At 44.6% G+C, this 144,179-nt stretch overlaps 1 protein-coding gene across 3 annotated transcripts; it reads left to right on the forward strand.

The window, feature by feature from the left end:
* Positions 1-23,856: 23,856 nt before the first annotated feature.
* On the forward strand, positions 23,857-103,898 carry LOC144772078 (GPI-linked NAD(P)(+)--arginine ADP-ribosyltransferase 1-like). Of its 3 annotated transcripts, none has more exons than XM_078656262.1 (5): positions 23,857-23,939; positions 80,712-80,789; positions 84,788-85,529; positions 93,093-93,131; positions 103,765-103,898. In XM_078656262.1, exons 2-5 carry the CDS (start codon positions 80,727-80,729, stop codon positions 103,848-103,850), a joined length of 930 nt encoding a protein of 309 aa, XP_078512388.1. In that variant the 5' UTR covers positions 23,857-23,939; positions 80,712-80,726; the 3' UTR covers positions 103,851-103,898. The 3 variants fall into 3 exon arrangements, with proteins under 3 accessions (XP_078512388.1, XP_078512389.1, XP_078512387.1); XM_078656263.1 differs by having other exon boundaries at positions 23,866-23,916; XM_078656261.1 differs by having other exon boundaries at positions 23,869-23,963.
* Positions 103,899-144,179: the final 40,281 nt, after the last annotated feature.

Genomic DNA, 144,179 nt, shown 5'->3' on the forward strand with positions numbered 1-144,179 from the left:
GATTTTTAACTAACATAGAAGCAGGCTGACCTTAATTGTTTTCTAGCAACAGTCTAATAAACCCAAAACATGCCTCTACTGATTGGTAGCTTAGTCTAAAAGATTAAGATTTGAAAATTGTAAATTGTCCATTTTTACTTTGCAGTGTTGTGATGGATATAGATTTGTCCTTGTTGGCGACTAGTAGTGATGTAATAATTATGGATTTGCTAGCAGTGACATAACACATGTCTGCATTTGTCACTAGCAATGATGTAATAGATTTATAATAACTCATTTTTGTCAGTAGCATTAAACTAATTGATTGTGAAATGTCCTTGTTGATGGATAGAAGTGATCTGATAGATTTGGAATTCCTATATTGAGCACTTTTCTAATTTAGAATAGTTCCTCTTGTTATCAACTCATTAGCAGCCAACTAAGAAATGTTAAATTGACTGTGTTGGTCATCAATGATCTATTAGAATTTAGAATCTATGCTCGTCATCGGCTGTGATTTAACAGATTTAGAATTTTGAAAGCTGGTTTGGTGGTTCCTGGGAGGGATCGATTTAATTAGAATGATCTGTGCTGCTGCCACAGAAGATTTAACAGAGCTTTAATTATTGATACGGGTCACTAGCAGTACTCGAATAGATATTGGATTAGGAATGTTGACTTCAGGAAACAATGTAATGCATTTACAGTTGACACTATTAGTTTCTAGTAGTGACATCATATATCTTCAATCTGTCCATGTCAGCTGCTATTATGAGCTAATGAATTCAGAATTGAAAAGTCGACCACCAGTCGAAAATTATTATATTTATTACAGTAATATAATTTTCCCTTATGAACCATTATCTATGCTTGATGCTAGCAGTAATTTACATTGGTCAACGCTGGTCACTAGCAGTGACGTCATTCAATTATTGTTGTTGTTACTAAAATGTATTCAGTGTTTAGGGGAACCCATAGTCCTACCTCAATTTAGCTGTCTATCAGATTACGTATCCTATTCTAGCCTGTGAACTTAAAGCTATCTTATATATTATGCAGTTCACCTCGTACAACACTGATCCTTCAAATGTCACTCCATTGGCTCCCCTTGAAGTTAAGTATTTTTTTATTTTTAATGGCATGTTAAAGTACCAAAAACAAATCAATTTTAGCAACCTATGCACTAAGTTTAAAAACTTCACTTTTCACTATGATATAAGTTAACAGAAAGCAAGAAAAGTTTTACTGTGACATACCTGCGTGTTGTATTCTGATTTCATGTATATTTCTTTAAGTGGCTTGGTCATTGCCGCATGCCACTGCATGCAGCATGTTTCCTTTCAACAGTGTTCTGTATTCCACATGTTGGTGGAACTGATGTTGCTGTTGGAGAAATCAGTTGTATCGCTACTCTGTTACCTGTGGATGGATTGCCATGCTGCTAATAAACTACTTCACATCTTTAATGGATTTCCATGATTATTCAACAAAATATGGCGACGAGGGAAATCACCACTAAGCAGCATGGATCTCAGTGGTGTTGAACTCACTATTTTCATTAATTTTGCTGAAATTCTGGTATGTACTATACTAAATTTATTTTATTACATGTACATTGATTGTACCTGCGGCTGAAATTGGATATTTAAGTGCTAAGATTGCACCTGCGGCTGAATTCTACTATATTTACTCGTTTTACAAGCCTTTTATTCAACATAACTCGTTACAAACTTCAATTTAAAACTACAATTTTTCGTGTCAATTTAAATTCATCTCACAATGTTTTAGGCTTGGTCTAAGTGAAAGCGGCACTCGCTTAACATTTTCGCTTGCATTTTACCTCATTTACCTGTTTTAAGCGGAAAGTTTAAGAACAAACATCCGATGGTTGCTCGAGCGTTTTTGGATTCCTCAGCGCATGCGCGTTGAAAATTATGACGCGCGACGTCATTCACGCTCCCACAAGCGTCGTCACTGTCTCCTTGACAACGCCACCAAACCGGAATATTATTTTAATGATTTAACGCATGTACAGACTTCGTTTTTGAACGCGATTCTTCACAACGCGTCAGTGTAAGTCATTCTTACGTTATATATAATTTCTTGAGAAAGTAAAAAAAAAATATTCTAATTACCATCGTTTGAAACTGCAGCTTCATAGGAATACAGCGTGTGCCATACATTGATACTCAATATCTAATTTATATTATTAACTGGAAAATACATATTATTATGGCAATTTAAAACAAACAAAAACAATTTATATTAATTTCACAGAATTTCAGTATTCATTCATAATTTTCCATCTACAATTATTACAATTCTATGATACAAATCTCCATTTACCTACAACATGCAATTTGATCCGCCTGCTAAATTTTTACAACTAAAAGGAGATCCACCCATGCCGTGGACTAGGTGGAAAGAGGAATTCATGACATACATGAAAGCCATTGATGGGGAAAGAATGGGCGCTGAAAGAAAAAAGAGTATTCTTTTACATTGCCTTGGTTCAGAAGGACAAGTCATTTTCAGATCTTTACCACAAATTGTTTCTCAAAGTGATGGTGGTGGTGATTCAATGAATGTCTACACTGAAGCTTTAGCGAGACTTGAGAAAAGATTTAAACCCACTGTTAGCATTGCCCTAAATCGTTTTAAATTCTACACTAGGAAACAGAAAGAAGATGAAACTTTTGACGAATTTTTAACTTCTTTAAGATCGTTAAGTTTGCATTGCAATTTTGGAATGATAACAGATGAAATGATTCGAGACCAGATCATTGTACATGTGAAATGCAAAAAGATACAAGACAAACTCTGGGTTATGGGTGATCCCAATCTTACTGAAACGATCGCAATTGCTAAAGCACAAGAACAATCTGACTTATGGATGAAAACTATTAGAAATGATACAGAAAAGAAAGTACCTGAAGAAGAAGTCTGTGCTATTAAAAATAGACAAGATAACAAATTTGTCACTAGTCAACCTTCAACAAAATATGTTCCTTCCAGATCTAAAATTAATTACACACCAAAGTCTCAAGACTATAATAATATACAAGGAATGTGTTTTAGGTGTGGAAACAAATCTCATTATGCTTCTTTTCCAGGTTGTCCAGCACTAAAAAAAGAATGCAATTTTTGTAAAAGAATTGGTCATTTTGGAAACATGTGTAGAGACAGACGTTTTCAAATCCACAATAAGGGCTCTGTTTCTGCTGTAGCAGAAGCGAATGCAGATACAATTTATAATGCTGAATCACTTTCTAATGGTTTTGTAGTTTCCATCATTGATGAACAAGCTTTATTACATCTAAAAGCACCTAATTGCATTTTCAATATTTGTGGAAATGAATTATCTCTCATGGTGGATTCTGGTTCACCTTGGACTATCATCACTCAGGAATATTTTAACCAAACCCTAACTAAGTCTTTAAGGTTAAATGAAATGAGTGAATCTGATATTTCTGCAAAGAATTTTTCAGGTACAAGAATTGATATTCTTGGTTATTTTCAAGTGAATATTCAATTTAGACATAGGAAAGCTGACATAAAATTATACATTTCTCTCAAAGGTGTTAATGTTTTAGGATGGTTAGATCAGTGGAAATTAGGAATTTTGATTAATCCACGTGCTAAAGATCCTATTTCACTTTGTGATGACAGTCTTATGGGTACTGTTTCGTTTGTTGAACCTAACAATATTGTTTCTACCTATGTTGAAAAAGCTAATAATCTAGTAAAATCTTTTGGTTCAGTATTTTGTGAAAAATTAGGGAAGCTTAAGCATTTTTCACATAATATTGTTCTTAAAAGGAACCATACACCAGTTGTACAAAAACTCAGAGGTGTACCAATCAACATCAGGGAAGAACTTAAAAGTATGTTAAAGGATTTATTAGATGAGGGCATCATTGAACCAGTTGAGTCGTCTGAGTGGGTTTCGCCCATAGTTTTGGTAAGAAAACCGGATCAAAAGTTAAGACTTTGTGTAGATCTAAGAGCACTGAATGCCAATATTGTAATTGACTGTCATCCTTTACCCAATATAAATGAGTTAGTGTCAATGTTAGGAGGGGCAAAAAAAAATTCAACATTGGATTTAAGATCAGCTTATCACCAGATTCCGTTAACAGAAAATTCTAGGAAACTCACAGCATTCATAACACCTCAAGGTTTATTTCAATATATACGTATGCCGTTTGGTTTAGCATCAGCTGCGTCCGTCTTCCAAAGGACAATGTTCCATATTTTCAGAGATTTAGATGTTTTTGTGAAATGCTTTCAGGACGACATCCTAGTCTTTTCAAAAGATGTGAGTGAACATGAAACACATTTACAAGAGGTTTGCAGAAGGTTAGAGTCAAATGGGCTTACACTTAAGGCACATAAGTGTAAGTTATTTCAAGAATCTGTAGAGTATTTAGGACACACATTGTCGGGTGAAGGGGTTGTTCCTAAAAAATCAAATGTTGATGCCATTATCAAAGCCCCTGCTCCATTAAATAAGGATCAGTTGTTGTCTTTTGCTGGAATGTGCGAATATTACAGCAAGTTTGTAGTAAACTTTGCAACTAAGATGGAACCTCTGAGAAAATTATTGAGACAAGGTGAGGAGTTCAAATGGTCTACAACACAACAACAAGCTTTTGAAACAATCAAAAGTGATATTATAAGGTCACCTACTCTTAAACCATTCCGCATAAATAAAGAATGTGTAATTACAGTTGATGCGAGTTTGTATGGATTAGGCAGTGTTCTTTCACAGAAAGAGGGTGACAATGAGTGGGTTGTAGCATTTGCATCCAGAACACTCAATGAGTGTGAGAGGAAGTATGCAGTTATAGAAAGGGAACTTCTAGCTTGTGTCTGGGCGATTGAGCATTTTAGATTGTATGTTTGGGGCTCAAAATTCGTTCTTAGAACAGACCACAAACCATTAGTCAACATTTTGTCAGTCGGTGGGGGATGGAATTCAACAGCTAGAATAGCCAGACTTTCATCTAGGTTACAAGAATATAATTTTGTCACTTGTTATGTACCTGGTAAAAAGAATGTTATGGCTGACTGTTTATCGCGTTTACCATGTAAACAAGATGTAGTAAGCACTTTACATGAAGGGGATTTTGTGGTTACTGTTCAGGATATACTACAGGATTCTTTTCAAGATATTTCTGAATCGTTGTGGTTGGAGTGTGTACAGAAGGATGATAAATGGGAAGAACTTAAAGGATATATCAATGGGGGATGGCCTAGTAAAGATAAAGTTAGAGCAGAACTTCTACCTTTTTATAATGTAGAAGAAGAATTAGAGTTAGAGTCTGGTTTTATATTTAAGTCAGGCAAATGTGTTCCTCCAGAAGGAATGCAGGATGTCATACTTAAGGTGGCACACAGGACTCATCCCGGCATTTCTTCTATGAAAAGGTTAGTCAGATCACATTTTTGGTGGCCTGGGGTTGACAGATTCATTGACAGAATTGTCAGAGAATGTCAGGATTGTGCATCCAGTGACAGGATGATGAAAACCATTACTCCACCTCTCAAAGTAGTTGAGTGGCCATTGGAACCGTGGGAAAAGGTGGCATTTGATATTTCTGGTACCTTTCACATGTTGCCAGAATCTTCAAAGTATGCTTTGGTCATGATAGACTATCATTCCAAGTGGCCAGAAGTTAAGTTTGTACCCAAAGCTTCTACAGAAGCTGTGATTGGATTTTTCAAGGACATTTTTACTAGAGAAGGCTGTCCCTCGGTAATGGTATCTGATAATGGGGTGCAGTTGACTTCGGTAGAAATGTCTACATTTCTTAAAGAATGTAATATTTTTCACAGATTGACATCTTTATACGAACCACATGAGAATGGGCAAGTTGAGAGATTCAATAGGGTGTTGAAGAATTTCATTGTGGAATCTGTCAAATTTGGGAAAGATTGGGTAAGTGCTCTACGAGAAAGGTTATGGACTTATCGTATCACGCCACACTCTACTACAGAGGTGAGTCCTTTTAAACTTTTCAAAGGTCGAAATCCAGCGTCCAAAGTTCTACCTTGGTGGTTAAAAGAAAAGTATAACAAAGTTTCTTTGGATGATAAGGAAAATATTGTTGAAGTGGCTAAACGTGTAGAAAGTAAACAGTTGAAAACCAAATCATGGTATGACAAGAAATGGAAGGTCAAACGTTTAATTTTTCAAGTGGGTGAGTGGGTCAGGATTCTTAAACCTGGTCTTTTACCCAAGGGATCCAGCAAATATAGTGATCCAATTGAGATTAAAAGTGTTTACCAACAGTGTCATGACCCAAGATGGTAGGATTTGGAATATGTGTAGATTAGCTAAATGTGTTAAGCCTTATAACATTCACAACAGTTTGACTAATGAATATGTTGATGCAGACACAGAAGGTTCTATAGCTCATAGAGTCAAAGATGCAAAACGAGTTGTCAACTTACCTAAAAGATTTTCTGACTGAAGGTAATGTGTATTTTATCTTGTTATATAATATTGTACATATTTGTTTATTTCCTTTTTCTTTTTTCCTCTTTTCCTTTTTATTTTGTTTTGAAAAGGGAAGATGTTGTATTCTTATTTCATGTATATTTCTTTAAGTGGCTTGGTCATTGCCGCATGCAACTGCATGCGGCATGTTTCCTTTCAACAGTGTTCTGTATTCCACATGTTGGTGGAACTGATGTTGCTGTTGGAGAAATCAGTTGTATCTCTACTCTGTTACCTGTGGATGGATTGCCATGCTGCTAATAAACTACTTCACATCTTTAATGGATTTCCATGATTATTCAACACTGCGTTTCAGAAAACCATGGCAACTGACATCTTTGGGGGGACTTTCTGGCTGGTGACTAATAGATCATAATCTAGCAGTTTTCAAATGAGTTCTCAGTGTCAACAGAAACCTAAGCCTTCAGGATACTGTTTAAAACATGTCTTTGGTTATGAACCCATCAATTGTGAAAACGATACAGCTTGTTCATAATTCAAAGTACTGTCTCCAATGCAGGGCTATTTACGCCAGGTCCTTACCACATTATGTTGCAAAATAGGACACTGATGTATAGCAGTGACTGTAATTGAGGGCATTCACAGATTTATCAGTAAAGTTTTGTGTACATTTTCAATTTATAGAAATTTGGTCTGAATTGTTTTATCATCCAATGACACCTCCACTCTTGAAAAAAATCATCTCACTCAGCTCAGGTAAAACCAACACAACAGCGTGGTCATATAATGAAGGTACTCTTCTAGCTATGAATGATGATAAATCCCCTCCCACAAACAAGCCGAGGCTGATGGATGAAGAGTCTAGACCATGTTAGATATTTCACAAGTATGGACTTACAGGAGAAAGGAAGATACAAAAGAAATTGAAAAATAACTCAATGTTCTGCAATTGATGATTCTAATTGCCTTGCAGAAAATGCAATAGCCAATTGCCCTTACAAGTTATATATAGAAAGAAGCTAAGTTGTGGTAAATGTATTGGTTAAATTAATTTGACTAATCTTGAGGTTAGAACTAATTTTGCAAGAGGCAATGATTGCATGCTGTGATGATCTGTCAAGTGTCTTTGTTGATTGCCCAAATAAAGTGCAACTCACATGGAATGTGTTGGGTTTCTCCTTAAGATGGTCTCAGTCAGGAGGAAAAAGCAACAAAGGTCAGACAAAACCTTCTTGGTAGTCTTTTAACTCTAGATAACAGATGAAGATTAATACTGAAGTAGCACAAGCCACCAAACGTTCCCAGAACAACAGAGCAGGGAGAAGAGACAAGCAAGATCTTCCTGAAGAAATTAAGTAGCATTATGGCTGTAAATGAGCAAAACTCGCGTACAAAAATAGTAATAAGTGGGAAAGGCATGCAATGAAGAATAAGGTAATAAATGAGTTGTGATGCATCCATCACTCATCAATGCCTCAGTATCTCAGTTCAACCAATAACTGTTTTCATAGAGAAAGACTTCATTCTTGAATTGGGAACTTTAGGATGTAATCTCTGGACTGACCACCATCTTGGAAAGACCCAGTGTTCAATCTTGACAGTACCTCTTTCTTCCAACACATAGGATCAATGAGGCATCTCCCCTCCCATGCAAATCACTGCGCTCAATCATGCAATCCCCACTCCACCCTAGCCATAAAGCACCCCTCCAGGCAAATGCAACCATGGAAACACCAGTGCAGTCTAGGCAGAGAGGACGCCCAGATGAATGTTCAAAGATTTTTTTCCATAACCAACCTTTTCATGAAGTAGCTCAGATTTGCATGAACAACAAGTAGACTCAAATTCCAAAAACTCAGAAGACCTAGAGGAGTCAACCAGAAAGAGAGTGCAAAGGTGTTTGTGAGGTTGGAAGTTGATCACAGAGGCCAGCTAAAGGAATATCCTAGGTAGGAAATATAAGCCACAACAAGGGTTTTAAACGTTCCCACATAATTGGTGAGGTAGACATCAGTAGTGCAGCAGGTGTAATGGAAACAGGGAATTAGGGTCTTACAGACCCACTGTCCGCCAGCGGACCTGATGCCAATTTTCCTTGCTTCCAGCAGGACCTGTGCTACATCGCAGCACACAATTTCAAGTTTCAAGGAGGTACACAGCAGGGCCACAGTAGGAAGGGATAACTAATATATGTGAACCTTCCTAATAAAGTCAGCTGTGTAAATACCACAATAGGCAAACCAATAAGTGCTAACTGAGGGCTAGAATCTTTTTTAAAAGATCTTCTATTTGTACCTACAATAGTATACCCTCACATGGGTGCAGATGTATACATATCTGAGATTCTCAAAGTTTTCCAACAGTACTTGTGAAAAGCTATAACAGTTGCCAGTTGCCAGAAGTGCCCCTGGAACATCTTTATCACCAACTATTTCCTCATATGAAAAAGCAGTTCTACATGTGCAGTTGGACAACGTGTTCAATTACTCTTGCAAAATGTCTCATTAGAGGGAGGCTTCTACTACACCCCACTAATTCTGGGTAGTATTCCTTGCTTATTAATGCTTGGCAATGGACTTACTCCTACCTTTGGCAGGAGTAACTCTCCAACCATTTTCGGAGCAGGAATTGGCACATAAAATGGGTGTGAACACCAAGAAAAAAGTAGCTTGGTGGATGTGCACAAACTTTCAGTTCATCACATTCCAGCCCAGCTACACTTACCGTCTGATCCTTGTAGAATTACTCCCAAATAAATGTATGTGTGAGTACGATTTTTTTATTAAACCATGTTCAGTGAATGCCAAATGTGGCTTTACAGTTGTAAAGAATACTACTTAGGCATGTACGCGGAACTGACACATGTAAATAGATTTGAGAGCCACCCTGTTTAAAAGCACTGCCGGGACAATACCTGAGAAAATGCCTGAGTGAGGGAGGGCTATGCGGTTGGTTGTATGATGACAAAAACACTGTTTGCTAAATATTGTGGTAAAAATATAAACCACAAAAATATTGACTTTACAGACTTATAATGTACAGTGCTATAATATTGTGGTAAAAAAAATTGTGGCGCAAAATAATAACAGAATAATGATAAGTACATACATTTAATTGTAATTATCATCATTATAATTAAAAATGAAAAGTTTAAAAAGTTTTATTAAAATAAAATAAATATATTTAGGAATATATCCCATAAAAAATATAAATGTATTAATTGTAAAATGTTGCAAATATAAACATGTAACTTCATAAAACATTTACCTAACTCCTCAGTCATATCCAGGAATTTTTTAATATTCTGGGACACAACCCCTCTCTCTGATTCAGACCTATCAACAAATACAATCCAGGTAGTTCAACGCCAGAATCATGCCAGACTTCCTTCTGAGTGCCCAATACAGAAATATGCTACATTTCTCAAAAACCGCACACCTCTTCGGCATTGCTTTATCAATGTAAACTTGTCCATCCTGTTGAATTCCTAACAAACACAAATCAAAAAGGATGAACGACTAACAGCCTGACCCTGGACTTTGCATTGCGCTTTGTCAACTTTGCAACACCATCACACCTCTACACCAATTCAACAGCCACGTCAATAATGAGGTATGAAGCCATGCAGACCCCCTTTTTGATAATTATATTTATTGATAGCACCCCTGGTCATGATAAATTATGAATGATCCTGAATCATCGTTTTGTGTTTCTCTGCATGATATTCAATTGTGGAAAAATCAAGTTTACTATCAGCAAAGAATGCCTATGGATGCCTCTCTGTACATCCTTGAACCAAAATAGAATATGCAAAAACTCCTTGTTAGAATTTGGAGTATTAGTTGAAGGGAGTAATTAACCACCTCAAGTAATAATCAAAATGGATGTACGTCGTTACAATGCATGCTTTTACCACGCATGCCTTTACGACGCAACTTTTACAACGCAAACCATTACAACGCATAGTGCTTAGGGGTGCTGGATAGTGAATAGTTTAATTTACTATTCCAACTCCAGTCCCCGTGGACACTAGGGAAGGTGTTGGATAGTAAATTAAATCTATTCCCTATCCTAGAGCACCCCCCAGCGCAATGCGTTGTAATGGTTTTCGTTGTTATAGTTGCGTCGTAAAGGCACTGCGTTGTAAAAGTTGCGTTGTAAAGGATGTTTCCCAATCAAAATCCTTGTCAAGATGAACCGTCAAAGTCACTAAAATATTCTGAGCTCAACCCCCTGGTAGGTAGAGAGCAGACAGGCTTAATATAGGGCAACGTGTAAAGTATTGATACAGTACAAAAACAGTAATAAAGTCAAAATGCAAATCATTAAACATCCCAAACCAAATTAGAAAACTAGAGGAATATTTAACAAAGAAAATTGCAAAAATCTAATAAGAGAAAGCAGAGATATGAATTTTTTTAAATTTAAGGTAAATAGCACCAAGAAGAACAAAGCACCAATGCATAGTAAACAGTCGCGGTAGGCCGGGGCCTAGGCAGAATTTGAGGCTGACTGAGATGGAGCATGGGTCGTACACACCAGCTAAGTTTGTCCTAGTCAAAGTTTTTATCTTCTGACTTTAAGTCCCAATCCTGTGAGAAAGTGCCATCTGTCTTGCATGGTATGCCCCCACTTTTTGCTGAATTGCTGATGTACTTTGACTGAGTTGGCCCTGGGCTCCTGCCAATCAGGTACCCAGGGCCTGTGTTCCTTCCCTAAAACTACATTGAAGCCTAAACCCAATTGGCATCTCTGGCCAAATTTCAGCCCCTGGTAAATGGTACCTTAGGTACCCAGGGCCCTGTGACCAGAGAAGGCCCCTAAGGGCTGTAGCACTTATTGTGCCACGCTTAGAGACCCTGCCCCCTGACACCTTTGTAGGCTGAGTGTCTTGGTGCAGAACAAAACAGAGTCGACATGGCACACATCCCTGTGTGCCATGCCCACAACACACTACCCTGACATACCTCAGTCACCCCTCTAGCTGGGTGCCCTATGCCAGTGGTGTGGGTTCAGGTGCATGAGCCCTGTACCCCTACAGTACCCAGGCCCCTTCCTGGGCACTGTAAGTGCAGTGCTGCCATTCAGAGTATATGGTGCTGAGAGGTCGACATTTCGAACTCCACAGCACCATGATGGCTACACTGAAGACTGAGAAGTTTGGTATCAAACTTCTCAGCACATTAAATCCAAACTGATGCCAGTATGGGATTTTAATGTAAGATGCACAACAGAGGGCAACTTAGAGTTGCACCCTGAACCTAACCCACAAAATAAGTGTCCTGACTGAGAGGCTGCCTGGGCTGCTACCCAGCAGACATGTTGCAGCCCCCCTGGGTAGAGATCCATCCGCTCTCGTAGGCTTGCAACAATGCACATCCTGGGGCGAGGTGCTAGGCCTTCTCCCCCAGGATGGGCAGGGGAAGCTTCAAAGGCATGCCGCCTTTGTGAGCCTCTCCAAACCACTTGCTGTGCTCAGCAACTGGTCCCCACCGGTTCTGTTACCCACTCTGGGGGGAAGACTGGTGGGAAAACCCAAGTGAGGAAAGGGGGTGCGCCAGCCTCTGCCAACCCCACCCCTCAGGTGGGGGAGGCGAGGTGAAGCACAACTCCGGGCTCTCGCCATCTTGGAGATGGGGAGCCCTACCCAATCAGGTCTTGGCTCCTGCCCCCCTCCCACTGTAGAGTGGCAGGATAGGGGGTGTACTCACCCCAGGAAAGGGACCAATTGGTCCCTGACCTTTCCCTACCTGTAACACCCCTAAATGTAATATTTAGGGGCACCCTGAACCTTCCTTCCTCAGTTCCTGATTCCAAAACTACAAAGAAGAACAAGAAGAAAGAAGACCTGCCGTGCAGCTGCTAACAAGAGGACAACACCAACTGACTTGGCCCCAGCCCTACCAGCCTGTCGACCCTCAAACCTGCTCCTGCTAAATCCCGGCGTCTCCTGTGGTCAGCAACCTCAAACACCCCGGAGGTCCTAACTGACTTGCTCATCCAAAGACTGAGACTCCCACGAGCAGTGGTTCTACTCAAACAGCAACAACTCCTGGTGCAAGCCAGGAACCGCAAATCCAGCACACTCGTCATCCGCCGAGCTCGGCCAGTGCCTGAGTGGACAAAGACCCTGAGTACGTCCAACCGGTGACTGTGACCAAGAATCCATCTCCTGACGACGCCTGCAGCCTCACAACCAGGGACTCCTCCAACCGCAACCAGCAGAGGGCAAGATTTCCTGACACCAAAAGACACCCCTGCACCCGGCGCCACACTGCCCCATGTGCCCAACTCCTGGGTGTCTTCCTAACCTACAGCTTCCCAACTTACCTCTCGAAGTGGTGGTTAGACCTGAAGAATCTCTGTCCCGGAGCTTGCAGCCGTTGTTCGTCCTGCAGCTTTCCCATTTAAATCCATTGGGCGCCCGACAGCCTAAAAGCACCCTGCACCCAGCCGCCCGAGTGCCACTGGAAGTGCAGCAACTGTTCTATTCAAGTTCCCCACTTGCCTTGTGTAAGTGACCCGGAGCTCAGCTCCCATAGCTGCGTGGTCTGCCTGCTAACAGCCACCAACCAATGGCCCCCTACGCGCCATGGGCTAACATTGGGCCTACTCTCTCTGCACCCGGCTACCCCTGTGCCGCTGAGGGTGTACCTACCTGAACCTGGGAGACCCCTGAGTCTCCCAGAACCTTAACTCTGCCAGTCGAGTACTTATCTGAAAACCGAAAACTTACATTTTCTCCATAGGGTAACATTGACTGGTTTTCACTTGGAAATTCTTCTAAGTGTCGAGTTTTGAAATATTCACTAAAAATCATCCGATCAACGAAAACAAAATTACTCACTTGTTACCAGGAGAGAGCCCAGTGCTGGATCTTTGTGCCCAGCACTGACCGTAAAAAGTAACTACAACTGTGATTTACCGATAAACTGATTTTCCTCCAAAGGATAATATTGCCTGGTTTTTGATAGAAATTCTTCTAAGTGTCGATTTTTGAAACATACAAATATTCCTTAAAAATCGCCTGTGTAAAACGATTTCTTTCAACTGTTTACAGGAGATGCGACAGGGCTGAATCCAGGATCCAGCCCTGAGTAGGAAAAACCTATGTAAAGTAACTGATATTGAATTTTACTTAAAATCCCGAATGATCTCAATGTTATAATTGTGTTTAACTTGTGTTGCATATTGCAACAACTGTATCTATTGCATTTAAAAGTCTATTGCTATTTGAAAGTAGCACCTCATTCTGAGAAATTATTTTTATACCTACTTGTGGTTCTAAAATAAAACAACAATATATTTTTATATACAAAACAATTGGCCTAGAGTTCAGTTCTTGAGTGTGTGAGACAATTTGCTAACTGAGTGTGTACAATAAATGCTTTACACGGTCCTCTGATTACTGCCTTACTGCTCGGCCAAGCTACCACTTTAGAGAGTAAGGCTCTATCTAACTTTAACCTCTGTCAAACCTCTGGGGACTCTGGACTCTGTGCACACTGTACCTTACTTTGGTGCAGTATATACAGAGCCACTTTCTTACAAATCAACCCAGGAATACACTTCTAAAGCCTGAAGAAAGCACGTAGAGAGTCACAGGGTGTCAGACCGAGGCAGACAGCAGGGACCAGTCCAGGTCCAGTTGCAACTGGTCACCTCTGCATTTGCAGCAAGAGCCTCTGGTAACTTCTTGTATCCCCGTAGCCTGAACAAGAGGTCGGCCTTATGACCCTTGGAGTCTACTTGGAGTCTACTTCTTTGTCCTGGGGACAAGAGGCTGCAGATCCAGTGTTTCAGGGCACCTCTGGGGTGACAGATAGAAAGTCCATTGCTCTTCTGTTCTTCCTTAGGTCCAGTATTAGTTTGAGGAAGTTACTGTTATCGCCACATATTTGCCTGCCACTAGCCTGTGGCTGGGGAGACTCCTGCCCCCACCAAAATCAATTGGGTAAAAGTCCCCAGTGGTAACTCTAACCACTTTTGAAGAATTTCCTATGTGCCCTAGGGCAAGCAACCCCACAGCCCCCCTCTCTGCCTAAATTCAAGATGGTCAAACATTTCTCCCCTTTTGCTGATCCTGAGCACCCACTCCAGAGGTGTGGCCAGGGAAATGAGCAACCCCTTCTCTCTGGTGACTTCAAACCAGTTCTGGTGGCAGCTCCCTCACCACTGTGATTGGAGCCTGGCTGACTGGGGCGAACAAAGAAGGCGCCTGTGCAGCCATCAGCTGACCTCTGCTTGTTACAGGAGAGGCCCCTTTGAAGGTGATTAAGTTCCCATGCACTGTTCAAATAGTGATCCTGCCATAGAATAAGGAACACCTGCCATCTTCCTCTTGCCATATGCATCAGCACTTAGTATTCAGTCAGTGCCATTAAATGCAACCTTGGATCATTAACAAGTTCTCCATATGTCACTCTCTCATCTTCACGTTTCTTTGCTCTGTACTCCACATCATTTCTGAACCAAGCTATGCTACCAAAGCTGCTGTGTGTCGGTCTTATTACATTAATGTATTTCAGTATGACACACTGGGGCAAATTTACAAGCCCCTAGCACCACCGTAGAGTCTCTTTGTTTGATGCTTCCTGGCACTGTGTGCTGGCTCATATTTACAAGGTCATGCAAAGCCATTTTGCAGCACACATAGAAGGAGCAAAGCACCATTAATGATTGTATTGGTGCAGGAAGGTTTCTCTTCCTGCACAAACACAATCATCCCTGCAACGCAGGTACCCTTGCACAATGGTGCAAGGGTGCCTTCTTTGGCGCACGGCTGCTGTTTTAGCGCAGGGGAGAGCACAGGGATGTGCTATATTCCTGTAAATTCATCGCATCCATGCATTTTTTTAAGCGATGCAGCTCTACGCAGCAAAATTACTTGTGGCGCCGCACTGCACTATTTCATTGTAAATATGCCCCACTATGGTCTGGCTACCTCTTGCACAATACTTTGACATATATTGGAATTGCGATGATCCAGTTTTCAGTTGTGGCAGGGACTCTCGACCTCTTTTCCAGCTCAAGTCCCTCTTTTTTTTTTAACTCTCCTTGGAAAGCATTTTTCTGTGTAACAATTTGAAAATGACAAGGTACACCTTTGTCCATATCTTGTCTGTTGTAGCGGCCGCAAGATGGGACCTCAATGGTTTTGTCAAACCCTTATACACAGGTGTTGCACCTCCACATCTGAGACCTTACCCTCCTGGTCAATAACTCTGCTCTTTCAGAGGTGTCCACATCTTATGCAGAACAACTCACACTTCTCTTCTAAGGCTGTGTCTCACCCACATTTTTCCCAGATTTCTACCTTGATTGGCGACTTACCGTACACGCCTACTGACCTCATATTTATATCGGTGAGTAAATCAATGCAATGCTCTAGTGCTGCTGTAGGGACATATTTGACATAAAGCTATCTAATTTGATCCAGATTTTGACATTTTTCAATGGTGGTGTCTTAAGGTGTGTGTTTGTGAGTGAGTAGCACCTCTGGTAAATCGAACCCATTCCCACCAGGTATGGGAAGAGAGGAGGGAGGAGTCTTTCCATTCTGGGAGGATGTCTTTGAGGCCGGTTGTAACCAAAATATCCCATAGAATTTGCTCGTCTTTGTTCCACGCATCTTTTATGTCGCGGGGGGGGAGGTTACCATCCCTCCTGGGGTTTGCTTTCTCTGTATTTTCTCTGCTGTTTCTTCTTGTTTGTACAAAATCTTAATAAAAACATTCTGAAATTTAAAAAAATCAATGCAATGCTCTGTGTCGTTTTGGATAACACGCAAGACCTTGGTAAATAATCCCAAAATGTGCTGCTCATTTCTTCAGGAGCTTTGGTGCTGTCTTCCTTGCACTGATGCAATAATATTTGCACTGGTTGGCCACAGAAGCTCAATGACAAGATGCAAAAACTTCAAGGTCAGGCAGCTAGAGGATGCCTGACCCAGGCCGGTAAAGCCACCTTTGATCAAGCTTTACTGACTCCCAGTGAAGGTGAAGATTAAAGTCCTCTGCACTGTCTTGCTTTCCTTCAATAATTTGCACCACATTGTGCTCCCACCAGGATCCTGTGTTCAGCATGGACAAATGTCAATATCTAAAGAAACGTCGTCAGTCTGAAACACAGAGAAAGGTTCCTAGAGAGCCAAGCCCAGCCTGTGGAGCACAGTGAACCCCTGCACAGGCCTGAGCTATAGTACACAATTTCCAGAAAAGGCCTGAAAATTGAACTGTTGTGGGTCACCTGCTTCTGGTGTTCACATATTTGGGGGCAGTGACTGAAGATATTAGATAGATGTTCTCCTCTGTCAAGTTAAAAGCCCTCCACCACAAAAACATCCAGACTTTTTGTTCACCCACAGTTCACCAACAGCACTGTGAAGTAACCAAATGGTGACGTGTAGCCCTGTGTAAAACTGCTCAATATGTAACTATTAAACTTCAAAGCAGCCCACAGACGCAAAATTGTACATAGGAACACAGGGGTATATTATCAAGGGGGTTTATCTCTGCTTTTTTGGCGTTAAAAGCCAAGAAAGCGGAGATAAAATTATCTCCCTATTACCTAGCTGTCGCTAACACCAGTTAGCGACAGCTAGTAGGAGATAGCGACCATCTTGGGCCCCGCTTTGCATGTCAGTGATATTTATCACTAATGACATGCAAAGTGGGCGTGCCAAGATGTTAGCGACTGGAAACAGTCGCTAACATCGCTATCTCCTATTACCAACTTTTGGAGATATTCGCGCTAAGCGCGAATATCTCCAAAAGCTAACACCTGCCCCTGAGCAGGTCTTAGCCATGTTATCCAATGGTAGGTGGATAACATGGCTAAGAGCATTAGCTCGGTAATGCATGAATATCGCGGACTTTTCAGCGATATTCATGCATTTCGGCCGATTTTTATCGCTTAGGAGATATACCTTGATAATAGCAAGGTTCCTAAGCGATAAAAATCGCCGCAGCTCAGCGATAAAAATATCGCCGCTAAACCAACATAGCGATAATTATCGCTAGTTGTTGGTAATATGCCCCACAGTCCTTAATGCTTGTGTAGAACACCATGGATATTTGTAAGGCACATTCTGGGGTGTCTTGGTACTGAATATTAGATATATATTGTCATCCAACTCAAAGATACTTGAATTATCGACCTCAGAAGGAGGAAAGGCAAGGTGCACCCACTAATATTTGGAGATCAAAGACAGATGCCAGCAGGGGATGCATTAGTCCACTGAGCCAGCAGACCTGGCAAGCCTCAGTGGCAGAGTACACGGTGACATGCTCGAGGCCATCTTACATGACCACACATCCTCTGACAAGGGTCGCATCCCATCCTGGCTGGAGCCTTGTCAAACATGGGTCATGGCTAAAGCCTCTTGCTTGATCAAATATGCACAATGAACTGTCAATGTTGTTCAAAAATGACCCGGACTATTGGAGCAACGTACCTGCACCAGTTTTTAAGTATGCAGCTAGAAATTTCACAATTCCTGAGTCATGGAGAGGCTCAATCATAAGCCCAATGTATAAACAAGGTGCAAGGTCTGCGCCGAAAAACTACCGCCTGATAGCCCTGATTGACATCGAGGCAAAATATTATGCGGGGCTCATCTTAAATGATCTAGCCACTTGGGCCAATGAGAATCGTATAATCCCGCCAACGCAAACAGAGTTTCGGAAAGGGCAAGGTACAATAACCAACATAATGGCGCTGACCTTGCTCATGGACGCAGTTAAACTGCGAAAATACCCCCTTTTTCTTTGTTTCATAGACTTTGTAGCTGCGTTCGACCATGTTGACTGAACAAAACTTTGGCAAAAACTGGATGGCTGGGGGGTACCTTCCCCTCTCCTACACCAATTAAGGAACCTGCTTACTAATATGTGGGTTAGGATAAAGCTTGGCGATGGTCTACATATATCAAAAGAAATCCCTACCACTAAAGGGCTAAAACGTAGCTCCCTTGCTTTTCAATCTTTTCTTAGCGGACCTTCCAGGGGAACTGAATAGTTTCGTAGCCCACGCACCAAAACTAGGAAGCACAACTTTGTCAAACTTGCTATACCCGGACGACTTTGTTCTGATAAGTCGGACCCCAATTGGACTACAGCATCTACTGAACACAACTCATAGATTCTCACAACAAAATGCACACAAAATAAACTTCAATAAAACAAAAATGATGGCAGTTAACTATCACAAGAAAAAACATCTTAATTGGTTTCTCGACGGCCATTGTTTGGACCAAGTAGCAAGTTACAAGTATCTTGGGGTAATACTGGATCAAAATAACTAGTCGAAACCGCAAATAGAATCCTTGCGGAGAAAGGGGGTAATGACATATCTAGCCATAAAGCCACTGAAGAAGCTCTTACCAGACCTGACGCTCGACCCTTTGCTAAGGATCCTGCAAGCTAAACTTCAGCCAACAATAACTTATGGGAGCGAAACGATGAAGGGTAAAGATGCAACAATCCTTGACAACATAATATCCAACTCTTACCGAGCGATCTTTCAACTCCCCAGAAACATCTCCCCAGCCCAAATATGGTTGGAATTTGGGCTTCAAAAACAGTCATTGGAATGAAGAGGAGCATATGTGAAATGTTGGCATAAGATCAAAGGCGATGATGAAGGATCCCTGAATGACCAACTCTGGATGGTACTGTCTGGCTGAGGAAAAGCACCAGCAAGCATTACCTCCAGGAATCTATTAAACTTCAAGTTCTAACAGACTTGTGGAACACCTAGACGAATCATTTTGCTTTAAAAAAAGCTGTAACAAAGGTAACCCGCTTATTATCCGCTATAGAGGATAAAAAAACATTAGCCAAACGATCTCACGGCTGGGTGGTCCTAAATACATTCAAAGCACTTAAACCCCAACTCTACTTGAAAATTGGAATACAAATTAATATCAAGGAAAAATTCCTAAAACACTAGCTGGGGTTTGGGCCCTTTAATCAATTACTACCTCCTTGGTAGAGAAAAGGAGGAGACTAGTCTTGTTGTTTATGCGGCTGTGGTGTCGAGGATGTTATCCATGTTATATGCATCTGTAACATGCTAAACGATATAAGGATAACCTTGCTAAAGCCAGTGTTTAGACGGTATAGAGCTAGGTCTTGCAGACAAGCGGTAATGTTGTGTTTTAACCCAGTTCTGGTGCAGCTAAATTGTCGGCTAACTACATTCCTTGACATAACCGCAAAAAGATTGAAATACCGGACTGAGTTGGCCAAGGACTAATTACTACAAGAATAGACATAATTGCTACAAGAACGGACATAGTTGAAACAAAACTCATAGTCAAACATGATCAATGCACAGAAAGTTTTAATAATTTGAGCATTTCTTCCAATGACCTGAAGGACTTTATTTATTCTTATTACTTATTTTTTATAATTATTGGGAATTTTTAATAAGGTTTTTATCATAAAAGTGTAAGATATTCTATTTTAAAAGAATTAGTGTATGCAATGGTTTAATTAATCAAGCATAATAAAATAAACTTCAAACTGCAAACAATGAACTGTCTCTTTGGGTATACTGCGCACAGGGACACAGTGCATGACACGCTGGAGACCATCTCACACAACACCTGACTCCATCCAACATAGGACTCACTCCACCCAACCAGGGTCACCGTCAAGATACACATCAAAATACCAAGCTTCCAGTCCGGGGCTTTCCTGGTACAAGTCAGTCAGTCAGTCAGGCAAGCAAACTTTATTCCACGACTGTCATAAAAGCATACAGTACATATAAGTGTGTTTAAAATAATAAATATTTCTTAGAATTTGGGTAAAAATAGAACTAGTAAAAACAACATAAATACAAAAGGTACATATTGCACAAAAGATGAGTAAGGAAATTTTTGCATCCAAGATATAAAATTAATTTGTTAACAGTTTAATTCTAATGGACCATGCCCACCCCAGAAATTTTGCCGTGGCTACATACACAGTCATATTAGTGCAGGTACAAATTATTCTAAGTGCAACCAGCCCACTGTTGGTGCCCAACAACCTGCACATTGGGCGCAGCCAAAACCGGCGGGGGCCACGTATGCTGGACATTCAAACAATAGGTGTCCAATAGATTCAGAAAGCGCCGGGCAGCCTGGACAACAAGGCTTATCCCCTGAAGACCATCTGCTGGTAAAAGCCCTTACAGGCAAACTCCCAACTCTCAATTGGAAGTAAAGTTTACGGTCCATGGGGTTTCATAATGGTGTCCCAGAAAGCTTCCAAATTTGGGCCCTCTTTAATGTCCAAAAAAATACCGGTCAAGGAACAGGGATCTGTTTTCCTAAAGGGTTTGTGGGCCACAGACTTCCAATAAAGGTCCTTGAGTACCTTCTTTGGCGGAAACCTTGCGTTTGCTGGATCCTCCCACATTTCTCTTAGGCCAAGTTCACACAGAACACCCCGAATATGCACCAGCCACTTGATTTTATGGGAATTGCCACTGGTAATTATATCCAGCAATCCCCGAGTAGAGGTGGCCAGTTCTGGTGTGGTCCAGATCCGCCTCCAGTATAAAACTAGGCGTAAGGATGCAATAAGGGCTATTGGAGACAGCCCTAGGTCATAAAAAAGGGGAGTCAGAGGAGTGCTCTGTGGTAGTTTAATTACATTTCTTAAAAATGAATTTTCAGACACCGACATCCCCCTGAGATTCTCATGCCCCCACATTTCCACTCCATATAGAGCGGAACTAACCACTTTACCCTTGTAAACCGCTAGTACAGGGGCTATTGGTTTGGTAAGGGACCTCGAGAGTTCCAGACACAGGGCACCTGTGAGCTGTCAATGTTTTAAGGTAGCCAGCTCAATCTGCAGCTTCCAGCGTAAATCGTTCTGGATACACACACCTAGGTAACTGAAGGCCTGGACCCTCTCCAAGGGGCGCTCATTCATAGTGACAGTACCTCTAAAAGCTTTGGGAGCATTAAAAGTCATAAACTTAGATTTAAGTACGTTAACTTCTAGGCCCGAGTGGTGCAGAATTCGTCAAAAAGCACCAACGCCTTCTGCAACCCACTTGGGGTTTTTGCTACTATGAGACAACCGTCTGCGAACATTAAAATAGGAACTTTAGCTCCTGCAAGGATAGGGGCATCAACGTTGGAGTTAATTAATATTCTAGCCACATCGTTGATATAAAGGGAAAATAAAGTTGAAAATTGAACTGTTCTGGGTCACCTGCTTCTGGTGTTCACAAATTTGGGGGCAGTGACTGAAGATATCAGATAGATGTTCTCCTCTGTCAAGTTAAAAGCCCTCCACCACGAAAGCATCCAGCCTTTTTGTTCACCCACAGTTCACCAACAGCACTGTGAAGTAACCAAACGGTGACGTGTGGCCCTGTCTGAAACTGCTCAATGCGTAACTATTAAACTGCAAAGCAGCCCACAGACGCAAAATTGTACATAGGAACACAGTCCTTAACACTTGTCTATAACACCATGGATATTTGTAAAGCACATGCCGGGGTGTCTTGGTCCTGAATAATAGATGTAGATTGTCATCCAACTCAAAGATACTCCGATTATCGACCTCAGAAGGAGGAAAGGCAGAGTGCACCCACTAAGATTTGGAGGTCGAACACAGATTCCAGCAGGGGATGAATTAGTCCACTGAGCCAGCAGACCTGGCAAGCCACAGTGGCAGAGAACACATGAACATGCTCGAGGCCATCATACATGACCGCACATACTCTGACATGGGTCACACCCCATCCTGGTACCTTGTCAAACATGGGTCAAGTCTAGAGCCCTTGCTTGATCAAATATGCAGAATGAACTGTCTCTTTGGGTACACTGCGCACAGGGACACAGTGCATGACACACGGGAGACCATTACACACAACACCGGACTCCATCCAACATAGGACTCACCCCCCCCCCCCCCCCCCCCCCGGGTCACCGTCAAACTACACGTCATCAAAAGACCATGCTTCCAGTTCAGGGCTTTCCCTTTGCAAGTCAGTGCTTTCAGTTTGTTCAGTGGAAACAAACTATGACTACAGATCTCTGAACACATTCGGCTGCCAAAGGCTCAGGCACTGGAAGTAGGGATGCTGGGGGGTGCAGCGCCCCTAAAATATCCATGCGTAGTTCAGAAGGTGAAAGAGCAATGCAGAGGCCTTTAAAATGCGTTCTTCTAACATTTGCTGTAGCTTCAAAGACGTAGGTCAATTTGTCTTCTGAGAAATTGCTGCTTATTTGTAACATGAAGATTGGTGTTTACTTTTTCTGGCTGGACAGTGAGAGCATTTTGTGAAAGTGACCAGGGTAACAATCTGGCTGGGGTGCAGGGAGCACAACACAAGGAAAATGAAATACCTAAGGAACTACACACACATGTCAGAATATAACAGCAGTTAGGAAAGAATAAATGAAGAGCATTTTGGGGCAATTCTAAAGTGTGATGAAAACAAAGATTTTATAGCATCAAAACAAATCCACACTTTTACTTGTGATGCAGGAATGATAAATATTCACGGAAACTCGATCTCCACACGATAGTTTGTGCCCCATGTAGAATCAGTAAAACTAAACGTCTGTGTAAATGTAGGTGCCATTTAAATGGCGAACGCGCTGTGTGTAAATGACATTGCGCTACCACACCATTGTTAGTCATATATTTGCAACAGTGTACTCCAAAATGCACCACCAGCTGCACCACACACTCTCCCGCTGAATACATTTGTTACACATGTTCTTTGTGTGACGTGTGGATGTGTCCCAGTCCCTATGAGTTCAGTCATGTAACACCGATGGCTGCCCGGCCTGCCCCCCCCCCCCCCTACTCTGGAATGTGTTCCAGCATCACAAGCCAGATGAAAGCCCTCGTCTGTAAACACCTTGTCCTGACGGCAGGGACATGTGTGGCAACACCACAGCCCACACTCCGACAACCATGCGCCCATGTATGCCCCGTAGGAGGCAGTGCCTGTCCAGCAAAGCGCCACAAGGCCATACCAATAGCCTTTGTGTGCTATACAAATGCCAACACTCTAGCACAACATAAAGATAAAACGTTATCCGTGCGTCTGCAGCGCAATGGGACTCGGTGGACGGGACATGTCTGTGACACAGGGTTGTATAAATAGCCGCGGCAGACACCGGGGGGCCGGCGAGGGCTGGTGGCAGCCTGCCAGGGCTATAAAAAGCCCCCTGCTGCCTCAGCCCCCGTGCCAACATACCGCAGTGAGAGGGCAGAGCGGGCGAGAGACGCGCTCAGCGGACCCGCAGAGAAGCGCGCAGACCCCCACAGCCAACATTTCAGGTAACTTCCATGTCAGGTAGAAATGAAAGAGGGGCCTTGACCGTGCGTCTAGGGCGCGTGCTGGGTACCTGTAGCGGCGTTGGCGCGGGCCATGCATGTAACTGCGTGTGTGTGTGTGCGTGTTTCCATGGGTCCCCAGGGAGCCGCAGCTCAACAAACTTCAGCAGCAGTGTAAGCAGCTCCGTGGCACCCAGGTGCAGTGTTTTCAGTCCGGATACTTATCTTATGTATATAAATCATTGTTTTAGGTATAGTGGTCACAGAAGTAACTATAAACTACAAGTCCCAGAATGCACTGTTTCGGTAAATTACAGCGCCCGACTTGAATTTGATTTATAATTGAGTATATAAGCAAATATGGGCATATGTAAATTGAATGAACCATAACATTAAACGTATTTAAGGGTTGTGTTAAACATTTGCACAGTATGCTGTATGTGACTCATGAACTACGAATGTCTCTCATACTTAAAACCCATTCCTAGTATTATTTTACATTAATTTGAGTGGGGGTGTACAGCTCGGCTCAGTAAGGTGTCCTCAAAGCGCTGCGTGTTAAACCCCCAAAAGTTAGTTCCCAGAGTTGTAGCATTCAACAAGAGTAGATGAAGGATATTTGGGAACATGAGATGGCACGGTGTGTCCAAGACTATACACCTATACACTCATTTGTTTACATATGCTTCACAGTCGCATGTTTACCTAGTGGTTCACATTCACGTTTAAATGTCTGCCACATTTTTATACATAAGAACCAAGGAAGTCCCGTCCTCTCAGAGAAAAGCCGAACCACGTCCGTTTCAGAAAAGAAAATTCCCCTAGGTTGAAAACAAATCTTCAGGCTGGTACCACCCTGAGCTTTTAATCATTTATTTAATGAGAAGTTTTGTGAAGTGCTGTAGGTAGGGTTCCAGTTACTTCATAGCGCTAAAGCTGGATCAGACAGAAGATGCTGAGTAAGGAAGAGGCCCCATCTAATATTCTTCAGTGCACAATCATTACTAGTCTTATGGTGACAGTAATAATACACGTTTTAGAGGGCTATGCGGTTGAGCCATCCCACGGATGCAGTATAACCACATCCCTCATAGTGGCTTTTCCACACTACTTTAAACACACACAAACAGGGAAAATGTGCTGTAATTAAGTTCTTGAACAGTTTTTAGGACTGGTGTCTCAGCGCAGTCGTCTGCAAGGTAGGTTGTGTTAGACCTAGCATCCTTGGTGTAGTTTTCCCCTAACTTTTTGCCTGCATCTTCCTGTTCTATGACTTCGTTTTTGCTGACTTTAGGACTCTGCGTACTTTACCACAGATAACCAGTGCCAAAGTGCACTTACTCTCTCCTTAATACATGGTAGAATTGGCTTATACCCAATTGGCATATTTAATTTACTTGTAAGTCCCTAGTATAGTGGCACTACCTGTGCCCAGGGTCTTTAAATGAATTCTACTAGAGGGCTTGCAGCACTGATTGTGCCACCCACTTATGTAGCCCTTTCAAACATGTCTAAGGCCTGCCATTGCAGTCTGTGTGTGCAGTTTTAAACTGCCATTTCAACCTGGCAAAATAAGCCTTTTGCCAGGTCCAAATCTTCTTTTTCAATACATGTAAGTCCTCCCTGGGTGGACCCTCAACAACCCAGAAGGTAGGGTCCATTGTATTTTAAAGAAATAAATGTACTTTTAAGTTTTACATGTGCTGGTAGTGAAAAACTCTTACATTTGTTTTTTTCTACTGCTAAGTGTGCCACTCCCATAGGATGACATTGGAGTTACCTTAGTTTATTTAATAAGTGATGATTTCCAAATAGAAGCAGGTTATCAGTTCATGTTTAGTGTTTTTGGAATTGTAATAACAAATCCTCTCTCATGCTGGAGTCAGATTTTCATTACAAGTGTGAAAATACCTGCCTCTTGGTCACATGACAGGGTGAAGCTGACAGTTGGGCTTTATGTATTCCTGCTAGACAGCCGCACATAATAGAAATCTTTGGTGTGCCTGGATGGGCCATGGCTGGCACGATGGTAGGACAGAGATGGGCACAGCCCTACTTACACTTGAATGGGCTGTGTCCTGCCTCCACACTAAGGGCTGCATACCCCCTCTAGTTAGTCTGCAACCAGGGCAGGGAAGGCAGGAAATAAGGCAAGCCACTAGAAGCTTCGCCCACTTCAAAGGAGACACTTGGCATAAATATTGGACATTAGACACCAATTCTTCAATACACTTCTGGACCCGTGGAGGCTCTGCCTGGAAGTAGGACTGTTGTGCTGCTTCAATGACTGCCACTCTGCTGGACTGCTACCTTCTTGGATTGTTGTCCTGATGCTTTGCTGCCCTGTTGCCTTCCTTCCCTAGTCAGAGGTATTTGGATCTGCATCTGAACTCAGGACTTCTAGAGGGACTCGAAGGGCCAATCTCCTGGTTTCCTGTTCAGAACCACAAGAACATAACAGGCTCAGAACTCCTCAAGCAGGACCCAGCTCCTGACCCCCAAGTGGTGCCCCTCAGTTCTTGGACCCTTGATGTGGCCTCAGAGAGGTTTAATTGAAGTTTTTGGGCTCTAAGTGTTCCCGCAATGGCCTGTTGGAACTGGAAACTTGTCACTCTCACAGACCGCCAAAGTGAAGCTCCATCAACCCGACGCGCTACAGCATTGACCGCTCATCGAGAAGCTACTGCAAACATTCTGCAATGACAACAGGATCTTCACACTACAGCCACAACCTTCTGTGATGCCATGCCCGCTTTTCGCGCTACATCGACAGCCATCCATGATGCTTCTCTGCTCATTGTGGCTCTCTCCACCACAAATAGGGAATCTTTTTGCTAGACTGAGAAAGTAACTTCTCAGTGAGTCTAACTTGGTAACTGTATCCGACCTACACTCTATTGCAGTCGGCCTGAACTTTTGACTTTCTCCTGGTCTCGTATGGCCAGATACCCGCAAGCAGCGCTTTCGTCTATTTGGGGCTATTTTCACTTAAATCTTTAAAATTGCATATCCCAGGGTCAACCAATTGGATTTTTGTAGTTTTGGTCTTGATTCACTTGCTACATTTTGCCCAATTTGTCTAAATTGGTGTAGGATTTTTCTTGTGTTGTGTTGTCAGTTTCTTACTGTTTGAAGTGCTGCGGAAATACTTTACACATTGCCTCTAAGTTAAGCCTGACTGCTCAGTGCCAAGCTACCAGAGGGTTGATCACAGGTTAATATGGGGTTTACTTGTGACTCACCCTGACAAGGATTGAGAATGCTGCTTGAGTAGGGTTTAACCCCCCTCAACCAGTAACCGGAATTCCTCACATGTTGTAATCAAATCTTTAAAACATACATAGAATAGTCATTGCCTTCACCAAGAGTAGTAATGTTATTTTTTGTATCCTTCCACCTCCTACCTAGTGCTTCCTTTGTAATGCCTGAGAAAACTTTTTAAACATACTCTCTAATATCAGATTGTTAATCACAGTCAATAGTTTCTCTCCTATACTTACTCTATAAAGAAAGCAACCATTTTAGCTAGGTTTTCCCCTGCATTGGCAACGCCAAAAGGACAGGCTTTAAAGTGATAGACGGAATGTTTTCATGCAACACATGTAAACAGCATTTGTTATTGCCCGTGTTTACACCCAGTTTTTGTCCTCAGGAGGACAACAAAACACTTGCATAAAGCATTAGTCCTAAAATACCAATAAATAACAGTCTAGTTAACTTTTTCAGTACCCTAAGGCAGCAGTTTTTAAACTTTTGACTTCTGGCCATCACCAGTGAAAGACTTCTTGACACCGGGGACCCCTATCTAAGCAATGTCTATAATATGAACCTCAAAATAATACACAAAAACCACAGAAACAAGCATACATTAAACAAATATATGAATTCAGAAATATTTTGCGTGAGGAAATGGGGTGTATTATATGGTGCAGTTGTGTGACCTCGCTGTGTAAAACACTTACCAACTACTTTAGGAACAGTAGGTTTTGTTTGTTAAACCCTCTAGCTCAACCCTGGGTAGCTGGGGTTTTGAGAAGTAAGGCTTACACAAAGGAACAAGTGTGAATCATTTAAATAGCACCAAAACAATTGAAGAAGAAATAACTAAAATGCTCCAAAAATCCAGCACAATTTATAAACATTGAGCAGATTTTTATAAATTGTTGGACACCAAAATGAAATAGATCTACCGGAGAGTCCTGGTGATACAGATTTTACATGGTATAGTAAATATGCGCTTTTTAATCAACCACAAACAAGCATTGGAAAATTCAACTAATTTGCCACTTAGAACCGTTTTGAGAATCAATGTTGCCTAGTTGTATTGCGGTGGGTCATAGTCACTTTGGGCAACCACCTCCAGCAGGGTGCCAGCTCATCTTGGGGCTGAAGGATCTAAGAGGATCTTGAGATGAGCCAGAGACAAGCCTCTGGGTTGAGCTATAGGTGGCTCTCCCAACTCTAAGACTGTGCCTGGCATGCTTTGAACACATCGCCAATCACATGGCGACCCAACATACGCCCCATACCTCCTCTTGACTGGCCTCTCCCGATTTCCGGGTTTCCTTGCGTCGGGTGACCAAGCAGCTTGGATGACGCACTTCTTACACACGATCGGTGACCTTTATTTTGAGGGCCCATTCCTCTCCCTTGACAAGCTGACCACAGACCATGCTCTCCCCCAAGGCCAGTCCCTTATATACAGTTCCTTATATCCAGGCAGATCTGCAACACCTGTAGCACACTTTGGGGCCCCTTTGAATCAGAACCAACCACTCATCCCATCCTGCAGGCCATACTCACGATGGGCGTGGGCTGCCACATGATTACCGGGCTCTACAAAGCCATTCAAGACCTCTGGGCTGCACCCCTCACTGCGCTGAGAAGTAAATGGTAGGAGAATTTTGGGAGAGCCCTACAGGATAAGAAATGCGAACAGGCTCCAGAGCACACCCAGTAGGACTCATGGAACACCCGATTGAAGAACATCCAATTCTTTAAATTGCACAGAGTCTACCTCACCCCAGCCTATCTCAATCACTATTACCCTGACATACATGCTACCTGCCACCACTGTCACGTCCCGGATGCTGACCTCAAGCATATGTTATAGGCTGCAGGGCTGCTGGCATAAGGTATATACTACCCTACAAGAGGTCACAGAGCTCACAGACATTCACACGTTGGAGGCATGCGCATGGGGCATTTTCATGCGCAGTAAGAGACACATAGTGCGCAAAGTTTTGCAGCTCTAGCACTCCTCCTGGCTAAGCTCACACTTCACTGGTGTTCCCCAGCGACCCCGGCATTGGAGGCGTGCACAGAGCATTGCACAAATGGGGTACTGCTTTAAAGGAAGCCCGCCGCTAGGAGGAGGAACGCCACCTTTGCAAACATCCCATTTCTCCCCACTGGGCCACCCTCTCTTAGACTTTCAACAGAAAGTGAGCGAGCATGGATGAAATGCCCACATAATGATACTTCTGCTTACACTGTTACCCCATGAGCCCCACAGCTAGCATACCTGACAACTATCTCTCACACCCGTTTCCTCCATTCTCATCCTCCCACTCCTCTCCCACCCCACCTTCCTGCCCACACTCTAACTTACATCCTCATTGTCGACACCCTGCGGTAGGTAATGTATGTATTGCGACTTATATAGCGCACGTATCACCCGAAGGCATCAAGGCGCTTGCTTAGGGAACCCGTCCTGGTATTCCCCTGTGAGATACCCCGGCAGGGTATCCACAAGGTGAAAGCCAGGCATCCCGCCGCGAGGGGCCGTAGTGGAGATTAAGCAAGCTATTGCCCAGAGTCGCAGAGTGTGACCCCGTGAGTCGAGTAGGCACCGGAGCGAGAATTGTCGAGTCCGTGGAATTTTTGAGCCCGAGACCCGCCGAGGCGGGGAATCGAACCCTGGTCCACGGCCGATCTCAGCTTCCGGGTCTGCCGCCTCTAACCACTGTGACCCGCACTCCATCATGTCTGTTCCCTTCATTAAAGAAAAAAATACACTTTTATTGATTTTAAGCAACAAATCACATATTTGGTCACCATATATCGCAGCCTTATTACAGCAGGTATACAAATGCAGGACATGATATAGTTATTCAGTCATTTGGTTCAAGAGAATATACACTGTGTTTTGACAGTTCCATTTCCTTAGTGGGGAAGACACATAAGTCTCCCCGGTACGCATTCCATCTGTCCGCTCCATTTTTTATCCCACTTCTTGGGACACCCTCTAGATTTGAACACCTCCTTCTCTGCAATCATACACTTATCTAAGTCGCGTGACCAGGTTCCTATCAGTGGCCTCGCTGCCACTCCCCACTTCATTGCTATGCTTCACCAAGGTATACCCCAATGTGACCAGTTGCTGTTCTACTTCCGTTAGATCTGTGACCTCCCAAATGTTGATGAGCCCCAGCTGCGTTGTAAGGGTTATCTTTTTTCCTAGTGCTTCTTGCATGTGAGTGGTCGCTCGGTCCCACATTGATCTCACTAGTGGACAGTCCCATATGGTATGGTAAAAGGTTGCCTCTTGGTGACAGCTGCATAGACATAGTGTATCCTGCTTGGCACCCATCTTCGCTAGAGTCACCCCAGTAAGATATGTCCTATGCAGGATTTTTAACTGGATCAGACGGAGGCGCAGAGTGATAGCCGCCTTTTTTGTCAGTTCCCTTCATGACACAACGACCCATGCTGTATACCACATATAACTCCCAAGAAAGAGTTCCATTCAATGCCAATGCCACAGCACCACTCCTGTCACCCCTCCCGGTAATATGACCCACCCCCCCAGTTACTATTATAGAGGCAGAGCATGGACATACCTCAACCACACTCATGCCACTTTTCAGCACCACCTAACAATATTCAATGCTTCAGTTTTTCCTGGATCAATGATTTCTGCTGTGTAGTTGTGCATTTATTTGTCCTCCTACAACAATTGTGTATTTTTCAAACCCCAATAAAAAAAGACTGGGTATGGCATGGTAGAGGGACCAAAAAAATCAAAAAGGGGGAGTGAAGAGGTAGTGCTAGAAAGCACTCAGGTGGGCGCACCCTCCTCCAGTCAATGGTATAGATAAACAACAAGTTCCACCTCTCAGAGGTTTCCTGTGAGCCAAAATGTATCAGGCGTACACAGTATTTGTTAAAATACCCCTCACACACCAAAAGGGCCCTTGGTGTCATGCTTCATCATCGGAGTCTTCCCGCCTCGCTACGGGACGGGGCGTGCTACGACTAGCGACTACGCTGGAGCACTTAGATATTGTAAGTGCTATGTGAGGTGTATTGAGTGAGTGTGAGTAGGGTCAGGAGTGATATGGAAAAGTGAGATTTAAAAGAATACCTTGCCTAATGAAAGCAAAAATTATTTATTAGTCATAGGCTGGTATCGTTAAAAAATGTGTGGCGGAGATAATCTGGCTTAACAATGGGCTAGTTCTCCTGGTGATGTCAACATGTTTCGAGGCTGACTGCATCTTCATCAGAACGGGGTAAGATCCCTCAGTCACTCACTAAGGTTGACAACAATGTGTGCTATGTGTATATACAAGTGAATAGGATGTAAATTATAATGCCACTGTGCTATGGGATTCAATATTAACAGTTATAGCCCTATCAGTATTTCTGAGTCGTGGGCCTGCAAAGATAAAGAGAGAGCACCTAAGTATTTGCTGCGCGTCCCAATGCGCGTTCATATATCACCTGTAGAAGGAAAGGCAAGGTGACATATATGGTGACTTTGCGATTACCGCGAGTCCCTAAATGTAAGACGCACTTAGGTGCTGTGACCTGTTTGAAAAAGGAAAGACACTACAAGACAAAACAAACACTCAACATAAAACACACTCTCTATGTCGTGAAGTTCTGTACAAACCTGTGGTGAGCTGTAAAATCAATGCAAATGAAAACCTAAAGTCTAAATACATACTGGAGTAATTAGGAGTCAGTGACCCATGAGCCGGTCTGGAAGAGGGGTAAATGGAACTTCCATCTGTTGGTAAAGGAAAGTGGGGTATGCCATGGTTTTGATTAAATTCATAGCAGGAGTTTTTAAAGTCTAGGCATTGGACCCCCTGACCTATGCCGTACTCACTAATTCTCGAGCAGTACTCGCTTCCTCCCTCGTCCCGCGGCTACCGTTGTGTGTGAGGAAGGAGAGGAGGATGTGGTTATATACTCGGTTCAATTGGATAATTGATTGCACCTGTACCTGTAATGAGCTGCTGATGGGTCAGAATACTAGAGCGGTGCACGCTCGGGAAGATCGGCCAAAAACGGGAGCCATCTTGGACAAGTAGTAATGAATGAGGTAGGTTCTAAAATACGGGTGCCATCTTGGAGTGGTGAATCATAGCTGGTTGTAAAGTCAAGATTACAGTTGGGTGTGGTTCTGTTTGTATAGAGATGCCAGTATGCGCTACGGGTGGTACCAAGCGACTATAATCAATTACATCACGTACGCTGTGCGAATATTGTGGCATGCAGACATACACAAGTGTAACGCAGAACAGATCCTTGTGCAATTAATCATTACTCTACAGTGACATGCAGAGTGCAGACAAACCATCACTAGTGTAACTGGTTCAAGTTAGAGAGACCACTGACAGTTCTCATAGGATTACAATATCTAGATGGAGATTGCTACTGGCTCAGTTGGGCCCAGGGTATGTCGTCATTCAGCCCTGTGATGTGTGTTCCAAGATGAAACACCCACCTTTGCTCTTTCTCAAGGAGGTCTTTTTTTAATTTAATTGATTCTATCACTGTCCAGTGAATATCTTGAATACTATGCCCCATGGTTAGATAGTGGGAGGCCATCTTAGTCGTAGTTTTTTTGCAATGTATGTTGCTATGGTGTTCACCAATACGTATTTTGACTGGTCTCGAGGTCATTCCAATGTATTCTTTGGCACATGGCCAAGTGATAAGGTAGACAACATTTCTGATGTTGCAGTTCATGAACACACGTTGTTCCCATGTCGTTCCATTTGAGAACTTGATAGATTTGCTTTTACAGGTGAATTCACAAGAGGTACATGAGCCACAAGGATGGTGGCCATTTGCAGATATCAATTTAGGAGGGCCACTGTCTTTCATGGTCCTTGGTCTACTATGGACCAAGATGTCTCTCAAGTTTCACCCCCTTCTGTGGGAGAACATTGGTTTAGGGAAGTTCAAGGAGCCACATTTAAGGATTTTCCAGTGTTTGTTCACTATTTTTGTGATTTTGTTTGAGTTGGTGTTGAATGTGGTAACACATATTGGTCTAGTTTCCTGTTCCTTAGGCAACGTGAGTTCAAATAGAGCCTCTCTGTTATTGTTCCTAGCCCTTTTTAGGCCTTTCTTCACTATTTGCCTCGGATAGTTTCTGTGCAGCAGTTTCTGTTCGAGGTCTGCCGCTTGGTTTTTGAAATCAGTGATGTTGGTGCAGTTCCGTCTGAGCAAAGGTGGGTGTTTCATCTTGGAACACACATCACAGGGCTGAATGACGACATACCCTGGACCCAACTGAGCCAGTAGCAATCTCCATCTAGATATTGTAATCCTATGAGAACTGTCAGTGGTCTCTCTAACTCGAACCGGTTACACTAGTGATGGTTTGTCTGCACTCTGCCTGTCACTGTAGAGTAATGATTAATTGCACAAGGATCTGTTCTACATTACACTTGTGTATGTCTACATGCCACAATATTCACACAGCGTACGTGATGTAATTGATTATAGTCGCTTGGCACCACCCGTAGCGCATACTGGCATCTCTATACAAACAGAACCACACCCAACTGTAATCTTGACTTTACAACCAGCTATGATTCACCGCTCCAAGATGGTGCCCATATTTTAGAACCTATCTGATTCATTACTACTTTTCCAAGATGGCTCCCGTTTTTGGGCAATCTTCCCGAGCGTGCACCGCTCTAGTATTCTGACCCATCAGTAGCTCATTACAGGTACAGGTGCAATCAATTATCCAATTGAACCGAGTATATAACCACATCCTCCTCTCCTTCTTCACACACCACGGTAGCCGCGGACGAGGGAGGAAGCGAGTACTGCTCGAGAATTAGTGAGTACGGCATAGGTTAGGGAGTCCAATGCCTAGACTTTAAAAACTCCTGCTATGATCTTAATCAAAACCATTTCATACCCCACTTTCCTTTACCAACAGATGGAAGTTCCATGTACCCCTCTCCCAGACCGGCTCATGGGGCACTGACTCCTAATTACCCCAGTATGTATTTAGACTTTAGGTTTTCATTTGCATTGATTTTACAGCTCACCACAGATTTGTACAGAACTTCACGACATAGAGAGTGTGTTTTATGTTGAGTGTTTGTTTTGTCTTGTAGTGTCTTTCCTTTTTCAAACAGGTCACAGCACCTAAGTGCGTCTTACATTTAGGGACTCGCGGTAATCGCAAAGTCACCATATATGTCACCTTGCCTTTCCTTCCACAGGTGATATATGAACGCGCATTGGGACGCCCAGCAAATACTTAGGTGCTCTCTCTTTATCTTTGCAGGCCCACGACTCAGAAATATTGATAGGGCGATAACTGTTAATATTGAATCCCATAGCGCAGTGGCATTATAATTTACATCCTATTCACTTGTATATACACATAGCACACATTGTTGTCAACCTTAGTGAGTGACAGAGGGATCTGACCCCGTCCTGACGAAGAGGCAGTCAGCTTTGAAACATGTTGACATCACCAGGAGAACCAGCCCATTGTTAAGCCAGATTATCTCCGCCACACATTTTTTAACGATACCAGCCTATGACTAATAAATAATTTTTGCTTTCATAAGGCCAGGTATTCTTTTAGATCTCACTTTTCCATATCATTCCTGACCCTACTCACACTCACTCATTACACCTCACATAGCACTTACAATATCTAAGTGCTCCAGCGTAGTCGCTAGTCGTAGCACGCCCCGTCCCGTAGCGAGGCGGGAAGACTCCGATGAAGAAGCATGACACCAAGGGCCCTTTTGGTGTGTGAGGGGTATTTTAACAAATACTGTGTATGCCTGATACATTTTGGCTCACAGGAAACCTCTTAGAGGTGGACCTTGTTGTTTATCTATACCATTGACTGGAGGAGCATGCGCCCACCTGAGTGCTTTCTAGCACTACCTCTTCACTCCCCCCTTTTGATTTTTTTACTCTTTAGACAGCGTACAGCTGTGGGAGTCTAAAAAGCCGGAATTTCTGGCCAAAAGGCAGACGAATGATTCCTATTTTGTCTCCTTTCTAACCCTCACTTTTTCTCGATATTGAGAAATAAGCACGATTCACCCACAAACACTACACATAGAGACACACACATAGCACACACTCTTAGTAGAAGATGGCAGAAGCAGGAGGTCTGAGTTTCGATGATGAGGAGGTCGACAGAATCCTAGCAACCCTCAACGCCTTTGAAGGATTAAGCAACACCGACCCTAGTCAGACCGGTGGGGATTGGGATGAATTAGCAGCCCTGAGAAGGACACAAATCAAAACAGCTCTACACGGTCTTCTAATGACCGAATACCTAAAGGCAAAAGCAGCACCACCAGGCTTAATAGTCAAAATTGAACCTTTCATTTTTACCCACGACGCAACATTCAAAAAAGACTGGTCGCTGATCAGTTGGCATTGTACCAGGGACTGACTAGTCCTTATTATCAAGACAGCAACCCAACTGACTCAAGAACTCAAGCTTGACATACAAAAACTAGAGGCTTAAATCTCACTTTTGTGGTAATGTGAGCGAGCAATTTAGGCTTATCACACGATAGTGTTAAAAATATGTCGTACACACAGAGTCAATAAATGAGACACAGACTCAAGAAGAAATTCAAGACCAATTTAGAAAAATAACTATGATTTTTATTTATATTTTAACACCCAAGAACATTGTAATTGGGTAAGTACTTTTCGAGATATCTATTTTTTATGGGTAACTAAAAGTGTAGCACAAATGTGTTTTTACTCAGTATTTTTTTCCATGGAGGAAGAAACATATACTGCATACAGGTACTTGCTATCGGATTCGGGGTTCCCTTTAGGACTTAGAGTGCTAGGGGGCCAAGGTCCAAACTACCACCAATAGTTCGAGTGGACCTACCCTGGAGTATCCGGGTGCAGTGATGCGTAACAGGTTAGTAGTCTTGCGCACTACAATGCAGGCAAAGAGGGGGCCACCTAGAAACAGCCTGCAAAGGGGTACTTGGGACGAGTACAAGACCTTCCAATGGGGTCTCAGTTTGTGAGGGTCCTGGGAGCAGGGGCGTATAGTTGGTTGTCATGGACTCGGGCTGGGGAGCTCAGGTGCATAGGGTGTTTGTTAGCTGCAAGAGGTCCGGCACCCTGGGTATTGGTACAGGGTGGCTATGGTCAGTCCTTGCATCTTCACATTTGGTGGGGAACCGGATCTGACCTCCTGGAGCATGGTGACCCCCTCCTGGGAGGCTGCTGCATCGGTGGATCCAGTGGTCAGCAGAACAGCAAACCGGACATTGCTGTTCGTCCCTGCAGTTTGCAAGGAAGTGGCTCCCCAGCTTCAAGTAAGATGCTTACAGCTTGACAAAGTGCCAAAGGCCCTCTGGGACTTTTGGGGAGGTGTACAGATGCAGGACAAGTCGGGTTGGCAAGATTGTTGGGACAGGAGAAGGCAGGCAGGGTTTGGCTTCGAAGTCCACCAGCAGTCTGCACTTCCTCGGCTCTTCGCTGTCCTTCTTGTTCTTTTGTCTGGGGAATCTCAATTCCTGGTGCCAGGGGCCCACAAAAATACTGTGTTTAGGGGCAATAAGGGGAGTGAAAGGTAGTAGCCAATGGGCTACTTACCCTTGGGGTCACTATACCCCATGTATGACCATTTCTGCGGGGGTTGGGCATATCCCTTTCCCAGAGTTCCTAATTCCACAAATATGAAGATGCTGGAATCCTTCTTTCGAGGGGAACATCAAGCAGCCCACCTTAAGTGTGTGACTAGCCTAGCAGTGCACCACGCGTTCTTGAATAGCTAATTTTTGCCTGACAGCAGAACAAAGTGGCATGAAGGGGAACAGAAGTGATTGAGACACTCTGAAGGCCATCTACTCTTCAGCATACCCTAGCAAAGTTCACCAGTTGAAACATTTTCACTACGAATTATAAAAAAAAATCATTGTTTCTCATTTATTTAATACTACTAACAAGCTCTGCCAAATCAATTGCTCCTGCTAGTTTTTGGTGTATGTCTGTTGTTGTGTTATTTCTGGATTCTATCACATACAACTCATGGAGAGTAAAAAATATACTGACCAAGTGGAATGCTTGGTAAAGCACAGAATTCTAGTTGTCTTATTACAAGCCACTCCCTTAATTACATAGGCCAACCCTCTTGAAAAAAATTCCTAGTTACACTTGCCAATGCTCCTTTTAAGGACTCATTAACAACACTACTGGGTTTCGGCTCCCAACAGTAAGGCCAAGGCTTTGAACACTAAATAACAAAAAAAGTAATGCCAGTACTGCAGAAACTTTTGAAAACCTAATTCAATTTTATGCATGTTTTAAGGAATTATTCTTTTACACTTTTTACATATTTTGATAGCAAAAATAACATAATTAAAATATACACAAATACAAATCCCAAGAAACCTCATTAACATTTTACCATCCAACTTTACGCTTATGTATACTTCATTCAAACCCACTCAACACATTCATCCAACACAAAGCAGAATATATTTACACAAATTCAGATTTTTTTTATATATATATCATATATTATATATATATATATATATATATATATATATATCACATTACTGGAAAGCCATAAAGAATTTTTTTTGACTTAATTCCTAATTATTTTATCGTTAGTTCAACAACAGCTATTTACATGGCTGAAAAGAAAAAGGTCTACGCGTTTCGAACTCGAAACAGTTGTTGAGTTCCCATCAGCACCAGGGGCAAAACTATAATTCCCATGCGCCCTGCAAAATGACACAAGAAGCAAAAACGCCACAACCACTTTCGATGTAACAACCAAGGGTTTACAAACAGAAGACTTCCTCGGGCGGACGGATTTTTACTGCGGTCCCGGTCACGCTTACAGCGTGCAGAATCACGAGGGACCAGCTAAAAAGACACACGCTAAGATTAACTGGACCTTGATTAATACAGTCCTAAGAACAAGCCGCCCTTAAACCCGAACATTGAAAGACCCAGTCCTCAGAGAAAAAATTTCTTCCATGGCAGATTTATTCTGGTGTTGAACAAACCTGAATAGAGCTTTCTTTACGGTTCTGATGAGAACTCAACAACTGTTTCGAGTTCGAAACGCGTAGACCTTTTTCTTTTCAGCCATAAAAGTCTTGTAAATAGCTGTTGTTGAACTAACCATAAAATAATTAGGAATTAAGTCGAATTTTTTTCTTTATGGCTTTCGAGTAATGTGATATATATATAAAAAATCTGAATTTGTGTAAATATTTTCTGCTTTGTGTTGGATGAATGTGTTGAGTGGGTTTGAATGAAGTATACATAAGCGTAAAGTTGGATGGTAAAATGTTAATGAGGTTTCTTGGGATTTGTATTTGTGTATATTTTAATTATGTTATTTTTGCTATTAAAATATGTAAAAAGTGTAAAAGAATAATTCCTTAAAACATGCATAAAATTGAATAAATAGATATTTGATTAAATCAGACAAATAAGTAGTCTACCCCATTTTTTGTTTCATCTCAACTAGTGGTAGGTAATTAGGTTTTCAAAAGTTTCTGCAGTACTGGCATTACTTTTTTTGTTAACTTTTAAGGACTCATCACCTCTTTCATCCCAAGTATAGCACTGGCTACCAGGGATGTTGGCCACAGTGATCCAATCAAGGAGCAGTGTTGGAGCTTCACGCCCCTCAGGCCTTATGTGTGGACTCAGTGCTTCAGCAACAGAAGTCAGCTCTTAGATTACAGCAGCATTGATTTTCCTCTATATGAATCCTTCTTGTCTATGAGAAGTATCAGACATAGGATCTGCATGTCAATGATTTTATCTAGGGTCCTATCAACATCCAGCTTTGTTGACTTTCTCCAGGTTCAGGCCTTCAAAGCCCCCAGCACCACAGCACCCACTTCCCTCAGTCTCTGCCTGGACTGTCACCCATCTGTCTCTGCAGTGTGACAGTGGGTCACAGCCCAATGCCTGGGGCACTTTATTCTCTACTCCGAGAGTAGAAGTGCCAACAGGTACTTTACTGACACTTCTTAGCATCCCAATGATTAGTTCCTATAGCGCTTAATGTTGTGTCCTTCTGAAGCACTGCAAAACAAGAATATTCTGATAAAGCAGGGCTCATGGTTAACTCAATTACTGGAGTCATAGTTGCAGATGTGACCTTAGAACTGGAACAAGCATCTTAACAACATTTAATTAATACATCTGAGATGGCTCACTGCTATTCTTTCTGTTATGAGCTTCTCTTCTAGAAAACAGTGGCCTAGTGGCAGAGCCATATCAAAGATGTCTGCTTTCCCAGTATAGAATCTTCTGTTGCTGGGGTTGGACACCTAATTGCACATAAGACAACGGCCAGTCGCTGTGCAGTATCAGGATTCTTGATGAGATTCAGGAACAGTTCTTCCCCGTCCGAGAGATTTCCCATGGCTTGTTGCCCAGCAGGTAGAGGCACAAGCCCTTCAAAGTTACTAGCCACTTTTTACAACTTAGCCTATGCACAAGAGTACCAGCTCTAAATGCTGCAGCATCACGGCCCCTTGCACATATACATCCACTGGGGCAGACACATACACACAAGACACACACACACACACACACACACACACACACACACGCACACACACACACACACACACACACACACACACACACACACCACCACCACCACCACTGGCATACACATATACCACATACACAAAGTGACCTTTAATCCACTGATACACCCAGACTAACCTTCAGATACCCTTGCACAAATACCAAGCAATCCGCAGATATTTTCATTTCATATGCATTCTCCATTCATCTGCTCATCCATCTGCCCACACAAATTCAGCAGTGATCAAAACATAAATTCACAAGACTATCCAGTCTCCCACACAGCCAATTGCCCGCCAACTGACACCACCATCCACTTCCCCATCCAGTTACTCATGTCTCAATCCAGCCTTTCACCCCCTCACACACAACATATTATGATGACCTGTATAGTTGTGAGTGCACGGTCACCCCTTGTGGCATTTGGTGCTAAAATAACATGTTAATACTCAAGCAGACAAATATTTACCTGCTCCAACATCCATGCACCATTCAACACACCCACATTGTTATTGAGAGGAGACTTCACTGATGCTTCCTGAGTTCTGTGACACTAGGAAGCTTGTACTACTGCTGTAGGGTCAGTGAAGGAAGATTCACACTACAGTGGCCATGCTGCACCTGTTCAGTGAAGGAGAGACTCTTGCACTTCTGCCTCAGCTATAGCTGTTCCATGAGGAATGGAAGCCAGCACTGATGATGCTCAGATGGACCTGGTGTGTGAGGGATAATGTGGTGTACTTCTGCGAAGATGGGAAGCTTGTCAAATGATGTTCACCGTGTACCAGTTCTGTGAGAGAGGGAAACTTCCTCCACTAGTGCCTGGCTGTGCCTGTTCTGTGAGTGACGCTTGCACTACTGACTGTTGTGCTTTTTGTCTGACATAGTGTCTCACTACACCGGGCACACTTCACAGTCTGTTGAGATGGGTTATAAACGTGTTGGATGGATTAGATCATGCAGCTGTAGCACGAATGAGGCTAGAAATCAGACACTACAGGTAAAAAGCTGGTTGCAAACAACAAGGATTAAATCCACCCAGCAACTTAATGGAAAACTTCAGAATATGTCTCCGCCTGGGTAGAGCATGCCTGGGACTGTGGTGCACACACTACTGTAGTAGAAACATGCAGTCTCACAGATAGAAAGAAAAACAATGGACCTGTGGACATAGACATCATAGGGACAAGGAGAGAGGGGCCATTGTGAGAGCCAGGTGAAGAGGTGAGGGAAAGAGAAGGTGGGGTTTGAACAGACATAGATGATGGACACCAGCAGGACCACAGAGGCAGGAAGAGCAGCACACGTGCAGCCAGGAGAGAGGAGGAGCTCTAGAGAAGGGGGGCTGGCAGAGGTGGAGAGTGGGATGCTAGGGATGGCTGCAGAGAATGAGCTGTACAGGGGACAGATTCCAAAATAGAGAAAGAAACAAACAGGAGAAGCATGCAAATAGTTCACAGGTGAGAAAGGCTTGTGCCATAGGGGTGAGAAACAGACAGACAGATACGAAGGGACAGGTAGCTGTCTTCCTTACATTTTTCACATGCTTAAAAATTAATGTTGTGCTAATCTCCTAAGCATGTCCAAGAAAGTGTAAGCCACCAACAACGAAGCTGCTTATACTGGCACTGGCACTACACTCGCTAGAAAATGTATGCTATAAATAGTTTCAAATCAAAAAATCCACTTTTGCAGTTGTACACTCTACCCCTGGAGACCAGCAACCACTGCCCTGGCAACTGCTATTACCATCTGTACAGCCCAGGCTGTGCAAGTAGTCAGAACCATTTTAACGCATGGGCAAAGGTGCATTTGGCCAGGGCTCCACCTTCAAGAGAGCCCATAAAAAATGTATCATGGCAGTCAGAAGGTGCTCCCTCTCTGTTCCTGTCTATATGGCAAGCTTGCTCCCTCTCACTGCTTGCCACTGCCTCTGTTGTCTTCCTCTGTCGCTCTTATATTATTGCCTGACTTCCCTTTAACTACTTCTACCACTGTCTCTCTATCACTACTTCACAACCCTCTACCCTTCTATACACTATTCTTTGTCCCCTCACCCATCTCTCACTCTGGTATATATCTTTCTCCTTACCTCATCCCTCTCTACTACTCATACTGTTCATCTCACCTCTGCCCACCTTGCCTCTCTCTTTCTTTTTTTTTAAGTTCAAGTTTATTGAAACCAATCAGAAAGTACAAAATGAAAATGCATCAAGAAATAATAATATCCAAGAAATAATGGAATGAAACAATGCCAAAGAAGAAGCAAGCGGAATCAATAAACAAATCACTCTCTTCATGAAAAAAAAGGAGAGAGAAAAAAATACAAAAATAAAAATGAGACAATAAGAGTACAAAGAGCTTGATTAATGTGTGCACAACTTACATTGAATGCGGAAAAGCATGTGAGTATATAATACAGTTGAAAGTGTAGAACTGCAAAATGATATGCAAAAAGACAACTTTGAACCTTCAAGGGGGTTTACGAATGTCATCGGATGAGTTAATGGGAACAGTGGCAATAGAGGGGGAAGAGGGAGAGGAATGGGAAGAAAGGTATTCGGTAAGTGGAATCCAGAGCAGGTCACGTTTAATGGCAAGGGAAGCAGGGGAAACATAATTAGTGTCAAGTCTGTGATTAAAACAAATAGCGTTCCACCAGGCGGAGTATGTAAGTTTTGAAAAATCTTTCCAGTTGGAGGTAATCAAATGGAAGGCAATTGCAATAAAAAGATCTAATAATTTATAATGAGATGGGGATTGAGGCAGGTCCGGGGAAAGGGAGCCTAGAAGAATGGTGGAAGGGGAGAAGGGGAGTTGAAAGTGGAAGATAGTGGAAATACGCGACCAAATTGCACGCCAAAAGGAAGCAACCTTAGGGCAATGAAATAACATATGAGATAGGTCAGCAGAGGGGAAGGAACAGGACCAACAGGCTGGGGAGAGATCAGAGGAGAAGGAGGACAATTTAGACGGAGAAAACAACAGTCTTTGATAAACAAAATAAAGGGTTTGTGTGGTATTGGCAGCACGAGAGGTTTTGTGAATTTTAATCCAAAGTTTATCCCATAAAGAGACGGGCCATGTGGTTGACAAATCCCGTTCCCAGGCCAGTTCAGAGCGTGATTTAGTGCGTTCAGAGGGTGTGATCAGACAGGAGTAAATGCGTGAAGCTGAAGGTGAGGAGCGTAAAAGAGGAGATAAAAGAGGATAGAGAGGAGGGAAGTCAGAAGAGGGTGGGAGGGACTGAAGGAAGGAAAGGAGTGCAGGAAGTAAAAGGTCATACTGTTTCCGAAAGGAGTTAGGGAGAAGAAATTGAGACTGAAGTTCAGGAAAGGAAAGGGGCACTCCGTCGGAAAGCAATTGTGAAATCCAGTGTAAGCCTTTGGAACTCCAGGTTTTCCAGCAGAAGGAGCGATTTTTGATGCGATAGAGTTTGTTATGCCAAATGGATAGGTGAGATAGAGAAGCAAGGGAAGGGTAAGTAGAGGGAATAAGAGGAGCGAGGATGTGGCACGAATGTGCAATAACAGGAGATCGTAAAAAGGAAGTGTGAGCCGAAAAGGCCAGGACTTCCGAAAAATCAAAGGGGGAAATGAGAGCTTTCTCCAGAAATAGCCATACCGGTGGATAGGTGATAGGATCCGTAGACAACCAACGAGCCGTTTGCTTTAGAGAAAAGGAATAATGGTAAGATTTGAAGTCAGGGAATTTCAGTCCTCCGTGAGATTTATCTTTTTTAAGGAAGGTCAATGCAATCCGAGGAGGTTTATTTTGCCAAAGAAATTTAGATAAGAGAGAGTCTAATCTTTTAAAATAATAGTGAGGAATGCGGACAGGAATCATGGAGAGGGAGTATAATACAATAGGAGCCAGCATCATCTTTATTGAGTCTAATCTCCCCCACCAAGAAAGAAACAGAGGATTCCATTTAGTGATAGAGTCAGAAAGTTTCTTGGAGATATAGTCAAAATTAAATTTGAGAGTATCCGAAATGGAAGGGGAAAACCAGAGGCCCAAATATTTAATTTTGGAAGGTTGCCAGGAGAAACCAGTGTGAACAAAATAGTGACGAAGGCAGGAGACATTAAGGGGTAAGATCTCGCACTTATCACGATTAAGGCGGTAACCAGAAACCAAGGAGAAAGCATCGACTTGACGGAGAAAGGAGGGAATAGTGGACTCAGGGTTGGAACAATAGAAAAGGATGTCATCTGCGTAGACTGAAAGTTTGACTTGGTTGGGACCAGGGTTATAACCAGTAATAAGACTGTCCTGTCGAATCTTAGTTAAAAAGGGCTCTAGTGCAACAATGAATAATAAAGGGGATAAAGGGCACCCTTGGCGGACACCTCTAGAAAGAGAAAAATAGTCTGAAACTTTGCCATTGGCGAAGATAGAAGCTCTGGGGCCAGAGTACAGGAGGGCAATAAGGGAAATCAATTTTGGAGGAATGCCAATCCAAGAAAGAGCGCGAAACATAAACTTCCAACTGATCCGGTCAAATGCCTTTTCGGCGTCTAGTACAATAGCTGCCAAAGGATAGTGAATGGAAGAAGCCTTGCTGAGGATATTAAAGAAAACTCTCGAGTTATCAGATGATAAGCGGCCTTTGACAAAACCGGATTGTTCTGGGCCAATAATTTCAGATAAGATGGGATCTATACGCAGGGCAAGTAATTTGGCAAAAATTTTGTAATCGGTATTCACAAGGGAAATGGGTCGATAATTTTTACAGAGTGTAGGGTCTTTATTATCTTTGAGGATGAGGCAGATCATTGCTTCCTGAAAGGTACCCTGGGAGGAGCCATCATTGATAAAGGAATTGAAAAGAAGAAGTAATTGGGGTAAGAGTTTGGAGAAGTGGTTATAGAATTCAATAGTAAATCCGTCAGGACCAGGGGCTTTACCTCGTTTAAGCACTGAAACCGCGTGGGAGATTTGCGCTAAAGTAATGTCCGCTTCAAGAGGGGAAAAATCAACATGGGAAGAAGAAGGGGGAGGAAGAGAGTGGAAGTAATGATAGAGCGCGCGAGGCCACCCGACCAATAGTTTTCGCCGTTTTCCGGCTTCAGGGCCCATATACTTTCAAATCACCATATACATCGATCAGGTGACTTCACGAGCTCTACCAATTTGTGTGTGTTCTCCCTGCTAATAATTTTCAATGCACCCGACTTACCATCCACCGATGCGGGTACCTAATGACCACAATGAATCAGGGAGCTAGCTGTAAAGAAAAGGCAGCAAAATACAAACCCAACCAATAACATTCAAAATACTATTGAAATGACCACGGACAACTGGAAGTTTTAAAATGTTTATCTAAAGTTCATTATTTTCTTGCATGAGGTACAGTAAAATAAGGCAATCAATAACCAAGATAACGTAAATTATATATGCATAAAGAAATAATGACAGGGAAATCATTCAAATGTAATATGGTATGTAGATGGGAAAAATACTATAAAATCTCAGAAATGTTTAAGCATGGACAGTTTATGCATGGATAACTATAGGAGGGCCTATAAAGAGTAACACGCTTCACTTAAGGTGAATGGGCCTTTGAACAATCTAGGCAATGAAGTTCTAGACCATATCAGAAAATTACAAACTGCAATGCAAAATATAATCTCTATCAAATGAGAAGACATAGGAACAAACTTATGAAAAATATGTAATTGACTTTCAATAGTTGCGGAAAGGCATGGAAAATATAACATATGCAATGATGAACTTTATTAAAGCAAAAGTTAGAAATTCAGAAGGTGCAAGATTTTAAGAGTTTCAGAGCAATATTTACCTAGAATGGTGTGGAAACCAAACCCTGGCCACGGGTCAGTTAAGGACAGGAAACCCTCAAGGAAGGATACCCCTCAAAGGACAGCAGGTGCAGAATGGACACCCAGGACAGGACAGGATACCCTCGGAATAGGAATCAGGACAGGACCCTCAGGACAGGACAGCAAACCCTCAGGACAGGACCACTCAGGACAGGACCGCACCCGCAGTTTGGAAGCAACGCCTGCGCTCCACCCGCTCTGCAGTTATCGATCAAGACCCCGATTGGGTCAGCGAACTCCCAGTAAAGTGCTTCACCAGCACTTTAAGGTTCAGTAGAACCTCAGTCTATGGTCAAATTCGGACAGAGTGCTTCGCAGCGCTCTGTATCTTCAGTCACCTATTGAGTGCGTTGGGTCAGTGACAGGTCAGCTAAACCAGACAAGTCGGACGGCTCCCCAGGGGAACCCAGGGTAGATATACAGTTTGGGGACAGCGTACCACCCCCCAATGTTGCAAAGTGTCAGAATCCCTCAATGTCGATTGGTCCTAAGGTAGGATTTGGGTAACACACCAATCATAACAGTCTATTTGTATGCCACATTAACATATTTTGGTACCGCCTAGTGGGATAGTGGTTCCCATGAGAGACTACACGGCAAGCAGCAATACAATTACATTGTAACATATAAGGAGCCATATTCGCTGTTCTCGCAGGGCAGAGGTGACTTTCTCAGGAGCATCTCGCCCATCGCTGCCAACTGGCTATGTTCCATCAGTCAAGGTCCCCTGTGCTGCCGAATGTCGCACAGGCGCAGAAGGGACCTCCAATATGGCTCTCCTCTCACTCAGACCCCCATTCCCCGCGGTACATGAAAAGTAAGCGAAAAACAAATTAATACATAGTAATGTCAATATGAAAACACATCACACTATTTGTACTTTTAACTCATCATCAAGAAATAAAACTATTGCGTTTAAATGTTAGCCACATTGATACAGTCACAAGAGCAGTGGCACGAGCAGTACCACATGATAAGCACAGCTATGAATTACGCATGCGCATAACTTTCCCTCCACTTCTGCAGACGCATCAGGACACGTGAGTGTGGCTGACGCATGCGCAGTAACTAAATACAAGCGGCGGCCATTTTAGATGACTTGAGTAAATTATTTTAGTAAAACACATGTGCAAGCTTCACGATCCTTATCCAAACTAAACATAAATGTTAGTAGAACATACACTTGTTACCGTATTACACATAAACGAGGTTCTTGACTTCGGCAAGCCGCAAATTATGCGAAGCTTTGCTTCATCAATCCCCTCTTTGATGATATTTACTATCATCACAAATTATAATGGAACCAGATGCCAACTTTCTTTCACACTTTATAAAGTTCTATCTCTTCCAGCAACCGTTCTAACTTTTCTCTCTCAGTTTTAGTAGGGTGAGAAGTCTTCACCTTTTTGTATATCTGATCATTCACTTCCTCTAATTCAATCTCATCCACACTTCGTTTCACTCCTCTTGCATTTACCTCGTGCTTTTTGGTGCGCTTGCGGTATTTACAGCACAAGAAAATGGAAAGTATAATAAGACCTATAATACCAATTGGCATCAGAATTTTGAACAATAAGCTTTTACCTATGCTAGCAAGCCAATGACCTACATTTGAGAGACCATCTACCAGTCTCTTCCAGGCACTATCAACCTCGAGTGGTTTGAGTTCTTTTGCCAAATTAGTAATGTTTTTCACATATCTTTTGATCTGTACACTTTTATCCGGAATATAAGTGCAACAATGTTGCGCCTTCAACATCCGGCAGACTCCGCCCTCTTTCGCTAATAAGGTGTCAAGAGCAAGTCGATTCTGCAAAACCATTGATCTGATCGCAACCATTTCAGTATTGACCAGCAGAAATCCATGAGCTGTTTCAGTAGACAGCACATCTACTATAGTAGACAATTTGCAAATTCTGTGAGTGTTCAGAACCACTCCCACTCCAGGTATCAGTGCACTGAAAATACTACCCATAATTTCACCTATACTTTCTCTTTTACTACGCACTAAGCCATTAGTATCTTCATTGCTTCCAGCTTTCCCATTCACATGGTATATTTTCGGGAAGGCAATGCCAAAGTAGCAGCTTCCATACCAGTGATCCGGCAATTTGAAATAAGCCTTGTCCCCACAAATATAATAAATTCCAGGAAACACAGGCTCTGACCCATTTTTGAAACCCCAACCTCCAATTACCTTGTAATTATGTTCGCATTCACTGGAACCAATGAAAACATTATTATAATAGCTAGTCTTCTCGCGGTGAAGACATAGCTTGCCTTTCTTTTCAAAATCCAGCAACAGAGCAGGACCCGCTCCACCAGATGAGGTGCCTTCCATGTTCTCTGCCCACTTTGGCTTTTTCTGACTTTCGTCATTAGCCTTCTTTTGAATTTTAATTCTTCTTTTCTCTGCCATGTTCAGGAACATCTTTTCCTGCTCACGCAAAGAACAAGTCAAGTTATCTCTGTGTGCGTCTGCTATGTCAATGTTACCTATAGTCAGAAAGTAGTCTCCCATATATCTTATGGTGTCACTTTTGGTATGTACAGGATTCAAGTTCCCACGTATAGGAAGTTCAGAAAAGATCACGTCATTGTTAGAGTAATAGTACTGTAACGGTCCTCTTTTGTAAAATAAACTAGCTAAAATGCTACAGGAGATTCCATATGTCAATGGCAGGTGATGGTATGTCACGCCTTCAGCCACAGAAGTAGGTAGCTTCATGCAGACATAGCAATCTTCAATTTCCATAGTCTCTACATAGTGTATTAACAAGTTTGCGAAAACATTTAAGTGTGTCTTGTTCTTAACTCCATGATAATGTAGTCCTCCCTCATCTGATGCTACTAAATTTTGTTTTGTTTGTCTCAGGGCTCTTTCATGTCTTGCTACACTCTGTGTTGTTAGTTCCTCACTGTCAGTATTTACAATTTCAGTAGGGACAATGTTAGTATCTTTACTTACAGCAAAGGGAATGAAAATTGTTAGTCCTATCCAGATAACTATCAGAACTACTACACTACATATACACACCTTGCAACACGTCTTAAAACGGCTGCAACTAGGTCTACCATTCACTGTTGAATCAGACATTTTGGCTCAGAAGGATTTTCTCGACCCCTCTTTTTGGCTTTACACAACTAGCTTACTTTGTGCAAATTCACGGTGGTTCGTCTTCTTCTTCAGCTGAGTACTCAGGGACGGGCTCTCCGTCGCTCACGTCAGTTATATCAAGATCTTCAAGTTCTTCCAAAACCAGTGTCCATTCAGGAGACTTGTACTTTTTGTTTTGTCTTTTTATTCGTTCACTCCTTCTTTTGGAAGAGTCTTCTTCTTGCTCTGCTATCCGAGCACTTCTTCTTGCTTCTGCACGTTTTTCTTCCACTGTCTTTATCCTTAGCCTTAGTCTCTTTATGAACCTAGGCTCAAGGTTGTTTCTTTTCTTTAGTCTCTTAGTTGGTACTTGGACTTCACCTTCTTCTCTTATTCTCTTGTTCTCTTTATCTTGTGGTAATTCTTCTCCACTTTCTTCTTCTATTTCCCCTATCTGGCTAGTTCCAGGGCTAGCATCAAATTCTTCTGCCTGGTTGCTAATCTGGCCTTGTTCAGGAATATTTTGTTTTTGGCTTTCGATTGTCTCTGTTTCTGTTTCTGTTTCCTGAACCCGTTCTTCTAACCCTCTCTGATCCTGTTCAAGCACTTCGATCTCTTGATTTTCTTCTGCTCGAACTATCACTCTATTTCTAGTCTCTCCCTTATCTGCATCAGGTGTTAGCGGTGGTGTATCGAACACCTGTTCTGTCCCTGTCTGACCTTCTCCTTCCTCAGTTTTGATGTGAATCTCAAGCGGCTGAGGTTCTTCGCCTGTGCCTTGCTTTTCCTGGCTAATCCACTCTCTACCTTCACACAGTCGTTCTCTTGTTCTGATGGGATCTTCGGTCAGATCAATCATCGGTATCCATTCTTCTGGCCATATGCTTGGCAGCTCGTCTTCAGCTACTCCTGGCTCAGTTTCCTGGACCTCTTCAGCAGGCTGGATTCTTGGCAGTTCGTAGTCAACTACTCCTGGGCCAACGTCTGCTGTTCCTGCAACCTGACTGGTGCTGGGCTGCTCGTTGTCAGCTGCTTCTGGACTGGCTCCTGCAGGGTCCTCTGCTGGTTGCCCTTCTTCTGCAAATTCTTTGTCTGGTAATACCTTCTGGGTGTGTCCAGCGTGGATCCACTGGGGTACACCTGCGACCTTCACTGCAGTGGTTGTTACCAGGATTACTTGGCGTTTCTTTCCCCACCTTGGTGCCAGACAATTAGATCGAGTGTGCTTCTTTATTTTGACCCAGTCTCCTGGAACCAAGTTGTGGAGAGGAGTCGTTGGATTGAGGATGCCGTCGTCTCCAATCTGGCGAGAGATAGAACGCACTTGGTCACCCAATCTTCTGCAGTATTCAAGCACCAAATCATCAGTAATACTCAACAGTTTGCTTCCTGGCACCCATGCTTGTCTCATCACTCTTCCCATAATGATTTCATGGGGACTTAGGCCTGTCTTGCGGTCAGGAACACTTCTCAGTCCCATTAGGACCAGAGGCAGGGCCTTCACCCAGGTCATGCCAGTAGCATCTGTCAGCTTTGCTAGTCTGTTTTTGCTAGTTCCATTTACTTGTTCCACTATTCCAGAAGCCTCTGGGTGGTATGCACAATGGAGTTTCTGCCTTATTCCAAAGGCCTTACAGAGTTCAGCCAGTATTTCATTCTGGAAATGTCCACCCTTATCTGATTCAATAATGTATGGTATTCCGAATCTAGGTATCAGTTCTTTTAGTAAACACTTCGCTACTGTCAGTGCGTCACTTTGGGGAGTAGGGTAAGCTTCTACCCATTTTGAAAATACGCAAACAATGACAAGGACATATCGTTTCCCTTCACAACGGGGCATGGTGATGAAATCAATCTGTATCCTTACAAAGGGACCCCCTGATCTCCCAATCTTGCTCAGTTCAACCATTGTCCTCTTGCCTGGGTTCATCTGTTGACATGACAGGCACCTCTGGCAGAGGGACTCTGCTACCTTCCTGAACTTCTTACTGTACCAAGTCTGTTGAAATACCAGAATCATGGCATCCCTACCAATGTGTGATCCTTCATGTATTAATCTTGCCATTGTGCCAAGCAAGTGTCGGGGTAACACAGGCATACCAGTTGGGCCCAAAATCACACCATCCACACGTCTCGGTCTACACCCATCCTCCTTCCATTTCTCTCTTTCTTGCCAAGGAGCCGATTCCTGCCACTCTCTCACTTCATCCCATGTAGGCACTTCTTCAAACACCTTAAGCTGGCAGCTGGTTCCTGGCCCCCCTCGTTTTGGATTTACAATATACCGATCTTTGGCACACCATTGGGCCACTCGATCAGCATAATCGTTTCCCAGTGATACTTTGTCCATGCTCTTTTTATGAGCAGCACATTTTACCACTGCCAGTTCTTTGGGCAACTGGATGGCCTCTAAAAGGTCATGAACAACCTTTGCATTCCGAATGGGAGTACCTGAGGAAGTCATGAATTCCCTCTGTAGCCATAATTGGCCAAAGTCATGCACAACTCCATAACAGTACTGACTGTCAGTATACACTGTTATGCGTAAGTCCTTCCCAATTTTGCAAGCTTTTATCATAGCAATCAATTCGGCTACTTGTGCAGACTTGATGTTATATAGGTAACCTGCTTCTTCAATTTTTGTAAAAGAGACTACTGCATAAGCAGCACTCAGGCCTCCTAGTTCATGTCTTAGACAGGAACCATCCACAAATAGTTCTTTATCATGTTCAGGCAATGGCGTTTCTTTTATGTCTGGGCGTGGTTTAGTACTGAACTCTGTCAGGTCAATGCAGTCATGTTCATCATCATCCCCACCTTCCATTTCCAAGGGGTCGGGGAGCAAAGTGGCAGGGTTCAGAATACCGCACCTGACAATGCTTACATTTGCTGCACCCACAAGAATCCTCTCGTATTTAGTCAGCCGACTAGGGGTGAGATACTGCGTTTTAGTTCTGGTCAATAGAATTACTACTCCATGCGAAACATACACAGTCACAGGATGTCCCATGACAATGGACTCGCTCTGTTCCAAACTTGCACAAGTAGCAGCTACTGCTTTCAGACAGCCTGGTAACCCAGCAGCTACTGGGTCCAAAGTGGCAGAGAAATAGGCCACAGGCCTTCTGGTCGTGCCATGTTCTTGAGTCAGGACTGACAATGCGCAATTATCGCGAGTGTCACAGAATAAGGCAAATTCTTTGGAATAATCAGGCATTCCCAGCGCAGGGGCTGTACACAGACAGTTTTTCAGTCTTGTGAAAGCCATTAGGCTTTCATCGTCCCACTCTACAATATCTGGCATTCCTCTCGTGGTCATTTTTATCAAAGGCCTGGCTAAGGCTGCAAATCCCAGAATCCACTGCCTACAGTAGCCTAGTACACCCAGGAACATTCTGACATCTTTTTGAGTACGGGGCAACTGCATCTTTTGAATTATTCTCACTCTTTCTGATGTGACTTTTCTGACACCCTTTTCTATCTGGTGTCCTAGATATTTCACTGATTTCGCACAGAACTGTAGTTTGTCAGGGGCCACTTTATGCCCTTTCTCACACAGATGATTTAGGAGGGCAATGGTGTCAACTACACAGTCCCTATGACTTTTGGACGCCAGTAGAAGGTCGTCTATGTACTGCACTAAGACAGAGTTCCCAGGTAAGATCAAAGTCTCTAGACATTTTTTCAAGATCTGATTAAAGATAGAAGGGCTCTCTGTATACCCCTGAGGGACCCTGTTCCAGCAATACACGTGACCTTCGAAGGCAAATGAGAAAACAAATTTGCTGTCGGGGTGCAGGGGTATCGAAAAGAATGCATGACACAAATCAATCACAGTGAACCACTCAGCATCCCAAGGAATCTGGTACAGAATCACTGCAGGGTTCGGGACAATAGGGCAGCAAGGAACTACAATTTTGTTTACCTTTCTCAGGTCTTGCACTACCCTATACTTGCCGCTAGGCTTCTTGATGCCCATAATCGGTGAGTTGCATGGGCTGCTCATTACTTCCTGTATGATGTCTCCTTCTAATAATTTTTGAATTTCCAAAGTGACACCTGCTTTCACTACAGCATTCATTCGGTAGGGCCTAGTGTTAGGATATACTGCATTGTCCTTGATGGCTATCTGTATGGGGTCCACATCTTTCATCAACCCCACATCCTTCCCAGTGAAATCCCACACCTCTGGCTTTACTGCTTCCTGGAGTTCTTGGGGCAAGTCCTGCAGGGTCAATCTTTTAATTTCTGAGTCAGGTCTAAGTAACAATAATTTATAAATGCCATCTTCATCTGGGGTCTGTATTTCAACACCCTTTGGTGTGCAAAAGATGGTACAGTTCATTTTGCACAGCAAATCACGACCCTGTAGATTCACTGGACTGGTGTCACAGACGACAAATCTATGCATCTGTTTAAAATTTCCAATTGAAATCTCCATTGGTTCGGTAACAGGAGTACTAATCAATTGATTAGATACACCCACTACTTGGATATTTTCTCCCGAGAGGGGTAGGTTTGGAACATCCACTGTTCTTACAGTAGAACGGGTAGCGCCAGTGTCCAACAGAAAGGTGACATCATTTCCGTCTACCTTTCCTTCAATGTATGGTCCAGACTGGTCTACCGGCAAGGAAGCGCCAAGTACGCACTCCTCGTCCTCCCCTCTCAGGCCCCGTCAGTCCTGATCATTACAAAGGAAGGTATCATTTAGCAGATACTGCGAAGTTGCTGTATTTCTGTTCTCACCGCTTTCCCAAACTTCTATCTCCTCACCCTCTGCTTGCTTTCCCCTGTATACCTGCTTGGGTGCTCGAGGCACCTGAACTGTTTTTACCTGGGGTTGAGTCTTTCTTGGCCTTTCTTTCTGCGTCTGTGGATTTAAATCAGGAGTATTTGCATTATCATCCATTAATTGAGGACACTCGTTACGCCAGTGTCCAATTTCGCCGCACTGATGGCAGGGAAATTTCTTCATAGCCTCTTCCCTGCTAAATTTTGGCCGGGGCTTTCCTCCACCCCCTCCCCCAGGACTTTTGTTCTCAGCATTTTTAACCATGTTACTCAATTGTTTTTCCTGCTGTTCTGCGAGCTTCACCTGAGCCCACATCACCTTTTCCTTAAGGGCCTTTTTCTTTTCTGCCATCTCGTCCTCGCAGTACTTAGCGTACCGCAGGACCTCATCCATTTTCTTTGTATGCCAGCAGATTTTATTATCTTTTATCCACTGGCAAATCTCAGGTCTTAAACCATTTACAAACCTGTAAATAAAGTGCGTCATGTCCTTCAAATCGATGTTATCAATACCACTGTATGTTTTAAATACCTGCAATAACCTCTCATAGAAGGAGTGCACTGTCTCGTCCCTTTCCTGTGTTGTTCTATCTATTTTTGTCCAATCCGTTTCCTTTGCTGGCACCTTTTCTTTCAAATGCTGAATTACCTGCTCATATTTTCGCATGACATCCTTTGATGGCTCCCCTGTTTCCTTATTTCTTGGGTACTCCTCACTGGGCCAGTCTATGGCTATTTTACACTGGGTCCATAAATCTACTGGAACCACAATGTCGAAAAACCCATCCAGGTCTTTCCACAGACATTTCTGTACCTTCACGAACCTCTCCACCTGCCTGTACCAGTCAACTGGTTTCTCTCGTAATTTTGGAAAATCGTTCGTGAAGGACACAATATCCTGCCTAGACCAGGGGACATGCACATATTTCCCTCCTGGAACTTCGCGCATGGGGCATAACTGCTCAGGTTTTTCTACCTCCCTTAAAGCAAATTCAGGAGTCACTTGTCGGGAGCGAACCTCTTCCCTCTTTTTCGCCCACCTGCTTCTCCATCTTTCCACATCTCCCCATTTCTGCAGTACCCCCATTAATTCTTTAATCTGCAGCTTTTTCCCCGCCACATTCAGGTGCTCTATATCTTTGTCTGAGAAGTCTGCTCTGTACGGTTTCTGTAAGGGCTTGGATTTTGAGATATCTACCCCCATACTAACTGCTGTTTCGCTCAGTTTTTCGTGGAGCACTCTGGTGTTCCTTGTAAAGCTTTTACATATGAACGACAATTCTTCTTCAGAGTAAGTGTTCAATCGATCCAACCCCACATTTCCTGCCATTAATTCTTCTATTTCTACCCTCAGTTTGTAGAGGTCTAAAGGTTTCGTTTGCGGAGTCTGTTTCTCTAATTCACGACTCCAACTCTCAATTTCATCTGGAGTTACCAGAGAGACATTCCTAGTGCCTGTTGCTGATTCTAATTTAATCTCTTTCGCATTAAAAGGGTTATACCTCTGTTGCATTCCCTTTCCGGTCGGTTTGTTTGGCAAGTCCAAGAACGCAACTTCAGACTCGCACTCACTGGAATGATCATCTATGATTATCGGTTCCTGTCTCTGGGTTGCCATGACTGGGGTCATAACTGGAGTAATCGGATTTCCCTGACCATTTCCGTATAACGGGACCACCGGTCCAATAGTTACTGGAATAGTCAATGCCTCAGGACTGGTATTTAACTGGGAGATTTTCTGAATTATTTCTGTCCTTTGTCTAGCTAGAGCCTCTTGCTCCTTTTCCACTAGTATCCTTCTTAAAGTCGTGTCCTGTAATATCTGTGGGGTCAAGGGAGGAGTAAAACTCGGGGCAGTAGGATGCGTTTCACTTGGTCCCCCACCATAATTTGGTTTCGGAAATAAAGTTCCAGTGTTAAAGGACCTGCGCTCTTCCCCATATGGAGGTTGAACAAAAGGCAGTCCTGAATTCGATGGTTTCTCTTCGCTTTCATACAAGGGTCTGGGGAAAAAAACTTTCGTACTTGAATATTTTTCTTCCTGGCTTGCGGGCACTTTGGGATATATATCCCTTGTTTCCGCCGGTTCGGGTTTCTCAGGATAGGGCAATACTTGACCACCCCCTCCTAGTCCTAAGAATCTGTCTTCTTCCTTGAGGAAGTGGCGTCGGGGAGCATCTCCTACACTAGAAGGTCGGGTTCCCTCATTATAAGGTGGCGGACTCCTGGTACAGATGTCATCTATCAATTCATCATCTGATTCCCCCGGACCCCCCCAATGTTTACACTTTTCGGTGCTTTTCTCACCTGCTCCAACGTTATGACATGCCGGCATCATGGGAAACAGACCCTCAACAATCATGCTCTGCCTCCACTGTTTCATCCTTTTATCCCTGGACTCCTGTTTCTGCCTGGGGTACCACTTGGTCAAACCCTTGTCCATTCGGGGTCTTTCTCTTTCAAAAGCCTCAATCTCCCATTCCTCTAATGCCTCATACTGCGTTAGTCTTGGCCTGGGATGCAGTTCATTCATTCGGGTTCTTAAATTAAATAAGATCCTTCCATTGAAAGTACCATCTAACGGAAAAGCCAATACTCCGTCATCTTTTGTGTACTTCACCCAATTCTCCAACCACACACAGGTATTGTACCCTCGGTCAAACATCATAAATGAGGCAGGAGTATTAGGTGGTGGGACAAGAACACCTTCCCTAGATTTAATCGGTTTGTCCGTTTTAAAATAATTTTTCACTTTACTTACAAGGGACATTTTTCTCTTGGTTCCGTACATAATATCGTATCTATTAGTCTTCCACTGATCCCTTTCAAACCCTAGGTGCCTTGGATCAGGTCGAGTTCCTGTAGTCTGCGAGTGCCACATACGACTTCTCCGCTAAACTTTGTTCACAAACTACCTCCAATCAGAACGCGCTTCAGAAATTCGTGCAACCAATGGGTGCGCGACACTAAATAAGCTCCGCCAATGGGTGCGCGGCCCCTTCGTGAGACAGTTCCCACGCTCCGGCGCTCACCCCTCCTTTACAATTCCAGCTCCGCTACCCGCCCGCTGCTTCTACCAATCCCAGCGCGGCACAGAGTGACGTCAGAGGCGCTTCGCGACTGACTCCCTCCCTTCACAAGGTAACGGAAACTTTCTTTCTTTTAAAGTGCTCAGTGCTTGGTTATTTTACAACAAATACACATTCGCCACAGTGCTCAAGTGTCTAGACAGAGAAAGAATTGTTTTACTGCAAGTAAACTACTTCCATTTACTTTTCACTCGCTGCGGGCAGATCTCTTCCGCCTACCCTTCACTCTAGCATCGGTGAACCTGTTATTCCCCTAAACTCATCCACTTCTTTCCGGGATATATTCCGAGTTTAAGGTTTCTCAGCGGACCCCTCTGCTTTCACGCTAGCTCCGAGGAACCTGCTACTCTTCCGATGTGACCCTTACTAGGTTACGCCACTATGGGAATTTTGCCAATGAACCCCGTTACTATCATTTATTCACACATGTATTCAGAAAAACCCTAGTTAGTGCTTCCCGGTTATCCTAACCTGCACCTAACTTTCCTCGAGCCTGTGACCTCAGGACAATGGATTCTATTCACCACTTGCCCTTTCAATTCCCCGGGGAGTTCGGACAACATGAAACGATACGATTTACAAATGCATGGATTAGTACATATAACAATATAAGAACAAGAATAATAACAATGCAAAAATTCATGAGTTTCAGCAGCGTATTCACAAGAGAATGATCAGGTCTCTTAGAACAGCCGCTCTTCTAGCAGCATCAATATACTAGCAGCTTCCGACTCAACTAGTCCAACTAATCCCTGCCTTACTCTCAACTAGTCCCTAACCATCCTCTAGCTACCAGAAAAACTGATAGAGCGCGCGAGGCCACCCGACCAATAGTTTTCGCCGTTTTCCGGCTTCAGGGCCCATATACTTTCAAATCACCATATACATCGATCAGGTGACTTCACGAGCTCTACCAATTTGTGTGTGTTCTCCCTGCTAATAATTTTCAATGCACCCGACTTACCATCCACCGATGCGGGTACCTAATGACCACAATGAATCAGGGAGCTAGCTGTAAAGAAAAGGCAGCAAAATACAAACCCAACCAATAACATTCAAAATACTATTGAAATGACCACGGACAACTGGAAGTTTTAAAATGTTTATCTAAAGTTCATTATTTTCTTGCATGAGGTACAGTAAAATAAGGCAATCAATAACCAAGATAACGTAAATTATATATGCATAAAGAAATAATGACAGGGAAATCATTCAAATGTAATATGGTATGTAGATGGGAAAAATACTATAAAATCTCAGAAATGTTTAAGCATGGACAGTTTATGCATGGATAACTATAGGAGGGCCTATAAAGAGTAACACGCTTCACTTAAGGTGAATGGGCCTTTGAACAATCTAGGCAATGAAGTTCTAGACCATATCAGAAAATTACAAACTGAAATGCAAAATATAATCTCTATCAAATGAGAAGACATAGGAACAAACTTATGAAAAATATGTAATTGACTTTCAATAGTTGCGGAAAGGCATGGAAAATATAACATATGCAATGATGAACTTTATTAAAGCAAAAGTTAGAAATTCAGAAGGTGCAAGATTTTAAGAGTTTCAGAGCAATATTTACCTAGAATGGTGTGGAAACCAAACCCTGGCCACGGGTCAGTTAAGGACAGGAAACCCTCAAGGAAGGATACCCCTCAAAGGACAGCAGGTGCAGAATGGACACCCAGGACAGGACAGGATACCCTCGGAATAGGAATCAGGACAGGACCCTCAGGACAGGACAGCAAACCCTCAGGACAGGACCGCTCAGGACAGGACCGCACCCGCAGTTTGGAAGCAATGCCTGCGCTCCACCCGCTCTGCAGTTATCGATCAAGACCCCGATTGGGTCAGCGAACTCCCAGTAAAGTGCTTCACCAGCACTTTAAGGTTCAGTAGAACCTCAGTCTATGGTCAAATTCGGACAGAGTGCTTCGCAGCGCTCTGTATCTTCAGTCACCTATTGAGTGCGTTGGGTCAGTGACAGGTCAGCTAAACCAGACAAGTCGGACGGCTCCCCAGGGGAACCCAGGGTAGATATACAGTTTGGGGACAGCGTACCACCCCCCAATGTTGCAAAGTGTCAGAATCCCTCAATGTCGATTGGTCCTAAGGTAGGATTTGGGTAACACACCAATCATAACAGTCTATTTGTATGCCACATTAACATATTTTGGTACCGCCTAGTGGGATAGTGGTTCCCATGAGAGACTACACGGCAAGCAGCAATACAATTACATTGTAACATATAAGGAGCCATATTCGCTGTTCTCGCAGGGCAGAGGTGACTTTCTCAGGAGCATCTCGCCCATCGCTGCCAACTGGCTATGTTCCATCAGTCAAGGTCCCCTGTGCTGCCGAATGTCGCACAGGCGCAGAAGGGACCTCCAATATGGCTCTCCTCTCACTCAGACCCCCATTCCCCGCGGTACATGAAAAGTAAGCGAAAAACAAATTAATACATAGTAATGTCAATATGAAAACACATCACACTATTTGTACTTTTAACTCATCATCAAGAAATAAAACTATTGCGTTTAAATGTTAGCCACATTGATACAGTCACAAGAGCAGTGGCACGAGCAGTACCACATGATAAGCACAGCTATGAATTACGCATGCGCATAACTTTCCCTCCACTTCTGCAGACGCGTCAGGACACGTGAGTGTGGCTGACGCATGCGCAGTAACTAAATACAAGCGGCGGCCATTTTAGATGACTTGAGTAAATTATTTTAGTAAAACACATGTGCAAGCTTCACGATCCTTATCCAAACTAAACATAAATGTTAGTAGAACATACACTTGTTACCGTATTACACATAAACGAGGTTCTTGACTTCGGCAAGCCGCAAATTATGCGAAGCTTTGCTTCATCAGTAAGAGGCCAAGTCATCAGGAAGAGGAGGGGATTCGGGAGTATAAAGTTGTTTATAAAAGGATACAAAATTCTGTAGAATATCTTCATCTTTAAAATGGGAATCGCCATTCGAGTCAGTTATGGAGGTAATCCTAGTCTGATCTTGTCGTGTTTTTAGGTAGTTGGCTAAGAGTTTACCCATTTTTTTTTGACCCCCATAATAACGGGCGCTGCATTTCAGTAGGTAAGAGGCTGCGGCATCAGTAGAGGACTTATTAAAAGCAACTTTAGCTGAGATAAGATCTTTAAGAGAGGAATCGGAGGGGGATCGATAATAGGAATATTCCAATTTTTTAATGTTTGCAAGAAGAAGGGAAGATTGACGTTCAAAACCTTTTCTTTTTTTAGAAACATAATTAATTATAAATCCTCTAGCTGTTGCCTTGAATGAGTCCCAAATCATGACAGGAGAGGAATCAGGGGTGGAGTTAGTATTGAAAAAGTCTGAGATAAAGGCACTGAACTGGTCGGTAAACTTGGAATCAGTCAGGAGGGAGTTATTAAAACGCCACCTACCAGGCGAGCGAGAGAAGGGTATCAGGTCAAAATCTACCAGGACAGGGGCATGATCGGAGATGAGAATGGAACCAATTTCGGATGCAAGGACACATTGGGTAAGGGATTTGCTAAGGAAGAGGTAATCGATACGGGATTGAGTTTTGTGGGGGGGGGAAGTAACTGTATTCTCGGAGGGAAGGGTGACAGAGTCTCCAAATATCAGTTAAGGAGGAACGTCGAATAGCAGAGGTGAATTGATTATGCATTTTGGATCGGGTAAAGGTAACTGGGGAGTGTCTGTCAAGGAAGGGGTCATGGATCTTATTGCAATCGCCACCAAAAATAATGTAATGGTCGCTGAGGGAGACCAATTTATCCGAGATAAGGGGCCAAAAGGAGTGATCAACAGTAACTGGTGCATAAACATTGAAAATAACAAGAGGTACATTATCTATAGACAGTTTTAAGATCACAAAACGACCATCAGAATCAATTTCAAGGTGAGTATCAGAAACAGCAAACTTTTTATGAACCAATATGACTACACCATTCTTTTCCCCCAAAGAAGGGGAGGAGAAAACATGACCGACCCAAAGTCTCTTTAATTTAGAAGCTTCAATGTCATTAAGGTGGGTCTCTTGTAACATGGTGACGTCAGATTTTAATTTGGCCAAATGAGCTAATACTCGTTGTCTTTTGATTGGACTATTCAAACCTTTAACATTCCATGAGGTAACTCTGAATGATATACAGTAAAAATTATTAAATGCAAAAATGACGCAAACAATGCAGTAATAAGTGCAAAAATAAGAACTAGTACTGAAAGAAAATACAATTCATGAAAACAAGAAAGGAGAAAGAGAAAGAGAGAAAAAGAGATCAAGAAGGAGGGAGAAAAGGACAGGGGAGGAAGAAGAAGGAAGAAAGAAAGAGAAGGAGAGAGAAACATGCTGAGGAAGAGAAGTAAAGAAAATAAATAAACTGGAAAGGGCAGCAGCTGATAAAGAGACAGAAAAGAGGGAGGAAGTAAGAGAGAACAGAGAGAGAAAGAGAGGACAATATAGGAGAACAACCAGATAATAACATGATTCAATTTTTTTCAATTTTATTTTATTATGTTTGGCTCTAGTTAAGGGCCACATAAAATTCAGAACAAATACAAACAGAAAAAATAAGATTCATCACACATACAAAACTGATTTCATCCATAGAGTCAATGACATGAGGGAGCAATGTCAGACCTCTCCAAATTTCCTTAATAAATAGCTAAAAAGCCTTTAAAAAAATTAAAAATATAGAAGCAAAACATTTCATTTGGAGGACAGTATAGAAATCGTAGAAAAGTATTAACATCAGAAATACCCAATTGGAGACATATCGATTTTAACCATTTAAAACGCAATGGTCGAAGTGCAGGGCAAATTAGCATAACATGGATACAATTCTGAGTACTCAAGCTACAGAAGTTAAACATGGGAGAGGTTCCATGCCATTTAGAGAGAAGTGAATTTAAGGGCAGTAAATCGTATCGTAACAGAAACCATAATCTACGAATACCATGGGGTATATTCCATGTGGCATAAGGTTGGGCCAACTTCATAGTGTAGGAATTAAGGAGAAGATCACTACCCCCTTTTCCTTGTATTGTGTTCCTATCCATTTGATAGCAGAGTTCCCACGATGCCTGTTTTAGCACAAGTTTTAGCTGTGACGATGAGTATAGGAATAACACACTTTCATCTAACTTTAAAAGTGACACAGCTCTTCTGAAATTCCTTACTAAACGTGAGAACTCGTTAAAGTTGCACAACAATTCCTTTTTAAGAAGGGCCCTCATCGACCCTGATTCGGCTCTAGCCAAGCAAGTCACCCATCTTACCAGGGCACATAGTCCCTGAACCCAGCTGCTCCTGAGGCCGAAATCAAGCCTACATGCTGCCAACGAGCAGGAGGTATTAAGGTTGGATAGGGATCTTAAGAGTTTCCCCTCAATTTTGTTACAAAACTCCCAATGCTTCAACTCTATAAGTTCTATGCCATATAGTATCGTAGGAGGAATCTTAGCCCTAAACACTTCAAGAAGACAAGCAAAGTGTCTCTTTCCAGTAGCAGAATAAAGGGAATTTAAGCCTTTGCCATGGGCAAGTGCTTTACGTAAGCTGTGCTCGATATGGGGCCTCTCACTCAAATTGGTCGCAATGATTTTACCCAAAAAAGTATAGGTTTTGACAACCTCTAGTTTTTGACCACCAATAAACCATCCAAAATTTACAGAACGGCATTTCTTTTTTCCAGCAATACACATGATTTTGCTTTTAGATATATTAATCTTCATACAGTGGGCATCAGCAAAACCGTGTAAGGCTTGCAGCCGATTAGCAAGACCTTTGGGGGTTAGATCTAGAACAAGAATATCGTCAGCGTACATGAGACAAGAAATAGGGGTCCCACCTACCACCGGGGCTATACCCACACACGCTGATAGATAAGCAGGAAGATCTGCGGTGTATAGTGAGAACAATAGTGGTGCCAGGAGACAGCCTTGTTTAAGGCCGTTCTGAGAGGGAATCTTAAGCGAAGGTCCCCTCTCACCCCCTTGGAGAACACTACACCACGTTTCTGAATGGAGAGCTTGTAACAGCTCTAATAGATATAGTGGTAAACCAAGGGCGGCTAATTTTCTCCACAGCGTTCGACGATCGACTTTATCGAACGCTGTGGAGAAATCAATAAACGCTGCAAACACCACTCCTCCTCTTACACGTGAATATTTGTCAGAGATCACATGGAGGATGGTAAGATTGTCCAATGTACCGTGTCCCCTACGGAAACCAGTCTGTTCACATGGTAGAATATTATTCTCCTCGACCCAATTTTCAAGCATGCCCAAAATACATTTAGCAAAAACCTTTCCAACTGAGTCGAGGAGAGCAATCAAACGGTAGTTCATGGGACAATCCCTAGATCCCTTCTTAAAAATAGGGACCAATATACTTCCCTTCCAGGAGGCTGGGACAGTTTTGGTATCAAAGCAGGATTTGAACACTGGATAAAGAATCTTGCTCCAGAGTAAAGGTTCCTGCTTTAAAACCGTCATGGGGAGTTCGTCAGGTCCCATTGCGCCCGACAAACGCATGTTCTTTATGGACATTTCTATTGTTTTTACTGTTAGATAGTCGATCGGATCCTCTGATGTGAGTTCAGGTACACTATCTAAAGCCAAGGCTTCGTTCCCTGCATACAACTTCCTAACATAGGAGGACCATACCTCTTCAGAAATGGGTATGGGAAGAGGACTGCTTCTAGTACCGCATCCCCTCCCAACTATGGACCAGAATTCTCTAGTTTTGCCATGCGCAACTGCCTCCCGCAGGTTTATCCATACTAAGTCTTCCTTCTCCTTTTTTAGACTCCCTTTTAGTCTACTTCTCCTTCTTTTTAACCTCGAAATTTCCTTAGCTAGTTCACCTGATCTGCCGAGATATTGCATTCGCACTAATTTATTTATTTCCTTATTCAGGATGCGCAATGCACTAGGGACATATGGCTTTTTTCCCGAACCACTGATCTTTTTTGCATCTAGAGTGATCTTTCTCATAAATTTTTCGAAATTAGCAATTTCGAAACCACACCAGCTATTTAGTTCTAGTATAGTTTTGCATAAAATATCATGCACACCTCTTATTGTCGTGCTGTTCCAACAGCACCTACCCGAAGATCCCTGGAAGGTGACCTCATTGTTACCAAGAGACCAAGACTCAGTGGGTGGAGGTTTAAAAGAGAGCATTATGGAAATTATGCTGTGATCACTGAAAGTGGTGGGGGCTATCATTAGGTCCTGAACATATGGGAAAATGTCAAAGTCAGAGATCACATAATCAAGGATAGAGGCGCTGAAAGGAGACTTATGAGTAAATTTCGCGGGCACATCAGAGGGAAATCTCCCATTTAAAATAAGCCCCTCAACAGCGGATAGTTCCTCCAGGAGAATCTTCCCTCTTTTGTTTGTTATTATTTTGTCGGGGAAAATCGATTGTGGGATGAAATAGGCCTCTTCTTTGGGTATATTTCTAAATAAATTTAAGCTAGCATTCGAGATTTTACAATTCAAATCTCCAACTAAAATAACATCAGGTGGAGAAGAAACATTCTTAATCTGTCCGATATACTGAAATACATGCTTCAATAAAATATTATAACGCTCTTCAGGGGGGATATACACATTAATAATTACGACGCCCGATTTATTTGGAAAGTTGGGGAGATTCGAAATTCTTATGGCTTGAAAGAGATTACTGGGATCAATGTAATGCGAGAATCTCCAGCACAGTTTATTAGTTAACAAGCAAACTATTCCCCCTTTAGCATGACCTTTCCTCGAAGGGGCGGCAGGTGCTTCCAACACATAGTATTCCTTCCCTCCATAGATATTATCAATGCACCATGTTTCTTGGATGCAGATCACATTTGCTCCTAGAGAGAATAAAAAATCAAGCTTCTCAGGGCTACTATGTATCCCGGCTGCATTCCAAGAGATAATTTTTAATTGATTATTAAAGATGATGGAATAATTTGGAATTATCTGTGCTCTTAGTTGCAAGAGCACTATGCAGCCAATTCCACCGGTGATTCTCATCTAATGGTGCGGAGTTCTGGATTGGTGGAAGAAGCAGTGCTTTAGAAACTGACCGTTTCCCCTTAGAGACCCAGATCTTTAGATCCTCAAACAGAGAGGATGCCCCATCTAGCTTGTCACCCTTTTGGGTCATCCCGTGGGGAAAAGAGGTCGTTTCAGAACTGAAAATAGGCAGAACATCAATACCTCTGCATTGAAAACTCTCCACTTGCTGTAATATCAAATTTACAATGAATTTAGAATAGAATTTGACTCTTATACTGGTTACACTATCTTCACCTAACAGGGAAACTAACTCAATATCCCTTGATTGAATAAGGTGAAGACTTTCCTGATCACTAAGACATTTAAGCAACCATGATCTATTTAGAGGCAAATTTACATCAAATAAAGGAACAAAGTCCAGAACATAAGTGTCCACATAATTCATTGATTTTTTTGCCTGGGGGGAGTGAAGTGGGCCTTTATCAGCCCTGACCGTTGGGGCAAAAGAGGGAGCCAAAGGATTAAGATCCCCCAGTGCAACCGGGGTAGTGCTCTCTGTCTCAACCATATGCGGGATAATCGGGCCATGTCCACCCCTCTGAGGCAAATCTTCCACATACAAAGGCAAAATATTACCATTAGTCTCTGGACCAAAGTGTACATGACAGGATTCACTTGCCCTTTTAGTGATCCCCAAGTTAGAATTAATAGCGTTTTCCTCATTGTCAATTAAAACAATAGAGTCTTGAAAGATTATCCGCCTTTGTCTTTTCTTCCTGTATTTACGTAAAGGTTTCCTTTTTTTCCCTTTGTCGTTTCTATGTTTCCGGCTTTTTTTGGTTATTTCCTGATCATCATCTTCTTGTAGCCCTTTTTTCCCGGTTTCGAAAATCGGGAATAATTCCTGTGCTGCTGAACTTAATAAACCAGACTGCATTTCTTCTTCTATTTCAAAATCGGAGTTTTTTACACAATTAGTTGCCGCTGAAACTAACGGAGCCGTGATGTTATTTTCTCGAGCCATAGCTGACGGCTTTATATCAAGCTTCTCCGGAGGTGCATTTGTGTTCCCCGTTACCTGGTTGGTATCAGTCATACTCAAAGAAACACTCCTCACTTCAGGCGCCTTGTGCAGCATTGCTTTCAATATTTTAGTGACTGAATCTAAGATACAGTCCGAACTGCCCACAAATTTGCCCAAAAGACATAGTATAGAGGAGAGCAAATTTTCAAGGGCAATCAAAGACTCCGATATTGGTTTTTCGCCAGTAGCAAGAGGAGGACAGATTCCAGATAGATTGAGCTCAGGAGACATAGAAACATTTAACAGCGCGGACATATCCTGCACATTTATGGAAGGAGTACTGCTATATAACAATAGGCCAGATGGAGTAGCGTCCACTAATGGCTTAAAGACTTCAGAGGATTTTGGACTTCCTGTGCTCACATATCGGCCACAAAGTTCGAGGTCAATGGAGGACAGAGAAAGATCTCCCTCTGACCTAACACGTGCATTACAAGACTGTGGCGCCGGAGAGTTTTTAATTTGTTTTCCTTCCATAGAGTGCACAAAAGACCCAATGGGACCATTATCAATAACATGTGCAGGGCTAATCCCTGCAGTGATTTCTATTTGAAATGGGTCTGTCAGTGTTGGAGGAGAAACCATATTATCAACCGCTTGAGATGGACCAACCTGCGCAATAGGTAGGAAACCATCATTTGTGTCCACAGCTAATTTCTTATCCACTGCTTTTTCCCAAAGGTCGAAGAGCTGACACTGTCCCTTTAGCGAGTAGTTAATCACGGATTTATTTCTTAAGGGGTTAGATTTTGTTTTTGCACAGGTCCTTCCCCCCACTAATCTCCCAGAGCGGAGTTTCTTAGTCATCCTCACTGGTTTCCATAGGGTTGACGCCGTAGAAAAAGTGTATATCCACTGATGTTATAATGTTATAAAAATGATAAATGAACCGTAAAAATAGTGTAGAGAGTGGAGAGGCGAGATCAATCAACCTTCAGACAATGTCCATGGAAACATAGAAGTACGCTTTACCTTCTCAACTGACACTTCGATATCCACCGGTATGATGATAAATATATAAATTTAAATAACCGGGCCCAGCCCAGCCTACCTCAGACACCGAGGGCCACAGAGGGCCCGCCCTTTGCCCGGGCTTCGCCCCGGGCGCTCCCGCGACGCGGGGATGACGCGACTTATCAGCGCCGCCTGGCGCGCTCTGGTGCCGAGATTCCCGCCGCAAAGGCAGGCGGGATCTGTAGTTTAATGCCCCCCTCTGCTCGGCAGCCGCGTTGATGTAAAAGGCGGCGGCGAGAGGGGGACAAGCTGCAAACTCTGGCACACGAAGAAATATTCAGCGGAGCGCAGGGCAACAGCGTTCACACAAGGTCAGTTCAAGTGCCCAGAAAGATTTCCAAAGCGATAATAACATGAGATTGAGACATACCTACAAGGGAAGGATTCAACAGAACAAGGGGAAGGGAGGAACCAAACGGGATGACGGTGCAACCGGGACCAAGCAGGACGGAGAACCGGGAGGCATCACGTGAAGGGAAGGGACGAACTGTGGAGAAAATAAGGAAGCAATGGTCACAAAAGAACAACAGAGAAAACATGTGGCAACAATAAATTAGCAAGCGCAACAAGGCAAAAAAGTGAAACAATTAAGAGCAGAGCACAGATTCAGCCAGCGTTTGATGAGGAGGCATCCTTGGGAGCAGAATGATGGGCGTTGATGAAACTGCGAAGGCGAAGAGGGTCCTCAAAAGTTTTAGTCTTATTATTAAAGGTAACCTTGAACAGGCACGGATGGAAAAGACCATAACGAGCACCCATGTCCCGAAGAGCAGGTCGTAAGTCCAAAAAGGCCTTCCTCCTGGCAGCGGTGGCCCTGGCGTAATACTGAGCGAAGAAGAGAGTAGAGCCGGACCAAGTAACTCATTGAGATGATTTTGCTGCTGAGAGAACTTTTAACAGGTCCGTGTACTCCAGGAAGTACAGGATTACCCCTCTAGGCTTCTGTGAGGGGGAGGTCGATGAGGGAGGACGACCCAACCTGTGTGCTCTCTGAATATTAAGCAGGGTGCCTTCTGGCATATGGAGGACCTTGGGTATGAAGGACTGGAAGAATGTAATAGGGTCAGACCCCTCCTGTCCTTCCTGAAGGCCGTAGATACGTAGGTTATTGCGCCTGTTGCGGTTTTCAAGTTCCTCCACTTGGCGCTGAAGAGTAGAAACTTGAGAATGAAGAGGAGAAATCTTCGCACAATCAACCGCCAATGAAGAAAGCGATTGCTCCACAGTAGTAACTCTGCCGTTGAGTTGCGACCAAGAATCCGTGAGAACTTGAAGTTTCGCATTAGTGTCCTCCATGAATGGACGCAGAGCTCTAATTTCCTCCAATAATAGTTCCATCGAGACAGGAGAAGATGATTTTGGAGGAGAAGGGGGATTTTGTCTGAGGCGTTTAGTGAGAGATTTAGCAGTATTCGCTGATGAAGACTCAGACGCCACCATGATGTCCTCAGGAGGAGGGGATGGAGTAGTGTGAGTCCGGGAGAACTCGGAAAATAACTTCGAGTTTTTTATATAAATACGCTTGGTAGGAGGATTTGAAGACGAAGTGCCTTTGGATCTACCCATAAATAGCGGTAAGGAGATAGAAAGCAGCAAATTGTCGATAAGATGTGGGGTAGACAAAATGGCCGCCGAAATAAAGTTAGTCAGAACAGGCACAAAAAATGCTCAAAAATGAGCGTAGAGTGGATATAGACCTCCAAAAGCAGAGAGAAAAGTGTAGTTGAAAGAAAAATCGCCACTGTAGTCCAGGAAAATCATTGATGCGATGTCACAGCGCAGCCGGGGAACAAAAACAAAATGGCGGTCGCAAGGTAGCGACGCAGCTGAGGGACTTACATAGTTCGTAATTCGGAAATGCCGCAGCCAAACGAAACCACGAAGGTCGAAGAAGAAGGAGCAGATGTTCCGACGTCCTTACATCTCAAAAATTGGCGCTGGACGGCTCAGGAAGGATGCCGTAATCCGGGCACACCGAGGAGATTCACCCAGACGCCGCCATCCACGTCGGGCGCCAAGCCACGCCCCCATGCCTCTCTCTTTCTACCTCGCCCCTCTCTGCCTCTCTATCATTTCTCTCTCCCTCGACAAATTCACATCCTTCTGTCTACCTCACTTCTTTTATTAGTATTATTATTATTATTATTAAGGATTTATAGAGCACCAGGCTACCCTTGGGCATCCCCGGGCTATCAATGACATCTATCCATCCATCTCTCTGGCTGCGCTTCTGTACCACTATCTGTCTCCCTTTCTCTGCCTCACCTATCTTTTTGTCTCATGAGTCTCTCTCCACTTCATCTCTCGCTCACTACCTTGCCTCTCTACCTCTACCTCTCTCTCACTACCTCACCTCTTTTCTACTGTCTGTCCTTACCTTTTATCTCCTTTTACCTTACCTCCCTCTCTGTCTCCATCTGTCTCACTTTCTCAACCTTCTTTAACTTTTCCTCACAGCTGTCCATACCACACTACTCTCTTACTCGTCTACCTAATTTATTTCAGTGCCTCCCATGTTACTTACTGTGCAATCTCTCTCTAATCCTCCTCTTTCTCTCTCACCACATGACATTCCAATTAACTTCACGATTTGTTCATAACTCCCCCTCTCTTTCTTCTTCTGTTCCCTCTACCTCATCTTTCACATCACCTTACTCCTTTTTAACTATCCATGCTTCTCGGTCCCTTCCTCTTCTTTTCATTCTATCATTACCTCTTCACTCCCTCTTTTTATGCCTCCACACACAACACCTTTTTCAACTCACCCTGTTTACCTCACCACCCTCTCTACTGCTCTCTTGTTAAACATCTCTTCACCTTGCTACTCTTTCAACCTCAATTCTCATTTTGTACTCACTGTCGCTCTACTTCACCTCTCTTCTGTCTGCAGCTGGTCTCTATTTCTACCAACCACCCCTCTAACTCTACCTCTCTCTCTCTGCCATGTTATTCGTTTTACCTGACCTTTGTCTCAATTCTCATTTTGCCTTCACCGTTCTCTCTACCTTCTATCTCTATACGCTATGAAAGACCTCAGTTCTCTACCTGTCTACCTTTTCCTCTTTTTGTCTGGAGTGTTACTGTCATCTCTTTCTATCTTAATAGCGCCTGTATCGCACCCCTCTCTGTACCCAAAACCTCACTCTTTGTACATTACTTTCCCTCTATTCACGCCTCTGCTTCACTCTAAAACAGGGCTCTCCAGCCTTTTCTGTCTGTAATAGGAGCTACTTATGGACAATTAAAATCATCCTGAGCTACTAATATTATCAGTGTGGTTACAGTGAATACATCAGACAAGATTACATTAGTGGCCACCCCATGCAAGATTACCAGCAATGATCACCTCATTACTCCAGGCAGGGTTACCAGAAATAAGGCAATACATGTTTTATCAATTTAGAATGCCTCTTTATGGTTAATACATGACAACCATAGCTGCAATGGTCCTGACACCAATGTCATAGTATTAGTAGTAAGTCTCCCTAAAGGCGCATAATTGAACAATCAAATATCACCTTTTTTTTTTAAGATACGTACAATAATTCAGCCAAGCAAAAGCTTCTGATTTAGGATCCTGGGAGTCACACTGATGAGCTACTTACGAGTAGGCGGAGAGCTACCAGCAGCTCATGAGTTACTCATTGGAGGAGCCTGCTCTAAAACCTACCCTATCTCTCTAACTTTATTTTTCAACTTAACCTCTTCCTGTTTCTACCTCGCTTTAGCTTTCTTTCGTCTTACTTCAGCTTTTTAGGTTTTGCCTGGCAAAAGCTGCGCTCTGCGCAGCTTTTCGCGCAGGCGAAATCCTGATGAGTTCTGTAGTGTGGCTTTGGTTCGGCCCTCGTCATTGATTGGCTGGCTCCATAAATGGAGCCTAGCCATTGGACGAGGGGCCTGTCCGTCAATGCCGGACCAGATTCGGGGGCGTTCCCGACATTCTTTGGCTTTTGCCGACGTCACGCGACGCCGGGAACGCCCCCGATTCTGTTCCGGCATTGCCGGCACCTCCCTTGCTCCCCCTCCCGCTTGTTATGAAGTAGCCCGAGGAAAAGTTCGCACCGCTTTGCGGCCTCCAAAAGGAAAGGCCAGCTGTGCCACCACGCCGTACCCAGAGCAGGGGCGCGGGTTTCGTGGAAAGCCACTCTACACCCTCGGAAACCATTTCACACTGGCAGTGTGCCCCATGCCGTGACAAAACGACATAAGCGCCCCCCGCCGAACCCCTCCCCCCAAAAAAAAATCTTAGTCTGCTGCCCAACCCCAGCACAACCGGTTAGATACTATATTGTATTTACAGCTCACTCCCGCCATGGCTTCGCAGCGCTAGATATCAGCACTGTTTGTCCACTACATTAAAACGGAATGTTTTTAACTGCACAAATGAGATTCGCCGTATATTCTTCGGTGGGGATTAGTAGGAGACCTCCCGGTTTAAATTAAGTAGGGTCCCGGAGGCCTATTGTAGTGAACAGTGTTCTACTCGAGTCACCTGGCTGCTTCGAGGAGCTAGGCTCCTGCATGCGGGCCGCCGCTCGCCATCTTAAGCACGCCACAGCCCACCCGGCCGATGGGTGGCTCCACCTGCAGCACGTCTGCCGGAGAGCACTCAGGGTATCCCTCTCACTTCGACCCCCCCCCCTCCCAGGACCGACCGTACCCCCTTGGAGGTTGAGACCCAATGGAATACTGGTCACTAATCTACGTGAAATGACTCCCACCCCCTAAACAAGGACCCCTGAAACGCCTGCTCGGAGGGCCGCAGAAGGATTTTGGCTGCTTGAGGAACCCTCGCCCCCCAAACCTTGACAAGCGGGAAGAAAAAGGCGCCTGTTCCAGGGCTCCGAAGGGACGTAGCGCTTAAAGTAACAGAAGGACAGTGAGAATCAGCGATCAAAGGTAAGTCACAAGAGCAACATTATTAAAACGTTAGCCATGCAGGAGCAAGCGCCACGACTCCCTTAAAAATACTCGAGGCGCTGCAGTGTGAACGGGAGAACAAACTGTCTGTTAAGGGGCATGGGTGGGGGGGTATCGTAAACGTGCACCATCTTGCACCCTCCCCGAGACCGCTGTTGTCCCAACGCAGTCAAATATAACAGAACTATGAACTTTCACTCAGAGGGGGACCGATTTAAAATAGAATGAAAATCAATCCAAGATAAACTAATGCTCCGGGGAGCTTCTTCTGAACTCATGGTAGTCGTACTGACGCGGGAACGGTTTTAATAAAACTAAAATAAAAAGCCAGGGAAACGTAGCTTCCAACAGATCGTGTCCATTCCGACCTGTGAACAAGAACCCCCCCAACCCACCCATCACAGAAGTACGCTTCCCCGTACACAGCAATCAGGGTGTATGTTTAGAGACCAACCCAGACCGCCCATGTCCTCTCCTGCTCCCCACTGCAACAAGACCCCCTCACAGTTTACATTCACTCCCCTGTGCCCCCAGAGTCGCCCACTGACCTCTCTCCACGATAAACCCGCCCTCTGCCACCAGCAGTCCGCCCTGCACTCTGACCTTTCACGGCCTCCTTACCTAGATCCCGCTGACGCACCTGTTCTCCTCTGCAGTTTCAATCCTGTGAATGTGGCGCACCCGTGCATCAGCCTCTTAAAGTCTGACCGGGGTGGGGTCGAATCCGCACTGGAACCAGGTGAGCTTAAGTCCCGCCCCTCGGGCGGAGCATAACCCGACACGCCCATACCGTAGCATCTGACGAGCCCTCGCTTTAGGACAGTACAAGCGCCCCTCTGAGCCACAAAACACTGTCCCCATGTGGAGGGGCGCTCGGGGACAGGGCCACACGCTGCCAACACCTCTCGGAGGAAGGGTACCACCCGCGAGGGCCACACCCGGGATACCCACTGTCCTCCGATGTGGGCATGGATCAGCAGCATTCCGGAGTAGCGTGCTACTCACTGAAAAAGCGCTTCAATGTCAAGTCAGGGGTAGTAGGCCCTATATAAATGCACTACAATACTCTAAGGAGGTGGTCAGGGAGAGAGACTACCCAGCTTCCACTGCAAAGTCTAAGAAAGGGGACTCTCAATGACCACCCAATGCCCACTAGCCCTCTCTCGAGGAGTACCCAGAGACAGACCCACCTGCAGCCGCGGCCCGTGGAGGAAGTTGCGGTGGAGCAGGCAGGCGGGGCGGAGGAGGGGCAGGGTGGGGGTGATAAGCACAGGAATCTGGATGATTGCAGGTAAGTAAACAATTAAATTAAGAAAACGAATTTCGGAGCATCAGAGTGGAGCTTCAGAGTGGAGCTTCAGAGTGGAGCTTCAGAGTGGAGCTTCAGAGTGGAGCTTCAGAGTGCAGATTCAGAGTGGAGCTTCAGAGTGCAGATTCAGAGTGGAGCTTCAGAGTGCAGAGTGGAGCTTCAGAGTGCAGAGTGGAGCTTCAGAGTGCAGATTCAGAGTGCAGAGTGGAGCTTCAGAGTGCAGAGTGGAGCTTCAGAGTGGAGCTTCAGAGTGGAGCTTCAGAGTGGAGCTTCAGAGTGGAGCTTCAGAGTGCAGCTTCAGAGTGCAGAGTGGAGCTTCAGAGTGCAGCTTCAGAGTGCAGAGTGGAGCTTCAGAGTGCAGAGTGGAGCTTCAGAGTGCAGAGTGGAGCTTCAGAGTGGAGCTTCAGAGTGGAGCTTCAGAGTGGAGCTTCAGAGTGCAGCTTCAGAGTGCAGCTTCAGAGTGCAGAGTGGAGCTTCAGAGTGCAGCTTCAGAGTGCAGAGTGGAGCTTCAGAGTGCAGAGTGGAGCTTCAGAGTGCAGAGTGGAGCTTCAGAGTGCAGAGTGGAGCTTCAGAGTGGAGCTTCAGAGTGGAGCTTCAGAGTGGAGCTTCAGAGTGGAGCTTCAGAGTGTCAAGAGCAATGCCAATAGCTCTAACTTTAACAAAGGCAAAACCATTGCATTGTAAATGCTTGTTCTCTTTACTTTACATCGATTCCTCCCTCGTGTATATCTGTACCTTATCTCTATCGCTACCTCTCGTACCCTTCTGCCTCACCTCACTCTCTCCACCGCCTTCATTACCTTTCAGGCCTTCTCCTGACTACAACCCCTTCCTTTTGCTCAAAACTCATCAGAGCCAGGGGTCACAATCCAGCTTGAGTAGCATACAAAGAGAAAGCGGAGAGGGGGGACAAGGCAGAGGAAGAAAATTAAGGGAAAAAAGATTGAATTTCAACTGATGGCAATTGTGAATATCCTCAGGGCAATGGTTTGATTTTCACTATTGTAGAACAAGCATTTACAATGCAATAGGGCTCGCAGCATTAAAGTTTGAGTTATTGGCATTGTGTATGACAATGCGTTGCATAAATTTTCCGAAAACTCTGAATTGGTGTATAAAGATGATTTGCAAACTGTCATATGTTGCTCAATAATAAGGAGAGTTGGGAATAATTATGCTATGCTATCTTTTGCTATCCTGTGCTTTTTTATTATGCTGTGCTGTGTTTTGTTATGCAATGCTGTGTGTTGTTATGCTATGTTTTGTTATGCTATGCTGGTGAGGGTGTGTGAGGGTGAGTGAGGGTGTGTGAGGGTGAGTGAGAGTGTGTGAGGGTGAGAGAGGGTGTGTGAGGGTGTGGGGGGGTGAGGGTGTGGGGGGTGAGGGGGTGGGGGTGAGGGGGTGAGGGGGTGAGGGGTGTGAGGGGTGAGGGGGTGTGAGGGTGTGGGGGTGTGAGGGTGTAGGGGGGTGAGGGGGTGCGAAGGTGAGGGTGAGGGGGGGTGAGGGTGAGGGTGTGTGTGAGGGTGAGGGTGTGAGGGTGTGAGGGTGAGGGCATGTGAGGGTGTAAGGGTGAGTGAGGGTGTGTAAGTTTGAGAGGGTGTGAGGGGGTGTGAGGGTGAGGGTGTTTGAGGGTGAGGGTGTTTGAGGGTGAGGAGGTGTGAGGGTGAAGAGTGAAGCATTGTGCAGCGTGCACATAGTAAGTGTGTGTGCAGACAGTGTATGTGTTTGGAAATAGCACTGCACTTTTAGTAATTTTTGAACAATCTACGTTAGAAAATTCTTTTATTTTGTTAAAATTGCAGATTATTCAGCAGATGGTCGATTATGTGGCAAATGCGGCAAGTCTATGATTATGCGAAAATTGCAGCAGACACACAATCTTATCTTTTCATTGGGCCTGGCTATTACTAATGCGCTCCATTTACAAAAATAGGTTTTTTCTCAAGCCCAAGCCCTCTCCTCAATTGATATTTTGAGTGAAAGTAAAGGTCAAAGGGTGTGTGCTGTCACTTCCTCTACCCCTCACATTTTGGTGAATTAACGTCTCTGCTACGCACCCCCTCCCCCAAGTATTATTTGCTTTGAAGTGTCTGCAGCGAGTGCTCAAGTCGCAGTGGCGAAGGTCGCTGGGGTAGTTGAGGTGTGCAGTTGCTGGAATGGTGGTGCCTGTTTTTTGTCTGTTGTACTGTCCCTGGGTGAGATTGGGGCGGAGTATGTCAAGTTGTTTTGGTGAATGGGAGGAGGAAGAACCTGTAGTGATCAGCACAAAATGTTGGATAGGGTAATGAGGAGAGGGTGTGGCCTAATGGCCAGAGCTGCTGACTTTGGAGCTGGGGAGCTACGTTCCTAGCATCCTGTGATTCTGGGCCAATCACTTAACTCCCTGATCATACGAACAATGTGTCTTTGTATAACATAACTGGTGCGCATGCAAAACACTCCAATACCCTCGGGTCGAATTCGAACTAAATAAATCTGCAATAAGAAAACAAAATGGGGACTCTGCTGTTTGGAGCTGTGCTGTTAGTGTTTTGGGGCGACAGCTGCCTTTCTGGTCCTATATAAACAGGGACATTACTTATGATTGCGGCGCAGCTCGAGACACCAGACAAGCAGGCGGAGAGTCACCTTTTGCTGTTTGCTATTTATGTGGCGTTTGCGGCTCAAATGATAACGGGGAAATGTGGAGATAAATGGATCATTGGTCGTATTACCGGAGCAGGAAGGGACGCTGCATGCAGACGACATCTCCGTATATATTATCCGCCGGCAGCAGACAGCGACCTGGGTTTAAACGATAGGATTTTAATATTACGGGGGTGTCAACCAAATAAGGCTTAGGCGAGGTCTGAATTGTTCTTTCTTAATCTGGGGGAGAAGAGTCCAAGAAAGTTGGCATTTAAAAAAAAACTATTTTGATTGTTAGTGATTTTGGAAGTTAAGACGTAAGCAAAAACGAAACCGTGGGCAAAAACGAAACTCCCGCGCCCACGGAGTGGCTGGCCAGAAAAGCAGTGCTGGTGACGCAGGGCTCCCATGCCCGAGGGAGAGCCCTGCGGAGGATGCATTAGTCCGGAGTGGCGGTAAGTGGGGCTTGGGGGGAGGGGGGTGCGCGTGTGTGTATTGTGCGCTGGTGTGTGTGTGGGTATGTGTGCGATGGCGGGGGTGTCTGTATGCGTTGGTGCGTGTGCTTGTGTGTAGGTGCGCTCGTGTGTGTGCGCATGCGTGCAGGGGGAGGTGTGGCTGTGTGGTACAGCTTTGCAGGAGAGGAGACAGGAGCTGGGCACAGCGAGCGCGTTCACGTGCGCGTGGCCCGCTAAATTCTGAGCACGTGGCCAGCTCCTGTCCCCTCTCCTGGAAAGCAGACTCGCTGACAATAGGGTCTCTGGAGAGACCGCGCTTCGCGCAGTTAACGCCACGAGCCTTAAAAAAGTACAGTTGCAAAGTGGAATTTATTTCTATTGAGAATGTTGGGCAATTAAAGCTACAAATTCCAGCACTACAGATTTTTTTTTTTATTTTGTGCATCAGTCCAGTGAACATCCACCAAGTCACCCATAACATGTTTTTCCTACAATTGGAAGAACAGGCTGGTAAGACACTGAAACCCACATAAAATATTATTGGCTTTATTAATGCTTCTTCACCCTTTCTTTTGGTACTGTTTGGCTGTTGGACTTTCAGTTGTTTTTACATGATCTTTGACAATATGAAGCCTTCAGTGAAACGAGATTAGCAATAAATTAGCTAGAGGACAGCTAGTAATAAATTCAATGTTGTTCTCAACAAGTTATGTCAGAATATGTCTTACTCAGGGCCCAAAAAATCCTTAAGATGGCACTGCAAACAGATGTCAGAAAATGATGTCTTAGTAAGAGCACTCTGCTGCCAACTAATACCAGCCAACTAAAAGCAAAGCTCAGACTATTCCTTAGGGTCCAACACTAGATGCTCCACCAGAGACATAATATGGAAATAAAATATTACTGCCACCAGAACCAAGCACATGCCAATGACGAGCATCAGCTACAATAAAATGAGCACTAAAAGCAACAGTTTGCAGAAGGGAAATAGCTTTGTAGATACACTTCCAAGCAAAATAAAGTTCTAACCCAAGTCTGTCAACGACTCGCGATGGGTAGGAGGCATTGAGTATTTTCTGGCCAGATGTCCTACTGGTGGCATCAGTGGTGGATGAAGACCAGGGCCACCCCGAAACATGCAGTAGGCTCAACACATCTTGTGAGTATCTCCTGCTGATGCAGTGGCTCCCCTTGTGGGAGTCCATCCTACCTCACTGGTTGTCAAGTTTTGGCAGTCCCCTGATCTGGAGCAGCACACGGGTCAGCGTCGTGCGTTGTATAGGATTTTGGGGTACACATTCAGCAGCAGCCACCTCATGGCTTGGGTCTTCTGACTCTTGTTAAGGTTGAGCATGTGTCTGCTGTATATCCTGGGGAGACACAGATGCCCCTGACCTTGGTGTTGGAAGAGCTGATTGAGGGTCTTATCTAATTACATTAATGGCATCAATGGCATTATATCTGTATTTGGAAAGTTTGTGATCATCTCCAGCTGCTTTGTGGCTTCTGGATCAGTGGTTCTGCAGTTGCACTCAATGTCGTTGTCACCCGGCCTGGTCTGCATGACTCCACTGTGCTTGGAAGCACAAGACAGCAGTACTCAATCAATTTAAATTGTGCTTTTTCCGCTATGATGCCACCATGATGGTGTAACAGCTGCTAATATTTTCTTTATGCAAAAGTGTTCTCTAAAGTAATAGACTTGTCTTTTCTCCATTTTTTAATGCATTTTGCTATATTTTATAAAGTCTTGTTCAAAGATGGCCACCGTGGAGTTGATCATTCTTTGAATGGGATTTGTTTGAATTAACCAAATGCATTATATGGAACCTCTTGCACATGAATTCATGTGCGTAGTGGCCATTTTGGAATGGTAAAAAAACAACCAGCATAGTGTTGGGTGGAAACAAGTGAGTACTGGATGGATGGTGGGAAAGGGTTGGCGGCTTAAAAAGGGCAATATGGAGAAGGGAGAGAGAGAGAGAGAGAGAGACAGACAGAGAGAGAATAGCTCCCATGCACTGCAAAACAAGGTCTGGCATCAGCTGTGGAAGGATTCATCAATCAGTCACCAATCAAGCACTGTGAGATCAAAATATTCCTAGGTTAGACAACCCACACAAGAAGAGGGAGAAAAGCAATTGAATGAGGAGGAAAGAAGTGAAACAGACAGAAACGCCATCCAATAATGAGCACAGTGCAGACCCAAAGCCTACTCTATGGATATGATATGTATTGGAACAATAGATCAGCCTACTGACAACTAAAACTGTTGATAGTCAAGACCTAAAATAACACAAATCACCTGGCAGCATGGTATCAAGCTCCACTAAACTTTTCTCCCTAAAGCTGACATTGAGGCAACAGTGAATGCAGTGATGCTATCTTAGCTCAACAGAGGCAATGCGTTGCTCAACGGCCTATCCAAATAGTCTTTCATGCTACTGCCTGAATGATAAAGGAAATTTAAGAAAATCTCACCCATTTTTAAAGAACTCCACTGACTCCTTCTACCAACAAACATCACTAGCAAAATCTGCTGCACCACCTGCAAAGTTGTATACCTACGTACTCCTCCTATCTGGTAAACAAGCTCAGGTTCTCAGGTGGGCTACATAACAACCCCATTTAGCTCAGGACAAATTAAAGAAGGACAAGACACTAAGCCTTCCTTTGATTCACTCCTAAGTTCATCTAGAACTCCAGCCGCACCCAGTTCCATCAGGCTCCCTCACTCTTGCTCTTCTGGAAGTAATTGAGCACCCTTATATTCAAGCAATACTTTGTCCACATATAAGTTCTCAGATGATGAACCTGTGCTAATAGTGCCCTATGACCTGCCAGCCCACATTCTTTACCACCTCTCCTGTTGTCTTCCCTTTGAGATACACCTGTGTACTGTCTCAGATGGCTTGTAATATGTATATACTAATAATCCATGCATACACCAGAAGGGAAACATTTATACTTAGGGCCCGATTCGGATCTTGTTCGGTAAGCAAACCAAACAACTCGTGTCCGTGATGCTTTCCGAACGACTCGTGTCAGGGGAGTACGACAGAACAAGTATGATGCTTTTGAATGCATCCAGATAGGATTCTGTTGGACTCTCATTGACTTCAATGGGAGCTTGTGTACCGAACGCGTGCACAGGCTCCCATTGACAAAAGGGGTGGTTGGGGATCATTGTGCACCCTGTGGCGGGCACCCCTTGTGCCTGCCACACTGTGCAGGGTCTGAAAAGGGAGACCCATGGATACCCCCAAGGGCATGATGCGGTGGGCCCCGGGTGAAGGGGGGCCTGCTACGGGCCCCCAAAGAATGATTCCGGCAGCCTTTTCAATCCGGGCAAAATGAATCAGAAAGGCTGTCCGAACCGTTCATCGTACTTGCTCGCTAGGAAAACCTACTCCATAGAGCTGCATAATTTGGCTCCGTAGGGCTCTATCTCTCTGTACGCCTTCCGGAACCGATTTGGTCAGCGCTAAGGGTTTCCTTGGTCGTTCAGAATTGGGAAAGAGTAGGTTGGAAACAAGGGCTCCGGATTGGTGTAGGTAAAATCAAATTAGCGCCCTTCCGACCGAGATCGGCATTGGGCCCTTAAATGGACAGATGGTAAATTGTCTTTTTTACCCTCAGTTAGGTGCTTACAACACCTGTTACTGCCTTAAACCCCTTCCCAGTGGTTTCAGTCCATACATTTACAACCCATGGTCTTTTCCTTTTTTTAACCTCAGTTCTACCTCATACCTTCTGCTCTTGTTCTGATGTTTGCTACCCCTTACTGTTTCCAGATGGAATATGGGGTGGTAATACCTGTCTTTAAAAAGCACAGAGGCGTGATGACCAAGAGATATTGGTGAAATCCACAAAATAAAAAATAAGGGCTGTGACACGGAGGAAGGGCTGCAACAATTCACAGAATTGCCCGAGTGTCCTCTGTCCATGAGAGTCCATCTTACCCTGATCCCCTTGCTTCTCTTTCTTAAAGAAACAGAAGTGTTCCTGGATGTCATAATTTGAAAAAATGGTACGATAGGGTGTGGGAGGTGGTTTAAAATACACCAATGAACTGCATGCATCAGGGAAAATCCAGTAGTGAGATGTCTTAGAACTAGTGTGAGTAACCTAGGATATACAGTAAATGTACAAATGTTTGGACATTTAAGGACAAATGGCAATTAACTTGACTGACAACGTTAATGTTTTTTAAGTTACTGTAATAAGATAATGGACAGTTTAGACAATATGTTACCTAATAAACGTGTATATATAAATATATATATGTTTTTTTTTTAATTCAAGTTTTATATAGCGCTGGCTAGAACCGGGGGTATCAGAGCGCTTTACATAAGGTTCCACAAAATTACAAAATGACATCAGTTACAAGTTACATCAGGCAATAGAAAAACATTCAAAGAGCGTAGAAGGCGAAATAAATGGAGAATAGAATGGTAAGGGGGTGGGGTAAAGGGATAAGAGGGAGATAGGATGGAGAGACCAAGGAGAGTCTGCCCAAAGTCCGGCTGGGTAGGTGACGGCCGAGGTGGAAGTCCACAGCCCATCTTTAGCTATCAGGTAGTTCCACCGGGCATCAGCCAAACAGCTAGGTCTCAATGGGAAAACAAAGGAGAAAGGGGGTGGAGTAAAGGGGTAGGAGAGAGAACAGAGTGACGAAGTAAGTTCTGCCGAAAAGACTGGCTGGGTAGGTGATGGCTGAAAGGGTAGTCCAAAGCCCATCTCCTCTTTAGCTATCAAGTAGCTCCACCGGGCATCGGTCAAAAAGCTAGGTCTATGCTAGGTACGTAGTATATGCATGCTCATGCTAGCACATACATTTTGATTTATTTTTATGTTTTGCAGAATTGGTGGTGAAGAATGGGGCCCCCTGCTCTGATCTTAGCTCTGCTTCCTATCATGATGGTGATGGAGATCCCCCAGGTAACCCTTAATGGCGTCTCATTTAATAATGAATAGACCACTGATATCCGGTGCAGCTGCTGTCTGACTACCACAGGTTTGGAGAGATCAGAAGAATCCCTCCTAGCCGCTACCATGAGAAGATATTCATTCTCCTGGTTTTAGATACCCTTCATTCTGATCACCTTACAACTTGACCTCAGGTATTCCAGGAGAGGGATGATCTTCATGCATGGAAAACCAAGGAATATGTTGGAGAATCTCAAATTCCAAGAAATGTGGAGTGTGGGGTGAAGCGGAATGGGATCTTCTAGGGGGGGGGGCGATGAAACTTATGGCAGGATAGTCATAGGCTTTACTGTTGAGTAGCATTAATACCTAGGAAGAGCAGTTCAATCTCATTGAGCTGTAGGGACTCCTAGGCCAAATGCAGGGCAATGGCTTTACTGCACGGCCTTTTCACTCATCTATTTTAATTATCAATAATTCCACTATGGGAATATTACTTGCATAAATCCAAGACACTGAGGGCCATATGTATGAACACATTTTCCCATAGACACAAAATGGGTAAAACCCTTTGATACATCTGGCACTATAGTCCTTAAGAGTAAATTCTATCTGAAAGTCAATTGTACAAAAGAAAATAGGGTTCCTTGCCCATGCATTATCAAACTCAGTTGTTGGGCAATAATAAGGGTTCTAATGTGTTCCTCTGCTACACTTTATACTGTAAGAGTATAAAAGCTAAAATAAATAAGAATAGCCGATACCCCATCTAATGTGAAAGTGACAAGAGCAGAATCAATTGTGTATATTCTGATAAGGCAAGTGGATCACAGACCAAAATGTTTATCAAAATATATACTCAAGGTTGACATATATAAACCATATTAGTTTGGAATGTTGGTAGTAACTCCGGGCTTTTGATGGCCAATAGAAGCCTGCAGCTCCAACATTTCAATGTTGGTTCGCAGCTGTTGCTGTGAACAAAAGGCCCCACAGAGCCTAATGATATTTCACCCCATCCGGCTCCATGAGGAATTTGTTTTACAAATAAAACATTCTGCCCTCTAGGGGCGGAATGTTCTAATAGCCTTAGAGCATCCAGTAGCGGGCTCTACCGGCCAATAAAGGCTCGCTCCCTTGTTAAAAGCCTTTGGCTCAGGCCTTTAACGCTGGAGCAGGCCTTTAATATCTGTTAGAGCTCACTACAGCAAGGCTCTAATGCTATAATATATTTACTGGGGTATCTGTCAATAAATCAAGATCAGAGACCTATATGATCCCTACATATGTTCATAAAATGCCATTTTATGCAAAGTTCAATTTCTGAGGCTGTTACTATTAGAGCACAACCATATGATGATCATTTTGCAGGATAGAAGTAAATTTGGCAGCTGCATGGATATTTGTTTAAATTAAAGGATGTGATTTTTGGTTCAAACATGCATTGTGTAGCAAGCCTACTAAAGGGTGCTTGCTAGTATCCAGAGTTACCATCTTTTATAATCTCACATCTGCACTGGCGTTGTACTGTTTTATGAGATACATAAATCTCCAATCCCTTTGAATTATCGAACCTACACACCCTGGGGATTTAAACGCATTTTAGAAGCACAAGAAGAAAGTGAAAGAGCTCTCTTAGGATCACGCAATCCTTCAGGGATGGTGTATAAAAGCCAGGCAAACTGCAAAAAGCATGTTGAACCTAATGTAAACAAGAAACTTTACAATGGGGATCAAAGAATGAAAGATTGCGATTTTGACGGTGCAGGAGCTGGACCGCTCTGCAGCTGCTCCGCCAAACCCGTGTGATAACTACCCGCCATATTATGGCTTTTTTAGTCATTGGTGGGCGGTTCGTTTGGCATTTCCTGTGGCAGTGCCTATAAAATAGGCACTGCATTGGGAACATCAAAGGATCTAGGGACCTTAGGCACTAAGTAGGTCTTCTAAATGCTATTTAATTCAGTGTAGAAGGAGAGCCTTCATGTTGAATTGCAAAGCGGTATGGTAAATTAACCAATACCTTAAAGATCCAGAGTGGATTCTCGGGTCAAAAAGCACAGATGAGTCACGTCTTGACAGTCAGGAAACAAGACTGCCAAGATGTGACTCATCCGCGCTTCTTCCTCCCAAGGCTCTCCTTCTACACTAAATTAAATGGCATTTTGAAGACCTACTTGGTGCCTAAGGTCCTTAGTTCTACTAATCTTAAGAGCCTACTCCTTGTGGATACTACATTTATGGTTTGAACAGACCATTTAGAGGCCATTTTCACAAGGCCGCACTTTCTGTTTACTTGTCCTGATGAAGACCTGTGGTGATTTTGGATCTGAGTACACAACTTTATTGGGTCGAAACGTCAATGATTACTTAAGGTGTTCCTTTCCTCTGTTAAGCATATTCCACATTCAAATAATAAGGACAGATGCTTGAAGCTATATGAACTTTTTATGGACACCGCTTGTAGTCATTTGTGTTAAATTATGTAATGTCTTGTGTATTTAAATGGTTTTTAGCTGTGATACACTGTGTCGATTTTGCATTTATTTGTTTTTAAGGGTCCTGTGTGCTATTGTGATATGCTATTATTTACAACACTCCATGGTATACGAGTGTTAATATGCCACGTTATACTTCAAAAATCCTTGGTGTCAATGATATATATGTTAGTTATTAACCCGAAGTGTTATGCCACTCGAATGGCCATGCCTCGTTAAACAGGAAACAAAGAGGTTTATAAAAGTGATATTGTACTCCCCTACAGAATCAACTGTTGCTCCATATTTCTTATACTTATATTTGTGATGTTCTCCACCCTTTGCTGGTTCCATATTTGGTAAGAGTGACCCACAAAGGCCCAGAATTTATCTCCTTACAAGGTATTGAGTAGGATTTCTTGCTGATGAGTTGGAGAATGACCAGTAGCCGAGCTGTCCAAATCAACAGCTACCTAGATGGTTTGCTGCACAACTAGGTTGTTCTTGTAGTTGGCAGTGTGAGTGACCTTAGTTATTTCTGAAATTCACATGGCTTCTATATTATTAGTGTTATAAATTTGCCTATAGCAGCATGTGTGATCTATTGTTTATAGGAGTATAACTAGTCTATGTAACTTTTCAAGAACTGTGATGTTGCCGCCTGTGGTGAATAATACAGCGGATGGAATAAATAATGTATTTGAAATGATCTTGCATCATATAGCAGGATGTTTCACTGAAGTACCAGATGTGTCAATAAACGTAATTTACATCATGCCACAGATGACATTATGGTAGGTCAAATAAAGCAACTGAGCTTTCATAAAACCATGTTTCCATGAGTCCTATAATTGATCAGTTGTTTTTGATTTATTGATGCTTCTGGAGGACGATAGAGCTTTATCAAGTGTACTTTTATCCTGTGGGGTTGATTTCCATTCGATGTTCTAGGCAGGGCTGAGAACACACCATGGTTTAACTCAGAATATTTTATCCAATGAGTGGTCAATGTGGTGATATTTGGGATGAAGCTTCCCTTTGCTTGGGCTAGTAGGCATTGGGTATTAGAAGCAAATCTCTCACATGTTTGGTAGTCTCGACATACTCTAGCTTGTTGTGTATGGTATGCTGAGGTTTGCTTGCCTAGAGCTAAGTTTTGGTGGTACATGGGTATTATCTTGATGTAGATGTGGTTTAGGTGGACCGTGAGTTTCTTGAAATTGCAAGGATTTTTAGGTTGCGCTGACTGGTTTTGGGACTGGGGGCTTGTTTGATGGCTTAAGAATTCTTCAAGTAGTGTTGATTTCAATTTGGTTATTAATTTATTATTCATGTTATCCTCAGTTTTGGTGCAGCTTCACTGACTTATGGACTTGAAGCTTAGAAGTGGATATTGGCTTCCAATAAGAATCCTAGATATGAGCGATATTGCTTCAGTTTACACCATGCTCCGTTATTTTGGTTAGCTGTGAGTTGGACTATGTTTTTTTGTCTATGGAAAGTAATTTGGTTAATCTTGCTTATCTTGTCTAGACTAATGGTCATCTCATGTACAAAAGAGACCTCTTCCTACTCGAGCATACCATCGACTTGAGACTCTCCGCTTTTGACGACCAATATAAGGGGTGTGAAGCAAAGATGGAGCAGGAGCTCCCCTCCTTGATCAAGACTGAATTTGCAAAGAGCAAATACTTTTACACGGCCTGGAAGTCAGCAAGGTCCAAATGGGAAAATAGAACCGACACCGCTGTCTTGCCCAGCGGCTTCAGGGAGGAGCATGCAATAGCCATCATGGCATACACTTCCAGTTTCATGCTCCACAAAACTTTTGACAAAGCTGTAAGAGAAGCTGGCAAATCTGCTGAATATTATCAAAAGAACTTTAAGTATAAATCTCTGCATTTTCTTTTAACCAGAGCTCTTCAGATCTTGGAAGCACAGCAGGAGACCCCACAGTGTGTCAATGTGTACCGCGGCTTCAGAGACATTCGGTACAAAACCGAGACGCGGAAACGTGTCCGGTTTGGCCAGTTCATCTCATCTTCGCTCAGCCAATTCAATGGCTTCAAGTTTGGCCAACACACAGTCTTTGACATAGAAACCTGCTTTGGGGTGAACATCAAGAACTTCTCCTCCTACCCGGAGAACAAGGAGGTGCTGATCCCACCATACGAAAAGTTCATCGTGACCAATTTCACTAGAACACCAAAGCAAAATCTTATCCAGATTCATTCGGTGGACAAGCTCAGTTTTTACAACTGTGAATACTTCAAAGGTAAGTTGGTCCTTATAATTTCATAGTTTCATCATGTCCTTGCTTCTTATCTGCACATTTTAAATTAAGAACCTTCAACGTTAATTCACAAGGGCCAAATTCAAGGCACGATTTTCAGTATATCCACAAGACATATTTTCAAATAATGAATTTAAATGGGAACATTTACATAGTTAGTGAATATCCTGAAAAATGCAACATTGGAGCCCCAATGTTTAAAGCATGAGCCAACTTTTGTGAACAAAGACCAAGAAAGAGGCTCTTTCTTAGGGTTGTGCGATCTTAGGACTGATCTCGTTGGCTGATGTAAAGTAGGTTTTAGGAAAAGTTTTTAGTTGGGGATGAGAGGAAGTGGAGAAGGAGCAATGCACAGCCTAAAATATTTCACGACATTATTAGACCAGGACTACAATCACCATCTTTGAGTTGAGGATCCATTAGAGATCTTAGACATGATTTTCATGAATGATGACGTGGTACAAGTTGGTTAGTGGGTATGGCAGGAATATGAACAATGGGATATTAACAACTAATCACATTTGCAAAAGAGGGAAGATTTATGCAACACAAGTTAAAGACCCACATATTTGTATTTATTATTGCCGAGACATATGATTGTAAAAATATTTTTATGCCTTTGGTATGGAGGTAAATGAAAGATTGTTCATGGCGGCTGTATAGAACCTTCTAAATTAATATGATGGTGTATTTACAAATTGTGCTTATATATATATTAATTTACTTTCTTCTTATTTTCCTATTTATTGCATGAAGGAGCACATTCTAGGCAACCAGAGATAATAACAAAGCTGTTAGCAATTAGTAAGCACAGCAAATCAGTGTCCAACAATCACAAAATAAGACATGAGCAAAAGTAGAATCAAACTTTCAAATGGATCAGTTCAGAAAATATAGTTTAGGAATCCTTTTGAATTTGCCATATGATGAAGATTGCACACACATCACGGGAGATGGTTTGCTAGATATGCCATAGATACTTCCCTCTACTTCCCCTCCCACCCATCCCTCCTTGCATTTCCTTTACCACATTTGCAAATCTTTAATCTGCGGCCAAAAGAATAGCATACACCCAGCAGTCACTACTGACTAAGTGGCTTCCTAAGATTGATAGAACATGGCAGAAGATCCACTTATCAAGTGGAAAGAAGGTCGTGTCAGGGGATTGTTCAGAATAGACTCGACTGAAATAAATGGCCTCCGGGACTTAATTACATCTTCAATAGCCAGAGTTTTTAGCCATTGCATTACACAGATTGACTACTATAACGACTTGTTTTACGACACATATGCGTAACATGAGAAATACAGCTTTCCCAAGAATTGCTTTTATATGAGCAGTCATATGTCATTTAAAACTTCTCAAAATGCCAAAAGTTCCAACCAGGGGTCTTCTGGCCACCCGCTAGTCGGATGCATCACCATGTTTAGATGCCAGTCTTATTTCTCCAAATTGAAGGATTGTTCTGCAAAAAGGCCTTGGTTTCCTTATCTTGTTATTGTGCAGGGGCTGCTCCTAATCCATATATATGATGAAGCTCATATAGAGCACAACATCCCAGTTGCTTCCAGGAACTTCAGAAGATGTAAAGTTCTTAAAGGGGCAGAGCAGGGTTCAAACACTGAACCCTGCCAAGATAGCTGCCTGGGAGATCTTCCATCTCTAAAGGGTTCTTCTGAGGGCCTTCTCGTGAGAGCATTCACATTGCAGACACATCATCGGGATACGAGGACAAATATCTCAACAATAATAGCCATTTATGTCAGCTCAATTACACCATTCTGTTAGGCAAAACCAGATTCTGTCTTCCCACATGCCAAGTAATTCTTTAGTCTTCTAAACCACACACTTTTGTCCTACACTGGGTCACCCTTCTACAATTACTGGTACGCGAGACAGTACACCACACCTGTCATGTACTAGGGTGTGCCTTTACAGGGTACCTTGCATGAATGTGTTTTCTCAGTTGTGGGGTATGGACACTGACTGCAGGTTTCCATGTTTTTTCTGCTGGATCATACCCCGTATGATCCATTAGGGGCCATATTATGGATATGGCGCACTTTTCCTGTTTGAACCACAGCGCACCTTAAAACAAGAGCGCCCCAATTACAGTTAATGCGCTGCCCCCAGTGCAACCGCAAAGTAGTGCAGCCCTGGGGGCAGCGCATTCAAAGTGAAAAATGGAGCAGCTTTGAAGCAGCCGCTCTATGTTTCACTGTGCAGACGGGAACCCATCTCAAATTTTTCCGTGCATTAGAGATCCTCTTGCAGGCAGGTCCAGTGCGTGACTCCACCCGCCTGCAAGGGGATGTCTGGGGGGGGGGGGGCTTTTCCCTCCTCCAAAGGGCTGCTATCAGGGGGCTCACTGACAATGCGCCACCATTCAGGGTTGTGTGCATCCTGACAGCTTCTTTGCCTCTGTGCCTGCATCTATAATACGGCACAGGAGCAGAGGCAAAGGGATTCCCTCATTTGCATAGGGCCACATCCCCATGCAAATTAGGGAATGCCCACTGGTGATAGCACTGGGGCTATATGTGCACCAGCGCTATCTGTATTACAGAAGGGGACCACACAAGTGTCTGCAGCCCCTTCTGTATTACCAGCGTGCCCAGGGGGCATGCAAAGCAGGCGCCAACACCCGTTGCCCCCAGGGCACTTCCGTATTATGGCCCGAGGTATTCTGTAACATGGAGTGGTGTGGCTCACTGGTTAGAGGCGGCAGGCGGCAGAGGAAGCAGGAGGCGGCCCGGGACCAGGGATCAATTCCCGACGCGGCAGGGTCGGGGACCAGGGTCAGCGGACTCGATAATTCTCGCCTTGGTGCCTACTCTAACCAGGGGTCCCACTCAGCAACTCTGGGCATTAGCTTGCCTAATCTCCACAACAGCCCCATCAACGCCGGGGATGCCTGGCTTCACCTTGGGGACTCCCAGTAGGGACCATCCCACAGGGAAAGCCAGGATGGGTTCCCCAGCGGTATACCACGGCAGGATACTCCGGTAGTAATTGAGCGCGTTACAAAACAGCTTATAACATAACATAACATAACATACCTGACTCTTCTTAAATCCAGAATGCTTTAACTCAATTTTCTAGAATTTCATCAACAAGCAGAGGGTCTGGGTGTGCTGAAAGCCTAGCCTGGGCTGCCTCAGGTTTAAATAAGGATATATTTTGATGCTTCTGGCTAGCACCAAATGAAGAGCCTTGGCGGGCACTACTGTGAATGTCCATAGGAATCATGGTTACAGTTTCTAGACTCCCATCAGTCTAATCAAATCTCCAGGCTTATAATTTGGCACTCTCGTAGGGCTCACCATCAGTGGCTGTCTTGTGATGTATTATTACTCTCTGCTATGTGCAGAGAGAGGTGTGGCACCGCGGCCAGGGCAACTGACGCTAGAATCTGGGGATCACGGTTCGATCCCCAGCTCCAGCGGCAGGCTAGCCCAGCACCATGTGACTCTGGGCAATAGCTTGCTTAATCTTCCCGACGGCCCCCAGCACCTAGAGACCCTTACGGGTGATTGTTCGCACTTTACAAATGTGGATTATTATTATTATTATTATTATTATTGTGATCATGACCTGGCAGCCTTCTGATTGCACCTCTGTTTGCCTTCTTTTCTTCCATGAGCATTAATACTGCCTCAAGTAGGAACGAGCAGGTATGACCATAAAAGAATGAAAGACCAAAGAATGGGACCGCTTCCATAACTAGATGAAGAAAATTCTAGCTGACTTGTTGTAACCAGACACGCTCTCACTGGTTTTCCTTTTGTGTGATAAACACTATTCCCAGTCATACATGACTCAATCGTTTTGCCCACTCATTTGAGGATGATAGATGGTGGACAAACTGTGTTAGATTCCTAATCAATCATAAAATGCTGGGTGATCTCCATAAACAATTGCATCCTTCTCTCAGAGTCGGTGTGGTTAAGACTTAGAGCCTCACCTCACTACGTGCTGTGGGAAGAGGAAGGTAGCCACTTCTTAAGGATGAATTGATCATTTTTGGTCAGAGTTTCAACAAATACGTGCATTGTGGTGTACGCTTTGTTAGGTGGTACATTCTCTAGAGTCCCTTTTAGAGAATTCCATGGCTTAGGCGATAGAAGTGAAGGCTGCAAGAATCAAATTGGGTTATGTCTCCCAGCCTCCTGCATGTAGCAAAAGGGCAGACATAGATCTTACTCTCTTGGTTCATGGATGCTTAGCTGAATCACCCCTTCAGTAACTTAACATCTGTAAAGCACATTTCCACCACTTTGGGCTCAATACCAGATGTGTATTTGTACTATACTCAATGATACTCCTATTATCAACCTCAGAGGGGTGGAAGGCTGGGTAGGCCCAGAGAGATTGGAACTGGTGACCATGAGGTCCAACACAGACTCTTGGATACCTCAGTCCATTGAAGCACCAGACCCAGAGTTGCGTCTTTAATGAATGAGTGAGTGAGTTTGACTGACCCAGTGGTTTGCGAGCTATGAGGCCTAACACCACATAGAGCTTGCAATTCAGGTCTTTCTGGGGGGAAATATAGAGGCATATTATCAAGGGGGGCGATAGGGAATTTTCGTCGCTTCGGCCGCTAAGCGGTGATAATACTATCGCCCTATTAGCAAGCTGTCGCTAACAGCAATTAGCGACAGCTTTTAGGCGATAGCGAGCGGTTTGGAGCCTGCTTTGCATGTCAGCGATATTTTTCGCTAATGACATGCAAAGTGGGCGTACCCAACCTGTTAGCGACTGAAAGCAGTTGCTAACATCGCTATCGCCTATTACCAACACAGGCGTAGCGATGGAAATTTTTGCGCTAAGCGCGAATACCTCAAAAAACAAACACCTGCTCAGACCAGTTCTTAGCCATTATAGCCAGTGGGAGGTGGATATAATGGCTAAGACCCTGTTAGCGATAAAGTGTTAGACCTGTCAGCCCTTTGGGTGGTCCCTCCTGTTAATTATTTATTTTTGTTCCCTTTCTGCCTCCTAGCCTTTGTTTTTTTTTTTATGTCCACTGGAACTTTTTGTGTTGCCTTACCAGGGCTGGCTGCCATTTTTTCCTTAAGGATTATTTTCCTGAGGCCTAGGTGCCTTTCTGACTGAATCCACAAGACCCACAAAATGGTGGCTTACAACTGCCACCTGACAGGTTACCTCAGGGTCTAGGGCCATAGGACACTATGTGGGCTTCCAGAACCTTCTGGACCTCTCTGGACACTCTAGGGACAGCCTATATAAGGTGGAATGTTGGGCAGCCATTTTGTGTCGTGTGGAGTGGAAGCAGAGGAGAGAGAATCTTGCGGGAGTCCAGGCTGTGGAGGAGGAGGTTGGCACTGTGAAGAGAGGGGGCTTGACTGCCTTCAGAGGCTGCTACCCCTTCCTGTGATGCTACCCCAAGCCCATTGACCTGACCTCACGAAGACTTTGGCACTTGAAGCCACAATTCACCTGAGGGTATCAGTTCCTTGAGTGGAAGTCCGGGTGGAAGGCTGAAAGAAACCTAACCCGACTGGTGAGGGTGAGTGGGGCTGCCTTCCGAATGGGGCTGTAGCCCTGGAAAAACTCCCTTGGGTTAGACATCTCCCTACGCCCAGCACTATCTGTATCCTCGTTGGCCTGCTGTGACCCGCCTGAGCCCGTTAGTCGGTGCAGCCAAACTCACCTGGATTTTCCCGCCTGGGAGGTGATCTCATCACTATTCCGTCAGATTTCCTGAGGTGGGAGCGCAAGTCCGGCAAGATAAGCGCCGGCGGCGATCCAGGGTCTAGCTCCCCAGGGTTCAAGAAGGGGTCTGAGGAGAGGCCGGGGTTTCAGGAAGAGAGACGTCCCCGTTATCGAAACTGTGAAAAGGGCCGGCACTGACAGGGTGTGCACGGCGTCCTTGAGGTGGTTGCCAGGACACGGACACCAGAGTAGCGTCCTGCCCTGACGTAAGGAGGAGAGCGGGGCCGGCCGTGAGGCAGTGCGTCTTACCTTGAGGGAGGAACCGAGGCAGAGACGCGCTGGAGTTTCCGACATGTTGCTTCGCTTCTGAGAGAGCGCGGAGCATATTGTGCCGATCTAGGAAGGGAAGTTGCTGCGTGGAAGCGCCTTGTATCAGGTGACGATTTAACCACCGGGGGTTTGCTTCAGTGACTGGTGACTGAGGAACTTAACCCCTACACTCGGCCAGTGTTCAAACAGCGCGCTGAGGTTTCCCGGCAGGAGGGAGCAAGGATTAGCCGAGGAGAAGGGAGGGGGAAAAAGTCGCATGACTCCAATAGCAGATATTGGCCAAATGTAAAGTGCTTTATTTTATTTCCATTGAAATTGGGGTTATTCGAAGGAACGGAACTTGACCAAATAATTTCTAGGCGACAAGCCCTTCTTCCACGATTAGAGTGTACTCTTACTGGGGTTAAAACAGGAATGCTTTTGTTCTTCTAAAGTAAAAGAATGCTCTAACTGTGTTAACTAAAAACCTTTTGCATGGATACTTTGCACTGATGAATTAACGTAATCTACTGCATTTTAGGCGCTGCTTTGATAGTCAGTTGTTATAACCAAATGCTTGACGTAAACTAAGGGACATTCTGCTGTTTTGTCTTTTGATCTCCTGTTTTTGCTCCTAATGTTTCAATGACTGTACAATTTTAAACTTCTGCTGGTGCTGTGAATAAGTAGGATTCACTAGTGTGACTGGAGCTTTTGCTCTAACTGAAATAGGAGACAGGAATGCTAATGGTGAAAATTATATAAAGATGACATGTTAATACAGATGCATCTAAGAAAAATCTGAAGGAAAGATAAAGCTTTTCTTACTTTTTATAAACACGGTGTAGTGTCATTTTTGGGTGGTTGTACTCTGGATTACTGTGAGAGTGTGGCGCAAGTACCTCAGACAGCCTAAGAGTTAGACCTTACCGCTTGAACCCGCTACCCAAGGTGGACCGGTAGCCCCCGGGTCCAACAATGCGTGAATATCGCTGTATTCTCAGTGATATTCACGGAATTTTATCGCTTTTGTGATAAACATTGCTAATAGCACATTATCACAGCGATAAAATCCCGTGATGGGCGGCGATAAAAAAATTGCCGCTAACCCTACTTAGCGATAAATATCGCTATTTGTTGATAATATGCCCCTGAGTCTTCTACCGCAGAAGAAGCCATTGTGTCTTTGTCACCCTGAAGCAGTCAGGTTCTGTGACTGAGACTGTATCCACCACTGAATTATTATGAGTGATTATTTGGGACAGAGAATCAACCCTCAGTTTTTGCACTCAGGCAAGAAGACAACTACAAACTTAATATCTGCAAAGAAAATGGACGGCGAAGTTGAGGACATTTTAAGGCTTTAACTGATTGACAAAAAAGTACATTTTCTGTTGTCCCTTCTTACGATAATTGTATGAAAGGTTCCAAAGAAGTAGAGTTTCCACTGTTAAACATTTACTCTAAGAGATGGTATAATGCTCCACTCCACTCTAGCCCCCATTTCCTTTCCTCTCTCATTGTTGTAACTGACCATTGTATTTTTTATTTTACAGCCAAAAAATGCACATCTTGGAAGTGTCTTTTCAACTCAGGTAAGAAAAGTATAATTTCTTGAACTTTCAATAGACCAAACTTACTCGGCAGCTGTTAAAACCAGTCCTAAGTAAATGTTTAATGCACTTAAAAATATCATCTTTCTAAACGATTTTACATAACATTTTATTGTCTTAAAAAATAATTGTACTTTTGAAAAATGTAAGGAATGTGATTATCTCTTCAACTAGGTATGAATAACAATTTTCAAAAACTTCGAAATATCTTTGTTAAACTTATAACTTCGTCATCCTTTGAAAAACTCAGAAGTGACTTGGTGACCTCTGAGCAAAAACTTTAAAATGATATTTATTTCATTTAATTGATGTTGAAAATGTTGTGACTGATCTGCAAATGCCTTTGGAGCCACTGCAAGAACTAGCACTGCTTTGCCGAGCTAAATTCAGGAGCATAAGAGAGTAGTGCAGTTCTTCCCAGGCCCCGCCTTATTGGTCCAGCCAAATCAACTGCTAGTTTACTTTCATTAAATGGCGGCCTATTTTGAAGAGGGCAGTCCTCAAAATTGTGGCGGCATGGTTAATTTATCAATATTCATTTACCACCAAATCCCCCGTGGGCTTGGAGATAAAATGTGTTTGGGCACAGTTGAAATTCTCCATGCAATGGAGGAGTAGCGGTGGTGTAAGTTCTAACTTCCAACTAATCTCTCTGTGCCAGGATCATTCAAAATATTGAGGTTATTTAAGAAAAATGGAGGTGTTTGGATGAATTTTTCTTAAATACTTTAAGTTTCTCTTAAAACACCGTCCAACTTCTGTTGGGCATGACGCAGTGGCGTAGCTCTGGGCGGCCCAAGTTTTGTGGACGGCAACTCCCCCCGCACTTTTACCTGCAGCCTTTGCGGGCAGCAAACACAGGGACCGCCATGGACAGCCAATGGTCTAGTTATGCCACTCGAATGACGGTGTACGCATTCATCGCTGTATACTGCGACCCCTTTTGCATATCTTTGACTACATTTCTGCATTTGTGTAATTCACATTTTCATCCCTCTAATAGCACTTTGTATTTGAAGGTAAATACTTCCATATTTAACGCTTTTAAAACTGGAGTAAACTAACATGAAAATAGCCAACAACATAAAACTGAGATAAGAGCACCAGCAACTGGCAATATTCGATAACCAGAATTTCAACATCTGCAAAGATAAAAATAGACGTGCGCAATACTGTAAAAAGCAGTAAAGAACTGATACCCAGAATGCAGAGATCAATGCCTGCTGTTCCTTACAGTGCAGAGCCCTTCCCTTGTGATTATTAATGACAGAGTTATGTGAATCTTCACAAATGGCCTCTGTCAGAACCCCTTTCAGAGAGCCACAGGGCAAGCAGAGGGTGCTGGGCCCAACCATGGTGATTGAGTTCTTTTACTCCTGATGTCCTGGAGCTTAACCTACTATGGCTCCTGATCAACTGGGCCAAGTACTCCTTCAGCACTTTACTCTCGGTGGTAGCGCAGATTGAGTCGTCCAAGGCTTCTTGAGGGGGAGGGGAGGTGAAGAAAGGATAACAACTCTCAACTCTCAACAACAACTTTATTTCGGTTAATCTGAGCCATAAAAGTGTACAATAAAATTATCACAATGTGCATAACAATTACAAATAATGAATTAAAAGAAAATTAATTCATAAAATTCCCAAGAGATAAAATTATTTACATACATTACTGAATTGGAGCAACATAGTAATGTATAGGTGATAAATGTTCCAAAAAGACATAGGATTCTGAGTCCATAATAACATGAGTTTAAAACAGAATACATTAAAACCATTCATTATACGGGAGCGCTTGCTCATAACATTTTCTGATAGTCAAAGAGACTTTTATGTAGTTGGCTACCGCAGTACAAATATCAGGGGCAGGCAGTGAGTGCAAAAGGTTAAAACCATCAATGTATGTGCAAGGGTAGATTTTGCTTAGTAATGGAACTAAAAATGTACTTCTCGCCGTTTTATATAAAGTGCAGAATAGAATAAAGTGCAAAGTGCTTTGTTTCCTAACAACTCAAAGTAGTTTAGTAGTAAGCATAGATTATACTTCACATAGTCTGCGCAGCGTAGCTGATGACACTGAGTACTTGTCTGTATTGTGCAAAAATTGCACAAAAATTGCAAAAAGGTTCCTGTACATGACCAAATATGATACATGAAGTATTTCTGTCTTTATATGCTTAAGTGCAAATAGTACTTTCACAAAGTTGAAACTGAATAATTAGTAAGCAGTGGGAGATGTGATGATTTTGGGATCCTCCCTAACCTAGGGAGAGTACCAAACAGATGCCTTGAAAACAAAAAGCACATCTTATTGAATGATTTAGTTGTGGTCCCATCCTCTTAGGACAAACCCAAACACAGTTATTGGCAAACAAACATTCCCAACCAAAGGCCCCGCAAAGCATTATGGGATGAGATTAGCAGTGGGCAGTGAATATTATATAGTATACAATATCAAAAGAGTTCTACAAAGAGCTGCAGTTCAACTGGTGGTTACTAGATGTCCCTCACGAGTCAACTGCAAATGCTTGATGAAAGGGTTTCAATGGTTTTGCATTTGACTCGTGAGGGACATCTAGGGACGACCAGTGGAACTGCAGCTTGATGTAAGAATATTTTCAATGCTTTGCATTTGACTTGTGAGGGACATCTAGTAACAACTAGCTGAACTGCAGCTCTTTGTAGAATTATTTTGATATTGGATACTATAATGTTCACTGCCCACTGCTAATCTCGTCCCATAATGCTTTGCAGGGCCTTTGGTTGGGATTGTTTTTTGCCAATAACTGTGCTTGGGGTGGTCCTAAAATGATGGGATCACCACTGAAGTTCAATAAAATGTGCTTTTTGTTTATGCTCTTTGTGTTCAAGGCATCTGCTTGGTGCTCCCCCTAGGTTAGGGGGGACCCACAAATCATCAGCTCTCTCATTACCTAATGTTTTCATTGTGAAAGTTCATTTTTGTGAATCGGTCATATGCTGTTAAGCATGTAAAATTGCTTTTTCAAAGAATCTGAGAATATTGTTGATTTAGATGCTACGCTCCGTGATTAAGCATAGTTTTGGTACTGTACTTGAATTAGTACAAACGTTGCATGCTCCTTTCTTTAAGCCCTGGTCAAATACTGATTTTTATGACAAAAGTAGTGTGCTAATACAAACACAAAGTGAAATATGTGACACAAACAATACACACAGCCCCCTAAAGTCAGAGCTCCAGTATTCAGCAGGCATGTCCCTGAGCCCCTCCTTCCCTCTCACTAGTGTTAGTGGTTATTTCCCATTCTCTATAGGTGACTTTCATGTTAGGCCCCACTAGCATTTGGAGTCTCAGGAGAACCACTCTGACTCTTTTAGAAAAGTCAAATATTTTCCAGTGCTGAAGCGCTATCTGGCAAACAAGTTCCTCAGGGCCTTCCGGCCCTTTGATCAGTCGCACCTGCAGGAATTCTATGACCAGAGTCTCTGACAGCTTCTCACTCACAGGTGCAAAGATTGCAGTGGCTCCTTCTGTGAGAAACACTTGCGGCTCTGCATGTGCAGTGGCTGGGTGCTCTCATAGCTCTTCCAAGTAACTTTCCTTTGATCCTTCCCATAGGTGGGGGGCGGTGGTGTTTCGACGGCTCCTGGTTCCAAATCTCAGTCAGGGCTTGGAACCACACTGGTCCTTACGGCCGCCTCTCCTCTCGACGAGAGCAACAGCTAGGCTATGATCAGGGTCACCTCATCTCCTCCGCACTCAGACAATGGGCTGAGTTCCTCCACACCACGGTCCCCTCTGGCATACTGGGCCCCCCACTCTCCAGCTGCACAGATGCAATGACCCTATCAGCAGAGCTAACTTCTTGACGCCCCACCCCCAGCAAACAGATTCACCAATTTACACACAATCCACAGGCAACGGCCTGATTAGCATGGTTAGGTTCATGACAGCCTCATCTTGCTTACACACAGGTGATGCCCAATCAGCACGGTTAACTTCACAGCACATATAAACATCACATGGGCAACAGTCAATTGCCATTGTTAACTTCGCGATGGTCCCTGATGTATACAGGGTTGCGAACTTACACACCGCCTCTGGGCAACTGCTTATTAGGCACAGCACTTCTCTCCTCTCACCTCGCTACAGGGATCCGCTCGCCAGGATCCCACACTGGACCTTGTTCCCTCCAGCGATCTCCTCTTCCTCACTGGGCACACTGGTCTTGGTAACCAGGCAGATGTTGGTCCTCCAGAGGCAGGTGTTCTTGGATTTCCCTAGTTGATGTCCCCTGTCAGGCCTTAATCCCCAGTCCTGGTCCGAGGCAGAAGTCTTGAAGAGCTTCTCCTCCCTGGACAGCCTGACTGGCTGCATGACAGTTGTCAATTTTGGGGGCCTTGTGTTCCCCATCTTATAATCCATTTTCAAACACCAAATGTGATTTTGGGTCTGAGTCTTTGAAGTTTATGATGGAGTCTGCTTCCTTTTGAAGTGCCCTCCCCTCTGCCCTTCCTCTGGAAGCAGTCTCTAACAACAGGAGCTACCCCAAATCTATTATCCCCACAACACAGGCCGTGGGAGTGACTAGAGGGTCACACCTGGATGTCAGCCACAGTATCAGCCTGATGTTCCTCCTGAGATGTGCCCAGGCCCCCTTCCTGTGACCTCTTTGAATCAAGGAGCCCCCTTTGAAGTGTACTGAAGGAGCTTCGTCTTCCTCCTCCGCTGTGTGTGTCCCACCCTTCTAACAGGAATGCAGCAATCCATGAACCTGTCTGGGGGGATTTCTCTACCGCCTCGAGTGAGCCCTGGGTATCTCGAAATGGAACCCAGAATCTTCCATGTATTGTGCCATGCACAGGCACACAGCACATGCATACAACACACACGCACCTCACAGTGTCGTTCTGCCATAATATTCTGAACAGAACATCGACTACCACAATACTGTGATGTATAAGTGGGTAATAATAGATGCACTATTCTGATATATCGTCAAGGTACGTAAATTTGAAGTTAAGAACTTCCATACTTGCCTATGTACTTGACAATATTGTGGTAGTTGGTATTCTGGTCACAGCATTATGGCAGGATGGTATTTTGTCACTGGACATTGTGGTCTGCAATCAACGTGGCTCTGTTTTCAGGAAAGAACAATATAGGTTGAAAAATAAGTGACTGCAGGTAATCTCTAACATTCATATACACATTAGACACACTATATACATTTGGTTTAATAATTGTTACAATCCTAGGTACCCAGCACTGTGCTTCAGTACACACTGTCATTTAAAATACATTCAATATCACGATTAATATTTAGCCAGTTGTCACCTGTGAGCATTTGAGGAAGCAGACGCAGACAGTGATGCAGTGGACTGCTGCAGGTTCTACACAATGTCCATTTTGCCATTGTGCTGCATTGTACCTTTAAAGCACAGTGTTGCGATTTCAAAATGTGGATGCAGAGGCCAATGCCTGCTGACCCTTGCAGTGCAGCCCTCTTCCCTTGTGAATATTAATGAGAAAAGAGTTCAGTAAATCTTTGTGAATGGCCTCTTTGTGATTCTCCTTATTAGTACATTTGGCAGACACAATACAAACAATTGGCTGGTCTGTACAAGCACTGCTCTACGATGCAACGCAGCCGATACTGCACAAACACTGTTCTGCGATGCAACCCATCAGACACTGCACAAGCAATGTTCTGTGATGCAAACCAGCCAACACCGCCCAAACACTGCTCTGCGATGCCACCCAGCCAACACCACAAAAACACTGCTCTGCAATGGCACCCAGCCGACACCACAAAAACACTGCTCTGCGATGCCACCCAGCCGACACCACAAAAACACTGCTCTGCAATGGCACCCAGCCGACACCACAAAAACACTGCTCTGCGATGCCACCCAGCCGACATCACAAAAACACTGCTCTGCAATGCCACCCAGCCGACACCGCAAAAACACTGCTCTGCTATGCCACCCAGCCATCACTGCATAAACACTGCTCTGTGAAGTAGCCCAAAAAACACTGCACAAACACTGATCTGCGATGCAACCCAGCCGATACTACACAAATGTTGACACAGCACAAACCCTGTTCTGCAATGCAACCCAGCTGATACTGTGCAACAGTGTTCTGCAATGCAAACAAGCCAATACTGCACAAAAATTGTTGAACAATGCACCCTAGCTGACACTGTACAAATGCTGATACTGCACAAACACTATTATGCGATGCAGTCCAGATGATAGTACACAAAACCTGGTCTGTGATGTAATCCAGTGTATACTGCACAAAGAGTGCTCTTCAATGCAGCCCAGCAGACACTGCACAAACAATGCTCTGTGATGCACCCAGATGACAGTACATAAACACTGTTGTACGGTGCAACCCAGCTGACACTGCACAAACAGGACCAAACAGTACCACTGTACAAACACTGTTCTGCAAAGTATCCCAGCCCACCAGCCAATACTGCACAAACATTGTTCTGCAATGCAATCCAAATGATAATACACAAACACTGTTCTGCTATATAATGCAGTCTATACTACATAAACAGTGCTCTGTAATGCAACTCAACAGCCACTACACAAACAATGCTCTACAATGCACCCTGCTGACAGTACACAAACATTGTTATACGATGCAACCCAGCTGCCATTACACGAAACGCTGCCACTGTACAAATACTGTTCTGCGATGCAACGCATGTGATACTGTACAAACACTGTTCTGCAATGCAACCCAAGTGATACCATACAAACAATGCTCTACGATGCAACCTATGTGATACTGCACAAACCCTGCTCTACGATGCAACCCATGTGATACTGCACAAACACTATTCTGGGATGCAACCCATGTGATACTGTACAAACACTGCTCCACAATGCAACCCACTTGATACTGGACAAATACTGCTCTGCGATGCAACCCAGTGGACCCTGCACAAACACTACTTTGCGATGAAACACAACTGATACTGCTCAAATACTGCTCTGCGATGCAACCCTGCAATACTGACCAAACACTGCTCTGCGATGCAACCCAGCTGATACTGACCAAACACTGCTCTGCGATGCAACCCTGCAATACTGACCAAACACTGCTCTGCGATGCAACCCAGCTGATACTGACCAAACACTGCTCTGCGATACAACCCAGCTGATACTGCACAAATACTGCTCTGCGATGCAACCCAGTGGACCCTGCACAAACACTACTTTGCGATGAAACACAGCTGATACTACTCAAATACTGCTCTGCGATGCAACCCTGCAATACTGACCAAACACTGCTCTGCGATGCAACCCTGCAATACTGACCAAACACTGCTCTGCGATACAACCCTGCAATACTGACCAAACACTGCTCTGCGATGCAACCCAGCCGACCCTGCACAAACACTGCTCTGTGCAGCAACCCAGACGATACTGCACAAACACTGCTCTGCAATTCAATCCAGCCCATAATGCACAAACACTGCTATGCAACCCTGCAATACTGCACAAACACTGCTCTGCAATGCAACCCAGCTGACCCAGCACAAATACTGCTCTTCGATGCAACCCAGTGGACCCTGCACAAACACTGCTCTGCAATGGAACCTAGCTGATACTCCACAAACACTGCTCTGCGATGAAACCCAGCCGATACTGCACAAACACTGCTCTGCAATGGAACCCAGCTGACTCTGTGATGCAACCCTGCAATACTGCACAAACATTGCTCTGCGATGCATCCCAGCTGATACTGCACAACACTGCTCTGCGATGTAACACAGCCGATACTACTCAAATACTGCTCTGCGATGCAACCCTGCAATACTGACCAAACACTGCTCTGCGATGCAACCTAGCTGATACTCCACAAACACTGCTCTGCGATGCATCCCAGCTGATACTGCACAACACTGCTCTGCGATGCAACCCAGTGGACCCTGCACAAACACTACTTTGCGATGAAACACAGCTGATACTACTCAAATACTGCTCTGCGATGCAACCCTGCAATACTGACCAAACACTGCTCTGCGATGCAACCCTGCAATACTGACCAAACACTGCTCTGCGATACAACCCTGCAATACTGACCAAACACTGCTCTGCGATGCAACCCAGCCGACCCTGCACAAACACTGCTCTGTGCAGCAACCCAGACGATACTGCACAAACACTGCTCTGCAATTCAATCCAGCCCATAATGCACAAACACTGCTATGCAACCCTGCAATACTGCACAAACACTGCTCTGCAATGCAACCCAGCTGACCCAGCACAAATACTGCTCTTCGATGCAACCCAGTGGACCCTGCACAAACACTGCTCTGCAATGGAACCTAGCTGATACTCCACAAACACTGCTCTGCGATGAAACCCAGCCGATACTGCACAAACACTGCTCTGCGATGTAACACTGCCGATACTGCACAAACACTGCTCTGCAATGGAACCCAGCTGACTCTGTGATGCAACCCTGCAATACTGCACAAACATTGCTCTGCGATGCATCCCAGCTGATACTGCACAACACTGCTCTGCGATGTAACACAGCCGATACTGCACAAACACTGCTCTGCAATGGAACCTAGCTGATACTCCACAAACACTGCTCTGCGATGTAACACAGCCGATACTGCACAAACACTGCTCTGCAATGGAACCTAGCTGATACTCCACAAACACTGCTCTGCGATGTAACACAGACGATACTGCACAAACACTGCTCTGCAATGGAACCTAGCTGATACTCCACAAACACTGCTCTGCGATGTAACACAGCCGATACTGCACAAACACTGCTCTGCAATGGAACCTAGCTGATACTCCACAAACACTGCTCTGCGATGTAACACAGCCGATACTGCACAAACACTGCTCTGCGATGTAACACAGCCGATACTGCACAAACACTGCACACAGCCGATACTGCACAAACACTGCTCTGCAATGGAACCTAGCTGATACTACTCAAATACTGCTCTGCGATGCAACCCTGCAATACTGACCAAACACTGCTCTGCGATGCAACCTAGCTGATACTCCACAAACACTGCTCTGCGATGCATCCCAGCTGATACTGCACAACACTGCTCTGCGATGCAACCCAGTGGACCCTGCACAAACACTACTTTGCGATGAAACACAGCTGATACTACTCAAATACTGCTCTGCGATGCAACCCTGCAATACTGACCAAACACTGCTCTGCGATGCAACCCTGCAATACTGACCAAACACTGCTCTGCGATACAACCCTGCAATACTGACCAAACACTGCTCTGCGATGCAACCCAGCCGACCCTGCACAAACACTGCTCTGTGCAGCAACCCAGACGATACTGCACAAACACTGCTCTGCAATTCAATCCAGCCCATAATGCACAAACACTGCTATGCAACCCTGCAATACTGCACAAACACTGCTCTGCAATGCAACCCAGCTGACCCAGCTCAAATACTGCTCTTCGATGCAACCCAGTGGACCCTGCACAAACACTGCTCTGGAATGGAACCTAGCTGATACTCCACAAACACTGCTCTGCGATGAAACCCAGCCGATACTGCACAAACACTGCTCTGCGATGTAACACTGCCGATACTGCACAAACACTGCTCTGCAATGGAACCCAGCTGACTCTGTGATGCAACCCTGCAATACTGCACAAACATTGCTCTGCGATGCATCCCAGCTGATACTGCACAACACTGCTCTGCGATGTAACACAGCCGATACTGCACAAACACTGCTCTGCAATGGAACCTAGCTGATACTCCACAAACACTGCTCTGCGATGTAACACAGCCGATACTGCACAAACACTGCTCTGCAATGGAACCTAGCTGATACTCCACAAACACTGCTCTGCGATGTAACACAGACGATACTGCACAAACACTGCTCTGCAATGGAACCTAGCTGATACTCCACAAACACTGCTCTGCGATGTAACACAGCCGATACTGCACAAACACTGCTCTGCAATGGAACCTAGCTGATACTCCACAAACACTGCTCTGCGATGTAACACAGCCGATACTGCACAAACACTGCTCTGCGATGTAACACAGCCGATACTGCACAAACACTGCACACAGCCGATACTGCACAAACACTGCTCTGCGATGTAACACAGCCGATACTGCACAAACACTGCTCTGCAATGGAACCTAGCTGATACTCCACAAAAACTGCTCTGCGATGCAACCCAGCCAATACTGCACAAACACTGGTCTGTGATGCAACCCAGCGGACCCTGCACAAGCAATGCTCTGTGATACAACTGACCTCATACTGCACAAACACTGCTTTACGATCCAAACCAGCTGATACTGCACAAACACTGCTCTGCAATGTAACCCAGCTGATAGTACATCTGGCCAATGTTTCTTGTAAATCGTTGTCTTGCAATTAAAAGCAGTAAGAGTATGTTTGCTTTACTGTCATCTGGAATACAACTGCAGTATGTTGGTTGTTCTAAGAAAACCTTGTAGAGGAGAGTCATGCATGCAGTTGAAACCATTGATCCAGCTCCTCAATTGATGTCAAGGAGGTCCATTGCACAGGAACTTAAGGATCATTGTTGTGGCCTTTAAACTAATCCCTTTCTCTGTTGTTTGTTGGCAGGTGCATCAAGGCAGAGACCCTCCTCACTCCTCATGCTGATGGTTGTGTTATCAGTGCTCTTACTCGCGGCTCAAGGCTTTCCATGATCCTAAGCAAACAGAATGGGAAGAATCCAGGCTGGGCAGACATGACTTGCACTAGCAATTTACAGAAATAAGCTAAAGGCCTGAAAATAATCCCATCCTCCATGCCTGTGGGAGGTGTTGGGAGAAGACCATCCCCCAGTGCTGTGGCAGAAGGGTGATACCAACCTTCACCACCCAACAGACTATGCTTTGGCTTCTAGGAAATGCCCAGGGGCCCCTAAAAGCTGTGGAAGCCTCTACGGCATGTGTAGAGACATCACAGCCACTTACAGCTACAAACATGTAATACACAAATAACATAACGCATATTAATTAATAAAATATAGCATAATCATATCACAATTGTAAATAACGGAAAAATGACAAAGCATCCTATTCATCTATCATGCTCTCTATATTGTCAAAAATTGAATGTTTTTTTTAAGCATACCTTTTCAATGGGGAACATCCTTTACAACGCAACTTTTACAACGCACTACCATTACGACGCAACTTTTACAACGCAAGTTATTACAACGCATTGCGCTGGGGGGCGCTCTAGGATAGGGAATAGTTTAATTTACTATCCAACACCTTCCCTACTATCCTCGGGGACTGGAGTTGGAATAGTAAATTAAACTATTCACTATCCAGCGCCCCCCAACGCAAGTCGTTGTAACGACTTGCGTTGTAAAACCTGCGTTGTAAAGGCATGCGTGGTAAAAGCATGCGTAGAAACGTCATACATCCCTTTTCAATGACTGTCTACAAAATAGAGAGCATAATTGATGTATTAATAGATACGGTGTTCCTAGGATGTTTTTTATACAGAATCTGTGTATAGATAAGAAACATATGTAAAGTCAGTCATTTGTGCAGCAGAGCAGTTGAATGGGGTTGTTTGTAGGCTGCTTTTTGTTCTTCTATATGTGGGGGAAGCACTGTTGATAGTGATACAGAAATATATGTTTGATAACTAACAAATGTTACATTTTTATATATGTTATGGTGGGGGTTTATATATTTGCAACCGTGGAAGAACCTTCAAAGCCTTAGGTAGAAGTCGAGGTGACTGGCATAGGACCCAGTTGGGCTAACTTCATCTGCACAGATGTATTCAAGGCAAAAATACATTGTGAAAAGTTAGTTGTGACCCCTTTGCCTCATCAACCCGGAGAAAATGGTTTACAAAAGTCGGGCCGCCTGATCATTGAGGTATTTCTTTGTTAGTGTAGTCATACCCAAGTGCTATGACGTCTTTATAATAAGCAAAACACACAAGGTGGTGGACGGAATGTTGCACATTGGCAAAATATTCACCCCTAGTCACAGATCTGGGTTTAATCCATTGTTATTTTGCGCACCACGCCACCCCAGTTCAGACATGGCCATATGCAAATCAGTCTTGACCCTGTGCCTCATGGGAACAGTCCAGACCAAACTGCCAAGCCATGTCTTCCCTGGGCCAGAATCAAGCATCCTAGGACCGGTTTCTGGCTATCAGTCGTCTTCAGCCTGGATAGCTTGACTCAAGTGGCGCAGTGAGCGCGGGACCCACGTCTGGGCATACCCTTCCCACATAGGGTGAACAGCAAAACACACAAGGTGATGGACGGAATGTTGCACATTGGCAAAACATTCATCCCCAGTCACGGATCTGGGTTTAATCCATCGTTGTTTTGCTCACCAAGCCACCCCAGTTCAGACTTGGCCATATGCAAATCAGCCTTGACACTGTGCCACATGGTAACAGTCCAGACCGAACTGCCAAGCCATATCTTCCCTGGACCAGAATCAAGCATCCTAGGACCGGTTTCTGGCTATCAGTCGTCTTCAGCCAGGATAGCGTGACTCCAGTGGCGCAGTGAGCACAGGACCCACGTCTGGGCATACCCTTCCCACATAGGATGAACAGCAAAACACACAAGGTGATGGACGGAATGTTACACATTGGCAAATCTTTCACCCCCAGTCACAGATCTGGGTTTAATTCATTGTTATTTTGCTCACCACGCCACCCCAGTTCAGACATAGGCATATGCAAATCAGTCTTGACCCTGTGCCACATGGGAACAGTCCAGACCGAACTGCCAAGCCATGTCTTCCCTGGACCAGAATTAAGCATCCTAGGACCAGTTTCTGGCTATCAGCCGTCTTCAGACAGGGTAGGTTGACTCCAGTGGCACAGTGAGCACGGGACCCACGTCTGGGCATCCCCTTCTCACATAGGGTGAACAGCAAAACACACAAGGTGATGGACGGAATGTTGCACATTGGCAAAACATTCACCCCCAGTCACAGATCTGGGTTTAAACCATTGTTCTTTCTAATAAGAACAAGATCTCATTCGATGCACATAAATGTATACAGATTAAATTTGTTTTTCCCCCACAATTTGGTGATTCTATTGATGCATAGTGTTTGCGTCTTACTACAGTGTACTTATATGCACTTTTAAACTGTTAATACAATTTTGCAATTAAGTGTGTGTGTTTTTTCCGTAAATGGTGCTAGCCAAATGTTTCATTAAATAAAAGGCCACTATGTATTGATTTTTTGTATTATGTGGTCTGTTTATTCAGGGCTTCTAAATATTTACTTTAGGCCAGTGAAAAAGAAAACAAAGGAACAAATGACCCTAGAAAGCTCTGTCTGTATCCATCAAAGGAAGTAATGAAACAAGTGACACTAGAAAGCTGTGTCTGTATCCATCCAAGAAAGTAAAGGGACAAAAGAACCTAGAAAGCTATGTCCGTATCCATCCAAAGAAGCAAAGGAAGAAATAACCCTAGAAAGCTCTGTCTATATCCATCAAAGAAAGTAAAGGAACAAATGACACTAGAAAGCTATGTTTGTATCCATCCAAGAAAGTAAAGGAACAAACGACCCTAGAAACCTATGTCCGTATTCATCCAAGGAAGTAAAGGAACAAATGACCCTAGAAAGCTATTTCCGTATACATCTAAGGAAGTAAAGGAACAAATGACCCCAGAAAGCTTTGTCTGTATACATTCAAAGAAGTAAAGGAACAAATGACGCAGGAAAGCTATGTCTGTACACATTCAAAAAAGTAAAGGAACAAAATACCCTAGAAAGCTATGTCTGTACACATCCAAAAAAGTAAACGAATAAATTACCCTAAAAAGCTATGTCTGAACACATCTCATGAAGTAAAGGAATAAATGACCTAGAAAGCTATGTCTGTACACATCAAAGGAAGTAAAGGAACAATGACCCTAGAATGCTATGTCTGTACACATCTAAGAAATTAAAGGAACACATGACCCTAGAAAGCTATGTCTGCACACATCTAAGGAAGTAAAGGAACAAATGGCCCTAGAAAGCTCTGTCTGCACACATCTAAGGGAATAAAGAAACAAATGACCCCAGAAAGCTATGTCGATATACATCTAAGGAAGTAAAGGAACAAATGATCCTAGGAAGCTATTTCTGTACACATCTAATGAAATAAAGACACAAGTGACCCCAGAAAGCTATATCTGAACACATCAAATGAAGTAAAGAAATAAATGGCTCTAGAAAGCTATGTCTGCAGACATCCAAGGAAGTAAAGGAATAAATTACCCTAGAAAGCTATGTCTGTATACATCCAAGGAAGACAAGGAATAAATTACCCTTTTATGCTATGTCGGTATACATCCGAGGAAGTAAAGGATTACATTACCCAAGAAAGCAATGTATGTATACATTCAAGAAATGTAAGGAATAATTGACCCAACAAGGCTATGTCCATGAACATCTAAGAAAGTAGAGGAGTACATGACCCTAGAAAGCTATGTCTGTACGCTTCTAATTTCGTGAAGTAGGGATTTGTGTCCATAACTTAAAATTATCCATAGCATTATTCCTATACACAAGAAATTGAAATTGGCAAGCAGTTGCATCTTAGACTACATCTCATCAATGTATATCTAAGTAATATTTAAGATTACCTCGCTTTTCTAGGTAATTTTAAGAACACTTGATTTCCATAGTCTGTCTGACGACGTGTGATACCCCTCGTCTACTAATGAGTCGGGCTCTAATATTAGTAATGATCATTGGTTTTTATACAGTGCTTTATACCATAATTTTCTTGCCTTCAATTTCTATAAATAACAGCTGTTACTATTATCCATTTTAATGGCATCAATTCAGCGACTGGAGAAGGATGAAAGATGAAGGGTGAGTTGATTCTGTGAGAACTTGAACTCAAGACCTGAAGTTTACAGAGACAATCATTTAACTCACTGTGCCATCTGGCCAGCCCTGGGCGGTGTGTGCCTATGATCTCTCTTTCAATTAGAATGCTAAAGTAATTTGATCATCACCAACGCAGAGCTGTTACAATCATTTGTGGACCCTAGGTTTTAAAGTTTTGTGGGGCCTGGTAACCCATTGTGAATGAAACATTAGGCAAAATATTAAACTTTTTAGGGTATTAGTTAATTGTTCACCTTTTATATTTCCCCCAGCACCCCTGTGTGCACTGCCATTCTCACATTTGCCTTTTTCCTTCTTCTTTCTATCTCTCTACCTATAAAGTGCAAGAGTATTACCAAAAAAACATTGTCAATTAAAATAGCAAAATTACAATGGTAAACTTATGTAAATACATTTTATTAACTTTATTTTAATTGAAAAATAATTATACATTTTAAAAATATTTAACATACAGAACAACATATAAACAATAAAATGTGATTCTTAAAAATATATATAACTTTCAAATAATTTTAACAATTTATATAGCAACATTCTAACATTAACGTATTAATTGAAATCAATTTATTATAGAATACATTTAAAACTTTACATCATTATCTGAAATATATACAAACAATTCCTAAAGACAATATTGTACTAATCATTTATATTACATAATGCAACATTCTCAATTATTCATAAAAAAATCAAATGTTCTTTTTATCTAGCCACTGGAAAAAAAATCGAAAATATGTAACTAAATGATGCTTTTAAATATTAAATCGCATAACAAAAATAGGAAATCATTTAAAACATTAATACATAATTAAAAGAAACAATTTAATTTTAAATCTATACATTTTGAAATAAAATACCCTCAAATTAACCAAAAGCTTTAAACGTTGGTACAATTGTAAACATTGGGGTGGAGGTAGTCAGATTTACTATTCTGACTCCAGCGTGCCAGATATTAATGATAAGTCTAAACATTAGAGGACATCCGATTTACTATACTCACTCCAGTCTTAGAAACATTGGGGAAAGATGCATATGTGGGGAGCAGAGGAGGCGGGGGAGAGGCGTTGGGAGGAGGTCAATGTATTATTTGAACTCCAAACTAAGAAGCACTAGGGGAAGTACAGAGACCTTTGGTAGGTAAGATTTCCACCTGGCATCCTAGGTGAAATATTTTTCACCTTGGATGACATGCTGCATCTCAGATTAATAATGTATCCTCGTATATATTGCTCGCTGGCTAGAAAACGGCCAAAACAGCCACAGTCTTGAATGCTTTTATAGCACACGTTTCCAGCTTAAATTATAATTTGTTTTCTTTCTCACCCTTGGAAGGATGAGTGGCTGAGAGGAACCTCCAGGTTTCAACCACTAAATATAAAGATTCACACATGTCTCTACAGTGGACAAATTTGTTCTCTGAGCCACTCTAGAAGATGTGTGTTTATTGCATTTCTTTGCATTTCCTGTCCCTTACAAGGCACACAGAGAGTGTGCATCTTAGATCTGTGTGTGCTGTAGCATTGGGTTTGTACTGGAAGGATACAACTCAAATTCTTAGAAGGATCACACACCTGCAGTGCATGGTTTTTTTTGGAGAAAAAAAATGTTTTTTTGTTAGAGCTTGCTTCCTGGAGGCATTAGTTTTTCAAACAAAGCCCGGTCTGGCTATTTCAGTAGATCGGATGTTGCCTCAAAATCTTTGAGTGTGATCCAGCGATCAGGGATCGATAATTTTTCATAAACACAGGCCCATTTACAATACCCAACCAGTCCCTTCCCGGTGGGGTTCAGTGTGATTAATCTTAAACCTAACTTACCAATTACATGTTTAAAATCTGCATTTCTCTCTACAGTATATTTGTGGTGATGAATACTGTAGTTGACCAGTTGATGGTAATAATTATGCACTCATCTATACTACTGAGAAAATAACAGACTCGGTATGTTTAATGTTAATGTTTATCGTACTAATAAGTATTGGATGCTCATCAAGTACAGTCACACAATGCAAGACATGATTTGTCACAGAGAACATATATTTCCAATGGAAGAAAGCAAACTCATATCAAATAATAATGCATTGAAGGAGTGGATAGGTGAAGAGAGAAAAGTTTCAGAGACAAAAATACATTTGCAAAGAATATGCCAGCTCGGATTATTATTCTAACCCAAGGGAAACAGGGAAACTACCCCACTGGCCAAGTAGAGCAGTAAGGCCTTAGAAAAGAGTTGAATGGCAAAGATTAAACAGGAACAGGTAGGCCTCCATCTGGTAACAGCAAACCGACGACAGCGACAATCTCCCGCTAACTAACACCAGTCGAACCAACATCTCCTACGCTAGTGTTTCCCAAACTGTGGTCCGCGGACCCCCAGGGGTCCCTGACACATTCCCAGGGGTTCCGCAGGCAGCAGTTTTAAAAGCCCTGCAAAGTATCTTGTTTAATTAGACGTTTTCAAAGAACAATAAAAGTGTCAAGATAACGACAGTAATTAATTTCCCTGCTGGAGAGACATGAGAGTTTTGTCCAGTGGCAGCTGTGACTGAACTAATGTAGCACAGAGGGTTAATATGGCTACTGCAAAGAACGTGTACCATGCATTTTAAAAAACAGTATTTGTTATACATAGGTCAGTGGGTTGCTGCTTTTGTCAGTGAGATTCTTTTGTTACAGTGCAGTTCATAAGTGACAATCGTAATCTAGCACAGTGACCAAAAAACTGTCATCAAACAGCTGCTTGCAAACTGCAAGGTACAAGTTAGTGACGTGTTTTTTCTAAGTCTTTCAGTATCCTGATGCTTCTAAAAAAGGTTTATTTGGGTGGAAATAAATTTTTATTGTTAAAGTCAATGCTAACCACTGTGTTATGTTCTGAATCCTGAGTTTGTGCTTCTCCAGACCAGCACTCCTTGAGTTTGTGCTTCTCCAGACCAGCCTCCTTGGCTTAACAACACACTCCACTACTTCAGAAACGCAGGCTACACCATATTTACAAGAATATGGTGTAGCCCTGCGTTTCCCCTGCGCTGGCGCTATACTTAACAAGGGGAAGATTGTTTATGTACAGGAAGGTCCCCCTTCCTGCACATAAACTATCTTGAAATGTCATTTTGTCACTTCTATGTGTGCTGCTTAATGCAGCACACATGGAAGTTACAAAATGTCATATTTTTTAAAGATTGTTGATGTGCAGGAAGGGTCGCCTTCCAGAACATAAACAAACCAAGGGGATTTGCAAAAACGAGGAGAAATGAAGCATTTCTCATTGTTTCGCCAAGTTAAGACCAGGTTTTCCCTGGTCTTAATTTTGGTGCTGCTTCCCATTTACGCTGCTCTTGTAAAAAGGGGGCAGCGTCAAAATCAATGGGCATTGCAGGGGAAACGCCCACCGCAACACCCACTGCCCACCCCTTTCACGGTAAGCATTGTGTGAAAGGGGGTCTTATTTACAAGGAACCGTTAAGCCATGTTAAGTGGCTTAACTTTGACTTGTAAATAAGGCAAAGCCCCTATCGCCACGGGAACGTCTCAAAAAGTGATGTTCCCATGGTGATAGGGGCTTGTAAATATGCCCCTAAAATCATTAGTAATTTGAGTATTTGTTTTGTGTGCACATGTGTGTCATTTTTTTTCTCCAAATTACTGTTTTAATGTTTGAAATTTAAATTCTACAAATTGTTTGGGGGTCCCTGGCTTCCAGTGGTGACTCAATGGGGGTCCTCAGGAGTCAAACATTTGGGAACCACTGTCCTACACCAATCCACACCCCCCAGAACACCTCAATTATACCCTAAAATCTAAATGTCCATCCCACATTTGTTTCAGTGTTCGTAAAATCTTCGACTCTCATTGGCTAAAAAGAGGGGCGCCTCTGTCACACCATTCTCAGCATGATCATTTATTAAATGGCCCATTGTTATGATCATTCAACATAACGACAACCTCTATCAATGAAACATTTTTAACATAATCACTGCAAGTATTTCCTAGAGTTCACTATATGTTTCTAATGTATCTATCTCATAAGGAAGTTACATCGCTTCCCCTGATATCTCGTTTTATTCTTCCGTAGCTTGGCAGACTGTCAGCGCTTCACGAAGGTCACTCTGTGCCTTTGCATTTTCATTCCTCATTCAGAGCTTATTTCATTTTCTTTATTTTTCCCATTTACATAAGTTAACCCCATACTGGCATGCAGAAGTGTAGGCCCATGCTTGTTTCTCTACAATAAACAAAACACAAACATTATTACTTTCATTGAAATGTAATTTTAAAGCACACCAGCCCAGCATTGCACTAACCCTTGCCCATGTTATTCCTAACAAATAATATTTACGTGCACAAAAGCAGCATTAGTCTTTATTTTTCTGAAAGTGAAAAACAGCAGTTGTGGCCTAGTTCCATGCATTAGTTCATACGTTAATATACACATTTTACTTTACGCCAGCGCAAAAGCATTTCCCCATGTTAGTATTTTAATCATATTTTCTCACAGCACACTGTTAATAATGTTACCGAGGGTTTAATCCCAGCAGGTTTTTATTTACGCAAAACCCTGCTCTATCAGGTGTTTACGTTAATCAATAAGGTCCATTTACCCAAAGCAGCACAAAACAGCTGAGCAGATCCCTTTTCCAGTCACAATAAGTTTCACACTGGAAAATGAATATTAATACTCCATTTTACATCACTTTGTGATGCTGCATAGCCTTAGTAAAACTGGGGCAAGGTTTTGTAGACCTAATACCTTTTTAAATTGCGCGTTTTATCAAAACATAGCATTGCCTCAAGATTCAACTTTAAAAGACTACTTAAATGCCCCAATATTAACTCTGCTTTAATGTCAGCTTGAAGTACTTATAAGACAGCAAAAGGGCAAAACTGCTGCCATGTTTGTTGTAGTTTTCCCAACTATTTTTTTTACTAGTTGTGTACAGTACTGAAAAAAAATGAATAACCCCCACAAAAGCAAATCAAATATTTGGCCGTCGCCATATTTCTATACTAGTCTGCAGGATGCCGGGTAAATGCGCTACGTTCCCATTATTCAGAGTATTGAAACATCCACTTATTACTCTCAGTTGCCCAACGGCATTGAAATTTAACTAAGTGATGCCTGGAAATGTGTTAATTCTTTTTAATGTTGATGTTTGGCTCCCTCTAGTGGTTCTTGAACATATAGCTCTATTTTTATGAGGTTTAGACAAGCAGCATGTAAAGTAATAGAAACTTTCTGGAAAACGTTAAAGGAAGTCTATATTCTATTAACCCCTGGGCTGCTGTGGCTTTCCACCTCCCCCCCCCGTCCCAAGACCTTTTCTGAAGTTTGGAGTCTTCGCCCTTAAGCCTTCTTACATTTTTTTCGTCAAAAGGGATCCGCACGAAATGTGTACCCTATTTCCCCCACATCCTGGGGATTCTAAAGACACATTTCCTGAAGGGAACAGAGAAAAAAGACAGAATATAGCTATATTTATTTTAAAAGATGGGGAAAAAAAGTGCTGTGCAAGAAACGTGTGGGCTTTGTTTCCTTTAAAAAATGGCTTAAATTAAAGGTTTGGAGTGGTAAGATGACTAACTTCCCAGCTTTCAAGCAGATTTGTAAAATAAAAACCTTTGGGTGAACTTGTCATACAGTACAGTGCAGCAAGTTGCCTTGCTGCCCTGCACTGCACGACTGGGAAAGGGCAGAATGCGCCCTACTTAAGGCAACGCAACGCATTACTGCCTTTTCCCCTACTCTTGCGCCCTTTTTGCAGCCTAGCTAGGCAACGCAGGCGACCTTGCACCATTGTGCAAGGGTGACTGCATTGCATGCAGGATTGTTTGTTAGCAGGAAGGGGCACCTTCCTGCACAAAAACAATACTGAGAGGCATCTTCCTCTTTCTATGTGTGCAGCAGAATGCAGCACACATGGAAAGAGGCAGAAACAAGGAGAAATAAAGATATTTATCCTCATTACCCCTCTCCTGGAAAGGTGTATCTTTTTAGCGCATTCCCAGGTTTACCAGTTCTGGTAAATCTGAATACCTCAATAAACATGGGCGTTGCTTGGGAACACCCTCGCAACGCCCATGGAACACCTCCCTTGCGCAGAGTAGGACAACACAGCAATTTGCGCTGCGTTGCTTTACCGCAGGTTTATGGAGTCACTCAGGGCCATGCAAACTGGCCTTGCGTGGCTTCTTAAATCTCACCTAAGGTTTACTTTGTGCATGTACTACGTTGCGTGTTGCAAACAGGACGCAAACAGTCTTGTAAATTGGGGCCCTATTTTATTAACACAGTTTGCACACTTTCGTAAGTCGTAGTAGATTTTTCCTATTTGTTTGTCATTTTTACTTACTTGCAGTTTTTACTGGGAACAGGTGTGAAGCTCACTGGAGAACCTGGAAAGGTATTTTTTCTGAAAACTAGACAAAACTCGAATTTTACCAAGGGGTGATTTGTGTAGCTAGCTCATGGGTTGCCCAAAGAAATTAGGGCCAGATGTAGGAGCCAAAATACCGGTCGGTAATTTAAGAATTGGCATGTAGGGGCCATATTTTACCGATTCGGTAAATTTACCGAATCGGTAAATTTACCGAATCGGTAAAATACCGAATCGGTATTTTTACCGATTCGGTAACTTCAAGATGTAGGTGGGACTCTTCTGAGTCCCACAGGCCTTACAGATTTGGTATTTTACCACCCAATCCAATTGCGTGGTAAAATACCGAATCCAGGTGTGCATGCACATGTGTGCATGCACACCTATGCCATGTGACAGACAGACATGCCCTTAGGGCATGTCTGTGTGCCACATGGCACACATGCCTGTATTCGGGGTGCTAGAGGGTGTCAAAGTGACACCCCCTGCACCCTTGCAAAAATCGGTATTTACAGCCCACAGGAATCAATAGGAAATACCGATTCGGTATTTACCGAATCGGTAAATATCGAATGTTACCGATTCGGTAAGTGAAATTAAATTATTACCTACATCTCCCACCCTCTATTTTACAGATTCATAAATACCGAATCGGTAAAATTCGGTATTTATGAATCGGTAAAATAGAATTACCTACATCTGGCCCCCAGTCATTGAATTAAAAAATAGGCAAAAAATAGAAATAGCTGACGATATTTTATAAAATGTTTTGCCACAATGGCCAATGTACCAAAGCAATACTCTTACATTCATCAGATACATCTCATTGCCGGGGTATACAGTATTTATTGGTTGTCTAAAACCATTTGATACCCAGAGCAAGCAGCTGAGTTGCAGCATATAAAGATGTTTCATTGTGCATTGACCATGCATTAATTCATAAGGTAAATGTAATGAATGAAAAATGGGTACGAAGGAAGCCTAGGCATATTTTTAAATGTGCCCTAGATTCTGAATCTAGAAATAGTGGTTACTTGTTCAACTCTGAATTAAGGGTTACCCATACTATTGTGATTTTTAGGCCAATTTTGGAAAATGTGATCTTTCGTGCACACTGGCTTACATCTGGAAGATAATAATGGAGGGAAATTCATTTCACAATAATAAATGTTATACTAGTCTGTGTGCCTACATTTCTCCTGACAAAAGCAATACCCCACTTGCACAGCTGAGCCTGCCGCCCACATCACATGTAACATGGACAGCATAAACTGGCTTGTATCACTCACAAGGCTCTATACAAAAAATCCCTGCATTTCTCGGCCAGAAACTCGTGGTATCTGGAGGAGCCAGAAACTCCTTCTCCGCCAGACACCTCCTACACCAGCCTCCGCGCTTGCGAAAGAAAAAAACGTACAATCGGGATTTCTCAGGGGCTGCACCAAGAATATGGAACTCACTCCGGCCCGCCATCAGATGAGTTCCGTCTCTGGCATGCTTTAAAAGGGAGGCCAAAACCTTTCGAATGGGTAAATTTGTTTCCTAAGTCCGGTACTGCATTCGCCTCAGCAACTTGTTCTATACCCTATAACGGCCACATCTTGGATTAACCGGATGCTATCCACCCGACACCTCTGGGCATCCCACCTCAGCCTCTTGGACCTCTCGCTCTTGTAAATTGTATATACTTGTTTTTATCCCAAATGTTTCCACCCCCTTCCTAAGTTCTTTTTATACAAATGTAATCCTGTAAAGCGCTCGGATACCCTAATGGGTCAAGTTTGCGCTCTATAAAACACAAAAATAAATAAATAAATATTTCCCTAACAGAATAATTTACCTTTTTTGGTGCTACGGGCAGCTGCCCTCGTTCTCAACTTTGGCATACGTATGTGAAACTGAGAGCAGAGCTGTGAAGACTGCCCACATTGATATGAGCATACAATTATTCATATATTGGAAACACCTAAAGCCACATTGATGCAACCCTACATTTATGACGTCTGACTTGAAAGACACAGCATTTAGAGTGAGTGTCTTTGTTTCACATAGTAGTAAATCCACCCTCTGCATTGTTGCCCCGGTTCTGTATGTCTTTTTCTAGGCAGTTGTTAGCTGGTATTAGGCCTCGGTGCTCTGTGACGATGCTATCCAGTGCCACCGTGCATCCGTTCTGGCCCTAAATTGTAAAATTGGTTTCACCTAATTGATCCATTTATCTTTCCTGCAAGGCCATATTAAATGGTGCTGAAAATGCACCAATGGCTCAGAGTTGAGTGGAATATTTAGGCTTCAATGTGTATTTACACCATCCACATATATGACAAAAATATATGGCTGCCAGGAGCACCACTGTGCTCAGGATGGGCTTTAGTTTAAAGGCGCTAAAGTAACACAAGGGATGGAAAAGTGCCTTTGCCGTGTAGGGAAGTCTATTTTTATACAACTCTGGTTGCATCAGTGGAACAGGGGGTGTTAGTCCCAGACCTTCTTAGATAATCAAGCTTTGTTTATGTCCTTCCTCTAGGAAGGTTTCCTTTGTGAAGTACACTTCCCTCCTCATCTTCAAGATAAGATCTGGGCACCTGGCCATCTTCCTGTGCGTCTGGATGAAGAGGTGACTTTGTAAAGGTAGTCCTTAGGCCTTCTTTCCTTCAGCTAACGCACACCAACACATATGCCCTTCACAATGATGTGTGTCTCTTTCTGGAAACTGGTGAATGAAGGACAGAAGGTGCACACAAAGGATGGGCCAGCAACCTAAGAGCATGCCCTTAAGTTGCTGGACTGTTCCCATGAGGCACAGGGTCAGACTGATTTGCATATGGCCATGTCTGAACTGGGGTGGCAGAGTGGGCTAAAGAACGGTGATAGATTAAACCCAGATCTTTTGACTGGGTGTGAGTGTTTGATTGGTTCAGATGCTCCGTCCATTACCACCCCCTTTTGTACCACTCTTAAGCAACATTGTGCATCACAGCTGCCAGCATGAACACCGCAGGAGCCTGAAAGGAGGGGGGGGGCACGGGCTCCCACTGCAGCAGAGCTACTGGTCAGCAACTTGTGTTATCCAGACTTTGCCAACACGTTCAAGCATGCTTGAATCACCCCCACAGTTACAAAGAAAAACCTAACACCCTCATTTACAGTACAAAGGGAAATCTGAAGACATCTATGTCACCGCTTTTGATTGACAGTGATACAGGGGCAATCACATGTCTCATTTGAGCTTGGCTTTCACCAGCCCAGTGTTAGTGAAAACCACAATAATTCTGTGCTTTGATGTGGAAGTGCACAACCGGGTCACTCCAATAAAGGGTCACCTGACTACCGCTCATTTTAGTCCTGAACACGCATTAGAGTGTTTGGCCCTACAAGTGAAGATCAGACATGCGCACGGCATGTTTAAGGGGGGGATGTTTTTGGAGAGACACTTTACTCCCTTTGCTGTGCCGCTGTGACAGACAGAGCTGTTCCGTGGTCACGTGACGTTGAACAGAGGCTGGATCTGCAGGGTGGTGTAACACAGGAAGCACAGTTAGGTGTCTTGAATGTTCCTCCCACCCATGAATGAATGAAGAGAATAAGCAGACAGAAGGCTGATAGAGCAGCGGACACTTCCAACTAACCCAGGCATAAACATCACCGCCAAAGGAAAGGTCAGATTCTGAGAATGATCCAGTTAAATAGATGACGAACGGGACAAGCATAGAAAACCAGGTAGGTTTCCATTTCCTGAATCCTACAGCAGCAAGGATATAGTAACATCTATTATTCACAGTGCTTAGAAACAGCTGAAGTGCGCAATAAGAAAGGCTCTTCATTCCTCGTGGTATTCAACAACGAGCGCTTCTGACACACATTCAAGCTGCTTGCCTTAATACCATGCCCACCTGGGGCACAATTATCCTTAGTAATGTGGTACCAACCTTTAGGAGGTCCTGCCGCCCACTTATAAAACCATTACTGTTGGACCCGGCCTCATGGCGTGGTCCTACCCCTCCCGCCTGGGGGGCCCAGGACGACATCAGCCCGCCTCCGGACCTCCGGCGGCCCCTTCCGCCCGACTCTGCACGCCCCAACACCACAGATCCGGCTACCATCCCGGATCCCCATCATCGGCCTGGCCCCAGCGTAGGCCCATCATGACCTAAGCACGAGGCCGTGCCCGACTCCATCTTGGGCCCACCACGTCACGACCGCGTGGCCTCGGCCCCAGCCTCGGCCCCAGCGAAGCCCAGACATCGAGGCACCAAGATCCACCCAGGTGGTCGAGTGGCCACTCGACAGATCCCGGAGGGAGAGGAGTTTCGATGGCCCTCCAGCCGTCCCCGGACGCCTGGTATCGATCGCCCTCCGGCCGCCCTGGGCGCTGGCTCCACCCCCCTGCTGGGTGTCTGGACACCTTCATCCCGGCCCCTCTGACCCCCAGGCGCGCGGGTCCGGACTTTAAAGACCGCCAGACCTATATCTGGGCCAGCCCTGGATCAGGTCTTCAGTTGTATCCTGGACTGGAAGCCCTGCTGACGCTGTCACGGCCGACACCAAGACGAACTCATCCTTCCTGTAACCTGACGACCATCTGAGAGCCTGCTGGCGCTGCCGCGGCCTACCTTGCGGAAACCATCTGAGAGCCTGCTGGCGCTGCCGCGGCCTACCTTGCTGAACCATCTGAGAGCCTGCTGGCGCTGCCGCGGCCTACCTTGCTGAACCATCTGAGAGCCTGCTGGCGCTGCCGCGGCCTACCTTGCTGAACCATCTGAGAGCCTGCTGGCGCTGCCGCGGCCTACCTTGCTGAACCATCTGAGAGCCTGCTGGCGCTTCCGCGGCCTACCTTGCTGAACCATCTGAGAGCCTGCTGGCGCTGCCGCGGCCTACCTTGCTGAACCATCTTGCTAGCCTGCAAGCGCCGCCGCGGCTCGAACCTCTCGGAACCCCCCAGCTCGAGGATTGAGAGCTGTGCGTAGGGTGTCCCTTCCTCCGCCCAGAGTAAGACTGTCCCGCTACCTTACCCCCCTTATCCGAGACTTTACGGATCCCTCGATCCAGCTGTATATATTGCCAAGAACCTGCAACCGTTATTACTTATAAAAGCTTGAGAACTTGACCTCCTGTGTGGTGTCCGTCTGTAGTGTTGTGATTACTCTGCTGTACGATCCTAGGAGAGGATCCTCATTTAGGAGGCCTCTCGGTAACGCTCGGCTACTTCTCGACGGAGGGGTGGACCTAGGGGTGGTCAGTCAGACATCTTCTGCCTCCCCCGGGTCACCTTTCTAACATTGGTGGCAAGCGCTGGGATCCGAGCCACGCAGATCGTACAGAGAGTGATTCACTCGCTACCCAGAAAAACCCACTGCGACCATGAGCACAGAATTCCAGAAGGAGAAAATGGAAGACTACAGTCACAAGGAGCTAAAGCAATTCTGCAAAGATTTAGGGATCGCTACCACTGGCTTAAGCACCAAAGAAGACTTCAAATTGGCCCTGCAGGCCTGGGTGGACGCCGGTGAGGCGCCACCTCCGAGGGAAGATAACCCGGGCCCGAACGGAGGCCCGGAGGCCCAGCCGAACCCAGCGGGAGAAAGGCCCGCAAACCCAAACACGGGCCTCTCCCATGAAGACGCCCGGGAACGGGAAAGAAACCGGCTCCACGAGTTGGAGCTTGCTCGACTCAGACAAGAAGGAGAGATCCAACTAGCAGAAAGGAAGCTAGCCCTCGAGCAGCTACGGCTAGAAGGAGACCTAGAAGAAAAGCGAAGACAAAGAGACCTCGAGGAGAAGAAACTCCTGCTCGAGCACGAGCGCGTCCTCAAAGAAATGGAATTTAAAGCTAAGAAAAACGAGACTGACCACTCCGGGGGGAAGACCACAACCCCCCCGGGGGACACCAAGGTGCACATACCCAAGGATGTCGTCAAAGAGTACTACAAGAACGACGACATCCAGCAGTGGTTCAAAGCTTACGAGGTCGCCATGGCCGCCCATCGAGTACCCCTCAAGGACTGGGGCGCCGGCCTGTGGGGGAAGTTTATCAACGAAGGGAGAGATGCCCTGCTGGAGCTCCCTAACACCGAGAGGACCTCGTACGAGCACATGAAGGCCGCCCTCCTCACTCGCTATGGACTCACCCCCGAGATGTACAGGCAGCGATTCCGAGACTGTAAAAAAATCCCCGGTACCACGTGGGTGGAATACGTGAACTATTACAGTAGAGCCTTCGAGGGGTGGACTCGGGGCTGCCAGGTCACCACCTACCAGCAGTTGGTCGACCTCATTCTATGGGAGCATCTGTCCAATAACTGTTTCGTCGAACTCCGGCAGCACCTCCTCGACAGCAAATTGACTGAGCCACGAAAACTCGCTGTCGAGGCAGACCGATGGGCCAGCACCCGAGTTCCCCGGAGCACGATGGGAGATTACGGCCGGGGGTCCCCGGGAAACCACCGACCACGAGGTGGCGGAGCAGGCCAGAGCCGGGGTCGAGACACCCCCCAGGGGTCGTCCCCTACCTCCACGTCGCCACCCCTGGGCCGGAGAGGGGGCCCCCCAGCCAGGCCGGGGCCCCGCCCAAACGTTACGTGCCACAGATGCCAGCGACAGGGTCATTACGCGAATGACCCCCTCTGCCCGATGAACCAGCGACCCGGCACCACCGGGCCCCCAGCCCGCCAGATCGCGGCATCTGCCCTAGGTGAAGAAAGAAATGAGGAAGAAGATGACGACCACGAGCAGGCCGAGTGGGAGCCCGCCGCCATGACCTTAGCCTGCCTGGGTGCTCAAGACATGATCCCCCAAGGGCCGATCCCCGGCAACACCCAGAAGTACCGCCAGTGGGTCACCATCAATGGTCGCCGGACCGAAGCCCTCCGTGACACTGGGGCCAGCGTAACAGCGGTCCGCTGCCATCTGGTGACCTCGGAGCAGATCCTTCCCAGCGTCCTGTGCCCAGTCCGATCCGCAGATAACTCCGAAACTTTGTGTCGGATGGCCCGCATCCCCTTCGAGTGGGGGGGAGTGTCGGGCGTGCTGAAAGTGACTGTCCGCGACGATGCCCCCGTGGACTGCCTCCTTGGGAACGACCTGGAAAGTTCCCCATGGGCTGGCGTCGAGAGGAGAGAGCATCTGGGGATGCTAGGCCTTCCCGAGTGGGTCTGTGCGACCACCCGCTCCATGTCCGCCCGAGCCTCCGCCCCAGCGGGGGAAGCTCCAACGGAGGAGCCAGAATGGCCCGCACCTCCGCCATCCGTCGTCCCCGAGGACGCCGACACCGAGCCCGGCCCCCAAGGGCCCGACCAAGAAGATCTCACCGAGCTCAACCACCTCCCAGAACTCGCTCAATGGCGCCAAGAAGGTGGCCCCACCCACGAACAGTTCCGGCAGGAACAGAAAACCTGCCCCTCCCTCGAGGGGATGCGACAGCAAGCCGCTACGCAAGCCGCTGGAGACCCCGCGGGGTCCCACTGGGTCTACTGGGACAACGACATCCTTTACAGTGAACAGAAGATTGCCGAGCTGGGGGCAGGCCGGGTGCTGGTTGTACCCCTCCGGTTCAGAATCTTCCTCCTGAACTTAGCACATGATGTGCCCCTCGCCGGGCACCTGGGGCAGGACAAAACTTACAGCCGCCTGGTGACCCATTTCTACTGGCCAAGAATGCGCACTGATATCCAGAACCTCTGCAGGACCTGCCCGACCTGCCAAGCCAGCGGGAAGAGCGGGGGGAAAGTCAAAGCCCCGCTCCAGCCGTTCCCTGTGGTAACCACCCCCTTCGAGCGAGTGGGAATAGACATCGTAGGGCCCCTGGACCCTCGCACCTCGCAGGGGCACCGCTTCATCCTCGTCCTGGTGGACCACGCCACCCGTTATCCTGAGGCCATCCCTCTCCGAACCATCACGGCCCCCGTGGTGGGCCGAGCCCTCATGAGCATCTTCTCCCGAGTCGGCTTCCCCCGAGAAGTCGTGAGTGATCGGGGGTCCAACTTCATCTCGAAGCATATGCGGTCCCTGTGGCAACAGTGCGGGGTCGCATATAAGTTCACCACCCCGTATCATCCCCAAGGAAATGGACTAGTGGAACGATTTAACAGAACTCTGAAGGGGATGATCAAGGGCCTAGAAGAGCCACTCCGGCGCAAATGGGATGTCCTGCTGCCCTGCCTCCTGTTCGCCTACCGCGAGGTACCCCAGAAATCCCTGGGGTTCAGCCCGTTCGAACTCTTGTACGGACACCCGGTTCGAGGCCCTCTTAGCCTGGTCAAGGAAGGCTGGGAGACAGCAGCTCGAGATGCCCCACCGGATGTCTACCGGTACCTCCTGACACTCCGCAATCAGACCCGGAAGTTCAGGGAACTTGCCGAGGCCAACCTAGAGGCCAGCCAAGAGGACATGAAACGCTGGTATGACCAGAACACCTCGTCCATCGAGTTCGAGCCGGGCCAGCAAGTCTGGGTCATGTCCCCGGTTGAGCCGTGTGCCCTCCAGGACAAATGGACGGGGCCCTTCAAGGTGGTGGAGCGCAAGAGCCCCGTCACCTGCCTGGTAGACATGGAAACCCCCAGGAACCCCCTCCGGGTTCTACACGCTAACCGGCTCAAGCCGCACTTTGCACGCACTGAACTAAGTCTGCTGCTGGCGACCGATGACGGAGCGGAAGACGACTCCGAGCCACTACCCGATCTCCTCAGCACCACCGAGAAAGACGGCTCCTTCGAAGGGGTCTGGCTCTCCTCTACCCTGACCCCAGAGCAGCAACAAGACTGCCGGAAGCTGCTGGGGCAGTTTGCGGATCTGTTCTCCCTCACGCCAGGGGTCACCTGGTGGTGTGTCCACGATGTCGACACCGGAGACAGCCCCCCTGTGAAACAACGAGCTTTTCGAGTGCCCGACCGGGTTCGGGCCTGCATCCAGTCCGAGGTGGCCAAGATGTTGGCCCTGGGGGTAGTCGAGCCCTCCAACAGTCCCTGGGCCAGTCCCGTTGTCCTGGTCCCGAAAGCCGCCGCCCCCGGAACAGCGCCCGAGCTCCGGTTCTGTGTTGATTACCGGGGACTGAATGCCGTCACCAAGACCGACGCACATCCCCTCCCCAGGGCGGATGAACTGATCGATCGTCTAGGGGCCGCCAGATACCTCAGCACCTTCGATCTCACGGCGGGGTATTGGCAGATCGGCCTCACCCCTGGCGCACAAGAGCGATCGGCCTTCTCGACGCCAGATGGCCACTACCACTTCAAAGTGATGCCCTTCGGCATGAAAAATGCGCCGGCCACCTTCCAGAGGCTAGTAAATCAGGTGCTGGCCGGACTAGAAGAATACAGCGCCGCCTATCTCGATGACATTGCGGTTTACAGCCTTCACTGGAAGGAGCACCTGTCCCACCTCTGGGAGGTCCTGACGGCCCTCCGGCGGGCCGGACTAACAATCAAAGCCAGCAAATGCCAGGTAGGCCAAGGGTCCGTGACCTATCTAGGACACCAAGTAGGGAGCGGTCGAGTAGCTCCCCTCCAACCAAAGGTAGACGCCATCCGGGCCTGGGAGCCCCCGGTCACCCAGACCACCGTCCGAGCCTTCCTGGGGCTCACCGGATACTATCGGCGGTTTATAAAAGACTACGGGAGCATTGTGGGGCCCCTCACCGAACTGACCTCAAAGAAATTACCCCAGAAGGTGCACTGGACCCCTGCATGCCAAACAGCCTTTGAGACTTTAAAGACTGCCCTGTGCACCGCCCCTGTGCTCCAGGCCCCCGACTACAGCAGAGAATTTGTAGTCCAAACAGACGCCTCGGAGCACGGCATCGGGGCGGTCCTGTCACAAGTTAACCCCGAAGGAATCGACCGGCCGGTGGCCTTCATCAGCCGCCGCCTCCTGGCAAGAGAACAACGGTGGAGCACCATCGAGAGGGAAGCCTTTGCCGTGGTATGGGCCCTCAAGAAGCTCCGGCCCTACCTCTTCGGCACCCACTTCCGGGTCTAGACCGACCACCAGCCCCTGCGTTGGTTGATGCAGATGCGGGGAGAAAACCCGAAACTGCTGCGCTGGTCCATTTCTCTACAGGGGATGGATTTCACTGTGGAGCATCGCCCTGGCAACGACCACGCCAATGCCGACGGCCTTTCCAGATTCTTCCGCTCGGCGAGGAGAATCCCCAAGAAAGTGGGTGACTCTCCCCTGCCTTCAGCTGGGGGGGACGCGTGTTGGACCCGGCCTCATGGCGTGGTCCTACCCCTCCCGCCTGGCGGGCCCAGGACGATATCAGCCCGCCTCCGGACCTCCAGCGGCCCCTTCCGCCCGACTCTGCACGCCCCAACACCACAAATCCGGCTACCATCCCGGATCCCCATCATCGGCCTGGCCCCAGCGTAGGCCCATCATGACCTAAGCACGAGGCCGTGCCCGACTCCATCTTGGGCCCACCACGTCACGACCGCGTGGCCTCGGCCCCAGCCTCGGCCCCAGCGAAGCCCAGACATCGAGGCACCAAGATCCACCCAGGTGGTCGAGTGGCCACTCGACAGATCCCGGAGGGAGAGGAGTTTCGATGGCCCTCCAGCCGTCCCCGGACGCCTGGTATCGATCGCCCTCCGGCCGCCCTGGGCGCTGGCTCCACCCCCCTGCTGGGTGTCTGGACACCTTCATCCCGGCCCCTCTGACCCCCAGGCACGCGGGTCCGGACTTCAAAGACCGCCAGACCTATATCTGGGCCAGCCCTGGATCAGGTCTTCAGTTGTATCCTGGACTGGAAGCCCTGCTGACGCTGTCATGGCCGACACCAAGACGAACTCATCCTTCCTGTAACCTGACGACCATCTTAGAGCCTGCTGGCGCTGCCGCGGCCTACCTTGCGGAAACCATCTGAGAGCCTGCTGGCGCTGCCGCGGCCTACCTTGCGGAAACCATCTGAGAGCCTGCTGGCGCTGCCGCGGCCTACCTTGCTGAACCATCTGAGAGCCTGCTGGCGCTGCCGCGGCCTACCTTGCTGAACCATCTGAGAGCCTGCTGGCGCTGCCGCGGCCTACCTTGCTGAACCATCTGAGAGCCTGCTGGCGCTGCCGCGGCCTACCTTGCTGAACCATCTGAGAGCCTGCTGGCGCTTCCGCGGCCTACCTTGCTGAACCATCTGAGAGCCTGCTGGCGCCTGCGCGGCCTACCTTGCTGAACCATCTTGCTAGCCTGCTGGCGCCGCCGCGGCTCGAACCTCTCGAACCCCCCAGCTCGAGGATTGAGAGCTGTGCGTAGGGTGTCCCTTCCTCCGCCCAGAGTAAGACTGTCCCGCTACCTTACCCCCCTTATCCGAGACTTTACGGATCCCTCGATCCAGCTGTATATATTGCCAAGAACCTGCAACCGTTATTACTTATAAAAGCTTGAGAACTTGACCTCCTGTGTGGTGTCCGTCTGTAGTGTTGTGATTACTCTGCTGTACGATCCTAGGAGAGGACCCTCATTTAGGAGGCCTCTCGGTAACGCTCGGCTACTTCTCGACGGAGGGGTGGACCTAGGGGTGGTCAGTCAGACATCTTCTGCCTCCCCCGGGTCGCCTTTCTAACAATTACTACCAAAATGCGCGCTACGTTTCATCTCCTCAGTTGCGAATGCAGCATAGGCCAGGGCGCTGTTATTTGCAGACCATTCACAGCGCGGGAAATGAAAGGGCATATTTACAATGTCTGGAGCATCTTTGCAAATCAGCAGGGATGCGCCAGAACAGATGCGACACGCAAGTCTCCCCTTGCGCCACCACGGATGCGTCGCATTTACAATGCGGCGCCTGTGGCGCAAGGATAGGCAGATGAATGTCGCATCTTGTGGTGTAAGGTCGTTGCATTGCTGGAGTCGCGTTGTAAGCGCGATTCAACTCCAGCAATGCACAGGGGCCACCTATTTCTAATGTGGTTCGCCACTCCTTACTCCTGCTTCAAGCAGGCGTAAGGTTTTGTCACAGCAGCCTTGGAAAAGTAACTCAGTGAAATATTGTAGATTTCACTGCGTCACATGTATGAGGCGTTCCTGCGACGGAATGCCCACCCTGCGACAGAACACCCACATGACACCTAACGCAGGTTTCGGGTGGCGCAGGGCTTTTCAACGTGACACATCTCCCTAGATGCGTCACATTGTAAATAAGGCGCAACATGGTGCCTGGTTTATGCCGACGATGCGTCACAGAAATGACGCAACAGCGGCGTAAATGTATCCCAAGGGGCTTGTAAATCTGCCCCTAAACACTTTAGGAAGTGCCCCTGTAACTGAACCACTTTCCCAGCACTAGCACAGTGGATTCAAAATAGCCAGGAAGGCATCAGTCTTCTAAGGATGGGCCAGGAGCATCAAATACCAGGAAATAAGCCTCATTATTCTGGTACCTTAAAATGAAACCGAAACATGTAAATCAATTCTGAAACAAGCCATAAAGAAGAATAACGCGATCGCGAAGCTGCCTTCGTATCCGTCTGCCTTCTGCCGAGCCTACACTAGACATTCATCCTAAAAATATAAACATAGTGGGGATTTCAGCTAGAAATATTTTTGCAACAACATAGCGAAATAAACCAGAACATGTCCAAGAAAGAGATGAACTAGCTGACTCAGAAGAAGGGGTGGGGGCAACAGGTGCAGTACCACCCAGGCCCGGTTGTTTGAGGGGGGCACGTCTCCGTATTTAGAGACTGTTTTACTAACAGACAAGGCTCTGAGGCAGAATTGCCTTGAGGCATTAGGTCCAATGGCATCCTTGCTGCACCACTGAGCTGATGAGTGAAACGTGAACCTCAAGGTTGGTTAACCCTTGGCCTCCAGTAAGTGTAGACACTGCTGAATTATGGCTGCCTCCATGAAACACCGCTCCAGAGCTGATGTATTAGGAAAAGTGCACCAAAGACAACTGTGGGCCCACTCATTCCAAAATGAACAGGAGATGTAACTTGATTGAAATTGCCAATCTAAACCTCGAGTCCCAATTAAAATACCTACCTGCCCATATTTTTCTGTTAGATTTCAAGTGTCAAGACCGTTTGCTTCCTAATTGTTGAACTTTTGACATTTGGTTTACAAAAAAGTATCCCGAAGTCATGTGTGAGTGAAAATGAGCTTTGAACTATTTGTTTCACATTTATTTTGCAATGTTATGACTGGGGTTGTCTGTTTTCCTACTAAGGATTCCTGTAAATGAACAGGACAGATTCTTAAAAGGACCTTGCACATGTGTGTGTATATTAATGAACATTGTGTATGAGATATTAGAGTTTCATCTTGTGCATACATGCCTAGGAGTAGGGAACCACAGGATGTTAATGATGTTCATTGGTTTGTAGTTCTGCAGAACTCTAGTAGAAAATGTTTTTTTATCATTATAAAATGCTTAGAGAGGTAGTGCTACAGCTGATTCATAATGTATCTGAAGATGAAACAGAGAAGATGGTCGACATACGACAGAAAAGAGTTGAATTTAGGAAACTCCGGAGCAAACGAAGTCAGACAATATTAAACAGCACATATCCAAAGCAAAGAGAAAACCAAGGTGTGTAAACTGTCTGTGTTTGTTTTGTGGAAGATTAGGACATTTTGCAAGAGATTACACAACCACACTCAAAGTCAGGTGGGAGCAGTACATCTATGAATATGTTGCAGGAAGCAGAAAATTAAATTCCTCGACAATGAAAGGAACAGCTTTGCTGAGCAAATAATCCAAGTCCGGTTTTTAATACAATGCAGTCAGCTAATATGTAAATGATACTATGATTACTATGAAGATGATTTTGTCAGAAGATCATGAAAACATGGCTTCAGGACTTGTAAATTCTGGAGTTTCTGGGAATTATTGGATATTAATTTTGTTCAACCGTTACAAATTCCAGCCAATAAGAAAAAGATTGGTTGGATGCTTAGGTTTATCTTATCTTATCTTATCTTATCTTATCTTATCTTATCTTATCTTATCTTATCTTATCTTATCTTAAAGGGATTTTCTATAGCGCTCTGTCACCATGAGTTTCCTGGCGCTGGGTGGGTGCTGAGGAGTATAAGAGAGGGGAACTAGCCAGACTGTGTGAAGAGACTGGTTTTCAGAAGTTTTCTGAATTCCAGGAGGGAATTGGAAGATTTAAGCGAGAGGGGCAGCTGGTTCCAGAGTTTGGGAGCCAAGTGAGCGAATCTACAGCCACCGTATTTTTTTAGCTTGATTCGAGGTGCAGCCAAGAGTTGGCGATGAGAGGACCGTAAGTTACGTACCGGACAGTAGGGAGTGACTAAGGATTTGAGAAAGGCGGGAGAAGTTCCAGTCACAGCTTTGAAAGTCAGGCAGCCGATCTTGAATGCAGCTCTCTGTTCGACCGGCAGCCAGTGGAGTTTGCGAAGTAGTGGTTTTGCAGACTGCCACTTCGGGGTTTTATAGGCCAGTCTGGCCGCCTGGTTCTGCATGATTTGAAGCCTATGAAGAAGATATTTGAGTAGGCCATGGTACAGGGAGTTGGAAAAATTCAGGCGGGAGAGCACCAGGGCGATCAGGACTTGTATCAAGGCCTCGGGTGTGAGGAGATGGGAGACTTTCCTGATTTTCCTTAGCTGAAACATACAGGATGACACATCAGCACCCACCTGAGACTTGAGGGAGAGCTCTGTGTCTATGATTGGGTTTAGTGAGATTTCTAACGTATATGATTTAAAGGATTTGTTTTTGTGGATCACCAAGTTGAAATTTGTTTTGATCTTTCAGATGCTCCTCAGTTTTGGCTAACTGTACATCATCTTATGTAATGCTTGTACTGATTGGGCTGCCAAGAGAATTTAGTGAAATTCTGATTATTTTCTGAATAGCTGTTTGATTTCTTGTCCATCAGGAAAAAAATCTCTCATTGAATGTGTGGGAATTTTTCCAGATGTTGAGTTTGCCAGTGCTTTAACCTTCCTTTCAACACCTTAGTGATGTACAGAAGCTTTTAAAAAATAGATTTAGAACCAGGTGCACAAATTCCTTTTAGTCAAGTGCATGCAGTCATAGAGCCAGAAACAGAAGATCATAGACAGTATCTGGATGTATATTTGGCTAATGGTTTTATTAGACCTTCACATTGGCCATCTCCATCACCATTATTCTTTGTACCCAAGAACCAGGGAGAGTTGAGAACATGTATAGACAACTGTCACACCTTGCCTTTGATATATGCTTATTAGATCAGATCAGAAATGCTAATATATTTACTATTTTGAATTTAAAGGAACTTACTGTCTCGTCAGTCAAGGTCCGACATGGTGATGATGGCATTTCATATTTGGTTTGAATAGTTCACGCAACAGGTCATACTTTTTGGACTGTGTTTTATTGATGAGGTACTGAGAGTTCTTTTTTTTATGTGTTCTGCATTGAGTATCTTGGTAATATTTCTATATATTCTGGCACCTTGGAAACACACATCACATGTTAAGACAGCATTGAAGAGCGATCTAGATATTGGCCAGGTTTATCTGGTACCTTATTTTTCAATGACATTTGCCTCAGCAGAGCTAAATTATGCCATCAGTGACAAATAACCTTTGGTTAATTAAGCGGTATTTTGAAGAATCGAGACACTGGCCAGATGTACTAACGTTTTTTTGCATGCGCAAATGGGTTTTAGACCTGTTTGCGACTGCAAAAGCTTTTGACCCATGTACTGATCTTATTTTGTGAGTCGCAAATCAATTTGCGACATGCAAAATAGGATTATTGACTTGCTGTTAGGAAGGGGAATTCCAAGGGTGGCCCTTCATAATAGCAACTCCTGAAGCTATGTATGACTGTTTTGCGACCACATCCCTGGGAGTGCCAGCCATTCCCAATGGGGGTCACATATTACGACAGCCTCACATGAGGCATGCAATTTGCGAGCCCATTGGGAATCGCAAACAGGGTCTTGGATTACTAAGACTATGTCAGCTAAAGAAGATACTTTTGCTTGCAAAATTAATATGCTGATGTTAAAACCCATGTACAAACATTACTCACCTGGTGCACAAATCAAAAGTTCACATAATAAACCAGCTGGACTATTGAGACCCTTGACTATTCCACTTAGACCCTGGCATATGATGTCAATGGAATTTATTGTAAAGATCCTCAACAGTGAAGGCTGCATGGTGATTTTAGTAGTTGTAGACAATTTCACTAACATAGGTCATTTTTATATCTCGGACTAATCTGCTTACAGTTAAAGAATTAGTGCAGTTTTTTACCTGTTGTTCATTTACATGTTTTTCCACAGGTATTGATTACTGACAGAGGATTCCAGTCTTCTCCAAAATTCCAGTTTGCGTAGTGTAAAGAGTTAAAAATTAGTTCTGGATGGACAGACTGAAAGATTGAATCAGTCTGTTGAACAGAATCAATGTTATAAAGACTTGACACCAGAGGACGATCAGAGCAAGACTGTGTGGTTGGCAGAGTTAACATAGAATTACATGAAACATTCATCTATTGGGATGTCACCTTTGTTTTGTATGTCTGGTCATCATTCTCACACACTTCCTTTGGATTAGTATTTGTTAACCTGATTGCATTCCGTGCGAGAACATTTGTAACTTGAGTTAGTTGATATCCAGAAAACTGCACAAGAGGCCTTGAAATAAGCTGGATGTGCATACATGTTTTATACTGATAATCAAAGGAGTTATGCACTTCAGTATTTGTAGGTTAAAAAGTATAGGCCCTTACAAAGAATGAGCATTTCTAAATTCCAGCCTAAATTTGTGGAGGCATTTGTAAAATAACAAATTGTGAAACCAGTTTCGTAACACTGAAACTGCCCAACTATATGAAAACAACTCTTGTGTACTTAAGTTCTTGTCCTGCAAAACATATCGTGCTTCATGTCCTATCCAATTCAGTGGACTTCAGAAAAGGATTGTGAAGAACATAGATTTTTAGATACCAGAAATCTATGACGAAAACTGCAGTATTTGGCGGATTGGAAGGGTTTTGCTTCAAAGGAGTGATCATGGGAGCCAGTTTACAATCTTCATGATCCATAATTGTTGCAAGACATTTACGCAAGTAAGAAAGAGCTTGGTACAGACACTAACATGGCTGCCAAAGCAAACTTTAGAGTAGGCTCAGCTGCCTTCAAAATATTAGGGACATATTTATAATAAAGTCACGCTGAGCATCAAGTCACCTTGCTGCTCTAAGCTCAGTGACAGGGAACAGACTGTATTTAAAAGAATACGGTGCATTCCTGCCTTTGTCTGTGTCAGTGACAGGTGGTGCAGGTAAGAACGGTGCGGTAGGGGCAGGTGGGGAGTCAACAGATGACGAAGAGGGAAAATATAATATCAACATCGTCTGTCGACTCTCCCCTCCCCCTGCCCCACTGCCTCACCACTCTTACCCGCACCAGTCATCACTGGTTAGTGTGCTGGCACCGTTTTGACTGCCTAGGGCCAATGCAGGCCCCCTTGCACCATGGTACAAGGGTGCCTGCGCTGTAAAGAGTATTGTTTTGTGCAGGAAGAGGCACCTTCCTGCACAAAAATAATCCCTTGAAGTATTTTTCTCATTCTATGTGTGCATTCTGCAGCACACATAGAAAAAGGAAATAAGCATTGGCATAGCCAATAGGTCTCGCCTTTGGGACCTAATAAGTGTTTAACCATGCAGCATTTGATGTTGTTGCACCAAGGCTATTGTGCTGCATAACTAAATACTTATAAGGTCCCAAAAGCAAGACCTAGTGGCTATGCCAATGCTTGGGGAGGGATGCTGTTGAAAGATTTCAGCACGGCTCAATAGGTGAGGGTAAACATCTTAGGACCCTTTCAATCGGCCCAACTTTCATCTCCTTGTGGAGTACCTCAAGGCTCATCCCTGAGTCCGACACTTTTTAACATTTATGTGTCGGACCTTGCTAAAACCATCAAAGCCCACGGGATGAGCCTAACCTCCTACGCCGATGATACCCAACTAGTGTTGGCTATCAAGGGGGACGGAGATCTAGTGGCTGAAAAATTCAAGAAAGGACTTGTAGACATAGGAGAATGGATGGCTACCAACTGCCTCAAATTAAACTCAGAAAAAACCGAGGTGCTCATCTTCGGACCCCTTCTTCCAGCCTGGCCATCAAGCTGGTGGCCAGATGCCTTCGGTACCCCTCCCGCCCCAACCGCTAAAGTCAGGAACCTCGGAATCATCTTCGATGAAGGTCTAAATTTCATGGATCATGCTAACAAAACAGTGTCCACAGCACACTTAAAACTGAAGATGATAAGAAAAATACGTCCTTTTCTTCCTGATTCAGCCATCAAAACACTGGTCACCTCTCTTGTCCTTTCTGCTCTGGACTACTGTAACGGCCTTTTTCTCAATGCCCAATCCAGAGTAATCACCAAACTACAAACTATCCAGAACGCAGCAGCACGTCTGCTTTCTGGCAAAACAAAATACGAATCAATATCCAACAGTATTAAGGATTACCACTGGCTCACTATTCGAAACAGAATCCATTTCAAGTCCCTCTGTATCGTGTTTAAGGCGCTCAACAACCAAGGACCCCATTTTTTGAAATAACAGCTACAACGATACAAACCTAACAGAGTTCTACGCTCAGCTACCCTCAGCCAACTGGTCATTCCCCGCACAAAAACGGTTTCATGGGGCGATCGACGCTTTCTGGTGGCTGCCCCAAAGCTTTGGAACACTCTACCCCTAAACATCAGGGAGAGTTCCTCTCTCCTTCAATTCCGCAAGCTTCTAAAAACTTGGATGTTCGCTCAATGATTACTCTTTCCTCATGTTAACCATCACAAATAACTGGTTTTACTAGCGCCAAGACGTCGAAGGGTAAATGATGCGCTTTACAAATATCAAAAAAATAAATAAATAAAAATAAATAAACCCAGAGCAGCTCCCGTTTTACGATGGGACACAGACTTTCTAAACACAAATTTCTTTCCACCTCTGTCTTTGATTCTAGCTGAGGCTCACATTCCTGTCACAGGGACCTAAAAAGGAAGCACATTTCAAATAAAATACAGATAACAAAGAGAATGTTTTTAGAGACTTGGTGCAGGCTTTGTCTGTTACTTCTGGTTTTAGCTATGAATCATCATGAAATATGTTCGAGTAAATGCAAACACTGCAGAAGATTGGGCAACCTTGTGCCCCACGAGACGGCAACACATGTGGGAATATGATACTCAACTATCTTTCAAGGAACAGTTGAAAGCTATCTCGCTTTGTTTTTTTCTCACCATCTTGAACTGGGCTAACAGCATGATTTAGCAAGGATTGGCAAAGTCCGTCCTTTCATAGGGTGCCATTTGGCCGGTTTTTAAAGGGGCATGACCTGTATTTTAATCTTCCGGTCATTATCAAAGTTCAAACAAACTGGCCATCATGTTCACAATCTTTTCCCATTTTGAGCACGGCGAATTTGGTGGGGGTGATGCCACCCTTTGAATATTACAAATGTAGCACAATTAAGGAGTGGATGGAAGGCAGCAGTCACAAGAACCAATAACAGGAGAGGGGTTGCACGGCACCATGCAGAAATAAAGGCACGAGTTGAAGGGCGTGCTCACCTCCTTGAATTTAAAGTGAAAGTGGCGCAGTTGGTAAATCAATAAAGGTACGCTTAAAGTGAAAGCGGGCCTTTGGTAAATAAATAAATAAAGGTGCCCTTACAGTGAAAGTGGGCCTTTGGTAAATAAATAAATAAAGGTACGCTTAAAGTGAAAGCGGGCCTTTGGTAAATAAATAAATAAAGGTGCCCTTACAGTGAAAGTGGGCCTTTGGCAAATAAATAAATAAAGGTGCGCTTACAGTGAAAGCGGGCCTTTGGTAAATAAATAAATAAAGGTGCCCTTACAGTGAAAGTGGGCCTTTGGCAAATAAATAAATAAAGGTGCGCTTACAGTGAAAGTGGGCCTTTGGTAAATAAATAAAGGCATGCTAAAATTGAAAGCGGCAGGTACCATTCATAAATAAATAAAAGCACGCTTAAAGGGGTGAGGTGGTGTGGGGACCGGCACAGTGAGGCTAAGAGTGGACAGCGGCCCCCAAGCTGAATAAGCACAACACAAACAAGCAGCGTCATCGGAAGGTTGACGGGGTGGGCATGCATTGTTGCAGGAGTGGTGAGGTGGTGTGGGGAATGGCACAAGGAGGTTGAGAGGTTAAGCCAGGAGGCCAAGCTAAAAAAACAAGACCCATGGCCGCGAGACATGCTCTGTGGTGGGGGAGGGGCATTGAAGCGAAAGGTGCGCTTAAAGTGAAAGTGGGCCTTTGGTAAATAAATAAAGGCACGCTAAAATTGAACGCGGCAGGCACCATTTATAAATTAATAAAAGCCCGCTTAAAGGGGTGAGGTGGTGTGGGGACTGGCACAGTGAGGTTAAGAGTGGACAGCGGCACTAAAGCTGAATAAGCACAACACAAACAAGCAGCATCATCGGAGGGTTGACGGGGGCGGGCATGCATTGTTGTGGGAGGGGTGAGGTGGTGTGGGGAACGGCACAGGGAGATTGAGAGATTAAGTGAGGAGGCCAAGCTAAAAAAAACAAGACCCACGGCCGCAAGACGCGCTCTGTGGTGGGAGAAGGGGAGGGGCATTGCAGCGTGAGCAAGACAGAGAGGCGGAGCGAGGCGCTCGCGCTTCAGAGAGCGAGAGGAAAGCCAGATGGCACCTCTGCTCATAACTGTGCGCGTAACGGCATGCTCTATGCCACCCAAAAAGCTGTGGCCGGCTTTTTAAACCCCATTCACTAAATGTCTTGCCAGACAGCGCATGCGTTGGCTCAGGTGAAACCTAAAAATGAGGAGAAATACAAATATTTCTCCTTGTTGGGCCTCGTCTGGGAAGGTGTAGCATTTTGGTTCAATCCCAGGTCTACCACTTAAGGTAAATCTGGGAATGCGTCAAAATCCAGGGATGTTGCATGGAACACCCTAATTACCCATGGTATGCCTCCCTGGCGCAGAGTAAGGCAACAGAGCGATTTGTGTTGTGTTATGTTACTCTAGATTTATAAAGCCACCTGGGGCCACGCAAGGTGGGCTTGCACGGCTTCATAAATGACATTATGGGCTTGTGTCATACTTGCACCACGTTGCGTTGCGTGACCCTACTTATAAAAATGCTTCTTAGTATTTACTTCCAGGCAAAGATATTATCTAACAGGATCAGTATTCTTCTAATATACGTTTTTGCGATTGCTGAAGAACTTTCTTGTATGTCTCTTACTGCCTCTGGAATGACTCCCTTCCAGCCATTTTGTGATGAACAATATAAGTACTTTGAGGGCAAAATCTCTTGCATTTGCAGGATATTGACAAGGGGCATTTTCAACCATTTCTCCAGGATTCAGAACTCAATCATCTAACGTTGACTTCCTTTGACTTAATATCAAAAGAACACTAGCACTTCACTACAGCTATGCTTAATTCTGATTTGCCACTTTCAAAGAAACAACTGTGTTACCACTCTAAGGGGTCGATTAGATCCTGTCTGGGGCAGGTACCGTCCGCCACAAGGGCGGAGGAACCGTGCCCCCAATTAGGATTCACCCGCCACAGTGGTGGGTGCATCCGGCATTTTTAACATTGCGGCGGACAGTGCATAAAGCACCGGCCGCCGCAATGTCAAAAATGCATGTTGTGCGTTTCACAGCAGAACACGACAGGTACCGCGCGGTGCCTGCCATGTTGTGCTGTGAAATGCAGGGGGGTACCATAGGTACCACCCATGTGCACCCCCCACCCCCTCCCCCCTTCACCTTGGGGGCCCGCAGCGGGCCCACAAAGTAGGAACCGGATGCCTTTTCGTGGCGGCATTGCCGCCACGGAAAGGCATTCCCCTCAGGCCATCCTAATATGGCTGGCGGTGTCTGATAGACACCGCCACCATATTAGAGCTTTTCCGCCACGGTCGCAAGCCGACCGCGGCGGAAAAGCGGCGGACCGTCTTCCAGTCTGCCACGTTCCCCCCCGCCATTGTAATATGGCGGGGGGGGGAAAAAAGGTGGTGGACGGGCAAGGATGGCGGACGGATCGCCACCGCCGTCCACCATCCTAATGGACCCCTAAGGTTGGATCGGATCCCACAGACCCAAAAAATTAACTGTCCTATCTCCTTGCTCCGATTGTGTGCTATAAGAACCGTAAAAAATGTGTACTAAGTTCTTTTCAATCGTTTACAAAATTTGAGGGGCATATTTACAAGCTCATATTGCCACAGGAACGTCACTTTTTCAGATGTTCCTGCGGTGATAGGTGTTTACCTTATTTACAAGGTAGCATAACGCTGCCTTCTGTATACAGCACTCTTTCATGCTATACTTAGCGTGGAAGGGGTGGGCAATGGGGGTTGCTGTGGGCATTCTGCAGGAACACCCATTGATTTTTACATTGCCCCCATATTTACAAGGGTGGAGTTACTATAGAGCAGCGCCAAAATTAAGACCAAAGAAAACATGGTCTTACTATGGTGCAACAAGGAAAAGTGCTTTATTTCTTCATGTTTTTGCTGTTCCTATTTTGTGCTGCATTGTGCAGCACACATAAAAACAGCAAAACGCCATGTTTATGTGCAGGAAGGTGTTCCTTCCTGCACATAAACAATCATTTTAAAAATGATGAGTTGCAACTTCTATGTGTGCTGCACAAAGCAGCACACATAGAAGTTACGAATCACTGTTTAAGAATGTTTATGTGCAGGCAGGGACAACTTCCTGCACATAAACAATCATTCCCACAACGCAGGAAAGGTGCAAAGGCGCCTGCGTTGGCACTAGGCAGCTGTTATTAGCAGCAGTGCACGGGGAAATACAGGGCTGCACCATATTATTATAAATATGGTGCAGCCCTGCATTTCAAAAGTGGCGGAGCGTGGCGTTAAGCCAAGAAGGCTATCGCCGGGCTCTGTCACTTGTCTTGTAAATATTCGAAGAAAGGACCAGGTGTCTTGTAAATATGCCCCTAAGTGTTTTATGGTTGCTGCCAGTCAGGCTTTGGCACCGCACATAATACTGAATTTGTGTTGCTTTATTATTTCAGAAGACCTAAGATTAAATTTAGATCTGCTTATAATAATGCACTGATTCGCCTTGACCTTTTCACCACTTTTAATATTGTTCACCACAGCATCTTACTAAGCTGTTGAAGTTTTGGAAGGGCTGGAAGACTGTGTTTAACTGGATGCAGCCCTTTTTACTGAACTATATCTAGCTGTGAGACTGACTACCTCTACTGCAACTGAGACCTCTGCACAGGGTCAGTCCCCCTCAGGGCCATCTCAGCGCTCAGCCCTTTCTCCACATCTGTTCAATTGTTTTTGTTTTTTTGCACCATTGGCGAAATTGGGATTTACCATCAATATGCATGTAGGAGATGCTCAACATCTGTCATGGCTGGACAACACTGCTGCATCCATGACTCTTTTGAATATGTCTTGTGCATTATGTTAGGACCTCGACGTCTAGCAATTGATTAAAGTTGAATGCTGAGAAAATGAACGTTTGGTCATCAATGAAAAATGAAGTCTCTGGCTTGTCGTTCACTGGTCTAGTGAATTGGAGACTCCGCCATCACCATCTGCAGCAGTGAAAAGTCTTGGAGTAAAGATTGATAACTCTTTACAGTTTTTGAATCAGGTATCTTCACACATCTCCTCTTGTTGTTTTCACCTCAGAATTCTGAGAAGACAACTTCATATTTCACAGGGGAAGGAAAACAAATCTGCTGACACTCGATTGAACGACACCAATTCGCTACATCTGGGCCTGCCTTTGACATTATTGAACAGACTGCAAATGATCCAAAAGGCTGCATCCAAGCTGACCTTGGAAGCCTCTAAATCCTTCCCTGCACATCCTTAATTGCAAAGGTTGCATTGGCTCCTCAATGAGCAGATTATCCAGGACCCCCCACTGCCTGATCCATAAACCCTTGCACAGTAAGGCCCTGGCCTTCATTTCTTGTAGTTGAACAGATACATTGGAATTCAAACTCTACACTCATTGGACAACGTGTTGCTTTTCCCTTTGTTTCTCTGCCCGCAACTCTAGAAAAGGCTCCCCTCTTATCTTCAAGTAGAACCAACTCTTTTACCTCTGGGAATTGTACTTAAGACTTGGCTTTTCCAGCAAGCTCTGATTGATTTTCCTAGTCTTGATTTGCACCCACTCGTTCAGCGCCAAGAAACCTTTCGGTGTATGTGCTCCTTTTAAACTGACATAACATAACAGTACATCTGCATTCCTTTCCCAGTTGTCCTTAGCGGGTAGGTTGTGTGGCATTGGCCCCTCAGTCACTGGTACCCAGCCCCACTGATAGCACACTGCCTATTAGATCCAGGGGGCCTCATTTATGAAAAGTGCTGCATCACTGTTTTCTCGCAGCCATGCGTCACTTTTCATAAATGAGGCCCTCTGGGCCTTCTGTAAATACCAAAATGAGTAAGTGCCTTCTGTGAATACAAAAATGGTTCAGGGCCCGATTCATAGAACTAACTTAAGACTAAATCCTAAACTTACTACTTTTGGTATTCACAGAACTTAGGATTTTGTCTTAAATTTGTTTTAAGACAGACTTAAGACAGACTTAAGTTAGGATTTTGTCTTAAGTCTGATTTAAGACAAACGTAAGACAAAATCCTAACTTCTGTGAATACCAAAAGTAGTAAGTTTAGGATTTTGTCTTAAGTTAGTTCTGTGAATCGGGCCCTAAGTTCTTTTCAATTATTTACTACATTTGAGGGGTATATTTACAAGCTCATATTGCCAAAGGAACGTCACTTTTCTGACGTTCCTGTGGCGATAGGGTTTCACCATATTTACAAGGCAGCATAATGCCTCCTTCTGTATAAGGCACACTTTCACGCTATACTTAGCGTGAAAAGGGCCTTATACAGAAGGAGGCGTCATTTATGAAAAGTGACGCATCGCTGCGAGAAAACAGTGATGTGGCACTTTTCATTGCGCCTTCCTTGTGACACCAATGATGCGTCATATTTACAGTATGACGCATCATGTCGCAAGGAGTTACAGATACTTCAGTATTTCTGACGTATCTGTAGGTGCAAAAATGACGCATTGCTGGAGTGTGTCACAAACAGTGACGCAACTCCAGCAATGGGTCATTACACATGGGCTAGTCCCATGTGAAATGTGCTTGCGTCAGTCTTACGCCTGCCATAGATTTCACTGCATCACTTCTACGAGGCTTACTTGCGTCAGAACGCCCACCCTGCACACATTATACCTGGCATAGGTATAATGTGGCGCAGGGGTTTACGAAGTGACGCATCTACCTAGATGCGTCACTTTGTAAATATGATGCAACATGGGCCATTTTTTACCCTGCGTGCAATTTCGCTCCGCAAGTGCGTCACTTTTTGTGACGCACTTGCGGGGCAAAATTGCCGCATGGGCTCATAAATAAGCCCCTGGGTACTTACCAGGACCATGCATCTTGTGCTGCTCTTCTCAGTGGCATCTAAAACAGGTTACCCGGAGTCTCTTTCCGTCCCTTCTCTTTCTGATTCTGACCAGGAAACCGCTGTCTCTCGGTCTTCTGTCTCTTTCGGGACCCATAGAAACCAATTTTCCCCTCCTTTCTGATGTGGAAGTATTCTGTTAGAAACTCGCTTCCGCTTTTGTCTTGAAACTGCAATTACATGATGTGATGTTATCGCATAATATCTGGATTTCCATGTAACAAGCTTGATTAAAATGCTGAAAATTACTTGAGATAACGCCGGCATAAAATGTTTTCTCTCGGGTCGACTCAAAACCTTCTCGTTTAGGTGCAAGTGCCTTGCATGTAAAGCAGCCAATAATATCATTCAAAAATTAAACTCTCAGGTTCCGATATACACATAGATTTATGACTTGTAATTCATACAGGGGCTTATGACTTGTAAAGTGCGAGTGTGGAGTTTCCACACTCGTGGTGGAGTCTACGCAGTTGCGGTGGAGTCTACGCAGTTGCGGTGGAGTCTACGCACTTAAGGCGGACTCTATGCATTCAAGGCAGGGTCTACGCACTCGTGGTGGAGTCTACACACTTGTGGCAGAGCCTGCGCACTCATGGCGGAGTCTACGCACTCGTGGTGGAGTCTACGCACTCAAGGTGGAGTCTATGCACTCAAGGCGCAGTCTATGTACTCGTGGTGGAGTCTACACACTTCTGGCAGAGTCTACGCACTCATGGCGTAGTCTATGTACTCGTGGTGGAGTCTACACACTTCTGGGAGAGTCTGCGCACTCATGGCGGAGTTTAAGCACTCTTGGTGGAGTCTACACACTCGTGGTGGAGTCTACGCACTCAAGGCGGAGTCTACGCACTCAAGGCGGAATCTATGTGCTCGTGGTGGAGTCTACACACTTCTGGCAGAGACTGGGCACTCATGGCGTAGTCTATGTACTCGTGGTGGAGTCTACACACTTCTGGCAGAGTCTGCGCACTCATGGCGGAGTTTAAGCACTCGTGGTGGAGTCTACACACTCGTGGTGGAGTCTACGCACTCAAGGCGGAATCTATGTGCTCGTGGTGGAGTCTACACACTTCTGGCAGAGTCTGCGCACTCATGGCGGAGTTTAAGCACTCGTGGTGGAGTCTACACACTCGTGGTGGAGTCTACGCACTCAAGGCGGAATCTATGTGCTCGTGGTGGAGTCTACACACTTCTGGCAGAGACTGCGCACTCATGGCGTAGTCTATGTACTCGTGGTGGAGTCTACACACTTCTGGCAGAGTCTGCGCACTCATGGCATAGTCTACACACATGGTGGAGTCTACACACTTGTGGCAGAGTCTGCGCACTCATGGTGAAGTCTAGGCACTCATGGTGGAATCTACGCACCCTGCTCAGAATCTCCACAGTGCAGTGCTCATTGCAGAGATTCCGCCAGGGGTGCAGAGACTCCGCACTCGTAGCTTTGCGAGTTGTAAGTTCCTTTGAGAATCGGGCTCTCAACTATTAAGCATGCCTTTGCCCTGCCACCTTATGCATAAGGGTCCAACCAGAGAAGGGTTTCTTCTTTCCTGGAAGGCACTTACCTAGCAGCAGATGCGGAACACTTTGCCATCTGACCTATGAAAACCACTGCTGGCTTACCCTTCCTCGACCATAGCTCCAAGGGCTCGCGGCTGCATGTGAAATCAGAGGTGATTACATTTGTAGCGCATGCTATGTAGGTCTTCAAATCAATCGCACACTATTGCACTTACACAATTACAACCCGTCACATTCGCAGGTCAGTGATTGCAAGTGAACAGTCTCAGTTAGATCTTGGGCACAACCAATTGGGTTCCACGCTGCTCGCTATGCCAGCCAACAGCGGTGGCCTAGGGAGCAGCAGGAGTGCCAATACAAGGCATTTCTCCAACGAGAGATCACACATTAAATGACTGTTGTGACTCCTTAAAATCAATTTGCTCCCCAGAAGGGGTTGAAATTAAGGAGCCATGAAAGCCAGAAGTCAGGTAATCAACCAGATGTACATCTATCCCTGCCTATCCACACCTTTGTGGGCCTGTTTCTGTGCTGTCTGATTGTGTGTGTGTGTGTGTGTGTGTGTGTCCGTGTGTGTGCATGCTTTGTTAGTCATGAATGACTACATGACTGTTAGCCTGTGTGCATAGGTAACTGCATGTGTAGTGGTGTGTGAGTACGGGATATGTGGCTTTGTGCACATTACCTGCTAGTTTAATCACCTGCGTTTGTGCATAGGTGGGTGACTTTTAGTAGCTGTGCATGGGTTCCTCAATGTGTGTTGCACTATTGGCATGTGTGATTCAGTATAATAAATATTCTATGTGGAAAGGATATACTTAGGGAACCCTATTTTGGTGTCGGCAATTTGTGTTTTTCTAGATATTTTGTAGACTTTAGATTATATCAGTGTTTACAATGCACAAGGCAAGTTTTTATTCAAGATTTGGAACTCAAAAGATATCCACATGAATTGATAACACTCATTCAGTTATGCAAAAAAACAACTGCGGTACCCAGGAATTTTCCAGTCTTTACAAATCCTTTTTTGGTGCCCAAAGGCATTTTTTCACCTTTTTAAATACGGTTCTGGTTTGCAATTCTGAGTTCACAGTTAGACAAATTCCAGTGATACACATGAAACACACAAAAATGTCCCCCTGCTACTCTTTAATCCACGAACCCAGCCCCATACCAATTTTCTTTTATTCCCCGAAAATGTAGCCTCTTCCTAAATGTGCTGTCTGATCAAAGGTATGACATTCCTGCGAAGAAGTAATGGTGTTGTATGATCAAAGGTATGACAACCTTGCAGAGAAGTTTTGACACTATCAGATCAAAGGTAAGACAACCCTGTGGAGAAGTGCTGTCACTGTCTGAGCAAAGGTATGACAACCCTGCAGAGAAGTGTTGACAATCTCTGATCATAGGTATAACAATCCTGAAGAGAAGTGTTGATCCTGTGGGATCATAGGTTTGACAATCCTGAGGAGAAGTGTTGACACTGTCTGATCAAAGGTATAACAATCCTGCGGAGAAGTGCTGGCACTGTCTGAGCAAAGGTATGACAACCCTGCAGAGAAGTGTTGACAATGTCTGATCATAGGTATAACAATCCTGCAGAGAAGTGTTGATCCTGAGTGATCATAGGTTTGACAATCCTGCGGAGAAGTGTTGACACTGTCTGATCAAAGGTATAACAATCCTGCAGAGAAGTGTTGACTTTTTCTGATCAAAGGTATAATAATCCTGCAGAGAAGTGTTGATGGTGTCTGATCATAGGTATGACAAACCCACAGAAAAGTGCTGTCACTGTCTGATCAAAGGTATGACAACCCTGCGGAGAAGTGTTGACACTGTCTGATCATAGGTATGACAATCCTGCAGAGAAGTGCTGGCATTGTCTGATCAAAAGTATGACGACCCTGCAGAGAAGTGTTGACACTGTCTGATCATAGGTATAACAATCCTGCAGAGAAATGTTGACACTGTCTGATCATAGGTATAACAATCCTGCAGAGAAGTTTTGACACTGTCTGATCATATGTGTCCGACGGACCTGTACTGTCCAAGACGTTCCCCCTTCAGTGTGGGGTTCCTCAGGGCTCCTCCCTGAGCCCCACGCTTTTTAATGTCTACATGTCCCCCCTAGAGGACGTCATTACCCCATTTGGTATAAAAACTGTCATGTATGCTGATGACACCCAATTGGTGGTATCTTTAAACCACTCAAGTCAAAGTCTGGACAACTTGGCGGACTGCCTAAATAACATCCATTGCTGGATGTGCGAATCTCGCCTCAAGTTAAACGGAGAGAAATCCGAGATTCTACTGCTAGGCAACCCACGCAAACTCCCAACGTCCCTCTCTTGGCCTCTATGCATGGGCTCACCTCCTACCCCGAAGGCAGAAGTCAAGAGCCTGGGGATCTGGCTAGACCAGGAGCTTAGTTTTAAGACCCAGGCCAGGAAAACCGCTGGCATCTGCTTCGGTCTCATCCAACAAGCACGAAAGATCCTCCATCTTCTCCCCTTCCAATCTAGGAAAATGCTTATCCAGGGTCTGGTGAACTCTAGATTGGACTACGGAAATGTCCTGTACCTAGGAGCTCCGGCCGCAACCTTAAAAAAACTGCAATATGCCCAAAATGCAGCCACCAGAATCCTTACAGGTACCAAGTCCAGATGCTCGGCCAAACCGGCTCTCAGAAGTCTCCACTGGCTCCCGATCAAAGAAAGGGTCACTTTCAAGGCCTTATGCATTACACATAAGCTAATGCAAGGCAAAGGCCCGCCA

The sequence above is a fragment of the Lissotriton helveticus genome, chromosome 8 (assembly GCF_964261635.1).
Source record: "Lissotriton helveticus chromosome 8, aLisHel1.1, whole genome shotgun sequence".
NCBI lineage: Eukaryota > Metazoa > Chordata > Amphibia > Caudata > Salamandridae > Lissotriton > Lissotriton helveticus.

What these genes read in the sequence shown, in the direction of transcription:
- LOC144772078 (XM_078656262.1), top strand. Translation starts at nt 80,727, where the DNA reads ATGGGGCCCCCTGCTCTGATCTTAGCTCTGCTTCCTATCATGATGGTG. An exon ending in CAACTGTGAATACTTCAAAG is followed by an intron (nt 85,530 to 93,092) that starts GTAAGTTGGTCC and finishes TTTATTTTACAG; the next exon opens with CCAAAAAATGCACATCTTGG. An exon ending in GAAGTGTCTTTTCAACTCAG is followed by an intron (nt 93,132 to 103,764) that starts GTAAGAAAAGTA and finishes GTTTGTTGGCAG; the next exon opens with GTGCATCAAGGCAGAGACCC.